General features: G+C 42.8%; 1 protein-coding gene and 1 long non-coding RNA gene across 2 annotated transcripts; one reads left to right on the forward strand and one right to left on the reverse strand.

Annotated features, from left to right (window-relative positions):
- The first annotated feature begins 5,460 nt into the window (after positions 1-5,460).
- On the forward strand, positions 5,461-65,123 carry gan (gigaxonin). Its single transcript, XM_033035763.1, has 11 exons — positions 5,461-5,880; positions 17,300-17,411; positions 18,594-18,944; positions 20,458-20,672; positions 21,431-21,552; positions 23,543-23,655; positions 25,274-25,423; positions 27,962-28,098; positions 32,567-32,701; positions 63,049-63,158; positions 63,700-65,123. The coding sequence occupies exons 1-11, from the start codon at positions 5,699-5,701 to the stop codon at positions 63,894-63,896; spliced, it is 1,824 nt and encodes a 607-aa protein (XP_032891654.1). The 5' UTR covers positions 5,461-5,698; the 3' UTR covers positions 63,897-65,123.
- Positions 65,124-71,652: 6,529 nt separating this feature from the next.
- Positions 71,653-74,513, reverse strand: LOC116982513. Its single transcript, XR_004414480.1, has 2 exons — positions 74,393-74,513; positions 71,653-71,799 (listed from the first exon to the last, which is right to left on the reverse strand). It is a non-coding gene; the product is annotated as an uncharacterized LOC116982513 (long non-coding RNA).
- Between the last annotated feature and the right edge of the window lie 33,612 nt (positions 74,514-108,125).

Raw genomic sequence — 108,125 nt, forward strand, 5'->3', positions numbered from 1 at the left:
TACTGCATTTCTGTGTAATATCATGTCAAAGCAAAATTACTTGAATGTTTCTTTGCAAGGTAAAAATAAGTCTATATGTATGTGGCAAAAAATTCTAGCATTTCGAAAAAAGCTATCTTCTTTCAAAACTCTTCTTCAAAATGAAATTTCGGATGAACATTTTCCCCAGTTAGCGAAGGTCATTGATGAGCAGGAGGATTCATGCGAATCATGTGAAGAATACGCAGCTGTTATAGACTTATTAATTAAAGAATACAATGAAAGGTTCACTGACTTTGAGAATCATGACATCACACTCAAATTAGCATTTCAACCTCACCTAGTTGATGTCCCCAAGGCTCCTAAAGAGCTACAGATGGAATTGATTGAGCTCTCAGATGATGACATTTTAAAGTCCTTATTTGACGCTAAGAAAGATCTGATTGAAATATGGAAAAATGCAATAGAATACCCACGTCTTCGGCAACATGCACGAAAAATGCTTTCTTGCTTTTCAACCACTTATTGCTGCGAATCTACATTCTCCTACCTAACCCAAATCAAGACGCCCTTAAGGTCACAAATGACGGATACCCATCTAGAAGATCAGCTGAAATTGTGTATCTCCATGTTGCAACCAAATATTCAAATGCTTTCCCACAAAATGCAGTCACAACAAAGTTATTAAAAGGTTAGTTAACTTTAGAATTAACAAAAAAAAATAATTTTCTTGAAGTTAGTACATAGTAGTTAGATTTTTACAAAATAATGTACATATTGAAGTATATCTAATTGAAGTTTCTTGGATGCGGCCTTATTAGATTACAACTAACTTAATGCGGCATTCCAACATGAAAAGGTTCCCCACCCCTGGTACAGATTATTCAATTTCACTTGAGAAACTAAATAAATCCCAATCCAGTTGTTGTTTTACTGTACGTACTGTCAAGGGTCCTCAGTGCTGGAGAGACCCAGCAGCTCAGGCAGTATCTAGAGGGAATGGATGGACGATGTTTCAAGTCGTGACCCTTCTTCAGTCCAATTCAAGGAAAGATGTGGTTGTAGCAGTGAGTCTGGATCAGAACATGGTTGACCAGCAGGCATCAGAGGCATGCAGTAAAATAAGGTCCTGTTGGAGAGAGGTGGAGAACTTCTTCAAAATAGGCATACATCAAGAACATTGCGTAGTGGAGAAATAAAATGAAGACACAAGAAACGGCAGATGCTGGAATGTTGAACAAAATACGAAGTGCCGGAAGAACTCAACTAATTGAAGATCAAGTATAAAACAAAGTGCTGGAGTACCTCAGCAGGTCAGGCAGTTTCTCGGGAGAACATCAATAGAGGAGAAGGTACACAAAATTGCTGGGGAAACTCAGCGGGTGCAGCAGCATCTATGGAGCGAAGGAAATAGGTGACGTTTCGGGCCGAAACCCTTCAGACTCTTTTGTGACTGTCTCAGTGACTTTTGTGACTGACACACTCAGTCTGAAGAAGGGTTTCGGCCCGAAACGTCGCCTATTTCCTTCGCTCCATAGATGCTGCTGCACCCGCTGAGTTTCCCCAGAAATTTTGTGTACCTTCGATATTCCAGCATCTGCAGTTCCCTTTTGAACATCAATAGAGGAGATTTTGGTTCTGGACCCTTGTTCAGACTGATATGGATAGGCAACTTTTCAGGTCGGGACCCTTCAGGACTGATTCATTGTGAAGAAGGTTTCCGATCCAAAATGTCGTCTGTCCATTTCCCTCCACAGATGCTGCCTGACCTGGTGAGGTCCTCCAGTAATTTGTGTTTTACTCGAGAGATTAGCACCTGCATTTTCTCGTGTCTCCATTGTCAGGGAACCCGTGTTAGGTGGAAGTGTGCTGCAACTGCATATCCAGCAGATGGCTCCACCCTAAAGCATAAGTGTAGAGAAATGCTTCAAAAAAAGATCCACAGGTCTACGCATTTATTTTCTCAAAAAAACTTCCAAATCTAAAACAAAATGTGGAAACCTGAACATGACAAAACTGATCTATGTACATCTATCAAGAAAATAATAGGTTATGTGTTCAAACCATGTTAGTTTCAAATGAGATTGTGAAAAGCAAAATTCAAATGAATAATGAATGAATAAGTTTATTGGCCAAGGATTCACATACAAGGAATTTGCCTTGGTGCTCCACCCACAAGTGACAACATGACATACAGTGACAGTTACGAATGATACATTAAACATTAAACATTAATAATAAAACATTATTGACTAAACATGTGAATTAATTAAAATACCAGAGCAAAAGGAGGCTACAGATTTTTGGTTATTGAGCAGAGCTACTACTCGTGTAAAAAAAGCTGTTTTTATGTCTGGCTGTTGCAGCTTTGACAGTCCGGAGTCGCCTTCCAGAGGGAAGTGATTCAAAGAGTTTGTGGCCAGGGTGAGAAGGGTCAGAGATTATCTTACCCGCTCGCTTCCTGACCCTTGCAATGTACAGTTTGTGTAATGTTTTCTGTTTGGTGTTGAGATTGTTGTGATGTCCATCCCTTTCGTGTGTCAGCCAAACGTTTTTTTTTTTTACTGCTTTAGAATCATAGAGCACAGAGAAAGATTATTCAGCTACTTATAGGACACAAAGTGCTGGAGTAACTCAGGCCAGGCAGCTTCTCTGGAGAACATTTTAGAAAACATTGAAGGTGACGTTTTAGGTCGAGACCCTCCTGAACACTGTCTTTTTTTTGTTAACCAGCATATACATTTCCTTGTTTCTACAGTATATTCAGCTCAGACGTAGCTTGGGCGATCGTTTCACTGAAAACCTTTGCTCGGTCTGCCTGGACCTACTGTACCTGATCGCTTGGTTGCTAAACACTTTAATTCTTCACATTCCCACACTGACCTTCCTGTCCTATGCCTCCTCCATTGTCAGAATGAGGCTAAACGCAAATTGGAGGAACAGCATGTCATATTTCGCTTGGGCAGCTTACAACCCTGTGGATAGACACTAAAAGCTGGAGTAACTCAGCGGGACAGGCTGCATCTCTGGAGAGAAGGAATGGGTGATGTTTTGGGTCTAGACCCTTCTTCAGATCCTTGCAACCCAGTGGTATGAATATTGATTTTTCTAACTTCAAGTAATCCCTGCATTCCCTCTCTCTCCATCCCTCCTCCACCCAAGTTGCATCAGCTTCTCGTTCTTGCCCAACAAACAGCTAACAATGGACTTTCCTTTATCATAGTTTTTTTTTGCACATCTTTCATTCAATGTTCGATATCTCTCTACATCATCGTCTATTTCTCTTGTTTCCTATTCCTGTGACTTTCAGCCTGAAGAAGGGTCTCTACCCAAAACGTCACCCATTTCTTCTCTCCAGAGATGCTGATGCTGCCTGTCCCGCTGAGTTACTCCAGCTTTTTGTGGCAACAGGGCAACATCTACAGGGGCAACATGTTCCCGTTAGAGTGAAGAGCAAGGCAAGTTTAGGGAACCCTGGTTGACGAGAGATGTTGATGCTCTGGTCAGGAAAAAGAAAGCATGGCAGTCGTAGGCAGTCGGGATCAAGCAAATCTCTCCACAGGAGTAGGGTTTAGGAGTACACGTAGAAGACAATCAAGAGGACCAAGAGCAGATATGAGTAGCAGGCAAGGTAAAGGAAAATTCTTTTAGATTGTATAGGTATACTAGACCAAGTGCAGACCCGTTGGGTCTGTTCCCCCAACGTGCGGTTGTGGGGGGGGAAGCGACACTAACTATCCCCCCCCCCCGCCCGCACTCATGCTAATTACCCCCCTTGATATTATGTTAATATTATTAATTTGAGGGGGGGGGAGGGGAGAGAGGGTGTGCGGAGAGGGGGGTGAGGTGAGGGGGAGAGGTGGGGAGCAGGGAGGGGGAGTGAAGTGGGTAGGGGTGTGTGGAGGGGAGGGGGATTTTGGGGAGGGCTGGTGTGGAGGGATGGTGGTTATAAACCGCGGGGAGACGGATGGGGGGGGGGCGGGGTGAGGACTATTTTGTCCGGCGCGCGAGGGGTGGGTCTCGCGCAGAGCTAGGGGAGTGTGGGTCAAGAACAGAGATTTAGTAATATAGAAGATTATAAGTAAAAGGGTGGCTCAGGAAATAATAGATCTCCTTAAATAGTCAGCATATCCATCTCAGTGTAGAGCCATGATGGATGAGGGAGATATCAGGCTGATTACATGGTTTTGTGTATGAGAAATTGTGAATCATGAACCTCAGATTTTTGAAGAGATCACCAAGGGGACTGATGAGGGCAGGGCAGTGGAAGTTGTCTATATGGGCTTTCGCAAGGCCTCTGACTAGTTCCTGTACAGTGGTCTGGTCTGCAAGGTTAAATCACATGAAATCCAAGGTGAGCTAGCCAACTCGATTTAAAATGAGCTTGGTGTCAATAGATACTCGTGGAGGGTTGTTTTTCTGATTGGAGGTCTAACCAGTGAAGTGCTGCAGTGGTTAGTGCTTATCCACTGCTACTTGTTATTGATGTTAGCGATTTAGATTACAATGCAGCCAACATTGTTGGTAAATTTGCAGATGCCAGAACTGAAAGTGGACCAAGGAATGACAAATAGAAGCGCTACATCTGTTATGCCATTCCAGGATTTTACATTATTTAATTGACAAATTAAAAACATTGTACATGGCAGCATTATATTTTTAAACAGTAGATGTATGTGGAAAGCCCAGAGAGAGAGAATGAGAGTGAGCATGGCAGAGGTGGGGAAAGGCAAGGGGTAGGGAAAGGTGAGAGGCAGAGGGAGGTGGGGAAAGGTGAGAGAATGAGAGGGGGAAATGCTAGGGGAAAGCTGAGAGGCAGGTGGAGATGGAGAAATGAGTGACACAGGGAGGTAGGGGTGGTGAGGGGCAGGGAAGAGTGGAAAAGATGAGAGGGGGGGATGTAAGGATGGGGAAAAGCAGGCGAAGGAGACAGGCAGGTGGAGTTGGGGAAAGACGAGATTCAGGTGGAGGTGGAAATAGGCGAGGGCGAGGAGGTGGGGATGGGGAGAGGGAAGGTGGAGGTGGGGAGAGGGAAGGTGGAGGTGGGGAGAGGGAGATGAAGGTGGAGGTGGGAAAAGGTGAGAGGGGGGTGTGGGCTGTGAGAGTGGTGTGGTGAGAGGGGTGTGGGTGGGGATGGTGAGGAGGTGGTGGTTGGGTGGTGGGAGGGGGTGGGGTTTGTGAGGAGGGTGTGGGTGAGGGGTGGGGATTGGTGAGGAGGTGGTTGGTGAGGGGTTGGGGAGGAGGTAGGGGGTGTGTGAGGGAGGAGTGGTTGCTGGTGAGGAGGTGGGGGTTGGTGAGGAGTAGGGTGTGTGTGAAGGGTGAGGGTTGGTTAGGAGGGTTGGGGGCTGGTGAGGAGGGGTGGGGTTGGTGAGAGGGTGGGGATTGTGAGGGAGGGTTGTGGGGTTTGTGAGGGGGGGGGGGGTTTGTGAGGGAGGGGGAGGAGGGGGGGTTTGTGAGGGGGGGGGGGGTTTGGTGAGGGAGGGCTGTGGGGTTTGTGAGGGGGGGGGGGGGGGGGTTGGTGAGTAGGGTGGGGTTGCTGGGCCGCGGGGGTTGTGGAGAGAGCCAGGTGGAGGTGGGGTTTGTGAGGGTCAGGTGGAGCTAGGCCGCTCCTCCCCCCCCCGGGCTGGAGGTGGAGCCGGGCCTAGTTCTGGGCCGGGTTGATCGGCTCCTCGCTGGGTAGCGGGGCTGATGCAGGGCGGGGCGGGCCGGCGGTGCGAGGATGACGGCGGAGCCGGGCGGCTCGGTGTCGGTGGTGGGGGACCCGCAACACGCGAACAAGCTGCTCAAGAGCCTCAGCTCCTTCCGTGAGGATCCGCTCTTCTGCGACGCCGTGCTGGTGGTGGAGGGCGAGCGCATCCCGGTGCAGAAGAACCTGCTGGCGGCCGCCAGCCCGTACGTCAGGTCGGTGTCTGGGTTGGGGGTGTGGATGGCGGTGAGGGTGAAGCCCTGGGCAGTGTTTAGTCTCAGCAATTCCCCCATCCTACCCCCTTTGCCCACCTACACCATGCTAACCCCCTGTCCCACTCCCTCATCCCCCTGTCCCACTCCCTACCTCCTGTTCCATTCCCTACTCCCTGTCCCACCCCCTCACCCCCTGGCCCACTCCCTACTCCCTGTCCCACTCCTTACTCCCCCTGTCCCACTCCCTCAACCCCCCGTCCCACTCCCTCACCTCCTTACCCACTCCCTCACCCCTCCGTCCCACTCCCTCACCCCCTGTCCCACTCCCTACTCCCCCGTCCCACTTCCTCACCCCTCCGTCCCACTCCCTCACCCCCTGTCCCACTCCCTACTCCCCCGTCCCACTTCCTCACCCCCCCGTCCCACTCCCTCACCCCCTGTCCCACTCCCTCACACCCCTGTCCCACTCCCTCACCCCCCTGTCCCACTCCCTACTCCCTGTCCCACTCCCTACTCCCTGTCCCACTCCCTCACCCCCTATCCCACTCTCTCACCCCCTGTCCCACTCCCTCACCCCCTGTCCCACTCCCTACTTCCTGTCCCACTCCCTACCTCCTGACCCACTCTCTCACCCCCTCATCCCACTCCCTCACCCCCCGTCCCACTCCCTCACCCCCCGTCCCACTCCCTCACCCCCCCGTCCCACTCCCTCATCCCTCCGTCCCACTCCCTCACCCCCTGTCCCACTCCCTCACACCCCTGTCCCACTCCCTCACCCCCTGTCCCACTCCCTCACCCCCTGTCCCACTCCCTCACCCCCTGTCCCACTCCCTCACCCCCTGTCCCACTCCCTCACCCCCTGTCCCACTCCCTCACCCCCTGTCCCACTCCCTCACCCCCTGTCCCACTCCCTACCTCCTGACCCACTCTCTCACCCCCTCGTCCCACTCCCTCACCCACCGTCCCACTCCCTCACCCACCGTCCCACTCCCTCACCCCCTGTCCCACTCCCTCACCCCCGTCCACTCCTCACCCCCGTCCCAACTCCCTCACCCCCGTCCCACTCCTCACCCCCCCGTCCCACTCCCTCACCCCCCCGTCCCACTCCCTCACGCCCCCCGTCCCACTCCATCACCCCCCGTCCCACTCCTCACCCCCGTCCCACTCCCTCACCCCACCGTCCCCTCCCTCACCCCCGTCACGCCCTCACCCCCCCGTCCCACTCCCATCACCCCCCGTCCCACTCCCTCACCCCCCGTCCCACTCCCATCACCCCCGTCCCACTCCCTCACCCCCGTCCCACTCCCTCACCCCCCGTCCCACTCCCTCACCCCCCGTCCCACTCCCTCACCCCCCGTCCCACTCCCTCACCCCCCCGTCCCACTCCCTCACCCCCCGTCCCACTCCCTCCCCCCCCCGTCCCACTCCCTCAGCCCCCCGTCCCACTCCCTCACCCCGTCCCACTCCCTCACCCCCCGTCCCACTCCCTCCCCCCCCGTCCCACTCCCTCACCCCCCGTCCCACTCCCTCACCCCCCGTCCCACTCCCTCGCCCCCCTGTCCCACTCCTTACCCCCCGTCCCACTCCGTACCCCGTGTCCCACTCCCTAGCCCCCTGTCCCACTCCCTTGCCCGCTTACTAACCCCCTTGCCCGCTTGTTCCACTAAGCTCGCTCCCTTGCCCTGCTCCCCCCACACTGCTTCCTCACTTACCTCTGCATTCTGCTCACTTCCTCCCACCGCTATGCCCCCCTCACCCACTCCCTGCCCCCATGTCAACTCAGCCCCCACACTCTTTGCCAGCCCCCATTCCACCCTCGCATCCATTGCCGCTCCCCTCGCTGACCCCACCGCCCTCGCCTTGCTCCCCTCGCCGACCCACCTGCGACCTCCTACCGCCCTCGGTCACCCACAGCTTCCTCCTCCAAAGCCCCAACTGTCAGGTGTCCCACATTCCCCTCGCCCATTGTAGTTGGGAGTCAGAGAGTAGGGTGGAAGCAGAACAAGTTACAGCTGGAGCTTTTATGTGGATGAGATGATGACAAATATTTTAGAGTTCCCAACCCAAGGGCGAAGTCACAGTGCATTTATATTTGTCTGACTTAAACATACATAACCTGCTTCATATCAGAGGTGCCTGCATGCAACCAACATACTTTTTTTTAAAGAGTAGAATACACCTGCAAATCATTTTAACCCATTGAGTTACTCCAGCATTTTGTGCCAATGTTTGGCGTAAACCAGCATCTGCAGTTCCTTCCTACACTTAAAATAATTATTGTTGGCAAGTTCAAGCTAGTGCTTGTATCTGTACATTGTTAACACCTTTTACATTCTTCTTTTCACTTCAGTTGTTTTAAAAAATGTTGTGCTTTCACTTTCAAATTTCCATGAAATACCTGAATTGTGAGAGATTCCATTTTTAAATTTTTTTTTGTGCCAGTCCTTATTGTTGTGGCTAAATAATTCATTAATACTCTGGACGACAATCTTGTACAGAGTTGCAGTACCTTTCTTCTAAGAGATTAAATATTTCAACATGGATAAATTCAAATGAAAGGGGTTATGGTGGGGTATTATGCAACCTTGATTTCCCGATTGGTATAATTGAAATTACCGATCAACTTTTAGTTTTTTTTTATAAACGTCAATTTATTACCCAAGGGAGGAAAAAAAATAGTTCCATTGTTCGGAGAGAAGGAATGGGTGATGTTTCGGGTCGAGAAGGAATAGGTGATGTTTTGGGTCGAGACCCTTCTTCAGTCTGAAGAAGGGCCTCGCCCGGAAACGTCACCCATTCCTTCTCTCCAGAGATGCTGCCTGTCCCGCTGAGTTACTCGAGCATTTTGTATCTATCTTCGGTTTAAACCTGCTTCTGCAGTTCCTTCCGACACTTAGTTCCATTGTTCCTTTTCTGAATCTCCAAGGTTGGTTGATATATCGACCCATAAAGCACCTGATTAATAAGTTAGCAGTCGTCTAAGTGCAATTGGCTTGTATAAAGAGGGCAGCAATTTCTAATTTGCAATGCATGTCAATGGAGAAGATGAGGACAATATTTCAAATTGTTGGCATTGTTGTGGGCAGTGGTGGAGCATTACAACCGTGCCACACAATTTGTGGTGGATGGGAAGTCGTGTTGTTGTCATCTTTACAAATTGCTGTATATAATTCGGCTGCAGACCATTATTACCTTGTAGAAAAAACTAATAGCAAATCAGATCGTTCCTGCTGAACAATAGAGTAGGACAAACATGTGATAACTCTGCTTTACAACTTATAACAGTGTATGATCCTACCATGATTCTTCTGACAATTTTGGCAAAATAACTATTCTTGATTTGTCTTGCATGATATGCTGGTCCTAGAAATTCAAAGGCGTCATTTTGGAGTATTTGTCTAAATTTTGTATGAAATTTGCAAAATTTCGTAAAGTAATTGATGTGGACAATTTGAAGTTAGTAAAGATGAATAAGGAATTTGATCAAAGTTGTTAGCTACTCTGTTCTAATGGATAATTTAATAATGTTTGCTGCTTGAAGGTTTTATTTCAAGACATTTCCTGCATTCCCTCAAGCAATTACAAAATATACTTCATTTTGTCTCAGTGCAGCTGAATAAAGTAAGTTTTATCTCATTTAATTGGCATCAAAAACAATATAAAGGTTCCTAGAAGATGGAAAATGATATGCAAACCAAGATCAAACCATTGTGTTCAAGAAGGAACTGCAGATGCTGGAAGATCGACGGTACACAAAAATGCTGGAGAAACTCAGCGGGTGCAGCAGCATCTATGGAGCGAAGGAAATAGGCGAGGGTTTCGGCCCGAAACGTCGCCTATTTCCTTCGCTCCATAGATGCTGCTGCACCCGCTGAGTTTCTCTAGCATTTTTGTGTACCTTCAAACCATTGTGTGTTGGCAGCAAGCGAGCAAACATGCTTATGTAAAAATAAATAAGCTTATATTTAATTGCTTAAATAAAGAGTTATCAAATGTTCTTTCTACTCTCTTGTTTAGCAGGAAAGAACTGATTTGGTATTAATGTTATTTTACCAAGCTATAATGACCTGCAGTTAAATTATAAATCAAATAATATTAATCTATAAGGGGGACATATGACAAAGTTAAGTAACGAGTATAGTCATGAGGATTGTCAAAATATAAAGAATGAAAAGAATTAGAAAGGCAACAAAGGGGGATAATGGAAAGGGCGAGAGGAATTAGACAAACATTTTAAAAGATCAAAAATTGTTTCAGAGATCAGTTTCACTGCAGGTGAAGGATGATGACTAACCGTGAAGGTTGAAGCCATGATACCCATATTATTTAAAAAAACATCACTTATCAAGAATAATGATGGTAATGTTAGAGAAATACATGGAACAACCTAATCACAAAGATGCAATTTATTCTGGAGGAAAAAAGAATTGCAGAAGGTTGATGCAATGCTGGGTATGCATCCTAGGTGGTTGAAAGCAATTGGGAGGAGACAGCAGAGCTCATCACTTAGCATTTCAATTTGTTAGATATATTTTCTTTCATATACTTTAGGAATGATCTTATAGTTTAGAGATACAATGTTGTAAACAGGCCCTTCGGCCATCGAATCCGCACTGACCAGCGATCCCCACACATTAACACTACCCTACACACCAGCAACAGTTTTACATTTACACCAAGCCAATTAACCTGCAAACCTGTATGTTTTTGGAGTGTGGGAGAAAAGCGAACATCTCAGAGAAAACCCAGGCAGATCACGGGGAGAACGTACAAACACCATACAGACAAGCACCCGTAGTCAGGATCGAACCCGGGTCTCTGGCGTTGTAAGGCAGCAGTTCTACCGCAACGCCACTGTGCCACCCTTACATTTTGCTCAGATTCATTCTAAACCTGAATTATAGTTGGCTTCCCTCATTGTGTACTGTTTGGCAAAGGAATTGCTTGATAAGACAGCAAGAAAATTTGGCTGAGCTTTTATTCACTTTGAAGCATGGGTGACGATCTGAAGAAGGGTCTCGACCCGAAACGTCACCCATTCCTTCTCTCCAGAGTTGCTACCTGTCCCGCTGAGTTGCTCCAGCATTTTGTGTCTATCTTCATTACTTCCGTTGGTTTGCCCAACAAAAAATTGGATCTTGACTCTTAATAGTTAATATATGCACATGAATGTCCAGTCAGGAAAGGCCACTCTTGGCACCTGTATCTGTGAACGGTAGGAAGTTATTGTGTAGGAAGGTTTGCCTGGTGAGCAAGTTCTAACCTGTGGGCTGACCACGTATGAAACCACTTTAGTCACTTGAGCGTGGGACGATTCGTTTTGTGAGCAAGTTTTGGCTTGTGGGATGAACACATGAAATCGCTTCAGTCACTGAGTGGAGTTGTGGAACTGGAAAAGATAGGGAAAACACGAAGTACTGTATAGTGAGAACAAAATATCAAACATGTGAAAGAGGGAATGAGGAGGCTGAAAGCATCTTTATACCAACTCTGGATAGTGAATAGGGAGAGATTTTGATGTGCTGAAGATGCATTACTAGCTAATATAAATGTACATGAAAACTGTAAACTTAGATAAGTTAGCCTGCTGTCATCAATGAAGGTTGTGGTATAAATCTAGATATTGGTCATTTTTTGTTTAATATATGTAATCACTATATCTGTTTAATAATACCTCATTACTGCAAATTAATTCACCCTATTAAATTTTAACAGTGCAAATAAAAGCCTGCCAGCTCAACATGATGGTGGTGGCCACCTTTTTAAGAACTACTCAACTCTTTCCTGTAGCATGCAAATATCTCCCAATTCCCTTTAGAAAGTGTTCAAAAGGGAACTGCGTTCAAAGAGAAGGGTTTATGGAGAAGGTTTTCGGCCCGAAACGTCGCCTATTTCCTTCGCTCCATAGATGCTGCTGCACCCGCTGCGTTTCCCCAGCAATTTTGTGTCCCTTTAGAAAGTTACTGTTACATCTGCTGCCACCATCCTTCCAGTAACTGCATTGCAGATTGTAATAGCTAGTGCTGCTTCACAAATTGAATGTTTTCCTATCCCCTCTGGTTGTCTTGTCAATTATCTTTCGTTGTTCGGGAAATCCAAAAAAGGAATTGTTTGGGATCATTGGGGAAAAAAGTACCATTTTTATTTGGAGAATCGGAGCAGTTTTCCGGGACAGTTGTGCGAGAGAATAACAGTGTGATTTGAAAAAATATATAGGATTCCAGTACTTGAATCTTTTTCACCTCCTCTCAAGAAAAATCTCCAAAGCATTTAAGAATATTTTGAAACAATGAACAATGTGTATCAGCAGGCATTTGATGCTATTTATTTGTGCACCATCTTTTTTGCTGCATTCCATAAATTCGTACAAATATTTATTTTGCAATTGAGGTAATTTAATTTTAGCTAAGTATTATGTGTCTCGAGCTTTTTCTAATCTTAAATTCCAGCAGATGATTATTAAAAATAAATGTTGACACAGAATAAAGTGTTCCTGGACATTAACATCTGGGATGACATGTCATAAGTGATAGGAGCAGAATTAGACCATTCGGCCCATCGTCTACGGCTGATCTATCTTTCCCTCTTAACCCCATTCTCCTACCTTCTCTCCATAAGCCCTGACACCCGTACTAATCACTAACCCCGCCTCGGCAATGGAGCACTTAAGGGCTATAACTAGAATGGACTTGTTTTCTAACTGTGTTTTGCACATATGTCTTGTTTTTTTTGCGCAGTCTTTCTGTTCATTGTCTTTCATAGAACTTATGCACAATTTGCGGAAAAGAAAATTTTGGACACAAGATGCTCGAGTGACTCAGCGGGACAGGCAGCATCTCTGGAGAGAAGGAATGGGTGATGTTTCGGGTCTCGACCCGAAACATCACCCATTCTTTCTCTCAAGAGATGCTGCCTGTCCCGCTGAAGTTACTCCAGCATTTTGTGTCTATCTTTGATTTAAACCGGCATCTGCAGTTCTTTCCTACACATTATAATTTGTTATTGTTCTGAGTCTATGTGCCTGTGATGCTGTTGCAAGCAATATTTACATTGTACATTGTACCTGCCTTATTCGTGCATCTGACAAAAAACACAACTTGAATGCCCATTTGCTAGTTTTTGAATAAAGTATGTAATTGAATAAGGAGTGGGGTTTTGTTTTTGGAAAACTTTACTGCAGTTAAGCAAGGAATTATTAATGCTGGATCTATTTTTGGTATGGAATTCCGATTTAACATTCCTTACTGCTTATTTCACTATTACGATGTATAGACTTATTTTGAATCCTGGTACATAGCAGGGGTAAAAATCAATATATTCAGTTATTTATATCTAGAGAATAAGATGCTTTAAACTAAAATGCTAAATATTTGGTCTTTGAACCATTATAAGATTCACTGGTAATGTCAACAAATCATAATTTTACCGACTGCTGCCATTTCACCCAGAATGAGTAAACTACTTAAAATGCAAGTTCTGTCTGCTAATCAATCCACTCCTGACTGGCTGTCGTCCCAGACCATGAATATTGAGTTTCCATTTTGACTGATTTAAGAGTAGTATTAATAGTAACTAGACTAAGTGGGACACATTGGGTCCCTGTCACACAGGAGGCTTGGTCCCCTATATTCCACCACTCACTCATAGCCCCCAACTGCACAGACGCAACTCATTTCCCCTCATCCCTAGCACTCTCTCCCCCTTCTCTTCACCCTCCCTCTTCTTTCCCCTCTCCTCCACGCCTCCTCCAATCCCTCCCTAACCTCTCCCTTCCTCTCCTTTCCCCTACCCTCAGTCACTTCCTCCCTCCGTAACTCCTCTCCCCTCCCTACCCTCTCCTATCCCTCTATCCCCCCCCTTCTCCCCTCCCCTTTCCCCCCCCACTATCCCTCCTCACCTCCCCCACTGCCCTCCTCTCCCTTTATTTCCCACTCCCTACCTCCCCCACTCCTATCCCTCCATTCCCCCTCCCCACTCTCCCTCCTCACCTCTTCCGTCTTCTTTCCCCTCTCCTCCTGCCCTCCCCCAATCCCCCACTCACCTCTCCTTTCCCCTACCCTCAGTCAGTCACGCCCTCCATAACTCTACTCCCCTCCTCTCCCTCTATCCCCTCTCCTCTCCCTCTATCCCCTCTCCTCTCCCTCACCTTCCCAGGATCTCAAGGTTGCTGCTCCTCTCCCTTCTTGCGTGCCCCGGAGGAGCATCAACCGTCGGCGCGGATCCCCGGAAGCACCAGCATGTGGGCGGGGGAGCTCAGAGAAAACACGGGGGAAGAGCCATAGGGGAGAGGGGGTATCACGGGGAGGGGGGCAGGAGCCAGCAAGGGGGAGCCGAGGGGGAGGGGCTGGAGCTGTGGGGCGTTGCGATGGTGCTGTACTGGAGACTCACAGCGGGCGCTGGTGGCTCCTCTCCACCGGGATCAGATTCTCCATTTTCCGTTTGGCGACTTCTCCATCCCTGGCGCCGCACCGCTTCCGGTCCCTCCGAAAATTGTGTCCGGTTGGAGACCTCCGTCGGCCACCCCCAGCGTCCCGCAGCTCCAGTAAAGACGCGATGGCGCAGGAAGGGCGGACCGTCCCGGGAAGTGACAGGAGAGGAGACCAATTGACACTGCTAATCAACCCACTCCTGACTGGCTGTCGTCCCAGACCATGAATATTGAGTTTCCATTTTGACTGATTTAAGATAAGTATTAATAGTAACTAGACTAAGTGGGACCCGTTGGGTCCCTGTCACACAGGAGGCTTGGTTCCCTATATTCCACCACACCCATAGGAATGTTAAATCGAAATTCCATACCAAAAATAGATCCGGCGCTGACTTGGCAGGAGAGGAGATCGATCTGCGGATGCGCGGTTTTTAAGATTTTTAAACAGCGCTAACTTTTCAAAAATACCACCGATCACAACAAAACGTGTTGCACCCGCAGCACGGGAGAGCGGTGAGTGAGCTGGCAAAAAATTGTGTGGCTATCGCGTACTGTTTTTGCGCAAATAGAAAAACCGCACAAACCGGAAGAGCACATGATCAGAGCTTTAGTTATGTATAGATGTCATGAAATTACGGAATCATCTGGGAAATGACTTAGATTCATGTTAGTCTTAATTAGTACGGAAGATGGGGGGAAAGGCGATGGATGAAAAGGTGGGCAGAAAAAGGAATTTATTACTGCATCTTAATTTCATTATGCCACATTATTTCACCCTATCAGTGAAATTCCCTTTGTCCTATCCAATATCCACCCCGCAGTTGGTAGAGGTGCTGCTTCACAGTGCCAGAGACCCGAGGTCAATCCTGACCTCAGATGTTGTCTGTGTGGAGTTTGCCTGTTCCTGCATTGTTATTCTGTCGGTTTCCTCCAGGCACTCTCGTAGCCTTCCACATCCCAAACACATTGGTTTGTAGGTTAAATGGCTGCCTTGTGTGCAGGGAGTTTATGCAAAAGTGGGATGACATGCAACTGGTGAGACTGTATGCTCGATGACAGGGGTGAGCTGAAGGGCTTGTTTCCATGCTGCATCTTTCAGTCAATCAACCTAATCATGCAGGACTTGGAATCAGCTGACAAGAGCGGTTGTCGAAGCAGAATTGAAAAGATCAAATGCAGAGGAGAATTTGTGACTGCCATACTGTCAATGTTCGAACCCGGCATATTGTCTCTCAACCAATACTTGTTTGGGAATCCAATTGCATGCTTCAATTAATTAATTGTACAATAATCCTTCTGTTTGACTTTTCAACTTTCTTTGCTTCTTGGTCTCAAAGGGTATTCTGATCAGGAGATTAATCGAGTAATTTATTCTGAAGTGCTTTGCCAGTTTTTCTCTGAAAATAGCACAAGATCTAATCAGCCTTTCATATTATGATTCTTGCAGAGATTTGCTTCAAAAGCATAAATCTATCATCAATATGCCAATTGCCACCCAGAGCTTCACTTTCCAAATTTAATTAGGAACTTAAAGATGAACATACAGTACAAAAGTGTAAAATGCTTTTGAGAAGAAATCTAGATTGAGTCACAAGATGTTCTCGTATATGGCATAATGGGGCACAATCCAATAAGTATCATTGTATACACATAAATTATATTTCACATATATCCGCAATTATATATTTTAAATCATTTTTCATGAATGCCATTAATAATTTAGAACTGAATCAGATAAAAGACCCATTAGATGAGCAATTTTTGATCCCAAATTTGGTTTTTGGTCTTTTATGTGTCATTGTTTATCTGGCGTGAGAAATTATTTTGTGGTTTTAAATAGTACGTTAATTTATTACTATTTATACACGGCTCTGGAAGTCAGCTTTACACATTGTATATTTCACCAATTGTTTATGATTACTTTGAAAACATGGTTAATACAGAAATAAGTTAAAAATTGTGTATTTAATGTTTTGATTGCCTTTGTCTTGATTTCTGCGTTTCATTGACAATGCATTTTGTTTATTAGAAAATATGTTTTCCATTATCATTAAACAATATTTCTCTTTTAATGTTCATGTTTCAAAACAAATTCCTGCACCATTATGAACCAAAAACGCAAGCCAAGTTTATTGTCATGTGCAAAAATATGGTGAGGTACAGCTCTAATGAAAATCCTGCCTGCAACAGTATCGTAGGAAGATAGACTCGGACAACCACACCAAAAGTTTAAATTATACATAAATTACACAAAACTCCACAAGGCAGTAAAAAGAGAAAAAAGGAATTAGTGTCAAATGCAATTTTTTTTTTAAACGAGTGGTCCATGGTGTTTTGTTATTGAGGTAGGATTAGGGTTGTGTGATTTGGCTCCTGAACCTGATGTGGAAATTGAGTCTTCTGTGCCTCTTGGCAACAAGAAGATGACATGGTTCAGATGGTGGGGTCCTTGACGATAGATGTCACCTTTTAAAGGCAGAACCTCATGTGGATGCTTTCAATGGTGGTGATGGCCGTGCTCATGATGGACTGGGGTGAGTCCACCACTCTTGTATTCCTGGGCATTGGAAATGCAGTACCAGGCCAAGATGTGACCAGTCACAATATTTTCAACAGTACACTTGTAGAAGTCAGTTAGAGTATTCTGTAACATGCCTAAATCTCTTTAAACTTCTAAGAATGTAGAGGCGTAGGCATGCCGCCTTCATGATTGCATCCACGTGGTAGTCCCAGGATAGGTCACCAAGATGTTAATACCCAGGAGTGTGAAGCTGCCAACTCTCCATTTCCAAGCCACCAATGAAATCTGGAGCATGGTCTACCGACTTCTCTTCTCCGAAATCAGCGACTAGTTCTTTGGTCATAACAAAGCAGAGTATTCTTGTTTACTGCATTTGAATTTTTAATTTGATCATTGATAGCCAATGCATATTTACTCTTCTGCAATGAGCCAGTGCTTTAAGTTTTTATTGCATTCTGTGTATATTTCAGGGCAAAGTTGAATTATACATCTCCATCTGATGGCTCAGAGTACAAAATTGTCCTGGATGGGATTTCCGTTGCTGTTATGCGGGAATTGCTGGATTATATGTTCAGTGGGCAGGTACAGTATCTTTCCTTGTTTTTATACTGACCATGTTTATTTTGTGTGTATTCATTTTGTTTGTCTTTATTGTCAATTGTTTGATTTAGCAAAGTAAGATGCTACTAATGCAGAATAATTTGATTTTTAAAGATCCTTGAATGTACTGGATTTTTTTCTCTTTTTTTGTTATTGGGTGGTAATCTCATCACATTGTTCCTTCACACTTTTAATGAATGCCTTGTTTGATTTCAGTGCAGTTTAGTTTACTGTCACGTGTAGCGAGGTACAGTGCAAAGCTTTTGTTCCGTGCTATCCAGTGAGATATCAAAGAAGTTTTGAACAGTGCATAATTATTATTCCAATGTATTATTGGAGTTAATAAAATTATAAAGTTGCGTTGTATTTTGCTGTTATTGCAAATTAAAGTTTTATTCAGCTGGACTAAAAGAACTCAGTGGGTCAAGGAACATCTGTGGAGGCAGCCCTGATGCAAGATGTCGACCATCCCTCTACCTCCACAGATGACTAGACTAAGTGGGACCTGTTGGGTCCCAGTCACACGGGAGGCCTGGTCGGCCCCAACGCAACCCATTCCCCAATGCAATATTCCACCACTCGCCTATTCCCGCAACGCAACCCATTCCCCCAAAGCTATGTTCCACCACTCTGGGGAGGGGGGGGTTGTGGGGGGAGGGGGGGTGTGTGGTTGAGGGAGGGGGGTGCGGTGGGGGGGTGGGGGATGGGGTATGTGGGAGAGAGGAGGTGGGGAAGGGGGTTTTGTGGGGGAGGGGGGGGGTTGTGGAGGAGGGGGAACCTTCAAAACCTCATAACATTTGTACTATTTCACCGATCGAAACAAAACTTATTTGACTTGCAGCAAAGGTGAAGGTGAGTAAGGTGGCAAAAAATCGTAGGGCTATGGGAGATCGTTTTTGCGCAAATTGAATTACAACGCAGACAGGAAGTGATCGAGATGAGAGTTTTAGTAATATATAGACAGATAGGTAGATAGATAGATGTTGTTTCCTTCCATTGTTGAATTGTTCACTGGTTAGTTGAGAGTGGAATTGTAGAGCAAAATATCTGGTAAAAACAGTGTTACTATTGTAATCAGCAATTTTTTATGCCCAGTACTAGGGGTAAATTTTCAACATTTTTTCATCTATTGGTCCTCTGAAACCGAGTCACTTTATCTTTCAGATTAAGCTAAGTGAAGACACAATTCAGGATATTGTGCAGGCTGCTGACCTCCTTCTCCTCACTGATTTAAAAGCACTGTGTTGTGAATTTTTGGAGGGCTGTATTGCTCATGAGAACTGTATTGGCATACGTGACTTTGCCTTACACTATTCTTTACAACATGTATACTACATAGCAACAGAGTATCTGGAAACACATTTCCGTGATGTCTCCCACACTGAGGAGTTCTTGGAACTTGGCCATGAAAAGTTAAAGGAAATAATCTCTTTGGAAAAGTTGAATGTGGGAAATGAAAGATACATCTTTGATGCAGTGGTGAAATGGATTTGCCAAGATCCCGTGGTTCGAAAGGTAAATAAAAACTTATTTTATTACTTCCTACAGTTCTGTAAACTTTGTTTCCACTTATTAGCCCTACTTATTCAATGTAACACTATGTGATGATATACAAGGCCATTGAAATGAATATGGTTGAAGTTGCATTTGCTAGTGGAGTCAAGGGATATGGGGAGAAGGCAGGCACGGGTTATTGATAGGGGACGATCAGCCATGATCACAATGAATGGCGGTGCTGGCTCGAAGGGCCGAATGGCCTCCTCCTGCACCTAGTTTCTATGTTTCTATGATGCCGAGCAAAATATAAAGTGAATGTAGACAAATGTAGAGGTGGGTCTACAGATCTTGAAATGATTCCAGAATAGTAAATTTAATAGGGGATGCAGATGCTCATTTGAGTTCTACAAAATAATGATGCCTTAATTTAAAACCACTCTGGCAAAGCCCATAATCCTATTCTAACTTTTGAAATCTGTTGGTTTGATGGAATTTGTTCCATTTTAATTTTATGCTGAGGACCCCTTATTCTTTGATGCAGTCTGTGATGAAAAACTTTTAATAGACACAAAAGGCTGGAGTAACTCAGTGGGCCAGGCAGCATCTCTGGAGAGAAGGAATGGGTGACGTTTCTGGTCGAGATCCTTCTCCAACGTTTCGGTTCGAGGCCCTTCTCCAGAGATGCTGCCTGTCCCGCTGAGTTATTCCAGCTTTTTGTGTCAATCTTCGGCTTAAACCAGCATCTGCAGTTCCTTCCGACACATGAAAAACATTAGGTTCTACGATCATGAATCAGATCTATTGATAATGTCTTTCAAAAGTCACCAGGAATCTCATTGCCATAATGCAGCGGAGAATGTGGCCGCATCTGAACGATAACCCAATTTGTTCAAAACGGAGGAGGAGCATTGGATATGTTGAGTAACAATAGTCCATGCATTAGGAGCTCACAGAACACTGCAAATGTGGCAGAAAATGCGCATTGCCAAGTAAGCCACTCACCCGCCTGGTTATCCTGCACCTTGCTCCATCTGTGGGAAAGATGGAGTTTCTTGCACTGGCCTCAATACCTCTCTGGCAACCCACAAAACTGAAATGGAAGCAACTCGCCCTTGTGACTGCTCAGTGGTTTTATTTACATTGACAACTAACTATCAAGGAAGTAATTAGTAGTACATTTGTACTGGCAAGTATATAACGACACTCAGTGCAATGACAGTGACCTACTAAGGTTTATAAAGGCTCTAGTTCTGGAGCTATAATTTTGGGTGAATTGCCATGCGCATGAAAGTCATTGCATTTGGTACACTTTGCAACTTTCATTGGAATGGCAGAATGTTTTTGGAACTTTTGGCCAAAAATATTTGATATATTTTCTTCAGATGCTGGTTACAGAGTGTAAGACTAATTGGCGATGGATTTTCATTTTACTGAATTAGCAGTTTTGTAGGAAGGGTTGAGTATCAGAAATTAGAAAACTGTGGATAAATGCTGTTACATATTTGTATCATTAAATATTGAATCACTTTAGGTTCACATGAAAGACGTGATGTCCGTGGTGTGGGTAAATGGCCTGGATCCTGGTTACCTGAGGGAACAAATGCTGAGTGAACCTGTGGTGCGAGAGATTGTGAAAGAGTGCACCAACATTCCACTCAGTCAGAGAGAAGGAGAGGCTCAGCTCGCTACCTTCAAACCCCGAGGGTATTCAGAATGCATAGTTACAGTGGGTGGAGAGGAAAGGAGGTGAGTCCTGCCAGCTGAGCTTAAAAGACAGTAAAGATGATCCTTTTTTTACACTGGTAAAATTCCAAAGCCTATTTATTCCCAATAAAGTCTCACCCTTATCTAGTTTGTCGAACTGGAAAATAATTGTATTTGTTTCATTGTAATTATAAATGTTATATATATTGTGTGTTGGAGTATGAGTGGCGCAAATTATTGAAGTATTGAGTGCACATCGTAGGAAATGTACTTATCTGTAAAATGTCATTTTCCTGGGCATCCTGTACCCAGCACCAAGGGACAAAATGGAGTCAACAAAAACTGATGCAGCCGACAGTAAAGTAGAAGCAGAGGATCAAAATAACCCGTTCACTTTATCAGTATTGGAGTAATGTTGCATAATGCAAAATCAAATGGTGAAATGGGGATGAAAAGGGATTCAAGAACATTTAGAATGAATGATGATTTCTGACAGAAATGTTGCAATGTTTTGTTAAAGGAATGTATTGTATAAGAGAATCAAAAGATCTAAACACACGAGGGAATTTTTTTTGAAAAAGCAACAGCTTCAGTTATTGTAGTATTCTACTCATCTTTACTCCATAGGCTCTAATTTTATTTTCCAGACGTATTCACTTCATCATTAAACATTTTGTGCGTTCTACCCGCCCAATGCTTCTGATATGCATACTATCCTGCTAACATTTTGTTTTAAGAAAAGTAGGATGCCTAATCTCATCGTAAAATTACGCAAATTGATCTATTTTCTGCTCCTTTAGCTCACGAAAGCCTACAGCTGTGATGCGATGCATGTGTCCTTTATATGACCGCAACAGACAACTTTGGATAGAATTGGCACCAATGAGTATTCCGCGCATAAACCATGGAATCATGTCGGCAGGTAAGAAAGAATACATGGTCAGGCTTTACTGTTGGGGAGAGTCCAGTACAGCACCGTGCAATGCTTCTGCATATTATAACATATAACAGTACACAGCACAACAGTCAGCCCTCTGGCTCCCAATGCCCATGCCGAATACGATGCTATTAATTGTGCCTCTCTCTTAACACACAAGTAATTTCTCTTAGTTTCTGTAAAAGTGAAGTAAGCGCGTGAAATCCCTGGAGTTGTTTGACTTTTGTATTAACACCAAAGCGATTTATAAGTAAGCATATAACAAGTCAACAAGAAACCTGTTGCTATTGATGGTCTGACTGTTAGTGAGAGTGTGGGGGCTCTCATCATTTGAATAGTTGAGTAAATAACTCCATGCGTTTGTATGGTCTCGCTGAAAGTTGTCACGTTACTTTACCGCAACCAAAATAAATCATCAATCTCTGAAAATTGAGGTCTAGCACATTACAACGATGTAGCGTTTATTATTGAACACCTTGGAAATTTGCTTTGAAACCACTATTGAATTGTTAATAGCATTAAAACAGTTGTTACACTGGCTGCAAATTGCATGGACCGTTAATTTATATTGTTAAAACTACCATTGCAGTCTTCTCAGCTGTCAAACTACATATGCCCATTGAATCATAATGTGGATATATTTCTGTGACTGTTTTCAATATTTTATTTGAAGAGCTTTATAATTCTTTTAATATGAATCCTGTGGTTAAAATAAATATTTTGAAGAAATCCCTAATAATTCTCTTAACTTTTTTGAATGAGTCTGTTATATCATCCCATGTAAATTTCTTGGCTTTCAAATACATTTTCTAAAATGTTGACTAGTGTGGACTAGAATTTCCTTTGCTGCTCGCACTTGTCATCATGTTCCTGTTTTCCAGACATATGTTTTTTGGAGCCAGAAGATCATACTTAGTGCCCCAAAGTGTCCCAGACCTGAGCTATGGAGAAAGGCCTCAAATGCCTAATTTAATGGATTGACCATAAAAAATCATTAAAATGTTTTTTAAAAAGCACCTGCAATGCTTAAAAACACATACAAGCTAGTTATGAGCTTAAAGGGCCTGTCCCACTTGGGCGACCTAATCCGCGAGTTCTGGCGAGTTTGCCCTCGACTCATACTCGCAGCATTGTCAACACAAGGTCGTAGGAGGTCTTAGTAACTCTCCTTCATGCTCGAGAGTGGTCTCCGCGTACTCGAGGCCTCAGCTAGGTCGCGGCGTTTTTTTCAATATGTTAAAAAATGCCCACGAGTAAAAAAAAGGTCGCCATGGAAAAAATCAATACTTTTTTTACTCGTAGGTTTAATCATAGTAGGTCGGCATGTTAGTCGTAGGTAATCGAGGGTAGTCGAAGGTAGCCGTAAATAGTCTTCATCGAGATTGAAGGAGGTCGTCTTCACTCTCCACTATTCGGTGTCCAATTTTCCCGAAGTTAGTCATCGCTAGTCATAGCTAGTCGAAGCTGGTCTTCCACATAGTCGAAGGAGGCCTTCTACATAGTCGAAAGAGGTCTTCAACATGTCATTTTGTCAAACTCTTCTAAACTCGCCAATTAGGTCACCCAAGTGGGACCGTCCCTTTAAACAAATCACAAATAATTGAAGAAAAGGATGAACTTGTTAAATTTTCCATTGCACAGCCCTTTGTGAACCAGATTTAATCTACGCAGGATCTGCGAGTAAATTCCTCTGTGTGAATACCGAGGTGAATCTGAGAAGGCTGCTGCCCTGCTACTGGAAATTTGCCAGCAGAGCATGGCAATTAGGTTTAGGACTTCTCTGTTCATAAGAGAGTGTTGAAACATTCGAGTGCTTACAGTTCTATGTGAACTGCTGACTAGAACTGCTCACTCCAAATTACAGTCTAATGTTACTGGTAGCATTCTGTGGTCAATCCATCCCCACTCATAGAGCAAGAATTTATATGGTGGTCAGAATTAAGAATAAAATATGTTTTTCTTCCTTTCTCTGTAGAAGGGTACCTTTCGGTCCTGGGTGGTCAGGATTCAGATAAAGTGACTTTAAGTTCAGGAGAGCGATATGATCCTGACACTAACTGCTGGAGTCCCATTCCTTCAATGAATGAGGTATGTGTCTGCATTAAGAACATTATTCAATAATATTCTGATCCATGACCTACTAAAGAAAATTCAATATCTTTTATGCCAATTTTTAAAAGATATTTAAAGATCATCAATTTTGAGTTTCACCAGTTTTCTAAAATGGTTTGTAAGAAGAACATGCAGTAAATTGTATCAAACTTAGTGTTTGGATGTTTTTATTCTGAATGTGCCATTTATTATTTTTGACCAGCAAGTTTCCTTCCTCCATTTATTACCAAAATGATTAGATGCTTTATTTGATTGACTGGGCGTACTGCTCTCGTTTGACCGTTTTAATTTCTCTGCAAGAAATCCGTTTTTGCCAGCCACATTGTATTCCTTCCATAGTTCTCCACTTTATGTAGCTGTGGGAGTATTTTATGTAAGAATAAATGGCATATCTTGTCTATCTCTTGTTCTATCATTCATTTGAAGAATAAAGCCTTGCCCTTCCTGGTGATGTTCCAAAGACAGTCATCTTTGTTATTCATCTTCATTATGTATGCAGACAGTGTTCAGTTCCATGTTCTCACCATGTTCTCATCAGCCTATTTGTCTGATTGCTAAACCGGATACACCAACGTTTGGAAAACATAAGGTCATAAGGGATAGGAGTAGAATTAGGCCATTTGGCCCATCAAGTCTACTCCACCGTTCAATAGACAATAGATGCAGGAGTAGGCCATTCGGCACTTCGAGCAATCACCGCCATTCAATGTGATCATAGCTGATCACCCCCCATCAGTACCCTGTTCCTGCCTTCCCCCATATTCCCTGACTCTGCTATCTTTATAGAGCCCTATCTAGCTCTCTCGAAAGTGTTCAAGAAGGAACTGCAGATGCTGGAACATCGAAGGTAGACAAAAGTGCTGGAGAAACTCAGTGGGTGCGGCAGCATCTATGGAGCGAAGGAAATAGGCAACGTTTCGGCCGGAAATGTTTCCTCCATAGATGCTGCCGCACCCCGCTGAGTTTCTCCAGCACTTTTGTCCATCCTCTCTCTCGAAAGTATCCAGAGAACTGGTCTCCACCGCCCTCTGAGGCAGAGAATTCCACAGACTCACAACGCTCTGTGTGAAAAAGTGTTTCCTCATCTCCGTTCTAAATGGCTTACCCCTTATTCTTAAACAGTGGCCCCTGGTTCTGGACTCTCCCAACATCGGAAACATGTTTCCTGCCTCTAGCATGTCCAAACCCTTAATAATCTTATATGTTTCAATAAGATCACCTCTCATTTTTTCTAAATTCTAGCGAGTTGCCGACAAATGTTCATCATAAGTTAACCTATTCATTCCTGGGATCCTTCTTGTAAACCTCCTCTGGACCATCTCCAGAGCAAGCATCCGTCCTCAGATATGGTGCCCAACATTTCTCACAATATTCCAAATGTGGCCTTACCAGCAACTTATAGAGCCTCTACATCCCTGTTTTTGTATACGAGCCCTCTTGAAATAAATGCTAGCATTGAGTTTGCTTTCTTTACTACCGATTTGACTTGCAGATTAACTTTTTTGGGAATCCTGCACCAGCACACCAGCACACCCAAGGAGATTGCACAAGCAATTGATAATTTGATTTTAAACATAAAAATATTTGATTTCAGGCAAGACACAACTTTGGAGTTGTGGCAATAGATGGAGTACTTTATGTTCTGGGAGGTGAAGATGGTGAAAAGGAGCTGTTATCCATGGAGTCCTATGACATTCACACGAAAACTTGGATGATGCAACCGAATATGACTATGGTTCGAAAGGTGAGAGGCTAATGAATTTTGTTTAAAGAGGGAATTGTTATATTTCATGTTACGACTTGTGCAGTTTCAATCTAACTGGTCTCTTAGATTTGGTATTGACTACAAAATTCCTCAATTCTGTGTAATCCAATGCATCAACTATTAGACAGCACACTGGTAGAGTCACCAATATTTACTCAGTGCAAAATGCTAAGACAGAGCCCCCAAGAGATTTTCCAGAAACAGTATGCGGACAGTCCAATTGGAAGAGCGACCATATCGGACTTTGTTTTGGGAAACTAGCCTGATCAGGTGACTCAGCGGGAAAGACAGCATCTCTGGATAGAAGGAATGGTCGGCATTTCAGGTCGAAACCCTTCTTCAGACCTCTGAAGAAGGGACTCAACCCGAAACGTCACCCATTCCTTCTATCCAGAGATGCTGCCTGTCCCGCTGAGTTACTCCAGCATTTTGTGTCTATCTTCGGTGTAAACCAGCATCTGCAGTTCCTTCCATCAACGGGGGAAGGTACTAAATTGGGGTAAGGCAGCCCACAGCATGGGGGAGAGTATTTTGGGAGCCTTTGTTATTGGGCAAATCCACATCTGACATGTGGGAATTGTTTAAAGGCCTGCTGATCAGAGTTCAGGGCCTGCATGCTCCTGTAAGGACTATAAATAGTGATGGCATAGTTAAGGAACCTTAGATTGTGGTTGTACATTTTATCAAAAAGAAAAAATAAGTTAATGTAAGGTTCAAAAGATTATATAAGACAGTGTCTTTGAGGAATATAAAGCAAGGAGGAGAGAACTCAAGTAGGAATTAGAAGGGCCAAAAGATGTAATGAAATGTATTTGGCGAGTCGGATTAAAGAAAATCCTACGGTGTTTTTATATGTATATTAAAAATAAAAGGATAAGCAGGGAGAAGGTAGGACCGCTCAACGATAAGGGACCTGAGATTAGTGTGGCGAATATTAAAATGCTAGGAATGTTTGAGATCAAGAAGATGGTGGTGTCGGGTCTTGAGGAGCATTATGGAAAATCCCCAGGACATAATGGGACCTATCCCAGGATGTTGAGAGAGGCAGGAGAGGAGACTGCTGGAGCCTCAACGAAGATCTTTGTATCTTCTCCAGCCACAGGAAAATAGCCAATTTTGTTTTTGTGGTAGAGAAGAGAATTAGAGATAATCAAGAAAATTATAGGCCAGAGTGCCTCACTTCAGCAGTAGGGAATCTATTGGAGAATAGGATTTTTTCCGATATAAAAGAGAATGGGTTAAATTAGGGACAAGCAGCATGACTTTCCTGCGGCAGATATGTTTTACGAACTTGATTGTGTTTTTTTGACGAGGTGACAAAAATGATTGATGATGTGGATGTTGTCTACATGGCTGATCCTGAGGATTAAGGTGCATGGGATCCTCGGTGACTGGTCATCTGGAATCAGAATTGGCTTACTCATAGAAAACGAGGGTTGAGGTGGAAGTGTGATCGTGTGGCTGAAGGTCCGACCTTCAGTTAGAACATGGAAAGAGACAGCACAAGAATGGACCCTTCAGCACACAATGTTTCTGTCTATCATTATACCATGATAACCCAATCTTCTCTGCCTGCACATGATCCATATCCTGCATCTCGCATACCCACACACCAAGGCAAAAGCCTCTTGAGCTCCATTATCATATCTGCATCCATCACCACCCCTGGTAGCGTGTTCCAGTCACCCACCACTTTCTATGTTAAAAAAATCTTGCCCTTTGCCCCACACATCTCCTTCAAACTGTGATCTCCTTCAAACCTCATCTTTAATCTCCCCCCCCACCCTAGTCTTTAACATTTCCATCCTGGGATAATGGTTCTGACCATCTATCCGCTCATTAGTTTATATACTATTTATGAGGACTCCCCTCAACTTTCAGAGCATGAGAGAAAACAATCCTAATCTGTCCAACCTCTCCCTGTAGCAAAACTCTCCCAATCCAGGCAGCATTCTGGCAAAGCTCTTCTGCACCTTTTCCAAAGCCCACACATCCCTCCTGTAATAGAGTAACAAGAGCTGCACACAATACTCAGAATGAGGCCAAACCAAAGTCCTATAAAACTGCATCATGACTTCCTGACTTATACTTGAGCCCTGACCGATGAAGGAAAGCATACCATATGCCTCCTTTACCACTCTATCAATTTGCATTGCCACTTCCAGGGAGCAATGGACTTAAATTCAAGTTCCCGCTTAATGCAGTCAAGAGTCATGTGTACCCTCCCTTCACGCATCGGACTCGTGAGCTACACTCGATCCCGCAGCCATGCTATTGTCGTTCACTCAATCCCGCAGCCATGCTATTGTCGTTCACTCGATCCCGCAACCATGCTATTGTCGTTCACGACGGGCCACCACCATACCCTCCTTTCACATTTGACATCCTAAAGTGCAACATCTTACATTTGCTTAGATTAAACTCCCCATCTCCCATTTCTCAGCCCGTACCTGTAACTTTGTTTTTAAACGATGATGGATGTTGGAGGGTTGAATTTTCCACATTTGGTTTCTACAGATTGGCTGCTATGCAGCTATGAAGAAAAAGATCTACGCAATGGGTGGTGGCTCATATGGAAAATTATTTGAGTCTGTTGAGTCTTATGATCCCAAGACCCAACAATGGACGGCCATCTGCCCTTTGAAAGAAAAGAGGTTAGTGTATAGTTAGCTGTTGTGCAAATCAGTTACTCTGTGGGGATTTGTCTTGACATCTGCATGAATTATTTTGATTTATTTGTTTTCACCGAAGAAGCCAAGTTCTTGGCCAAGTTTGAAGGAAATTTAATCCGAATACAATTTTCCCTCTCAATATCAAACAAACAAGCACACATTGGAAAAAAAATGAGGCAAAGTGCTGGAGTTACTCAGCAACATCTCTGGAGAACACAGATGGGTGATGTCTCCGGTCGAGGCCCTCTTAAGAATTATTGTGGTGAAAGATTTTGGGCAGAACAAAACCTGGCATGTGGTAGGTGGATATAGTGAGATGGGGAGGGAGGGGGTTGATAGGTGGATGGTTGGACAAAGGCCAGAGATGCAATGACAGACTAAGATAAGAATAGACCAGGTGTGAAGGCAAATGAAGGAATGTGGTTTGGGGGGGGAGGAGAGGAGCAATGAGTGCAAATTCAGGTGGGTCAATGGGAAGGGAAGGAATGTGGGTGGGTGGGGGGAGTTGTCACTGTAAAACTGACTTTATATTACTAAGTAAAGATAGGGCAATGATATGCTGCGGTTGTGTTTCTCTATTTGCAAATTGCTTTGGGTGGAATTATAAAGTGATAACAATTTTAAAGAAAATAATTATTACCATAGACAACTACAGAGCAGCTATTTCCAACAGCTGTACTGTGTCACGGGTATAGTTTGGCACTGCTTCATGTGCAGATGGTTTATTTGAAGGAGTCTGAACCTGGAACTGCCAGGAACGAAGTCTTGCTGAAAACTTCACGTTGATAAAATAAGCTCTGTTTTTTCAAAGAGAGAATTGCTCCATTATCACCCTTTTTGTAAATATCTGAACTGCTGTATGTTAAGATTAAATATCCTGCTGTTTTCATAGAGCGTTAAAAAAAAAAAAGGTGGAGGACTCACAGGCAGCATCTGGGGAGGGAATGGATAGGCGACGTTTCGGGTCGGGATCCTTCTCCAAGATGGGACCCTCTTGCTGTTTTCATTATGTTTCAAATGATAAATACTTGTATAACCAGCTGGTAAAGCATAATTGGAGGAAACGCTGAAAGGATTAACTAAGTTTAATGTCATATAAAAAAAAGATTTACATGACGAGTGATTATGACTAACATATGGGAATTGTAATTTATTAACATGAATGGCACTCAGTAAATCTTCTTTAAAACAGTTTGCATTTGATGAAATGTGCACCATTTAAATTAGAACATTTAAGGGACCTTTTGATAAAGATAACATTTCATTTCTACTATTGCACAGGTAAGATCATTACTGATGAACACAGTTTTCTTGCCCTATCTCTGTACCTTTTGGTACCTCTACTATCTGGAAGTCTCATCAATATACATTAAATTTGTGATGTCACCTCTTCTCTTCTCAGAGATGCTGCCTGTCCCGCTGAATTACTCCAGCATTTTGTGTTTATCATATATCCGGTTCCCCATATTGAGTATCATCTCAAAAATTAACCAATCATTATTTTTCTGTCATAAATTTATGTTGACTGTTCCATCAGAATATTTCCTGTATTTCACTTAACATTAACTCACTGAACATGTTACAGCAAGTCCTCAGTTTCTGTACTGGCTTATTATTTAGCGCCAATCGTGCAGCCGATGCTTTCTTGGAGTAACACGATTGTGATGTTATGATAAATCACAAAGAGTCATGAAGTCTCACTCACATTGTGGAAACAAGCCCTTGGGCTCAACTTGTCCACGCCGACCATGTTTCCTTCCTGAGCTCGTCCCATGTGCCTGCATTTGTCCCATGTCTTTTAAACCTTTCCTATCCATGTACCTCAAATATCTTTAAAGCACCATAATTCTACTCCCCTTTGCCACTTCCTCTGGCAAATCGTTCCACATACCCGCCAGCTTCTGTATGGCAAAAATCGCCCCTCAAATCCGCTTTTAATCTTTCCCCTCTGATCTTAAATCTATGCCCCTTAGTTACTGATTCTCCTACTCAGGGGAAAAAGACTGTGACCAATTATCTATATTACTAAATGTCTGATCTTGACCGCTTTTGGCTCGCTGTGGCGTGATGTCCGAGAAAATGCCGCCACCTACGGCCGTCATTTTTGGCCACCTCGCTCAGAGCCTCCCTCCACGTTCTGGGACCGGAGGATTTTTCCCATCGATGAAAAATCAGACAGATATTAATTTTTTTTTTTTAAATGCCATTCTCTCTGCTGCCCCTGCTGGTGGGAGGGGGGAGGGACCATAAAACCCGGAAGTGGTGTGCCTCACTCAGTCTCTGCAAGATGGAGGAACCAGGAGGGTCACGTCTCTCTGAGCTCTGAATAACACTGAACACGTGTCTACTCAACTGTGAGTGCCCTTAATGTGGTTTGAAAGTGAAAATATGGTTGGTTTGAAGTAAAAATGCACTGCTAATGAAGTAAAAATTCACTGCTAATGAAGTAAAAATGCACTGCTAATGAAGTAAAAATGCACTGCTAATGAAGTAAAAATGCACTGCTAATGAAGTAAAAATGCACTGCTAATGAAGTACAAATGCACAGCTAATGAAGTAAAAATGCACAGCTAATGAAGTAAAAATGCACTGCTAATGGTTGTTTGGGTTGAAGTAAAAATGCACTGCTAATGGTTGTTTGGGTTGAAGTAAAAATGCACTGCTAATGGTTGTTTGGGTTGAAGTAAAAATGCACTGCTAACGGTTGTTTGGGTTGAAGTAAAAATGCACTGCTAATGGTTGTTAGTGTTTAAAAAACGTTGAGAATCTCTCCTGTCAATCACACCATGAAGGCCACACCTTTTCCGGTGGAAGGGGGAGGGATTATAAAACCCGGAAGTGTGGGTGTAGCACAGTCTCTGTATGATGGGGAGGGAGAGGTCACAGCTCTGAGCTGTGAATCAACTGAAAACACTAAATGTCTACTGAACTGTGTGTGGTGTTTTGTGTGGTTTTATGGTGGTTTCACCTTGCTTGAAATGGTATGAAACTGCATTTGAATATGGTGGCCTTGCACCCTGCATGAAATGGTATGAAACTGCATTTGAATGTGGTGTTGTTGCACCCTCCTTGAATGGTATGAAACTGCACTTGAATTTGGTAGCCTTGCACCCTGCTTGAAGTGGTATGATGCTGCATTTGAATTTGGTAGTCTTGCACCCTGCTTAAAGTGGTTGGAAACTGCACTTGAATTTTGTGGCCTTGCACCCTGCTCGAAGAGGTAAGAAACCGCACTTGAATTTGGTGGCCTTGCACTCTGCTTGAAATGGAATTTCAAGGAATAGCCGTGAGTCAACTGCCAGCCCACCAGCCGTGAGTGAGCTGCCAGCACATCAGGCTTGAGGGACTGAGCTGCCACCCCAAGAATCCATTTGGCCCACAATGTCCTTACTAGCCCTCTGGAGACCAGTAGTCCCTGCAGCCAATAACACCCATACCAGCGCTCCAGAAAGCCCCCCCCCACTGGCCACCAATATTGAAATTGATGGAGAGATGGAATATTGCTTATGGGGACCAGCCCTCCCATGTGAACATGGGACCCAACGGGTCCCACTTAGTCTAGTCTTATCTATACGCCTGTGCTCCAGCTTATTCCGTCTTTCCTTATAACCCAAGCTCTACAGTCCCAGCAACATCCTTACGAATCTTTTTAGCATAATGACGTCCTTCCGATAGCTAGACAACCAGAACTGTACACAGTACTCCCAAGCGTGATCTCACCCACGTCTTGTATAGTTGTAACATGTCATCCCAACTCAGTACACTGACAGATGAGGGCAAGTGAACCAGATGCCGCCCTCACGATCCTGTCTTACCATTTTCACGAAATTATGTACTTGTACCCTCGAGCCTCTCTGCGCAACAATACTCCAGAGTCCAGCCAATCACTATGTGTGTTTAGTTTAACTAATTTAACTTACCAAAATGCAGCACTTCACATTTGCCCCAAGGTATTTTCAGCAATTGTAATTGTTTAAGATGTGGTTTGTTTTTTTCTCTCTCTCTCGGTGTTACGACTAAAACCTTGATTATATAACGTTGGCGAAATAGTAAATTGCATTTTACAAGTTATTCAGCCTATCAGTTTTAAGACAGTATAAAACATTATGATTTTATTTCTAAATTAAATGCTCTAATTTTTCATTTATAATTGTGTTTAAAATTTGTTTTTATGGTAATGTTTTGAATTATTCAGATTGCTGTTCAAGAGATAGCTGACCCCTAAATATATGTTGTTGGAGAATATTTATTTGCATTTAAAAAAAAATGAATAACCAAGTGTAAGAACACGAGGAAATCAATAAAGCAAACGTGAGGTTTCTTGTTTGCTGCTGATATTGCAGTCCGATTTGACGATAAGATTGGATGCTCCAAATTTCATAATGATTTGTATATACAGTTAATTTTTTGGTGCTTGGGTACATTGATATTGTAATTTGTTTCTTTGTAGGTTTGGTGCTGTAGCATGTGGTGTTGGCTTGGAGCTGTACGTCTTTGGTGGAGTTCGTAGTCGTGAAGGTATCAATACAGAGAACAGTGACATGGTGACCTGCAAATCGGAGTTTTATCATGATCATTTCAAAAGGTAACAAAAGTCGAAAGACTAGTCAGGGCTGTACTGACCTCAGCAAACCCAAGATAATGTTAGAAACAGTGTTTTGATCACAGGCTAGGTATTAATCGTTCAAATGAGCAAAGTTTACGTGTGTTTTTTTTGTGGCAAATGCCGTAACCACTTGTTGATGTATTGTTGCCAACAGCGGTGAATTTAAACTATGTCACAGTGACTGGCAACCATATAAAGTTAGAACTTTCTAGTAGTTAATTGTTCAAGTTTTTAGTAGTTAATCTGATGAATACGTTTAGTTTAGAGTTACAGTGTAGAAATGTGCCCTTTGCCCGACTGAGTCTATGCCGACAAGCGATCACCAGTAGACTAGTTTTATCCTACACACTAGGGACAATGTACGGAAGACCATTAACCCACAATCCTGCACGTCTTTGGAATGTGGGAGGACACCAGAGTCCCCAGAGAAATCCCACGCAGTCACAGGGAGAATGTAAAACACCATACAGTACAACACCCGTAGTCAGGGAGATGTTGTAATGGCGGCGGCCCCTGCAGTTCGTCTGTCCTTTTTTAATTTTATCCCGTCCAATGTGTGGTTTGCTGTGGTCTTTATATTGTTTTTAATTGTGTATATGTGGGGGACGGGGGTGGGGTGGGGGAAACTTTTAAATCTCTTCCCTGCACGGGAGACCCTTTTCCCTGTCGTGTCTCCGTTGTCGTTGGGGCCTAGCACCGTAGAGCAGCCACCAGCCGGAACGACCTGGGGGCTCCAGTCGCAGCGCCTACAGAGCCTGCGGACTTACCATCGTGGGGCTGGCCGGCCTCGGAGCATGGCGAGCTGTGGTGGCGCGCGGCTGCGACCAGACTTCGGAGCTTCGGAGGCTCCAGCCGCAGGCCCGGTGGATGGTGACATCAGGAGCTCGCGGGTCCCTGGTGGGAGACCGTTTTTCGGAGCTCCCGCGGCGGCGGCTTCTTACGCCCGAGTGGCGGTGCTGAAAATGACCCGGAGCGGGACCTGACATCGCCCGGCACAGCTTTAACGGCCACGGGAGTTGCCGTCACCACCGGGGGCTCCAACATTAAGACCCGGAGCAGGGCCTTACATCGCCGGCGCGGCCTTAACGGCCGCGGAACTCACCATCGCCCGCCGGGGGCTTTAACATCGGGAGAGGATGGAGAGCAGGGGAGAGACAAGACTTTGCCTTCCATCACAGTGAGGAGGAGATTCACTGTGATGGATGGCTCTGTGAATTGAGTTGGTTGTGTGTCTTGTAAAATTGATTCTTTTTGTTGTGTGGCTGCAGAAACCAAAGTTCCTAACGGAAAAATAAAGTTGAAATTGAATTGAATTGAAATTGAATTGAACCTGGGTCTCTGGCACTGTAAGGCAGCAACTCTGCCGCTGTGTCACTTTGCTGTCCCAACTACAATACTATAACAGATCTCTGTGTTATTGTTATTGCAACTTGAGAAATAAGCTGCTGGTGCTAGGTTACATGTGACGAAGTGAAGGTACATTGAAAAAAGCAGCTCTTTTTTATTTTAAAAAGTAATACCCACCATAGACAAATGCATATTCAAAAAAGTTTAAAAAATAAAAACTTGCATTTATATAACACTCGCGCTGTTGAGGAAGCGTATTTTGACGTAGTTGCTGGTGGACACAGTAGCCAATCACTGTATAGCAATTTCGCAGTGACAGGAAAATGGGATTAACAGGCAATGAAGATAATAGGGTTAACAGTTAAACTAATATTAGTGGTGGCGATTAAAAGACAAATATTTTTCCTGCCACGAGAGGACTTGCTGCTTCCTTTCACACGATGAAGAGTTGCTTTTACATGCCTGAACCACCGAACAGCCAGCCATCTTATCTGAATGAAATACAGCATTCCTTGAGTACGCCTGAAATCTGTTCTGATTATATGATCCAATCATACGATGGAGATTAAAACTCAACCTTTCTTGAATCGGTGACATTTGCTAGTTGAAATAAACTAACATTTACAGGTATTCTTAATTTTTAGTTAAGCTTCAATGAGAAGATTTTTTAATATTTGCAATAATAATCAGATTTGATGGAGGGGCTTCTGCCCACCCTCCCCAGTGCTCCCTGACAGACTCTTCCCCCTGGTCCACTTCCTCTGCCCTTTCTTTGTCGCACCTGACCATCAAGACTGAGCAGGTGAGGAAAGAGCTGAGCAGACTCTGCCCAGATTGTGTCAGCTCTAGGATACTCAAGGCATGTGCCAGCCAGTTGTGCGGAGTGCTACAGCATATCTTCAGCCTGGAGAGATTTCCTGTGACGTGGAAGACATCCATCCTGATTCCTGTACCAAAGAGGACGTGTTCCAGCTCCTCCAATGACTACAGACTGGTGGCGCTGACCACACACATCATGAAGTTCGTGGAGAGGCTGGTGCTCACTGTGACCCCTGATTAAACCACTACCTGGATACCCTGCAGTTCACTTACAAAACAAAGATGGGGGTGAAGGACGACATCATCCACCTGCTTCATCGTTCCAATGCTCACTTGGATAAGAGGGTAGCACTGTGAGAGTCATGTTTTTTATACTTCTCCAGTGCTTTTAACACCATCCGGCCTGCACTGCTAGATAGCAAACTGACGAAGATGCAGGTGGATACTTCATTGGTGTCCTGGATTACCAATTACCTGACTGGACGACCACAGTTGTCAGGCTACAGAACTGTGTCTCGGACATGGTAGTGAGCAACACAGGGGCCCCACAGGGGACGGTCCTCTCTCCCTTCCTGTTCACCATCTACACCTCGGTCTTCAGATACAACTCAGACTCCTGCCACCTGCAGAAGTTTTCGTATGACTGCAATAATGGGCTGCATCAGTGAGGGGAGGGCAGCTGAATACACAGGCGTAGTCAACGACTTTGTTGAGTGATGTTGGCTGAATCACCTGCAGCTCAACACCGATAAGACAAAGGAGTTAGCGGTGGACTTTAGGAGCAGAACACCCTTGTCTCCATCAAGGGTGTGAATGTGCAGTTTATCAAGGAGTACAAGTACCTTGGAGTTTACCTGGACAGTAAACTGAACTGGTCTAGGAATGCTGAGGCACTGTATAAGAAGGGACGGAGCCATCTGTACTTTCTGAGGAGGCACCGCTCTTTCAACATCCGCAATAAGATGCTGCAGATGTTCTACCAATTGGTGGTAGCCAGTGCCATCTTCACTGTCGTGTGCTGGGTAGCAGGACGAAGGCCGTGGATGGGAATAGGATCAACAAACTCATCAGGAATGCTGGCTCCGTCCTGGAGAAGGTTGGATTCACTGAAGATGGTCTTGGAGGGGAGGATGCCCCTCAAACTGCAGACCATCTTGGACAATACAGCTCACCCCCTCCATGACACACTGGTCAACCTGAGGTGCACTTCCAGCAACAGATGAACCAACAGATCTTAGTTCCACCGAGATGCAGCACAGAATGCCGTAGGAGATCCTTTTTCACTGTGGCTATCAAACTGTAGAACTTCTTCCCCTTCTGTCATGAGGTAGACTGACACCCCTTCCTCCCCCCCTCCCCCTCCCCCCCTCCAAATATTTGCGCATCCCAAATCCTGGACTTTCCACTTGTCACTTTAGTTTCATGTTTCATGTATATTGTTGTGTTTTGTGACTGTTGGCAGACCAATTTCCCTCCTGGGAATAAAGGTCTAACATATCGCATCTCATACTTGTTCAGATCTTTGTTTTGGGTGGATTAAATACTAACCCAGGTAACTGTTGCTTCCTTTCATTTTAGGAAGTTGTGTCCATTCTGTAATTATATGTCAGATCTGTAATGAATTAAGTTGAAAATAGACTAAATTACAAAAAGAAAATATTGTTGGAAATCTGAAATAAAATCTTTGCAGCCAGCACCAAGTGTCAGGAAGAAACTCGTATTGTGAGTTGATGGATATTAGAAATAGTTGGGAGTTGTAGAAAAGAGCATCAGAAAAGGTGAACAGAGAGCAAATCACAAAACGGGAGGGATGCAGAGAATGCCAAAAGGGACGACGGTACAAAATGAGTTGGGAGAATAAAGGACCTGTCCCACTTGGGCGTCATTTGCGAGTCACGCGGGTGGCGCGGGAAGATTTTGTGAATCCCAAAATCTTGGGGCGCCGCGCGCGACCACGCGTCACTGCCTACGTCACCATGCACCACGACACGTGCGTCATGGCGCGTAAATTATGCGCAAATTACGCCCAAGTTGGACAGGCCCTTAATGGGACATCAAAAGTAGGCTTTAGACGAGGTGTAGTTGAAGATACCAGTTTGAATGCCATTAGCTGCTGTCTAAAACAAATTGCGGTAGTGGTTCTATATAAAATTATCAAACTCATTATTGAATCTAGACAACTGTAAGGCAACTGCTGTATGAAATATCTCCTTCAGCCCGAGCTCTAGTCGGCTGCCTTGTTAATTTTTTTTCTATTCTCCCCTTCTGTCCTCTGCATTTTACACTGTTCTAAAAATCACATTATAAACTTAAGAAACATCTCATCCATTGATTACATATTTTATAGCCTTCTAAATTCAACAATTTCACAATATAAATACAATTTTGTGTGTATTTATATCACATTACCAAAGACGGAGGTTTTACAAGAGACTTTGCAACTTTTAATACGTTTGTCATGTTATTCAAGTTCTATATAAACTAAAGGGATTAACCAGTTCCCTGGGTAGTTTCTAAGTGTATGTCAGTATATCTTTCAGTGAAATGCCACTGAGTAAGATTGATATCTAGATGTTGCCGACAACTTTTTCATAATTGGTTATGAAATGGTTCCAATTTACATTGTAAAAATTTTCACGTTAATATTTTAATTCAAACCAAATCCTCTTTTTGGTGAAAATCGTACCTTGCGTTCATGTTGTGCTGAACTGAAAGCAAGTAATCAATCGAGAAGTTTGGTATTGCCAGCCTTCCTTGGTTAGAGCCTTAATATTCAATTATGTTTGAGTATATCTTCATGATTTTAAGGTGCGTTTTTTAGAAAAGGTATCAGTGTTTGGCACGGTGGTGTAAGTGGCGGCATGGTGGCGTAGCGGTAGAGCTACTGTCTTACGGTGCCAGACACCTGGGTTCGATCCTGACTATGGGTGCTTATCTGTACAGAGTTTGTACATTCTCCTCGCGACTTGCGTGGGCTTTCTCCGAGATCTTCTGTTTCCTCCCACACTCCAAAGATGTAGAGGTTTGTAGGTTAATTGGCTTGGTTAAATGTAAATTATCCCTAGTGTGTGTAGGACTAGTGTAAGTGTGCAGGGTTTGGTGCGGACTTGGTGATCCAAAGGGCCTGTTTCCGCACGGCACCTCTAAACTAAACTAAACTAAAAGTAGTTTTGTTTAGATACAGCGTGGAAACGGACCTTGGGTCCACAAGTCTGCACTGACCAGCGATTACTCATACACCAGTTTTATCCTACACACTGGGGACAATTTACATAAGCCAATCAACCTACAAATCTGCATGCTTTTGGAATGTGGGAGGAAACCGAAGAACCCGGAAGAAACCCACACGGTCACAGGGAGAACGTGCAAACTCCGTATATATAGCACCTGAGGTCAGGATCGAACCCGAGTCTCTGACGATCTAAGTCAGCAACTCTACTGCCGCGCCACCGTGCTTCTTCTTCTTGCGTATGGCATGCACAGCCTAAAGTTGTAGGTCAACCTATTCTATTTCACCTATTTGTTTGTGCACGTCAGGTTGATTGCATTAGTCGAAACAGGGTGGACCACGTGAGGGTTTGCAATCTCCCACCATGCTGACGTCTACCTTTAAAACTGTTCCTGATTAAGTTGTGTTGCGCATCCCAACTGCCTAAACATTTGTCTAAAAAGTAGCTCTCAATAATTTCTGATGTTCTGAAACTTAGTTATTTATGCTCAAATCCAACCTAACTCTGGTTTTTACTGGTTAAAATTTGTTGGTTTGTTAGGATACGTTGTACCCAGAAACAAGAGCTAATACAGGACCGCTGTTTCCTGTCCAGACCTCACCAAATTTGCTCACAAAACAACCTGTACTGCAAATAAATAAATAAATGTAGATGGAATAATTTCTTCTTGAATACTGGGCCCAGATAACCCTCCTGTCATATTTTACAGGTTGCTGTTCTTGACTGGATCAGAAATCTGTTGGGGATGCATGAAAGGGTGAAAGTTGAGATATGTGCTTTTTGACAAACGTGAAAGAGCAGTTCAGGTACAAAATCATGACCAAAGGTCTTGATATAGAATGTCACGCATCTCAGTGATAGAGGATAGATCGGGTTCACAGTCATAACCAATGTGGAAATGTTCCACACTAGAGGGGATAGTTATAAGGTGAGATGGGGAAAATGTAATGGAGTTGTATGAGGCAAGTTTTATTTTAGATAGGCCTTGATTTGTTGTTGCTTCTGATTGCGGTGCAAACTTCAAAAGAAATGCTTGCTGGCTGGTAAGTATATAATTACTTTGCCAGCTAATGTTGGGAGGATTACAATTCTGGCAGACAACAACATTGGGCTATCCTCCCAGGCATTAACTTGGCCCTGGAGACTTTCATTATGGCTATGTTTACTTAATATATTATTTATTATTCTTAATGTAAATCCATGTGTTGAGCTTGAATGTGTAGTCATATTTATACAGCATTAAAATCGGCCCTTCAGCCAAACCCATTCATGCCAACCAAGGTACCTTTCTGAACCACTTCCATTTGACTATTTGGCCCATATCCTTCTCATTCTTTTCTATCCATGTACCTGGAATTAAAAGTTGTAATTGTATCTGCCTCTACAACTTCTTCTGGTAGTTTGTTTCATCAGTCAGAGCATAGAGTGTAGAAGTTGGGAGGTTATGTTGCAGTTTTACAAGATGTTGGTGAGGCCGCATTTAGAGTATTGTGTTCATTTTTGGGCACCATGTTACCTTATAGAGGTGTACACAATCATGATAGGAATAGATTGGGTAGACGCAAAGAGTCTCTTGCCCAGAGTAGGGGAATCAAGAACCAGAGGACATAGGTTTAAGGTGAAGGAGGAAAGATTTAATAGGAAACTGAGAGGTAACATTTTCACACAAAGGTGGCGGGTGTATGGAACGATCTGCCAGAAGATGTAGTTGAGGCAGGTATTATCGCAACGTTTAAATAACATTTAGATAGCCAGATGGATAGGGTAGATTTGGAGGGATATGAGCCAAACGCAGACAGGTGGGAATAGTGCAGATGGGGGATGTTGGCTGGAGTGGGCAAGTTGGGCTGAAGGGCCTGTTTCCACGCTCTTAAGATTCTATAACTCTATGCCCACACCTGTCCGTTTCATCTCCATTTTAAAATGAATAGAACGATGTTCACTGGTCCTAAAGTCTCCCATAACCACCTCAATGATTTTCCCTGCCTCAACTATCAACCGAATGTCGTGTTGCCCTCTCACTAATGCTTGAGAAAACATGCCTGGACACACTTCAATTCTGCCCCTATGAAATCCCTTAGCATATGACAATCCCAATCAATATTAGGGAAGTTAAAATCATCAACTACTGCAAGCTCATTATTCTCTGCAGCTGTCTTTGATCTCGCTTTGCATTTGCTTCTCAAACTCCCAGTCTATTGGGGGGCCTACAGTGCCGTATCAAAATAATCACTGTTGTACACTTTAAATAACCCAACTGGACAATACGTAGCATCTGTATCTTGGAACACTGAATTGCCAGTCCTACCACCTCTCAGCCATGTTTCTGTAATATCTATAATAGCACAAATTCCATGTGCCTATCCATGCCTGAATTCATCTGCCTCATTTGAGAGGCTTTGTGTATTAGAATAATTCAGTTTAGATATAAGATCTTCCTCTATCATTGTCCTGCCCCTGCCTGTCCTACGTACTGAACCTACTTTCTTTAACTTCGATATTTGCCTCAACTTTCTCGTCTGGCACACAGGTGCTTTGGATCGCACCCCCTGCCAAGCTACCACTACCTGTATTTGTAAAGGGTCTCGACCCAAAACGTCACCCATTCCTTCTCTCCAGAGATGCTCCAGCTTTTTGTGTCTCCCCTGTATTTGTATAGTCCCTTTACCTGCAGTAAGGCATACCAAGGCACATCTCAGTAAGGTTATTAAACAAAATGTGAAGCGCAGCAAACAAAGTCAGGAGCTCTTTGGACAAATTCCAAGTATGTGGTCATGATGATAAAGTTTTTAAGAATCTTCATAAAGGAGGCAAAAGAGCCAGAATGGCAGATATTTGAGGACGTTTAAGGAAATAATTCAAGAACTTGGGTCATAAGATCACAAGTAATAGGAGCAGAATTGGGCCTTTCGGCGCATCAAGTCTACTCCGCCATTCAATCATGGCTGATCTATCTCTCACTCCTACCCCATTCTCCTGCCTTCTCCCCATTCTCCTGCCTTCACTACCAAGAACTTGGGTTCCTGGTAGCGGAATGCCTGGCTGCCCAGATTGGAGGCATTAACATCTTGAATACTGAAAAGCCAAGAATCGGTGGAGTATAATTATATCTGTGGCTTGTTTGGCTGGACATGGCGAGGAGCATGCAAAGATATGAAACAACATAGAGACCAATAAAATCAGCACTTTTTGATGTAAGTAAGTAAGTTTATTGGCCAAGTATTCACATACAAGGAATTTGCTTTGGTGCTCTGCCCACAAGTAACAACATGACATACAGTGACAGTTACGAATGACTCAGAAAACACTACACATTAATAATAATAAAACATTAATGATAAAATACTGGGATATTGAATTTAGATAATTGGTAAAACGGATGATTTGTAAACTGGACCTTAGCATTCGAGTTTATTTATGAATTCAAGTTTACAGAAGCTATCCTTTGAAACATTGAAGCCTAATGGTAACTTGGATTTAGTTAAGAGTAGATATTGGGCAGTAGATTGGGCAGTTGAAATGGGGCTTGAAATTGGTAATGCTGGAAATAAGCATTTTTGGTTATGTCAGAACATGGTTTAAAGCTTATCAAAAGTTCTTTCCGTGGCACCAAATTTGCATTTATGGCCTTGCATGAATGCCACCAAAAGGGGTGGATTTTTGGCTTGTGAATGGTAATTAAAGACTGTCCCGTGATTTATTCTTGCCTTCTGTTGGTGGTTCCTTATGCTATTTTATGGTGTTTTGATAAATTATTTAAATCTAGTTTTAAATGCTTGATTATTCAAGATATTTAAACACTTTTTGTAGGCCTGCCATGAGGGTGGGGCCTCATCTGAGATTGATTCTCTGACTGCAAAATGCACTGTCTTATGATCCAGCCCAAAGGCTTCCATCTTCCTCGTACTTAGTGGCAAGAAATGCCTCTTCATGCATTGCTGGATGGCAAACCAACAGTCTGACAATTGGTGCACAAAGGGGATAATGGCGAAGTAGGCTACTACGCAACTGTGCACACGTTGGACTAAAGCGCCAAGCGGGCGTGTTTAGTTTTGAGATGCAGCGCAAAACAGGCCCTTCGGCCCAGCGAGTCTACACCGACCAGAGATCCCTGAACATTAACGCTATCTACACATTAGGACCAATTTACATTTATACCAAGCCAATTTACCTACACACCTGCACGTCTTTGGAGTGTGGGAGGAAACCGAAGATCTCTGAGAAAACCCATGGGGAGAACGGGTCTCCGGCGCAAATACTCGGGTAAGGCAACGACTCTACTGCTGTGTGACTGTGCCACCCCATCTGGTAAATGGATGAGAAATAGAATTGTGCCAAGGGTAAATCCTGGAGAATCAGCATAAGTATGAAGAGCAATAGGACCAGTTACAATTTATACTGTCTACAACTAGATAGATAAAATATGGAATTGTGTAAGTAGAGTCTCACCATGATGGATTATAATCGAGGTAATGAAGAACAACAATCTTCCTGCAGCCTTTGGGATTTTGAAAAGATTTACAGCAAACATGTTAGAATGAGTAATATTACAAGAATGGCAAACAGTACATTTCCCCTGTACCAAATGTCAATTCTTCCTGGATTCAACATCCTAAAACAATGTTGTCATTGTTGTTTCTGCTTGTAAACATGTCCACATGATAAAAAACATGATGTACTCTGCAGTTAATGCCAGTACAAAAATAAACCCAATGTTCCACATTCTCACAGAAATACAAGTTTTCTTTTTGTAAAATGTGCGCATCATTCTACGTCATTCCATCAATGACGGTTTTGAGATACAACGTGGAAATACGCCCTTCAGCCCACCCTGTCTGCGCCGACCAAAAATCACCCGTAATCTAGTTACATCTTACACACTACGGACAATTTAGACAATAGACAATAGGTGCAGGAGTAGGCCGTTCGGCCCTTTGAGCCAGCACCGCCATTCAATGTGATCATGGCTGATCATCCCCAATCAGTACCCCGTTCCTGCCTTCTCCCCACATCCCCTGACTCCGCTATTTTTAAGAGCGCTATCTAGCTCTCTCTTGAAAGCATCCAGAGAACCTGCCTCCACCGCCCTCTGCAACAGAGAATTCCACAGATTTACAGAAACCAATTGACCTACAAACCTGCACGTCATTGGAACGTGGGAGGAAACCAGAGCACTCAGAGAAAACCTACGCAGCCGCAGGGAGACCGTACAGACAACACACCTAGTCAGGATCAAATCCAGGTCGCTGGCGCTATAAAGCAGCAACTCTACAGCTGCTCCACTGTGCTGCCCTGTTATAAATTCTTGGAGTATGACTGTTGCAGCTAATCTTGTTATCTGAATTTCTGAAATAAAGTAGTGTTGGGATTATTAGCTATCCGTTGTGCCCCAAAATGGAATGTCACTTTGAAGTAATGCAGACTAAACAGTGTATAACTGGATGGAAATTTGGTAAATATAACTGATGTAGGAAAAAACAATCTCGGCCAACAAAACTATACTGTATCTGTTAGAACTTGGCAGCATTTTAGCTTCCAGCATTGAAGGCGATGGGACCAAAATGCAGCATGTCCTTGCTGATAGGATCATATCATTGCAGACTTGCCCAGTTTGGTCTTGAAATAATGGTGGACAATTAATCAGCTAATGGTAGAAATACTACCATAAACATCCCGATTCTTAATGATGGAGCACAGTACATGAGTGCAAAAGGTAAAAGAAAATGTTTTTTCCTCATTCTAATGTTCTCAGTCTCTCAATAGGCAGTAACTAGATACCCGGGTTCGATCTGACTACGGGTGCTTGTCTGTACGGATTTTTTAAGTTCTCCCTGTGACCACCGTGGGTTTTCTCCGAGATCTTCGTTTTCCTCCCACACTCCAAAGATATACAGGTTTGTACGTAAATATAAAATTGTCCCTAGTGTGTGTAGGGTGGTGTTAATGTGCGGGGATCGCTGGTCGGTGCGGACTCGGTGGGCCGTAGGTCCTGTTTCCATGCTGTAAGTCTAAACTAAACTAAATTAAATCCCGGGCATCACTCCAGTGGTTCTGCAGGATCCATTTTAATCTGCCTCGTCAATGACGTTGCCTCTGTCATAAGGTCAGAAGTCAGGATATTCACTGCACGGTTCAATTCCATTCACAATCCCCTAATGAGGCTATCATTACCTTCAAACAGAAAGATCTAAACAATATTATTACAGAAATTGATATATGATGAATAATGTACAATTGATGCCAGGCATTAACCATCTCCAACCTACCTAATCGCTCCCTGTTAATATTCAATAGCTTACCAACACAAAATCTTCTATTGTCATCATCAGGTAATTAAATCTTGAGCTTAAATAAAAGCTAATGGTAACACTATTAAGTGTTGACCAAGAGGCTGCTAGATTTTTGTTTAAAAAAAAAACCCAGCTTGTTTGCTAATGTTCTTCATAGTAGAATATCTGCTGGCAGACACAAAATGCTGCAGTAACTCAGCAGGACAGGCAGCATCTCTGGAGAGAAGGAATGGGCAATGTTTCGGGTCGAGAACCTTCTTCAGATTGATGTCAGGGGAGATGGCTGGACAAAGATAGAATATAGTCGGAGACAGTAAGACTAGTGGGAGAACTGGGAAGGGGATGGAGGGAGAAAGCAAGGCCTATCTGAAGTTAGAGAAGTCAATGTTCATACTGCTGGGGTATAAACTACCCAAGCAAAATATAAGGTGCAGTTCCTCCAATTTGAACTCTGAGAATGGAGGAGGCCGAGAACAGAAAGGTCAATTGGGAGGGGGAGTTGAAGTGCTGAGCCACCAGGAGATCAGCTTGGTTAAGACAGACTGAGCGGAGGTGTTCAGTGAACGATCGCAAGCCTGCGCTTGGTCTCGCCGATGTAGAGAAGTTGACACCTGGAACAGCGGATATAGATGAGGTTGGAGGAGGTGCAACTGAACCTCTGCCTCACCTGGAAAAGCTGTTTGGGTTTGGAAGAGGTGCAATATCTGGTGTCCTTGAGTAGTCTAGCTTATATGGGACTTCATATCCATAGAAGTTAGATTGTGTTTTCACAAAAACACAAGGTCTAAATTTCGAAAGATATTGGAACGAGATGTTTGGGAATCCCACACCATTGACAAGTCCCTCTCCCAGTTGCATATCATGCTGACTTGGGAAAACCTGGCAGATATTTCATCAACACTTTGTCAAAATCCTTTAAATCATTATCCGGCGGTCTTGGACTTTCACCACAAGAATAGCAATGGTCCAAGGCAACAGCTCACCATCTTCAGGGCAGTTTAATTATGGGCCTTGCCAACAGTGTCCACATCCGTAAAGTAGAGACGTAAAGCAAATTAGGGGTGGCGCAGCAGTAGAGTAGCTGCCTTGCAGCGACTGTGACACGGAGTTCAATCCTGACTGCGGGTGCTTGTCTGTGTGGAGTTTGTACGTTCTCCTCGTGACCGCGTGGGTTTTCTTCGAGATCTTAGGTTTCCACCCACACCCCAAAGACGTACAGGTTTGTCGAGCTTAACTTTAATTGGCTTAGGTTTTTTACTTGGTATAAATGTAAATTGTCCCTATTGTGTGTAGGCTTGTGTTAATGTGCGGGGCTGAAGGGCTTGTTTTCGCGCTGTATCTCTAAACTAAACTAGAGCATGAGAGTTATTCCTGGCCAAATCTCTCTCCCTCCATCATTAAAAACAAAAGTCTAATATTTATCACATTGCTGTGTGTGGGAGCTACATAGTGCAAATTGGCTGTCTTACTTCCAACATTCCAATTGTTATTGCACTACAAATGTACTTCATGGGCTGTAACTGCCTTTGGGAGATATGGTGGTTGGTTAAGGTAATTTATAAGTACAAGGCTTTTCTTTCATTGACCAAAAGCTCTTGATTTGGTGAATCATCTTCATGCAAGCAAAATTCTCTCACTGTTCCCCGTGTTCTTTTACCTCTATTCTCAATACATTGGTCTGCATGAAAATTTGTAGGGCTGGTGGTTCGCATCCAAGCTTTGTTTCTATATTTGTGGATAAATAGAGAATTTTGAACATGAACGAAGGAAGTCAACAGTGCTGATCTAAGTTGATAGTTCAGCTTTGAGAATGTGTTGCATAGCCAACGATATTTCGTGTGGGAGAGGGACAGCACCTCATATTTCGCTTGGGTAGTTTACACCCCAGAGGCATGAACATTGACTTCTCTAACCTCAGATAGCCCTCTCTCCATTCCCTTCCCTTTCCCACTTCTCCCACTAGTCTCACTGTTTGTGCCTACATTCTATCTTTGTCCCACCCTCTCCCCTGACATCAGTCTGAAGAAAGGTCTCGACCCGAAACGTCGCCTATTCATTCCCTCCAGAGATCCTGCCTCACCCGCTAAGTTACTCCAGCATTTTGTATCTACCTTCGATTTAAACCAGCAGCTGCAGTTCTTTCTTACACATTATGGCCTGTTTCTAAGATCCATTTGTTTGGCAAAACAACTTAAACTCTTATATCCTCACTGATGTGACTGCTGCAGATATTTCCGTAATTCGAGATGTTCTGTGGTTGGATTTGATTGATTAACAGAAATGTATTGACCTTGTCACACAAGTTTTACAGTAGAATGGACAACTTTCAGAATGAGCACTACTATGTATTCCTTGTATCCTATCCAGCCACCTAAATACATTCAGCTGTAGGTTCGTGAATTGTTCAATTTTCACCTAAATATGTTCATCCATGTCCAGTTTGTACAAACTTTGCTCTTTTTGTCTAATATGTGCTGTAGATATTTCCTGACATTTACATTGATTTCTTCATTATCTCTGACAGTTCAAATGTTTTTACACCCTCAGTTCTTGAAAAAGAAAATGTGGGGTAAATTTGCACATATTTGACAATGAGAATAAATTGATACATTTGTTTAATATTGTCTAATGTTTACAATAACGGATAAATTATGTTCTGAAAGCTCAGTGTGTGTATCAAAATGTGGAAGAACTCTTGCATTTTTGATATAAGAGTTTAAGTTGTTTTGTCAAACAAATGGATCTTGTGTCTCTTTCTACCATCAACCAACTATCTATATTATTCCTATTAATAATAATAATAATAATAATAATAATAATAACTTTATTTATAAAGCACTTTAAACAACTGCAGTTGCCACAAAGTGCTGTACATGAGAACTCATGAACAAAAAGCTATTACAAACAATTAAAAACCATAAAACGAAGGATTATAAAAAACACACTAAAAATTAAAAGACATTAAAAACCCATTACCTATTACCAACACTATTACCCAATATACGGCTACAGGCTTCTAAACCAGGGTGTTTCAGGTTGTTCTTTAAATACATGATTGTTGTGAAATTATCTGTCGCTGGCTATGCAACACTTTCTCAAAAATGCATTATCAATTTAGATTATTCACTGAAGCCTTTATTGGGTTTAACTCTTAAAACGTCTCTTGAGGTAGGAATGCTTCATGAAGCCCAGAGAGACGAGAGAGAGGACTATAGAAAGAGGCTGAAAATAAGTCAAATAGAAATGCAGCAATCATTGAGGAAACCAGGGTCATGCAGAGGGAAAAGGTCAAGACTAACACAAGTTCAAAACCACATGCACAAACTTTGAAGGAAGTGAGGAGAGGTGCAATTACCAAAGGAATTTTTTTTTTCTGCAGGCATTGGACACCATAGATTACAGTGCCCTCCATAATGTTTGGTACAAAGACCCGTCATTTGTTTATTTGCCTCTGTACTCCACAATTTAGGATTTGTAATAGAAAAAAAATCACATGTGGTTAAAGTGCACATTGTCAGATTTTATTAAAGGGTATTTTTATACATTTTGCTTTCACCATGTAGAAATGACGGCAATGTTCATACATAGTCCCCCCCCCATTTCAGGGCACCATAATGTTTGGGACACATGGCTTCATAGGTGTTTGTAATTGCTCAGGTGTGTTTAATTGCCTCCGTAATGCTAAAAAATAAGAGAACTCTCAGCACCTTGTCTTTCCTCCAGTCTTTCCATCATCTTTGGAATCTTTTATTGCTGTTCATGCAAAGATTATGCAACAAAATACTGATCATGGCTACTTTCATTTACAGGACATTGCTGTGTCCAAAAAATTATGGACACATTAACCGCCACTGGACAGTCCCCGATCTCCGCCCCCCCACCCCCCCCCCCCCCCCCCCCTGGCCTGCCCGGTCTCCCACCTGTTCTCCCCCCAACCCCCCCCCCCCCCCCCGCCCGTCTACCGCTGAAAAAAGACAAAATATCGGACCCAAACTATACTCACTGAATCTACAGTTCGATTTAAATTTATAGCTTTCGACCTTTGACAGATCCCATGATTCCTTACGTTTTGCGGAATACCGAACTCGCTTTTTTAGTGGAGCACCTTTGAGTGGGAACAAATGCAAATTCGAGCAAATGTACTACAGAAGTATTTTTGTGGCAGGTAATATGGCAAATCTAAGGGAATTTGTCACTCAAAAAAAAATCTGGAGCTCAGTTCAAACTCCGTGGCCAGTTTGTAAATCATAAAATTGGTAGGTATTTAAGATGATTTTTGCAGCTGTTCAAAATAAAACCTGTTTTAACAGCTGCAAAAAGAAATGTCAGTGCTCAAGTTTTAAAGAAAGATTATGATTCCATGTTTAAAGTACATGACATGCAATGTTTTCAGATAATTTGGCCCTTGATACTTTTGGTGGGTTTCCTTTTGGTGTTTTCCAAGATCACCTCCAAAATAACATTCCTTTTCCTTAATAGCATTCTTACAAGAGCCCAAGCACTTTCTGGCCTGTTTTAGTCCGCTGTCAATCCAGAAAAGAGCATCTAGTTGTTGTAGTTGAGCAGCCAGACATTTTAAGTATTCTCATAAACAGGAAGAACAACATTTTTAAAAAAAATTTAAAAATGTTTCATGGATAATGTTGTCGGGGTGGTAGGGTAACTAATTGTGAGGACTAGAATTAGGGATGTGTTTTGTGCTAATGTGGTGACAGGAAATCACAGACAAAGTCTAACAGGAATGTCATTGATTATGTGTGCACCTTGCATTGTAACAAAAATTCACAAATGTAGTAAAAGCGCCCATAGATCTTATCTAGAAAATATTTTGTTTAGTTTAGTTTGCAGATTCTTCGCCCCACTGAGCTTGCGCTGACCAGCGATCCCCACACATTAACACTACCCTACACGCGTGCACACATACGACAATGTTTTACATTTATACCAATCCAATTAACCTACAAACCTGTACATCTTTGGAGTGTGGAAGGAAACCGAAGATCTCGGGGAAAAGCCACGCAGGTCACGGGGAGAACGAACACACTCCATACAGACAAGCACCTGTAGCCAGGATCTCTGGGGCTGTAAGCAATAACTCTACCACTATGTCACTGTGCCGCCTGTAAAAATGTATTTTTCATCTCTAAACTGCAGTGCCAGAGATCTGGATGTCTAAGACCATGATTTGCAAAAGGTCAGTATGCAGGTATGCAGGCATGCAAGTATGCAGGCATGCAAGTAGAATCCTAACAGAATATTATTGTTTATTGCTGGGGGAATTTAATACCAAAATTGTATGGTTATATTTTAGTGATATAGGGCTTTAATGCATTCCATTTGGTCTGTGTATGTTATTAGTCTCCTTATTTAAGGAAGGATTTTAATGCTTTGGAAACAATAAAGAGGCAGATTGTGTTATGAGAAAGATTTGACTGGTGATGTTTCTGTCCAGTGAAGTCTGGAAGAGTGAGAGGGCACTTGATTAAAATATATAAAATCCAGAGTAGTCTTAAGGTTTAATTTAGATTATCTTTTGAAGGCACATATAGACCTACCTTAAACATAAGGAATCACCCACTGGATGATGTGAATGTTGTTCTTGGAGTCATGAATCTTTGGAACCTTAAAGAGTTGTGGAAGCAGTGTTTTTAATGTTCTTGCAAGGAAGAGCTAGGTGAATCCTTCATGACCAAGAGAGGTCTCTTTGTACAACTAAATCAATGACAATACAAGTAGACCAATGAGTCATCGAGACTGAAGTGTCCTTGTTTGGTTTCAAATCCATTTCCTAGCAGATTACAGTAGAGGCTTTCTTGAACTATCATGCATGTTTGAATAGAGCACCAGCATGAACGATTAAATCCTCTACCTCCTTAACAGGAACAGAATTAAATGCATGCTTTGATACTTTACCTCAAGAGTGGCAGAGGTCATGCTTGTATATTTGTTAAAACTTAAGGCAAGTAGATTTCAAATCACGGAACAACTTCATCTTGCAAGATCTGAGTGGAGGCACAGACCACATCAGCCAAAGACTTGGTTGTTTAGTAACTTAATTTTACCAGTTGAGATCAAAGTTGTGACATCTTATTCATGGACCTTTTGTTTGCAACTTAAATTAAGCAGTTTGCCAAATATTTATAAAAAGTACAGAAATATCCTGAACTAAATCAAAAATGAAAATGAAAAAACTTCAAGCCGTAAATATATACTTTGAAAAAAAAAATCACTTTGCAAAATATTTTAAAGGGGATTAGAAGACACATATATAAACACTTTCTCTTGGGGCCCAAGAGTTTGATAATCAGTAATAATAATTATGTATTGTTCCTCTCAAAAATAATCTTCCACACATTGTGTTACCAACCATAAGAAATTTGGGTTGTTTTGAATTATAATCAAATTCCTAACTGGTGTAAATACATATGAAATCAAGTGATTTCACATGATTCAGTAGGATAATGATAATAATAATAATACATTTTATTTTTGGGCGCCTTTGTGATGGCGGGCTGAATTCATGATAGAAACATTCCCTGACACCCGTACTAATCAAGAATCTTATCTATCTTTGCCTTAAAAATATCCATTGACCCGGCCTCCACAGCCTTCTGTGGCAAAGAATTTCACAGATTCACCACCCTCTGAGTAAAGAAATTCCTCCTCATTTCCTTCCTAACAGAACGCCCTTTAATACTGAGGCTATGACCTCTCGTCCTAAACTCTCCCACTAGTGCACGTAATTTTGGTGTGTCTAAAAGCTAAGTATGCATTGAGAATGTAAACCAGACCCTTATCGATGTTTTAAAAATGTTGAACGCAACAAAAAAATGCCTTGAGAAAAGGTATATCGGAAGCTGCAATGACTTAATAAAGATTCAGCTATCTGAATTAATGCTTTGTGGTTATCCCAGGCCTCATTCATTCTTCAGACAGAACATACAGTTTGCCACAACAGCTTGGTTTCATATCAGGAAACGAACAGGGAAACAAACTTTCCACAAATATCAATTCTTCCCACTGGTGCCATGGCAGAATTTCGGGAAAATTATTTTTCAAAAAAGTTTTACAAGCCCTTCAACGAGTGATGCCCTCTATTATCTCGTTAGACCAAACAGGGTTCATACCAGGCCGACAGTCTTCCCACAATACTAGGCGTCTCCTTAACATCATCCATTCACCGAGTAGTGAGACCCCGGAGATAGTGGTCTCCCTCGACGCCGAAAAAGCTTTCGACAGGGTCGAGTGGAGGTACCTATATGAGGCGATGGACAGGTTTGGCCTCGGTAACAGTTTTATTCTTTGGGTCAGTCTATTATACTCGTCCCTGGTGGCCTCAGTACAAACAAACGGCACACTGTCGCCCCACTTCCCCCTTCAGAGAGGTACCAGACAGGGTTGCCCGTTATCACCACTTCTGTTTGCTGTTGCGATAGAACCCTTGGCGGTCTGGTTACGCTCAGAGAAGGACTTTAAAGGTATTACACGGTTCGACACAACTTATAAAGTCTCATTGTATGCGGATGACCTGCTCCTGTACATCTCGAACCCAGTCAGCTCTCTCCCTGTGATTACGAATATTTTAGAACGGTTTGGTGCGTATTCTGGTTATAAACTTAACTACCAAAAGAGTGAGCTATTACCGATTAACTCATTGGCTAAGCAGCTCCCTCGCTCTTTAACCTCATTCAAATGGGCAGAGGACGGGTTTCGCTACCTCGGCATCTTTATCACAACACCCTTATCTGATATGTTCCGCACAAACTTTCTGCCTGTGGTTGAGAAAGCTGAAAGAGATTTTGACCGCTGGTCAGTTTTACCGCTATCCCTCGTGGGCCGGATAAATCTGATCAAGATGGTCGTCCTACCCAAATTCCTGTATCTTTTCCAGCACGTCCCTATACTTATCACTAAATCTTTTTTTGATAAATTAGAAAGGACAATATCTAATTTTTTATGGGGTAGCAAACCGGCTAGAATCCGAAAGGCGATACTGCAGTCTCCTAAGAGTGACGGCGGTTTGGCACTTCTTGACTTTAGGCAATACTATTGGGCAGCTAACTTGCAAAAACTCCTGTATTGGATGAATGATGATTGCGACCACCTACCGACCTGGGTACACATGGAAAAGGCGAGTTCACATCTCCCGTTGCGGTCTGTCCTTTGCTCCCAACTCCCCCTTCCTATGACATCTGTGGGTGCAGGCCCAATTGCGTCCCTCTCGCTCAAGATATGGAGTCAACTCAGGAAAAATTTCGGTTTACAAGGCCCTTCCATTTTGACCCCACTGCTTAAAAACCACATCTTTAAACCTTCAAGTACAGACCACGCATTCAAAACCTGGCATAGCAACGGTATCAGTAGTATCAAAAACCTATACAAGGATGGCATCTTTTCGTCTTTTGCGGAGCTCTCGTCCAACTATAGCCTCCCAAACTCCCATCTTTTTCGTTTTTTCCAGATTAGGGATTTTGTGAAGAAGACATTCCCCCATTTCCCAAATCGCCCCCCTGAAACCCTGACCGATGCCATCTTAGCTCTAGATCCCAACCGGAAGAAATGCATCTCTGTTTTGTATAACTTGTTAGGGTCGGTTATATTGAAACCTCATACCTCATTAAAAGCTGCGTGGGAGGGTGAGCTGAATACGAAACTAACAGACCAGCAATGGGACTCTGCCTTGGATTTGATCCATTCTTCCTCCATATGTGCCCGTCATGGCCTAATCCAATGCAAAGTCCTTCACAAAGTCCACTACACAAATACAAGATTATCTAGAATTTACCCTGCTGTTAGGGACACCTGCAACAGATGTAATCAATCTCCTGCCAACCATAGCCATATGTTTTGGTCTTGCCCTAAGCTAGCAGCCTTTTGGAGGAGTGCTTTCGACTTGATAAGCAGAGCCTACGGCCAGACTATTCCTCCAAACCCACTGTCAGCCATTTTCGGTACCCCTCCCAACACCAACCCCACTGTTGCGGTGAAACGGGTTCTAGCTTTTACAACCTTGTTAGCCCGGAGACTGATCTTGCTTAACTGGAGGCTCACCTGTCCCCCGACACACAACCACTGGATTAAGGAGGTGCTTTACAATTTATAGCTTGAAAAACTTAGGTTCTCTCTCAAAGGCTCTACCAAGACATTCCTAGATAAATGGAACCCTTTCTTGGAACTTGTTAACTCTCTCAACTTGTCCCCGGACTCGGAAGAGGACTGAGTGCTCTCCACCATTGTTCTGCTCTACTGCAGCTGCTCTCCCCTTAACCCCCCACACTTATTTATTTAATTACTTACTTATTTACTGTTAGTAGTGACCCCCTTTTTTTAATTCTTTTTTTTTTAAAGTACTTTTTGTTTCGTTTATCTTACCACATTTGTGTGGATGTGTATGTATGTGAGTGTTGTTTGTCCCCGTTTGGTTCCGACCTGATTCGGGTGGGTTGAAGGTGGGTAAGGGTAAGGGCTTTGAGGGTCGCTTACATACTGTTGCACAATTATGCCTTGACTGTCACTGTCTGTTATCATTGTATGTATGCAAATTGCTGTGAAATTCAAATAAAAAGATTTAAATCAAAGTTTTACTTCCCCCAGAGCTACAGTTTGAATGCTGAAATATTTTCAAAGGGAACAAAACGGAGAAAGAAACGAGAACTGAGATTAACTGTTTTTAATAGGAGATTCTGATAAAAAAACAGAAATACTGATAGAAATCTAAATCAACTCCAACTTTCTTTGACCTGATTGCACAAACGACACAAGTTTCAAGATTGAGACCGTTTGGATAGAAAATTCTTTCTGCAAGAACTTGTTGACATCGTATAACAAGGTTAAAATATTTTATTTGGTATCCCAGACAGTTTATAACTTATGAACATAGTTCACAAAATAAATCTTTTTTTTCCATTTACAACTAATGTTAGCTTGGAATAACCTATGACAAACTATATTTATGGATTTAATTTAATACTTTATATTAAATGCTTTCAGTTGGATATCTGGTTGACATCCTAAATAGTATCACTTCCAAGATTATACACTTAAAAACTAAGATATCCTTCATGGCTTAACAATGGCAATAAATACCAATGATTAATGATGTGAATATAAATATGTATATAACATGCAAAATTTGAATAGCTTAATTTGTAATTTGAGTGTCTCGCCTAAATGGTGTCCAATTATTCCTCAATGTTTCTCAATTCCATCAAATTAAATTGCATAAGTGAAAATAATAAATTAATAGACAATTCCATCATCATGAAACTGCTTATAAATTGGCTATTTTCATTTATTTGCAGTTTCCTTTCATCGTTTTAGCTGCAATTCCCCACATGATACAATTTAATAGTAGTTGCTACAGCAAAATAAAAGTTCCTTAGCCACACATTTTTAGAAAAATTGAAATTGCATACTCTACAAGTCTTTTTGGTCATATTGCTACCCACTGTATAATGGCATGCAGCAGAGCCTAACCAATCAATTATTTTAGACCCAGGTGCTGAAGTATGAGTTAATTCATTTTAAATTTGTATCTCCATCTTAACTGTATTACTTGATGTACTGTGAAGACATTTTTCGTAATAGAGGAGCAGAGCTGGTAGAGGGGTGGGGATGCGACAAAACCCAGGACAGAAGATCAGTATGAGAATTGAAAGGGATGTTAAAATGGTTTGCACCAGGGAGATCCAGCAGGCCTTGTGGGACCGAGCCTGTGTTTGGCTAAATGATTGCCTAGGCTACGCTTTGTCTCGGTGATGTAAAGAACCGGACATTAGGAGTATCAAATATGGTAGATGAGATGAGTTTAGACCAGGTACATGTGAATCTCCATCTCACCTGGAAGAGCTACTGGGGTCCCTGGATGGAAGAATTTTAGAGAAATGTGTGCCATCTGATATTCTGCTTGGGTAATTTACTACCCTGTGGAATGATCTCCCCCACCCTGGTCGCTTCCATTTTCATCCCTTCCTCTGACTTCACAATTCTCTTCTCTCCATAGCTCATAGGCTTTTGTTTCCTTTCATCTCTGGCCTTTGTCCGGCTACCTGCCAATCCAACCACCGCCGCCCTCACTGGTATCCACCCATCACTTGCCTGGCTTTGTCCTTCCCCCTTCTCTTCCAGCTTTTGCCCAATGAGTCTGCAGGGTCCCAACCCGAAACATCACTCATCCTTGTTCTCCAGAGATGCTGAGTGACTCTGGCATTTTGTATTTTTGCTGTTTATAAATATGTTCCCCAAAAGAATAGAGACATAAGAGATTGCAGATGCTGGAATCTTGAGCAAAAAACAAAGTGCTGGTGGAACTCATCGGGTCAGCCATCATTGTAGAGGAAAATGGTCGGACAACATTTTGGGTCAGGATCCTTCCTCAGATGTTGCTTGTCCTGCTGAGTTTCTCCAGCACTATTTTTTTGCCCAAAAAAATATTGTGCAATGTTTGTAGGTGAAGTTTCTTTATTCAATTATACCTTTTCATAACGGTACTTGGCAAAATACTGGTAATAATTATTTTTCATAATTCTGTCATATAATTAACATGTCAAAAGTAATCTCAAGGTTCAAGGTCAGTTTATTGTCGCATGTACCAATTAAGTTACAGTGAAATTCGAATTGCCATACTAAAATAAGAGCAACAAGATGCATAACTACATAAAAGTCAACATAAACATCCTGTGATGGAAACACAAACTTCCTATGATGGAAAGCAATAAAGTCCAACCTTCTTCCTCTTGTATTCTCCCGCGGTCAAGGCAGTTGAACCATCCGCTGTGGCGGAGAGCGAAGCTCCCGCAGCCAGCGGTCGAAGCCCCCCCGTGTCAGGGCAATCAAAGCTCCCCCATCAGGGCGGGCGAAGCTCCTACGGCTTGCGTTCCCGAATCGGTCTCTAACCAGAGACCGCGAGCTCCGTGATATTAAAGTCTGCAGGCTCCCGCGGTGGAGCTCTCGAAGTTGGTCTGCAGCAAGGGCCGCCAACTCTTCGATGTTAGGTCGCAGTGCGGACAGAGATATGATATGGGGAAAAAATCGCCCCTCCGTCGAGGTAAGAGATTAGAAATTGTTTCCCCAACTCCTCCCCCCCCACCTCCCACATTAAACAAGCGAAAGAAGACTAAAAACATACATTTAACACATACAAACCAACAACAAAGAAGGAATGGACAGACAGACTGTTGGCGAGGCAGCCATTACTGGCGCTACCCGGTGGTTATACTAGAAAAATGATTTCTATGCACTTGAATAAATATAAGAACACCATGATACCTTTCAGTTCATTAATCTGTCATTGGTCATTATTTGAACAAAAATTGGATAATTTAGCTAACATAATTGAATGTTTGGATCGTGACAAAGAAAACAGTTAATATTTGCATGACCTTTCTTCATACGTCATAATATTTTTTAAATTAATTTAACATGCTGCACTTCATTCAATTGCAGATAGTTTATGGGTTTGTTCATCTCAGGTTGGAATCAAAGGTTAACAATTTAACATCTATGAAGCTGCTCTTCCAACCATATGAAAAGCTCTGATGAAGTTTTTAGTATTAGCATTCCTATTAAGATGTTTTACATCTTTTCTCCTTAATCACTGGAGCCACCACAAAGTTCTTATTTAGTAAGAAAGAACTGCAGATGCTCGTTAAAATCGAAGGCAGACACAAAATGCTGGAGTAACAGCGGGATAGGCAGCATCTGTGGAGAGAAGGAATGGGTCACGTTTTGGGTCGAGATCAGCCTGAAGAAGGGTCTTGACCCGAAACGTCACCCATTCCTTCTCTCCAGAGATGCTGCCTGTCCCGCTGAGTTACTCCAGCATTTTGTGTTTATCTTTAAGTTCTTCTATAGTTTCCGTTCAATTTATATTTTCAAAAATTACTACATTCCTTAAGTTTAAATACAGGTACGAGCATGTTTAAGTGAAGGTTATTACAGGCAGATAGCAACAATGGGTCATCTGTTTTACACGAACGAACGCGGGAACGAACCCGGGACAGCGGACGCCCCCGATGACGAGGCTGGGCCATCTGTGCTGGCTCGCTAAGGTCCAAATGGGCCGGCTTCAAACGAGCCACAGACACAGTCTCCCGCCGACCCCCCCCCCATGTCCAAAATAAAAGTAGTAGGCCCATGTTGCAGCTTCCGAAAGGGGGCACTCATATGGGCGCTGCAAAGGACCGGTGGGCGTTGTGGCGAAGAAAGACATACAAACAGTCCATGAGAGCCGGCGGCACATGGGAAGGAGCCACGCCATGGCGAGACGTCAGGACAGGCAACAGGGCGCTGACCCTCTCCCGCAAACAGACCAACACAGACGAGGGTGGCTCCAGGGACACACCAGCAGCCGGGATAAACTCCCCAGGAACGCTAAGCGGGGTGCCAGAGACCAATTTCGCAGAGGACGAAGCCAAATCCACCTTTGGGGCGGTCAGAATGCCTAGCAAGACCCACGGCAACTCATCCATCCACTCGGGACCCGTGAGCGCGCCTACAGAGTCGCCTTGAGATGGCGGTGGAACCGTTCCACCAACTCATAAGACTGGGGATGATAGGCCGTCGTATGGTGAAGGGACACGTGTCAAACAAGTGACATTTATTAGATTAACACAGAACAGCTCTCAAAACCACAACAAGGTGAAAGGGTGTTACCAGCAGTATATATACCCCAGGGGAGACCCGTGATCCATTCTTCCTGCCAAACCAAGTCATATGACCCTACCCCCAGAGCCGAGGGTTCGCACCACGAGTGGCTAACCACCAGGGGCCGCCACACTACGTGTAAAATGAACAGTGAATCTGCTTTTATCCCGCAATACCCACTCAATTATTTTCTAGAAATATGATTGGAGAACCAACGTGTGTCGGAAACTAGCTATGTCTTTTAAATAAAATATTTCACCACTTTACTGAAATCTTTAGTTTACTTTATTAGTTTAAAGATACAGCATGGAAACAGGCCCTTTGGCCCACTGAGTCCACGCCAACCATCGATCACCTGTTCAGACTAGTTCTGTTATCCCACTTTCTCACACACTCCCTACACACGAGGGACAATTTACAGAGGCCAATTAACCAACAAACTTGCACGTCTTTGTAATGTGGGAGGAAACCAGACCACCCAGGGGAAACCCATGTGGTCACAAGGAGAACGGGCAAACTCCACACAGACAGCACCCGGGGTTAGGATCAAACCTGGTTTATCTAGCGCTATGAAGCAGCAGCTCTACCAGCTGCACTACTGTGCTGCTTGTTAGGACTTTTAGATTTTCTGTTTATTAAAGCATTTATTTGCCATGCTTTAGTCCTGAGTCTTCAAATAAGCATCTGATTTCTTGTACCACACAGATATAGAATGCGATGGAGATAGTTACACAACGCTTAATTGTCACATGTACCAAAACGGAACAATGTAACAATTCTTGCTTGAGGCAGTATAACAGGTCTGTAAGCATAGTAACATAATGAAACAAACAAAACAATGGCCTTTCAGTAAGTTCATTCATGGCTGATCTGATATTTGCCTCGGCTCCACTTTTCTTCCCATCTCCGTTATGATAATCCATAAATGTGTCTATCTTCGTTATGAATATAATCAGCGTCAGTGTCCACAACTCCCTGAGGTAGAGTGTTCACAAGCTTTGCAACCATCACCAAGATGAAAAAATTCCTCATCTATCTTAAAGGGACACTTCATTATTCTGAAACTGTATTCCCACAAGGGGAATATTTCTTCGCATTCATCCTTCAAGCAACAGACTTTGTGCTTTTTATTGCTTCATTCTTCTAAGCTCAACCTTCCCTCATAAGACAAACTCCTTCATCCAAGGAATCTACCGAGTGAACCCTCCCTGAACCGCATTTGATGTTCAGAACGAGAACAAATTAGAGAGGCTTTCCCGTCAATGTACTCTAATTTATGACTTTTATGTTCTTTGTCGTAACCTTGTGGATAGTAGCAAAATTGTATTTTGTTATAGACCTGAAGCACAAGAAATTGCAGAAATGAAAAGGGCTATTATTTTGTCTTCAAATTACCAAAAATATGTGTGATTTTATTAACGGACGTATTTCAGTTCCACATTAAGAATCTAGATAGAAAACAATGTATTTGTTTAAACTGCATTGTCATTTAATTTTTTATTATTTAGTAAGAGTCATACAAATTATTCCATGAACACGTTATCTTTTTTGAAAGACTTTGCACTTAATATAAATCAGCTGAAAATAATTATTTTTCCAAGTGAGGGGACTACTTGAAGTTGATGCATTATATCTTCTGTTGCCAGTATGTGTCAAAGTGATTGTCAAGGTCTTACCAGAATAAAGATTAATACAATGTGGGAAAATCATATAATTAAAACTGAACTGCTTTGGCTTGCTTCCCATATTTCTGTATATATTTCAGAAGGATCAGGCCAGCGATAATTTTGTCTCAAAGTTGGATACCATTTGCTGTTTTTTCATAATGGACATCTGCACGTGTTTACTGAGTTCTTGCTTGATTTTTTCTGACCCTTGGAAAAAGTTGTTGCCAGATCCAGTTAAACAACATAAGGTTCATATCTAAATGTTCACATTTGTGCCTTTATGCTTTCATTTGAATGTTTTTTTTCTATCCATGATGGCTTCCTTCTGTGTCCCGCGAGCCACATCATAGTAGATTTACGCAGCGTAAAAACAGGCACATCGGCCCACAGTAACCACACCACCAACAAGTTTCTATTGATACTAATCAAACATGCATATGAATTAAATTATGATGGATCAAATGAGATTTTGTTATTTTTAAGTTTGAATTGAAATGGAATGGAATACTTTATTGTCACACGTGACTAGGCACAGTGAGATTCTTTGCTTGCGTACCCAAGGTAAACAAATAGCGGCCACTTACGGCGCTGACAAAGTTACAAAGCACGCCGGCTCCTCCTTTGTTCTTCCCCCCCACCCACAGCCATTCCCCCACGCCATTGTCCATTGTTTCCCCCCCCCCCCCTCCCTCACGGCGGTCCCCTCACGCCGGGTTGTCCATTATTCTCCCCCCCCCCCCCCCCCCCCCCCCCCCTCACGACGGTCCCTGGAATATTGAGGCTGTGTAGAAATTGACCCAATGTTTAAACCCTAAAATCTTTTTAGGCCATATTTTCTGCATTCATTGCATAGTGAATAAAGCCATTTATTTTTGTTGATAATTTTCTCTGTTTCTCACAGCTTGTATAATAGTAATTAAACTAAAAGATATTATGAATAAGTGGTTTTACCTCTGAACTGAAGCACTGCTGGAATATAACGTGATATTTGTTTGCTATAGGGTAAACAGATGACATGGGTTTATTTGGAGTTTATCATTAAATAGCTGGGCTTTGTGACCTTTTGGGGGTAAATACACAAATGTTGCTAAATGTATTAATATTTTTCAACTTTTTCTTGCCGGTTTTACAATGGATATTTGCTTTTTACAATTGTCAGCGGCACTGTCGTGCCAACAATGTTCTATTATAATGCAGAACAGTAGTATCACATTTGGTTAATGGGATTTTGTTAGATATTTTCAATAGGTTCAAAATCCCTGTGAATCAGTGGGAATTTAAGTGTTTAGATAATGAGGTAAGTCTGTTAAGACTTGAACAGAAAAGCATATCCCATTCAGAATCCAACCTTTCTGTCCTGGGCCTCCTCCATTGCCAGAGTGAGGCCCAGCGCTAATTGGAGGAACAGCCCCTCATATTTCGCTTGGGTAGTTTGCACCCCAGCGGTATGAACATTGACTTCTCCGATTTCAGGTAGTCCTTGCTTTCTCCCTCCTTCCCCTCTCCTTCCCAGCTCTCCCCCCCCCCCTACATTAGCCTGAAGAAGGGTCTCGACCTGAAACGTCACCTATTCCTCTCCATAGATGCTGCCGCACCCGCTGAGTTTCTCCAGCATTTTTGTCTACTTTCCCTTTACTTGTGCTTAATAGAATGCATCACATGCCAGCATGTTTAAGGTCACACACTCTTAACAGGCCACAATGCATGTCCAATATTGACCAATATTAAATTAGTAAAACTACAAACATGTACTTTTTGAAATGTCAAAAACTATGCTTTCATCTGTAGTCAATATTAAACCATTTCTTGAAATGCACTCAGTTATTTTGTATGTGTACTGGCCCTGCATTTATCCACTATTGGACTATTTTCAAATGAATCAATTGAAAAATGTTAAGGACTGGAATTTGCTGCATTGGTGGTTAACAATGAACAGCGAAGATATCAAATTTTAAACCGCAGATATGCTAAGAAAATACATACAGTATGTCCTGGTGATGGATAGGAAGTGGCTCAACCATAGATCCAATATGAACCTGTTTCAATGAGATATAACTCTGAAGTACATTTATCTTTGATTTTAATGGAAATGGAACTGGTTTCTGGAGAAATGTGGATATCCCTGTGTATACTTGAATGGCCTGTGACCTACACTGGAAACACAAACAAGAGTAGGCCAACAAGCCTCTCAAACCTGTGCATCCATTCAGCATAATCATGGCAGACCTATGCTGGCCTTGTCTCCTCTTCTGTGCCAGTTACACATAGCCATCAATTCTTTAAGAAAGAACTGCAGGTGCTGGTTTAAATCGAAGGTAGACACAAAATGCTGGAGTAAAACAGCGGGACATTCCTTCTCTCCAGAGATGCTGCCAATCCTGCTGAGTTACTCCAGCATTTTGTGTCTGCCATCAATGGGACGACAGATGGCACAATGGGCTAAGTGTTCGACCGGAAGGTGGCCGGTTCGAATCCCGCTTGGAGTGCATACTGTCGTTGTGTCCTTGGGCAAGACATTTCACCCACCTTTGCCTGTGTGTGAATGTGTGTGAGTGATTGGTGGTGGTCGGAGGGGCCGTAGGCACAGAATGGCAGCCACGCTTCCGTCAGTCTGCCCCAGGGCAGCTGTGGCTACAGAAGTAGCTTACCACCACCGAGTGTGACTGAGGAGTGAATGAATAATGCGATGTAAAACGCCTTGAGTATTAGAAAGGCGCTATATAAATCCCATCCATTATTATTATTATTATCAATTATTTGATCCTTTCAAATATTTATCAATTTTCACCTTAAGTGTTTCTAATCGCCCGACTTGCCACACCCTCTGTGACAGAGATTCACTGTCAGCCAGAGAAGAATGTACACATCCTGGACAGACTTTCTGGAATTCCGGTACCATTGTGAAGTTGACTGTGTGTGCTCTACTGCTGTGGCATAAGTGTTAACAGTTTTAGCTTGTACTGTGAACTGCTCTCAAAATAAAGGAGTGTCCCAACCTGAAACATCACCGATTGATATTCTCCAGAGATGCTGTCTGACCCACTGAGTTGTTCCAGCACTTTGTGCCCTCTCATAGAATGTCAATTGAATGGTGCTACGAACAAACCACGCAGTCCAAATCCTTTGGTGCTCCAGATTTATATTGCTTATAATTCATATAAATATCTGTAACAACCAAATCTTCTGTGACAACAGTACTGCGACTACTGTGAAATATTGCTTTGTGTTCATTATGTGATTTGGAATCAATACATAATTGGTACATAGATTATCAGCTTGGAAACCTGATTGTGTCTTTAGTGTGATTCATTTATAATATTGTTTTGCAGATGGATATATTTGAATGACCAGACGCTCTGCATCCCAACAAGCTCTTCTTTCGTATATGGTGCTGTGCCCATTGGTGCCAGCATTTATGTTATTGGAGATCTGGACACAGGTGAGTGAGTGTCTGGATGTGAGTGTTTGGATTGAGCCACTTTTTGAAAAAGCATAAATTATATTTATGCAACAATGTACTACTATGTTTTGGAGGCTGCATTGATCGGTCGGTACAGGTTTCACCATCCTGAGTTGGAAATATACTGCTATCCGTTCTCATAACAAGGTCTAAATCGTGGAACTTCCCCCCCCCCCCCCCCCACCACAGGTTGGAGTCCCTTCAGGAGAAAACCTACAGCGGTTCAAGTAGCTCACCCCCCCATCTTCTCTCAGACAATTGAGAGGTAGACAATAAATGTGACTTTGCAACTAATTGACAGATCCTGAAATTTAATTGACTAAAAAAGGTTTCTGAGAAATGTGACTTTTGCATTATTACCATAAAAGGAGTCTCCCATAATGTTCTATATGGCAAAACCTTCTGTTTTTGATGGCTTTCAACTGGATATGTTATATTTTGGAAAACTTTCACTTCAACATCTTCTCTCCAATTGTAGCTGGAAAAGCAACATTTGACATATTTTCTCCATTACTTCTAGGCACACAGTATGACTTTGTCAGAGAATTTCGCAGAAGTACAGGAACCTGGCATCACACCAAGCCATTACTCCCTTCCGATCTCCGTCGAACAGGTTGCGCAGCACTACGTATTGCAAATTGCAAGCTCTTCAAACTACAGTTACAGCAAGGTCTTTTCCGCATACGCATTCCCTCTGTAGGACCAAATGGAACATAATACAAATAGCCAGAGGGTACTCTATTTAAGAACCAAACATATATCACATAATAGAGGATAAAGTTGCTAACTCCTTGTTACAACTGGGTAACGATTAATACTATATCCTGCAAGGGTAAAGCATTGGTACACATTTTTGTGTGATCCAGGGTAGTTATGCTTGTTTTTCTTTATTCTTTGAAGCCTCTGTCATAGTATTCCTAACTCAGTAGAAATAAAACTACAAGACATTAATGAATGGTAAAACCAAAACTTTAGCTTTCTGAAGTAAAACTTAATCATCAGCATTATAATATAATCCTGAATGGATTTATACTAGGTACAATATTAAAAGGAGATGACAGCTTGAAAAATGTAAAAATGATGTAGAATTCTGGAGAGACACTTTCTCAGAAGGATGAGTTCTGTTCTCATGTTAATGTGGTAATTTCTACACACATTTTTACCATGTAAAGAATAATTTTAAAAGCTATATTGATTATTAACTTATCTTAAAACCAGCATCCACCTTGTGTTGGACCATAGGACCCGAACATCCATGATAAGGTGAAGAAACTAATGGGTGATCGAAATGGCTACAGAGATTTTATTTCTGAGAAGAATTGAAATTAAATTGGTGCACTTTAGACTAGCTCTATCATGGAGTAGGATAAAGTTGTTAGCATCACACCAATGACTTACACTTGCAACTTATTTCCACAGATGATATTAAAATGAATAATGAGTCAATAGGAGATGGTTACAACAGTCTTGTAAAGTTTCTGACTGCATCCTGAACTTGAAATAGTTTACAATTGTTATATGAACAAGACTTTCTTCTTTCAACTTCCTGTTAAACAAGTTGTGTTGAATACTCTGTGGTTATTCTTTATATTTCTATATATATATTACTTGAGATTAAATTAAGGTGTGAAAGGTGGTGCTAAAGGGTTGAAGTGCAAAGTACTATCACAGAGCCCCTTCTGTGTCATTATTATTGTACTCTGTCTAATTTTTATCATTTTAATTATCTGTTTTAAGTCATGATTTTATATAATGTATGCAATGAACCATGAAATACTTTTGTTCACTGGAAATATGGGTGAGTTCATGTTAACCCATCTGGATATCAAAAAGCGGCAAATGCTGGAAATATGAAATAAAAAACATCAAATGTTGGAAACTTTCAACCGGTCAGGTAGCATCTGTGGAAACATAAAGAGAGTTGATGTTTCATGTCTGAGATTTTTTTAAAAAACTGGGAGTCAAAACAAGTTAGTTTCAGATGGAGGAGGAATGGGTAGAACAAATGGAATATCTGATAAAGTGAAGGCAGACAAAAATGCTGGAGAAACCCAGCGGGTGAGGCAGCACCTATTGGCCCGAAACGTCACCTACAATACAATACAATACAATACAATTCAATTTATTGTCATTTGGACCCCTTGAGGTCCAAACGAAATGTCGTTTCTGCAGCCATACATTACAAAACAAAAAGACCCGAGACACAACACAGTTTACACAAACATCCATCACATCGTTGTGATGGAAAGCAAAAAAAAACTTATCTCTCCACTGCACTCTCCCCCCCGATGTCAGAGTCAGAGTCAAAGTCAAAGCCCCCGGCTGGCGATGGCGATTGTCCCGCGGCCATTAAAGCCACGCCGGGTGATGCAAGATCGCGCACCGGGTCTTGGTGTTAGAGCCCCCGGCGTGCGCTCGCAAAGTCCCGCGGCCATTCCAAGCCGCGCGGGGCGATGGTGTAAGGCCCCGCTCCAGGTGCTCTTCAACCCCGCAACTCGGGCGGGAGAAGTCGCCGTTGCAGAAGCCCCGAAAAGCGGTCACCCAGCAGGGACCCGCGGGCTCCCGGTGCCGCCGTCCGCCAGACCCGCAGTTGCAGCCTCCGAAGCTCCGGAGGTCGGGTGGCAGCAGCGCTCCACCACAGCTCCACCCGCTCCGGACTCGGCCAGCCCCGTGACGGTGAGTAGTCGGCAGCTCCGCAGCTGGAACCCCAGGTCGTTCCTGTTGGAGGCCGCTCCACGTTGCAGCCCCAACGACAACGGAGACCCGACAAAGAAAAGGTCGGGTCTCCCGTGCAGGGGAAAGATTTTAAAGTTACCCCCTCCCCCCCAACACACATACCCCAACAAAAAAATAACAAAAACTACATAAAAACTAGACAAAAAATAATAAAACACAGACGGACTGCAGAGGCCGCTGCTGACGAGAGTCGCGCCGCCCACCTATTCCTTCGCTCCATAGATGCTGCCTCACCCGCTGAGTTTCTCCAGCATTTTTGTCTGCATTCGATTTTTCCTGCATCTGCAGTTATTTTTTAAACATCTGATAAAGTGAAATCAAGTAAGTAAATGTGCCAATCAGAAGCAGATTATGGTTCTTTGTATATCTATCTTTGGCCTTCTCCACTGTAATGAAGCTTAATTCAAGCTTGAAAAATAGCAGCTCATCTTGCATCCAAAAACCATTATCAAATTCTCTAACTTTAAATAAATCACTTTTTTCTGTTTGTATCAAAACCAGCCATTTCTATTCAGATTTTCTCCTTATGCAAGTGCAGCCTGGCCGACCTACAATCCTGCACCCCTGCTATTAACTACACTTAAGGCAGACAAAGAGGCATAATCTGGCAGGGATTTATATGGTGAACAAAATGAGTGACAGAGATGTTACCTTTGTTCTACCCATCCCTTCCTTACTTTTCCATGCAACTGAAACTTAACCTTCCATATACAGAGCTGCCCTGGCAGACCCATTGTTTCTGCTTGCTCTTGTCCCACTGAATTAATTTTCGCATACCTCGACTCCATCCTATCCTCCCCTGGTCTAATCCTTCCCTACCTATATCCAAAACGCTTCATACACCCTTCATCTCTTCAATCACTTCTGTTTTCCAGCACCCACTCCCTCATCTTTATGTCACCTCTAGATGTCAGCTGATCTACATCGATGAGACCAAGCGTAGGCTTGGCAATCGTTTCGCCAAACACCTTCGCTCGGTCCGCATTAACCAACCTGATCTCCCGGTGGCTCAGCACTTCAGCTCCCCCTCCCATTCCGAATCCGACCTCTCTGTCTTGGGCCTCCTCCATGGCCAGAGTGAGCACCATCGGAAATTGGAGGAACAGCACCTCATATTCCGCATGGGCAGTCTGCACCCTAGTGGCATAAACATTTACCAATTTCCGGTATCCGTTGCTGTCTCCTCCCCTGCTCAGTTCTCCCTCAGCCCTCGGGCTCCTCCTCTTCCTTTTTCCTTTCTTCCCCCCTCTCCCCCCCCCCCCCCCCACATCAGTCTGAAGAAGGGTTTCGGCCTGAAACGTTGCCTATTTCTTTCGCTCCTTAGATGCTGCTGCACCCGCTGAGTTTCTCCAGCACCTTTGTCTACCCTCATCTTTACTATTCCTTCCTCCAGATTGTTTTCTTTCCTCCTCTGATGCAGAATCTCGGACCAGAAATGTTGATTCTTTTTTTTTCTTTTACAGATTCTGCCTGAATCGTTGTGTATTTTCAGCATTTTATGTTATTATACCATTTGTAATTGTCTGTCCAGTTCTCTTTTCCATCTCACATCCTCTTCTACTTTCAAGAATCCAATCAACTTTATTCCCTTATCCTGCTCTTTGCCTTTCTCTTTTTTTTAATTGTAAACAGAGACATCGTTCTGAATGTGAGAATCAGTGAATGAAAGTCACGGCGATGACTAGTAATTTATTTGCAAGTAAGCTGGCGATACCACGTGGTGAAGTTGGAAGGAAATAATAGTTGCTGTAAATGCTCAGCATGCGAGAAACATTTGAGGCTGATGATCAAACATTTGAGGCTAATGAAAGTTATAAATTAAATATTTCCAGCATTTTCTGTTTTCACTTCAGATTTCCAACACCAACAGTACTTTGCTTTTAGAATAATGAAATTATGTTGTCCAACATGTATACCCTTGCATTATCTGTGTAAAGGACCTGTCCCACTAACGCGACTTTTCAGCGACTGTCTTCGACCTTCAAGCTCGAGAGCATTTGCCTGAAAAACTTCGAGCTGGATCGACCGTCATCGATGAAACCGCGACACACACACACACGCGCACACACACACACACACACACACACACACACACACACACAGTCCTTTAGAGAGTGCTGGGGGGAGGGGGGGGGGGGGAGAAGGAGTGGAGACACTTTTAAGAAGCCAGACAACTTTTAATAAAGTTTAGCGGGCATTTAACATTACCGGTCGGTTTTCCTTGGTTCTGAAAACCCCAGTGAGCCAATTAAAATGCCAGGTCAGCAAAGGAGATTGCCTACGGCTACCTCGACTGCCTAGCGACCCCACTCCACTGCACTACGAGTTCAAAAGAACCATGCTGACCAATTTTTACTCGCGGAAAATTTTTCAACATGCTGAAAATTTTCCTCGGCCAAACTGAGGCCGCGAGTACGCGGGAACTTCCCTCGAGCATGAAGGAGAGCTACAGTGACCTCCTAGGACCACGTGTCGACCATGCTGCAAGTTTGAGTCGAGCGCAAACTCTTCTAAACTCGCAAATTAGGTCGCCGCAGTGGGACAGGCCCTTAAGAAGTCACAAATTACTGGTGCCTTACCAACTATTAGGTCAGTCAAATTTCACATAATAGTGCTTTTGGTGATGATGCAGGGGGACTAATATTGAGTTATGCAGCAGTGGAACAGGCCATTTGAATCATGATGTCTGTGTTGAACATTTTGCCAAATTAAACTAATCCTAATTATAAATGACATGATGGTGACTTCACATACAGGGACCACTGGCCTTGTGTATTAAATGTTTTGTTTTGTCACTTGAGTTCACTTCGGGTCGGGTCCAATTACACAAAATTGCATTGGATGGTAGGAAGAGAATGTCATTTTGGTTTTGGGCCATGCTATCAAGATATTCGTTCATATCTTCTAAATTAAACGCAAGACATTTGATAGTTCTATGTGTAAACTGCTTGTGCTTACTGTTCATGTTAACCCACAAGGTTTTGAAGTAAATCATGTTATTTTTAGCTATTGTTTCTCTTCTAAATTGAACTTGTGTTTCTGGAACTTTTTAGCACTTTGGCTGAAATGTATGCCAAGACCTGATCCGTGCAAGTTCAGCCAATAAGTTGCAAGGTCTATTAATAATAGAAAACATTTCTAATCACACAGCCTTTCCATATCCAGTGCCACCAATGAGAATTTTGGGGTGTTCATTAAAGTGGAAAAATCCCTGATGAATTTAACTTCCCTTGCAATTGTGATTGGAGTAGAGAATCCCTGGAATGGTTGCATTATCTTTTTAGATGGCCAAATGAGATTGGGTAACTCCGCACAAATCAGGGATCGAATTTGGCAACTTAATTTCCTACAGTAAAGCTCCACGTTGCATTATGTTAGTGAGAATTGCTGTGTACACAGTCTTGGAAAATTAATAATGTGTAGGAAAGAACTGCAGATGCTGGTTTAATTCGAAGGTAGACACAAAATGCTGGAGTAACTCAGCGGGCCAGGCAGCATCTCTGAAGAGAAGGAATGGGTGACGTTTCGGGTCTAGACCCTTCTTCAGACATGCTGCCTGTCCTGAGTTACTCCAGCATTTTGTGTCTACCTTGGAAAATTAATACTTTTGCTTCCATGGCTTATACATCAGTGATATTGAGCTTGTTCCTCATGGGAATGTTGTACCCCACAGAATGCCAGGCAACGATTCAGCTGTTGATTCAAATGATCTTATCAAATCAAAAGGCCAATTTATAATAATTTTTTTGTTTGGAACTTTTGTTGAAGTACTGTTTCAAATTTAATATGTAATGGTCTGCCACAGTATGGTTTTGAGACATGTAAACATCATTGCAGTAATACTCAAAGCCCCAGGCCCAAGGAGGAGATTTAAAAAAAAGGCTTTTTGTTTCTGCTGCCTTGTCTAAATTACATATTTGTTGGAAATAACAAACTTGAATGATTCAGGCATAACTTTGTACTTTTGCTTTTGCTGTCCATAATCTATTAGTCTGCTGAATAAACCAATGGTCAAAAAACAAAAGTTTGACATTGGAGACATATCGACCGCTAATTTCAAAGCTGTTCTAGGATGATTAAAGAGTCCGATATGTTCATAAATAATTAAATGGAGGCTATGTACGATATAAATGCAAATATGCAGCATTGGTTGAGTAATTTCACTATTATAGTGTATAATGTCCTCCAGTCTTGAACATATTTAAGTCTGTTACTCAATCCACCCCAAGGTTTTGAATATTTATTTATTATAAGTATACTTTATACGTTACGGAATTCAGATCTTTCATTAAGAAGTCCCCTTTCAATTAGTTGATCCTTCAGCACCAGGTTTGTTTATAAATTCTTAGCCTGTAAAAAGCTAAATAGCTAAAATGTACAATGCTGGGGCCTTGCTAAAGGTAGGATCAGTTTTGGAATTTTCTTCCTGTTTGTAACCATTTAACAGATGGAACAAAGCACTGAATCCTGCTGTCAGATCCTCGCCTTGATCCAAATATAATAAACACACTTCAAGGACACTGAAGACAGCACGTTTTATTTTTATTCCGCCATTCCTTTTCTACGAGGGCGTCCAACGTCAAAGTTGTTAATGCACCGCTTTTTAACCAACGGCTGCTGAGTTTCAGATGCTGTTGCAACTTTCTGAATTCCAGATGCTGTTTCCAGTGCTTCCAGCATGCTTCTCACTGTCAAAAAAAACTTCGGACTACCCACCCGGATCGGAGTTGGTGTCTTCGTGAGGCCGAGGTGCTGAGGGTCCTAATTCTTCTTGCCGGTTATTCCGTTACGAAGCGCCGGGCTCTGGGTCACCACGCTCCGCTCCGAGGCTCCGTGCATCACTCCAGGTCTCCGCGCTCCACTCCGGGTCTCTGCTGGCACAAGTACCAATCCATTGTGCTTTGCACGCCTGGGTACGAATATCATCTTCGTCGCCAATGTCAGATCCTCGCCTTGATCTGAATATAATAAACACACTTCAAGGTCACTGAACACAGAACTTTTAATCTTTATTCCACCATTCCTTTTCTACGAGAGCATCCAACGACAAAGTTGTTAATGCACCACTTTTTAACCAACGGCTGCGGAGTTTCATGTGCTGTTGCCACTTTCTGAATTCCAGGTCTGGATGCTGATTCCTGTGCTTCCGACACCTACCAGGATGGCTAACTGTTCAAATAAAATTTTAGAATGCTACTTTTCACTGAATAATTTTAGTCAATGGAACAAGTGTCAAGGGAAATGGGCAATACCCTGAATTATCCAACAAAATTCTTGCGAAGCTCTCAAAATATATGATCCTTTCCTGAAATCTGCTTGCATTCTTGATAAGTTTAGCCAAAATGTTATATTTAGTGCCAATGAAGAGGAAATGAATAATGGATGAAAAATTGCTTGTTTGGAAAGACTTCCTGACTAAGTTGAAGATATTGTGTTACTGATGTTTTGGCATTATGCATAACCAGATTTGATGACCACCATGCTATTTCATTCTGATACAGGATTGTTATCTATTTTGATAGCATGAAGAACTGAGATATTGGTGGATCAGTGTAACCAAAATGATCTACAGAAAAATTGTGCTGAGGAAATGTGGAAAAAATAGTTCTTGGTTAACAAAAGATAAACACTCTCAAAGCCTTAATCCTCCAATTTAAACATAAACCTTCTTAAGATGAATTTAAATTAGAATTTCAACAGAAATGTTATCAAGGGCAAGGTAATGTAAAAAAAAAAACATTGGTATTACTGTGGTTTGACAGAGGCCATTTTATAGTAAATACATTCTTTGAACTTTGATAATGAACAGGATTTTCATTTTCTTTTGCAAATGGATTTCAAGTAGCTGCATCATGTTGAAATTAAATTTCATAAAAATGCCTATCTTAATTGTAAAGAAGTCAAGTCTGACACACTTGTAACTTTACTGAGTATTCAATAAAGGCACATGTAAGGCACGTCCCAGTACTGACTGCATCTAGTCTTCAGGCGTACTGGAACCAGGGGAGGAGCAAGGGGAAGATATCACAATTATACTGAGATAACTAAGGCGTGGTTAGTGGTATTGAGGTAGCTACATTATAGGTTGCATGCATAAACCATCTACATCCTTTCCCTTAGAAATCTAAAAATGAAATTAGAACAGTGGCAGTGTGATTATACAACACATGCAAATTTAGGTGAATTCACCGTAGCGGACAGGAGGCTTGACAACCCGACCCGAGCGTGTGCGTATAGCACCATCACCCTCTCCACCAGATAGAAGAGGAGGCGGAGCGGTAGCAGCCGGGAAGGAGAAAGCAGGCGGAGACCCAACCGGGAATGCGGGAGGAGACCCAACCGGCACGGGGATCCAGGAGGAGGAGAAAGAGAACGAGCAGGGGAGGAAATCATCTGCCCGAAACCAGGAGGCACAGAAGGAGGAGAACGCGGCAAGCGAATGGACCGGGGCATGCAGGGAGCAGCAGGGTAAATAGTAACAGCAGGCTGGAAGCACAACGGAGGGGCGTAAGGAGCCGCGGGAGGAGGCTGCGGCTCGTTCACGGCCAACAGGTGCTGGCGGCTCCGACGGTAGACAGCTCCATCAAAGTCCACCAGGTAAGATTTCGGGGAGTCGTCCACACCAACAACGGTCGCGAGTCGAGAGTATCCGGTGGCTGTCTGCATGCGGACCACCTGGCCAGGCAGTAGTGGTGAGAGCGGGCGGCAGGACTTGTCGTGAGAGCGGCGCTGTACCTCGTGTTTGTGATCGATCCGTTGCTGGACGGCGGCAGGCTCAAGGACCTTGGGTATCAGGGATTGTTGTGCGATCGGCATCGGTGGGCGAAGCACGCGGGACATCAGGCGCTGGGCAGAGGATCGCATGGTAGAGTCTCGAGAGATGTTGCGGAGGTTGAGCAGACCCAGGTAAAAATCACAATTGGACAGGCGAGACTGCTCGAGTAAATTCTTGGCACTGCGGACAGCTCGCTCGGCCAGTCCGTTGCTCTGCGGGTACTCAGGGCTGCTGGTGTGATGGAAGTTCCACTTGACAGCGAAAGCCTTGAATTCTGCGCTGGTGAACTGCCGGCCGTTGTCAGTCTGTAAGCGGACCGGGGACCGGAAGGTAGCAAAGTGTCTGCGCAGCTTGCTGATAACCATCTCAGAAGTGATAGCAGGGAGAAGGTCCACCTCGAACCAGTTGGAGTATGAATCAACCAAAACCAGGTAGTGCTTGCCTCGCCATTCGAATATGTCAGCAGCCAGCGAGGTCCAGGGCATAGCAGGCGCTGGCTGCTGTAGAAGGGGCTGGCGCTGCTGATGTGGGGCCAGGGTGTTGCAGTCAAGACAGGAGGCTACTCGGGCTTTAATGTATTTGGCCATGCCGGGCCAATGGTACTGTTCTTGGGACGGGAGCCGAGAAATGGTTCATCTTGCAGAAATTACAAGCTTTACCAAATGCTGGACACTGCGACTGCATAGAGTGGATGTAATTACAGTTGGGGCACTTCTTAGCAATCGGGACCCGAGCGGCATATGTCAGCGCCGGTGCAGGTTGAACGTTGTCCTGCTTGGGACGGGGCATGGTAACACTAGTCAGATTGATAGACCGACTGTCAGACCCCCTCTGCTCGTGTAGCGGGGCAACAACCTCAGCCAGTCTGCATGCGTGCATAGCTTCAGTCAGGGTGAGATCTGGTCTTCGCAGCAGCTCGGATCGTAACTTCTGATCCAGCATACCTGTGACTAAAATGTCTCTAGTGAGCTGGTCACACATGTTCTCGAAAAACGGCACCGCTGAGCAAGGTAGCGCAGGTCAGCAATAAAACATTCAACAGGCTCGTCAGGCCGCTGTTTTCTTGTAAAGAATCTGGCCCGCTCCAATATACGGTTGGAGGGCAAGTCACAAATTTCCGCAAACTTTCGTAAGAGACATACCGGGTCGTTGGCAGACTCCGCCGGCTCGATGACCTGGTCGTTGTCATCCAGGACCGCTGGATTGTAAGTGAAAGTCTGAGCTCGCTTCATAACATCAGGACCGGCAAGGTTCAGCAGAAGTGAGGCTTTGATCGCATCAGGGTAGTTTCGGTGCACGATGTTGATGAAGTGGTTGTAGTCCAGCGCAAAAGTAGCCCATCGCTCCGCAATGTCAGCATCAAAGACAAGGGGCGAGGGCTTGCGGCACGAGAATGCCATAGCGTGGAGGAGATTTAAACACTAGTAAAACTAGGAGCAAATAAAACCCGATAAACAGGAGGCGCGCGTTTAACTTGCCGACACCATGTAAAGAAGTCAAGTCTGACACACTTGTAACTTTACTGAGTATTTAATAAAGGCACATGTAAGGCACGTCCCAGTACTGACTGCATCTAGTCTTCAGGCATACTGGAACCAGGGGAGGAGCAAGGGGAAGATATCACAATTATACTGAGATAACTAAGGCGTGGTTAGTGGTATTGAGGTAGCTACATTATAGGTTGCATGCATAAACCATCTACATTAATGTTGATAACAATCATTTGACCACGTCTACTTTCAGTTTGATTGCTTAAACAAAATCTCTAGCAAACCGATGTTCCTCTGCCATAACTTCCTCCTTTTAAAAATAATAACAGACAAAAATAAAACAAGAAATCATCAGTCCAAGTGCACAGTTTTGCCTCCATTTCTTATAGAACTAGGATTTGGTAACCTTAAGTTGGATAGCTATTACAATTGCAGTGTAATATAAAGCAAATGGTCTTGTAGCACATTTCTGATTTGAACCATTAAATGCCGATAACATAAGGTTATGAGAATAAATTTGGAAATAATATTTTACTTTAAGAAAGTATTTTTATATGGAACTTAGTACTTTGCAGTTATAAAGAAAGAAATCATTTTGCTGTGGTGGACATTCCAAAGATATTACCTGTCTAATATAATAGTGTCTAAGCGTCACGACCCACGTGTGTTATTCAAAACCATTGATTCTGTTTTAAATGCCCCACAGCCTGTCTACCTGGAAGCATCGTCCAAATTGTGCAATGACTTCCTGCACTTCTTTATCAATAAGGTTGTTTCTATAAGGGCTCTCATCTCAGCTCCTGCCTCTGACCCCTCTGTCCGGCCCCATGCCTGGTGGCATTCGATAAGTTTGTGCCTCTGACATTGTCGGGTCTAGAGGATGTGGTTAGGCATATTAAGCCGTCGGGTTCCCCTTGTGATGCTGTCCCTCTTCTTTTTAAAGAGGTTTTCCCGAGTATAGGGCAGTCGGTTCTCGCCATCATAAACAGTAGCTTGTGTTCTGGGGTTGTCCCCGTAAATTTTAAACATGCAGTAGTGCAACCACTACTTAAGAAGCCTGGCCTGGATCAAACTGTTCTGGCCAATTTTAGGCCGATCTCCAAGTTGCCATTTATCTCTAAAATCATGGACAAAGTAGTTTATGCTCAGCTGAAACTCTTCCTGGATGAGCACAATATTCGGGAGGTTTTCCAGTCTGGATTCAAAGCTATGCATAGCACAGAGTCGGCTCTGCTTAGGGTTTTTAACGACATCCTCCTGGCAAACGACTCCGGTAATTATGTGGTTCTTGTCTTGCTGGACCTATCTGCCGCCTTCGATACAGTGGACCATGGAATTTTAATTTCCCGATTACAGCACCAAGTGGGCATTTGTGGCAGTGCCCTGGGATGGTTCAGGTCCTATCTGTCAGACAGATCCATGCGTGTAAGCCTTGCTGGCTTTGAATCCTCTACTCCCTTGGCATATGGGGTTCCACAGGGCTCACTTTTACGCAGATGATAGCCAGTTATATATGCCACTCAGGAAAGAAGACGACTATTCTCTAAAATCACTTCTGTCTTGTCTTGAGGACATTAAGTCCTGGATGGCCTTAAACTTTCTGGGACTTAATGAAAGAAAGACAGAGGTGATTTTGTTTGGCCCCAATGGCTGCCGTGAACCTCCCTTTGTTGACTTGGGTCCACTGGCATTGTCCGCAAAGCCAACAGTTTTAAACCTGGGTTTTAGGATGGATGGTGATTTTAAACTAGATAAACAAATAGGCACGGTGGTTAAGTCCAGCTTCTTTCACCTAAGGAAGCTGGCAAAGGTGAAGCCCATCCTCGAGCGGCAGCATTTTGAAACAGTAACCCATGCCTTTATTACATCTAGGCTGGATTACTGTAACGCACTCTACTCTGGAGTCGCACGAGCTTCATTGGCTCGTCTCCAGCTGGTTCAAAATGCTGCCGCTCGCCTTTTGACCGGAACTCGAAAGAGGGAGCACATTACGCCAATTTTGGCCTCCCTTCACTGGCTCCCAGTGCACTTTCGAGTTCATTTTAAAATTCTTTTATTTGTTTTCAAATCGTTGAATGGGCTCGCCCCGCCTTACCACTCTGAGCTGCTCCACCTATATGCTCCTGCCTGGTGCCTCAGGTCAGCTGATCAGCTGCTCCTTGAGGTACCGAGGTCTAAGCGGAAGCTCAGAGGGGATAGATCCTTTTCTGTAGCTGCTCCGGCACTCTGGAACACCTTGCCGTTGCACATCAGACAGGCCCCCTCACTGTCCATCTTCAAATCCTCCCTAAAAACTCATTTTTATTCTCTGGCTTTTGACACTGGCTGAGACATTGCTCCTGTTCTTAGTGCTTTTAATGTCTTTTAATTTTTACTGTTTTTAGTCCTTCGTTTTACGGTTTTTAATGGTTTGTAATAACCTTTTGTCCATGAGTTCTCATGTACAGCACTTTGTGGCAACTGCGGTTGTTTAAAGCGCTTTATAAATAAAGTTTATTATTATAAATAAAGTTTATTATTATTGAGAGTTGTTAAAATTCATTGAAGACCATAGATATTTTGGTAAAGAATTATCTGCAAAGGCTAAAAAAAATGTAAATGAGTTTTCCTATGGCTTATGAAAATTGCTGTTTTTATTTTAATGTAGTTTGGTATTAATCTCAATGAACTTTCCTTTTAAAGGAAATGAATCGCGTCCCAAAAATATTGAGAACCAGGGCAGTGGTAGAGTTGCTGACTACGGGTGCTGTCAGTATGGGGTTTGTACGTTCTCCCTGTGACCAGCGTAGGTTTTCTCCGTGATCTCCAGTTTCCTCCCACACTCCAAAGGCGTACAGGTTTGTAGGTTAATTGGCTTCGGTAAATTTGTAAATTGTCGCTTGTGTGTGTAGGATAGTGTAAGTGTACAGGGTGATTGCTGGTCGGCGTGGACTCTGTGGGCCGAAGGGCCTGTTTCCATGCTGTATCTCTAAACTAAACTAAAGACAAAACTGCTGATGGTGCTGGAGGAACTCAGCGGGTTAAGGGCCTGTCCCACTATACGAGTTTACCCAAGAGCTCTCCCGAGTTTAAAAAAAAAATCAAACTCGTAAGTACGTAGAATGTACGTCGGAGCTCGGGACGTCTCTTAGCGGCTCGTAACACTAAAGGCAGGTACTCGGGGAATGCGGTAAGCTCGTGAAGTTTTTTCAACATGTTGAAAAATGTCCACGAGAGCCCCGAGTACCTACGAGCGGCTATTACCGTAATTCTCCGAGTTCGAATCAGGGGAAACTTGGGAGAACTCGTACAGTGGGACAGGCTCTTTATGCAGCATCTCTGGAGAACATGAATAGGTGGCGCTTCGCCCTTGTTCAAAGGCAGCTCAAAACATCATCTTCTCAAGTCCTGCAGTGATGATGCTTGACCCGCTTGTCAGACCATCGCCCTGATCCGAATATAATAAACACACTTCAAGGACACTGAACATAAATGCTTTGTACGATACGATGCAGGGAAATTGGTCTTTATTCTGCCATTCCTTTACATCCTGGCAACCTGTGTCCTCTGACCATACTGACATGGCACATTTAAATACAACGTCAGTTACCATGACATCCCTCCCTTATCAAACAAAAAAGGATTTCCGCATCATATTGTAAACTTATCATTCCAACACCATTTAGGATATGGCATTCATTACATTGATAACGCATCTTTTTCACGTGTCAACACTTCTCATTGTCCTCATGGATGGTCTTCTCTGATGCTTTGGTCTGACCACTGCCTTTGTCTGCGCTGGTACTGGATTCTGATCTGTCATTTCCTGTTCCACCAGTTCATCTTGATTCTGGCTTTGTATAGTCTCCTCAGACTCGTGCATTCTTGGCTCACCAATTTGTTCCGTCTTGGGTCTGATCCCCCACCTTCTCAACTTCAGTCTGCAGCGTTCCTGGACTATCATAACTATGACACTTTTCCACATACGATGTGTTTCTATCGTATTTGACTCCCTCCGGCAACTGGACTGTCACCTTACTTCCTTGTCTGGACACCACTATGTATGGTTGTGGAAAGAAGGGTGTGTCCATGTTGCTTGGACTTTCTCTCCTCACTTGCACCTCATCTCCCGGCATCACAACTGATGGTCTGGCACAGAGCTTTGATTCCCCTTTTTTTCCTGTGTCATGGTCTCTCACTTCTTGGTCCTTTACCATGTCACTAACCCATGGTATCTTGGTCCGGATTTTCCTTCCAAACAACAATTCTGCCAGACTCTTCCCTGTTGTGTTGTGTGGTGCAGCTCTCTATGCTGCTACATATGATAAGAGGATCTCCTTCCAATCTTTGCCTTCTGCTTGGGGCCTAACTTTCCCATGCCGACCAACATTCCCCATCTACACTTATCCCACTCTCCTGCGTTTGGTCCTCTAAACCTATCTATGCATCAGTCTAAGAAAGACACAAAAAGCTGGAGTAACTCAGGGTGACAATATGTGCAGATGCTAATTTAAACTAAAGTTTCTTAAACATTGTGGTAGTACCTGTCCCAACTACCTCCTCCATACACCTGCCATCCATTGTGTAAAAAAGTTGCCCTTCAGTTTCCCATTAACCCCCCCCCCCCCCTTAAACCTATGTCCTCTGGTTCTCGATTACTGACACTGGGTCAAAGATTATACCTTTACCCTATCCCTGTCATGATCTTGTAATTTACTATGCAACAAAAATATCTTCATCGACTGCAATGCAATTATTTGTATAAGTTTTAATGATATAGGTGTCCTTGAATGATTTGTACAACATTACCTCAAATAGTTTGTTTGTTTCTTCACATCACCACCCCATATCTACCTGCCAGTCTTTACCACTTCGAATGAAGCTGCCCTTCGCAAGTCTTTGCGAGTGTGTTCTTGAGCCACTTGTCACTGCATAATAGAACATAGAACATTGAACAGTCCAGCACAAGAACGGTCCCTTCGGACCACAACGTCTGTGTTGAATTTGATGCTAAGACCATCACTTATCTGTCTGCAATAGATTTGCAATCTTTCAACATCATCTGCCCCATCTGAGATTAGGACTTCATGTCAGGAGAAAGCCCTGCACTACATAGATTCGCAATCTTTTTCAATGGTATCTTTAGCAATCGTTTTTACTTTTTGATTATTTTATTTAGAAAATTTGTGAGCTTAACCTGCAATTTTATATGAGGCTCTTTGTGTATGAACGCCATGGGAGATTCATTTTGAGTTATATTCCACGAGGTCTGTGTGTATATCTGTGGTACACAACCAGCATTTGGCATGATTTGGTGCTGTAAATGGCCTGTCCCACTGTACGAGGTAATTCAAGAGTTCTCCCGAGTTTCCCCCTGATTCGAACTCGGAGAATGTCCGTAGCGGGTCCGTAGGAGTTCGTGGATGTCCTGTAGCGGCTCGTACGAGTAACGGTAGGTACTCGGGAAATCCGGTAAACTCGTAACATTTATTCAACACTGTGAAAAATGTCCACAAGTAAAAAAATACTCGTGATAAAAAATATTGATGCTTTTTACTTGTACGAGCCGCTTCAAGACATCCACGAACTCCTACGGACCCGCTATGGACATTCTCCGAGTTCGAATCGGGAAAACTCGGGAGAACTCTTGAATTACCTCGTACAGTGGGACAGGCCCTTAAGGCAGCAACTCTACTGATGCGCCACCCTGCCGCCCTTTTGAATATAGCCAGTGGTGCGGCAGGCAAGAGGTGGGTATAAAGGCAGCTTCCCCTATGCATTTTCTGAGGTGCACCTCCAGCAACCGGCACAATTAACAGTTTGATACACACACAAAAAAGGAGGGTGGCTCCTGTTTTCCCAAGTAATTTTCTCTTTTTTGACATGCTAGTAAATATTTTTATTTAAAATTTAGGATGAGGGTTATCTTACTGCATTATTTAAAGTAGTCTGCACTAATTATACATATTTTTAGCTAAACATGTATAACGGGAGTGCATATTTAAAATTCACACTGTAAATCATAGTTTTGAGTGCCAATGTTTTGGTCAAGCTGTAAGTATAGAAGATTACAAAAAAAATTTAAATGTTGATAGCATTTGACAGTGAATTTGTAAAAGCAGCAGATTGTGATCCCCATTTTAAATGTGTGTGATATAAATTAACAGTTAACAATCTGATTATCATAAATTTTAGTACCTCATTCAAAAACAAGCAGAGGTGGTTGAAATTTTAAAATGAGCATCACAGTACATGTCTCTTCATGGTCACTTTAAAGAAATAAATCTATGAGCACATCATATTACAAATGTCATTCTATTTATTTTTTTGGTACGCTCATTAAGAGTTCTGTTCTGCTGTTGTGTGTATTGTAATTCCAGCATGGTATTACACGTGTTACCCATGTTAAATAAGCAGTCAGTGGTAATAAGTTTCAGGAATAAGCGAACGTACAGAAGCTCAGTAAAGTTCAAAATACTTAGGATATTGGGAATTAAGGCTGGAGCATTGGGCAAATAAATTCTCATCTGCTTAAGTAGGTGCATCTGTTGTGTTTGCATCTCTGTAGCAGCTATCAACCAAGTGAGCTTGACATTTTGGTGATAAAGTGGAAAATACAGAATTAAAATATATAAAGTATAATAGAGGGGAGCAAATCCAGACTTGTATGTTGGAATGTGAAAATTTTGGTTTAATCACTGGGTAGTTGTACTTCAAAAGAAGGCCTGTTCAAGCGCTAGATTCTAGGTAAATGAATTGAATTACTTGACTACAATTTAAATGTTTGATTCTTCTGGACAACTAAAGTGACCACTACTGTTCTTTCTCCTTGAACGTGAATCCAAGATTAGTTTATTATAGTTTAGCTGCCTGCAGATGATTTGATTTCACATCAGATGTCAGGAATAATTCTACCGACTTTGCAAATACATACTCTGCAAATACTGTGCAGCCAGAATTGTTAGTGATATTTTTTGGAACACTACAATACAGTCAGGGTTAGCACAGTTGTTTACTTCCACACTCACGCTATTAAAAACTTTACTTTCCCGCTGCTTTTCAATATTATTGTCGGAGAGATTAGGTTCAGTATTACTAGTTTTGTAGTATTGCAGAGTTCAGGCAAATGAGACGATGTTGAAGCAGATGCATCTTCATTCTTGTTTGCTTTGCTAGACTTGCTCTCTATATGAATATTGGCTGGCATTTTTTGCAAAAAAACTAAATTCAGCCTATTTTTGTGCACAACTATTAATGCTAACTATAATATTATTTTGAAACTGAATATCCAAAACACCCATGTCATTATTTTTGTGGGAACAAGTAAAAATATGAGGGATCAAATTTTAAAACTTTTTTCTACTAATCTGATCAAGAAATATGTTTGGGATGTTTTCCATGATTTATTTTCAAGAGGGGCTTATAATTTATGTGTGCGTGTGTTGTGTGTGTATTTCTGGCAGAAAGTATTCAAATATTTAGTCCTGTATTCATAAAACCTCCCAGCTTCAAATGTTGATGCAAATTCCAATGCCGTACCTTGTTCAAATATATCAACATTTAAACATCCCCAATAAGCTCCCCGTAATGGTTTCCTGAATGATATTATTCATTTCCATATTTTCAGTGAAGATTGCAAGCAAAAATCAGTTCCCTTGCAAGTATTTTCATATTTTTTCACAGCCTTTCAATCTTATAACAAACTCAGCCCCATGTCCTTCAAATCGCAAACTTTGAAGTCATGGGTATTCTTTTCTCTTCTACTTTATTATACAATGTCGATTCTCTGAACCTTACTCTACCAAGTTCATTGCTTCCTGCTGTCACAACCTAAGTTCCTCAATCAAGTTTTCTGTTAGTTTCCTTCGCTCTACTACAATTCCTTTGGTTCTTTGTTTTCTTAAAAGTTACCACATAGATGTAAATTGTAGTACACAGAATAATGTTCGTAGTTCTGTCCACTGCTAATATTAATTTTGCTGCTGTGCCAACCATGAACAGAAGCCAATTTTGCCCAGAGAGAGAGGGAGAGAGAATGAATATAAGGGGAAATTGCATTTCTGAGCATGCACTTTTTATCAAATGATCCCTGTGTGACCCAGGGAGGAGGTCAATTCTCACTCAGGAACCGTATGTTAACACAGAAATAAAGAAAGTGAAATGAAGCGTCATCGCTATTCACTTTTACATCCCATCCTAAAAAGAAGGGGAAAGATATTGGTGATGGTCTCCTTTTAAACAAAAGGTTTACATTTTCATGTGAATTGTTGAATTTGGGACAAGAATAAAACTATTACATTTTGGAAAGGATTTAAAGTAATAGTATTGCCATGTTGCCTTACTTAAATGTACATTTCTTTCTTGTTTTCTTTGCTGCTAACAAATACTTTATATAATAAATTACAGCATGTCCAATTTCCAACAATTTGACCATTGTGACTGAGGTAAATTTGGCAGTTTTTGTTATACATTAAAACTAACGTATAACTACACCAATGCTAATTAACAATCACAAATTGTGTACATTATGCATGTGATTGATATGTTGTCGATTGCAACTTGAGAATTTGCCGAGTGAACATTAAGTTGTGCGTTACTATCAGTGGTTTCAGTAGTAAATGTCCAGAGGTATGTGGAAGGGAAATACAAAGATAAGTTTGTTGGTTATTCTGTTCTAATCCTTTTCTGGCAGAAGCACAGCTTACAGTATTTCTAAATTATACTGAATGCATATTTGAGTCTGCATTGCATTAACAGGAGCTAATTGTGTTTGTTATTTCTCTGGCTTTTAATGGGTCACATTCAGCTTTTCTTTGTAAAACATATTCAACTCACTCATTATAAATATGACAGAGTGGATTGTTTTAATGCAGTAAAGTTTGCAAATGGAAAAGCCCTAAGTGTGTTTCTGTAACATATTTGTCAAAGTGTATCAAGAGAAGCATTTCCAAAATCACACATTTCTTTAGGTGACTGAAAGTTAATTCTTGTTACTTGGGTAATTATAAATGTAAAACTGTTCAGCATTGAGGGGAAAACCTGATTAAACTACTGTAACTGGGATTTAGTTTGTACCAACTGAATTGTATTCACTTGAATAAATTAAATGTAATCTGTTTCATGTTAATGATGGTTGTTGGATTTGCTTGCCTTTATGTACTCGGGTGCACTGGAACTTGAAATAAAGCTATTTTATCAGAAATAGGGGCTTATGATCAATTGAACCACATTATGTAACTTTGACAAACTCAGCACTAATAAAACTAATGGAAGTAAACTGGTGTACAAAGAATATCAATCTATTGGAAATAATATTTTCGCCCAAAATTATTTAGCTTACAGTTAGAATTAGACATTTGTTTTTTTTCTCAAGAGCCCATTGTCAACCACAACCAAATGCAGAATCCTTACAACAGGTTTCCAACATGCAAAATGTATTGGAGGCATTTCACTGCGTCTATTCTATAGTTCTCTTCTATCAGGAAATGTAACCGGTACAATTGAGCTTATAGGACTTGATATTACAATCCCTACTATAATTGGCACCTTCTACTCTACATGGACTAAGAAGCCGATTACTGCTGATGACCCATTTAGACTCGTCCTATGGGATATATTCTGTTTGTTATGCTCATGCCTCTCCCAACATCTCTCCTACTGAAGACCAACTTGGTTTTATCTCTTTCCCAGTTCTGACAAAACCATTAGCTGTTTCTGTATCCACAGATTCTGCCTGATCTGCTGACTGTTTTCAGCAGTTTATGTTTCAGATTACCTGGGTTAAACACTCATTTCAATAAAAATATATTGATATGGATTGATACAAAATATTATCACCACTGTAAAACTAAAACAATTGATTTATAAAACTATTCAAAGCGCATTCTATATAAATTACTATAATCACTTGTCAAGCGTATATTTAAAATTGCAAGTTTTGCCATTTGATAAAAATACAATAATTGATGCTCCTGAACACATCATCAGTGATGTAACCTGGGGTCATTGGGCGTTTCGGGTCTTTCAACATCAGACACCCTCTCCCAGGCGACCCAGCCGTGGTTGATCAGACCACAACTTGTGTTCAGGTGGAATTCGCTCCTCCCCATGGACCTCCTCTCCTGATCCAGAGCCATCTCGAGGCCTTCTCTGTTGCCACCGTGGTGTTCTTGATGGCTCTTCTCCTCGCCACTCCCTCCAGATCCATTCAGAACAAAATAAGCAGGAGGCTTCCCAGCAATATCAAGTGGATTAGCCCTAGAAATGATTCTATGGGCATCACTGCCTCTCCATCATTAATTCAAAAATATCCAGGTTAACTAAGTTAACCTGGATATTTTTGAATTAATGATAGAAATGTTGAACATAATTTGTGGATTTATGATTGCTTTATTTTGTAACAAATTGATCATCACCTTGCTGTGTTGTTGGTAAACCACTACATTAAAACCAAATGCCGCGCACACAATCATTGTGCAGACCTTAATTTACCTTGGCATTATTGTAGTGCTTCAATTGTCATCAGAACTCTTGGCTGAAGGGGTGAAAATCAGTCGAGCTCAGTTGGCCACAATAAAACTCTTGCCTTTCATTGTCAGGCAATATCCTGATGGTTGGAGACTCGAGGGGCACAGCTTCTTAGATGTTGCATTTCAATACTCCAGCAAGACTTAACCCCTTTGCAAAATGTGAGTTAAAAATTACCAAACAGAGGCAGACTCGGATTACTTTACCGAGTTTTCTGAACTCAGTGGAATAAATTATTTCCCTGATAAAGCATCGTCTGATAATTTAATTATTTTTTTTCTTTAATGTTCTCAATAATGGGAAATGGTGGCCTGAGGGACAGTCGAAGAGATGGTGGGAAATATTTCACGGTGCCCAAGTAAGACCTCAAACTTAACATTAAGCTCTAAGGCAGTAGTGACTGCTGCCTTCCTGTACACTACTGGGACTTGGGCTATGTAGAACAGCTCACTACCTGAGGGTAATTGCATCTATGCCACCCCTGCTAATTCCTCCATGTTGTGAATTTCCTCACTACCAACCTTTACAAGACAGCAGGAATACAAATTCTTCCTGTGGCCTTGTTGTTTCTTCATTGGCACGTGGAATTTTCAACTCGCTATTGGTCAAGTGTGATGGCAAGACTGGAGTGGATAGTTTGAACAAAGAACATTGTACAAAATAGGAACAGGCTCTTTGTTCCACAATGTTCACGCTGAACCTTGTTGTCAAGTTAAACGTGATCCATATCCCTCCATTCCCTGGAAATCCATGTGCCTATCCAGAAGCTTTTTAAATGCCACTATCATGTCTGCCTCTACCATCAAACCTGGCAGTTTATTCCAGTCATTCACCACTCTGTGTGCAAAAAACATTGCCCCACACACCTCCTTTAAAGTTTGCCCCTCTCACCTTAAATCTACATCCTCTACTCATTTCCACTCTAGGGAAAAATGTTTGATTGTCTCTTCTGTCTATGATTTTCAAAATGTTATATACTTCTATCAGGCTTTCCCCTCAGATTCTGACGCTTCAGAGAAAGTAATTCAAGTTTGACCAATTTCTCATAGCTAATAGATTCATATCCAGGCAACATTCTGGTAAACCACCTCTGCACTATTTCCAAAGCCTCCACACATCCATCTTATCATGAGATGACCAGAACTGCACACAATACTCTAAATGCAGCCAAACCAAAGTCCTATTAAGTTGCAACTTGGCTGTGACATTTGCTTTCACTCCAGAATCAAGGTCACATCAGTGACTGGTTCCGCTGCAAACTCAAGGCATGATGGAGCTTCCAATTCTGAGATACTTTGTGTTGGTAATTAATTAGCTCCTGGGTTGCCTGGTCATTCTCAAATCAAGCCTAGGTTTTTTCAAGGTCAGTTTATTGTCACATGTACCGATTAAGGTACAGTGAAATTCGAATTACCATACAGCCATACAAAAAAAAAGCAACAAGACACAACATAAAAATCAACATAAACATCCACCACAGTGGATTCCACACGTTCCTCACTGACGAAAGGCAATAAAGTCTAATCTTCTTCCTCTTTATTCTCCCGCGGTCGGAGCAATCGAACCATCCACAGTCGACGCGATCAAAGCACCCGCAGCCGGCGATTGAAGCCTCTGTTTCGGGACGATCGAAGCTCCTACGGCTTGGAGTTCCCGAAGTCTGTCTCTGACCAGAGACAGCGAGCTCCATGATGTTAAAGTCCGCAGGCTCCCGGGGTTAGAGTTCCCAAAGTCGGTCTCCACCAAAGGCCGCCAACTCCTCGATATTAGGCCGCAATGCGAACGGAGATACGATACGGAAAAAAATCGCATCTCCGTCGAGGTAAGAGATTAGAAAAAGTTTCCCCCCACCCCCCACATAAAACAAGCTAAAGAACACTACACTTAACACATACATACAAACAAACAACAAAAGAATAAAGGGCCCGACAGACTGTTGGCGAGGCAGTTATTGCTGGCGCCACCCAGTGGTGGAAAAATAAATAAGTAAATATATTGATAATAATAATAAAATGTTGAAGTCTTCCTAGAAGATCAGTTGATCATCTTTGATCTGGACCAGATATTTTCCCAAGGTTACAAATTCTGCTCATCTGTTGCTTCCAGGATGAGGAATATGTGTTGATGATTGAGCCAGTGTTTATAAGACATTAACCAATTCCCTCTGTGATATGCCAGAGTAGCTCATGGTTGATGTTGAATCCCACCCATTGAAGATGGTATTCCTCTTCAGGTTTGATCGTCCAGGAGTACATTGCCCCATTGCCCTGTTTTTTGACTGGCCAATTCCTGCCCATTGTGTCATTATGAACAGTGAAACTACCAAGCTGTCGTTGATGTTACTGAGTCTGAAGAAGGGACTCGACCCAAAAGGTCACCCATTCCTTCTCTCCAGAGATGCTGCCTGTCCCGCTGAGTTACTCCAGCTTTTTGTGTCTCTCTTTGATGTTACTATACCCGGCTGATTCTGGAAATGTAGGTGAGACAATTTGGATGAGAATGTACAAGGCATGATTAGTAAGTTTGCAGATGACACTAAAGTGGGTGGTATCAGAGTAGTGAAGATGTTTATTAAAAATTACAGCAGGCACTTGATCAGCTGGGCAAGTGGGCTAAGGAATAGCTAATGGAGTTCAATGCCGATAAGTGTGAGGTGTTGCATTTGGGGAAGATTAAGCAGAGAGGACATTCACAGTGAATGGTAAGGGCCTGGGGAATATTGCATAAGCGAAGGAATTTGGGAGAGTAGGTGCAGGTCATAGTTCCTTGAAACTGGTGTCATGGTCAAGAAGATAGATGGTCAAGAAGATTTTTGGTACATTGGCTTTCATCATTCAATGTACTGAGTATAGAGTTTAGTTCATTGGTGAGGCCATATTTGAAGTACTGTGTTCTGTATTTGTCACCCTGCTATAGGAAGGATGCCATTAATTTGTAAAGAGTGCAGAGAAGATTCAGAAGGCTGTTGCCAGGGCTTGAGGGTCTGAGCTATAGGTAGAGGTTGGGTACGCTAGTTTATTCCTTGGAGCTCATGAGGCTGAGGGGTAATCCTTTTTGTTTAGTTGAGTTTAGTTTCGAGACACAGCACGGGAAACAGGCCCTTCGACCCACCGAGTCTGTGCCGACCAGTGATCTCTCCGAACACTAGCACTATCCTACACACCAGGGACAACTTACAGAATTGTACAAGCCTACAAGCCTGTACGTCTTTGGAATGTGGCAGGAAACTGCAGTACCGTAGAAAACCCACGTGGTCACGGGGAGAATGTACAAACACCGTGCAGACAGCACCCGTAGTCAGGATCGAACCCCAGTCTCTGGTGCTGCAAGGCAGCATCTCTACCACTGCGCCAACGTGTCGCCCCACCATTGACAGAAATTAAACAGTGCCTCAATTTTAAAATGCTCATCCTTGCTTTCAAATTATTCCACAGCCTTCATCCCACCAGCTCATTAATTGGCTCCAGTCCTGCTGAGGATTGCAGAGAGCATTGCTCCTGCATATCTACTCGCTGGACCATCCCGACTTTAATCACGGCACAATAGAATGCAGTCGCTTCAGTTTTCTCCCTTTTCACCTGACTGTGCCTCCTTTATGACACATCTAAAAATCTGCTGCCTTGAGGTAATCTTTCAAACTTCTGTCTTCAGTGTTTGGTGTTAAAAAAAAAATTTGCATTGAGGAATCAACTATGAATGTTTAACTATGCTAAAGCTGCTTTTCAATTACAATTCTATGTTGCTCATCTTTGCTTTTCTCTATGCAACAGAGAAAGAGACCAGTCTGCTCATTGCTTGTGCTCGTTCTTTCAAGGCATCACGGTGGCACAGCGGTACAGTTGCTGCCTTACAGCGCCAGGGACCTGAGGTCGATCCTGACTATGGGTGCTGTCTGTACGAAATTTGTAGGTTCTCCCCATGACCTGCGTGGGTTTTCTCCAGGAGCACCGGGTTCCTCCTACACTCCAAAGACATGCAGGTTTGTAGGCTAATTGGCTTGGTATTTGTAAATTGTCCCCAGTGTGTGTAGGCTATTGTTAGTGTGTGGGGTTTGCTTGTTGGCACAGACTCGTTGGGCCAAAGGACCTGTTTCCATGCTATATCTCTAAACTAAACTGAAATCTATTTAGTTCCTTTCCTCTAGTCTTACCCATATATACCTGCATATTCTTTACCATATCACACTCATTTTAGAAAGCTGTTTTAAACACTTATGGTTCACAAAGCCTTAATTCTAATTCTAACAGCAATGAACTCCGATACAGTTCTTCATTAGAGCTAGATAGGGCTCTTAAAGATGGCGGAGTCAGGGGATATGGGGAGAAGGCAGGAACGGGGTACTGATTGGGGATGATCAGCCATGATCACATTGAATGGTGGTGCTGGCTCGAAGGGCCGAATGGCCTACTCCTGCACCAATTGTCTATTGTCTACATGTGATATGAAGTCTTCTAACCACATGCCCTATTTGTATAGCTAGATATAAAAACACCATACTGTTTCCCCTCTTTCAATAAATTATATGTGAATACTTTTCACAGTTATATACAGTTGCTGCAGGTTCACTCTGCAAGCTGGATTCTTCCGAGACAAGTACACAGTTGAGATCAATCTGGAAACCCAGTTGTTCCTGGAGCTGAAAGCCTTCCAACCGCTTCCCTTCATTCATTTTTATTCTGCACCTTTGAGCAGAAGTGATTGGATTAACCAAAGATAGACACAAATACTGGAGTAACTCAACGGGTCAGGCAGCATCTCTGGAGGTTCTGTATTGTTTTCAAACCTCTAGCTTCCCTCTCCCTTGGGTCTCAGTCTGAGGAAGGGTCTTGACCCGAAACATCACCCATCTTTTTTTTCTCCAGAGATGCTGCCTGACCGCTGAGTTACTCCAGCACATTGTGTCTATTTTTGGTATAAAGCAGCATCTGCAGTTCCTTTCTACTCATAGAGAAAAGGCAATTGTGTGGAATAAAGTCTCTGGAGAGAAGGAATAGGTGACGTTTCGGATCAAGACCCTTCTTCCGACTTCTGCAGACGTCTCGACCTGAAAGGTTGCCTATTCCTCTTCTCCAGAGATGCTGCCTGACCCGCTAAGGTACAATAGACAATAGGTGCAGGACTAGGCCATTTGGCCCTTTGAGCCAGCATTCAATGTGATCTTGGCTGATCATCTGCAATCAGTAACCTGTTCATGCCTTCTCCCCCTAACCCCTGACTCCGCTAACTTTAAGAGCTCTATCTAACTCTCTCTTGAAAGTATCTAGAGAACCGGCCTCCACCGCCTTCTGAGGCAGAGAATTCCACAGACTCACAACTCTCTGTGTGAGAAAGTTTTTCCTCATCTCCGTTCAAAATGGCTTACCCCTTATTCTTAAACTGTGGCCCCTGGTTCTGGATTCCCCCAACATCGGGAACATGTTTCTTGCCTGTAGCGTGTCCAAACCCTTAACAATCTTATATGTTTCAATAAGATTGCCTCTCATCCTTCTAAATTATAGAGTATACAAGCCCAGCCGCTCCATTCTATCAACATATGACAGTCCCGCCATCCCGGGAAATAACCTGGTCTTTATGGTTCACTGTTAACCATTGTCTTTATGTTTCACAAAGTCTCAATTCTAATTCTAACAGCAATGAACTCCCGTGCTGTTCTTCATAAGTACATGTGATATGAAGTTCTCCAACCACATGAGTTATTTGTATAGCTAGATATAAATACGCCACACTGTTTTCCCTCTTTCACGAAAATATATGCAAATACTTTTCACAGTTATATACAGTAATACTCCAGCATTTTGTGTTCATCTTTGGTATAAACCAGTATCTGCAGTTCCTTCATACACACATACTTAGGTTAACGTCAGGAATATATTCATCATGGATCAAAACATGGGGGAAAGATGCTGTACTATAATATCTGTGTCACTTTGAGCAGTTTTTAATATTATGCAGATCCTCTATATAAATTCATTTGAGAAATTAGTTCTCTTTATATGCAATTGTTGAGACAACAAACTGGTCTGTTGTCTTACTCTTTGTTTTTGCAAGCCACAACTCTGTATGCCTGACACAGATCGACCTTACGCCCTTAAAAAAACATATTAAGACTGAATACTGCTGGTAACATCTTACAACATTGACTTGCATCGGTTGCAGTCTCATGATGATGACCCCATTTCTGGTCCTTAGACCGCAGGCTAGCATTACATTGTGCTAGCACAAGGCAGAATTCTTTCGCATTCTTGGTTTGTCAACATAATCCCACACAAGATCTTTTGTGTTCAACAGTTTCAAGTATCTCTTTTTATCTCTTAGCTCACACTCGAGGCCTTGATCCAGAAACTCGACAACTGTACAGGAGTGTGATGATGTCATCACTTGTGGTTTCCCTCACCTTTTGAATGCATGTGATGAATAAGTGGCTATTTCCAACATAGTTTGGGTTAGTGCATTCTCCTAACCTCTTAAAAAAATAACACTATAAACCACATATTTGTAGCTTTCTGCAGAGCTACGAAGTGACTGTAAATATAGTTTCAAGGAAATTTCCATCATTAATTTTTTTTTCTGGTCTTCTCTCACTGCAGCGTTAAACGTCTGAAATCTTCTGCACTGTTTTACTGTTCAAGAATATTATTGATCTTGAAACACGTCCCAATTCTCTCTGAGCTGTATATGAATGATTGTCACCCATTCAGCTATCAGGCTTCAGAACGGTACTTCCATAAGCTAAGGTACTGTCCGATTTGCCTCTCCCCCAGAGCGGACATTGAACTTTGACTCTGGAACTGGTGCCCTTCAATGTTGAGAACTGTAATGTGCAAACTCTACAAGAGCCTGCGTCTCTACATCTTGATATGTATCTTGATTTGCAGGAAACATGTTCTAAGACATATGAGAACTGTTCCAAAATCCTTTAACATTGGTGACTCGTGGAAAGCTGTCTGGACCTCAGGATCTGAGCCCTTGAGGACTGTTTGATGTGCTGAACTTTTTCAAACTCACAGGGTGCCTCTAAGGAAAAGAGGGTCAGCTCCTTCACTGCTCCACATCTGGAACACGTGACTGCTGACACCACTGGGCGGTAGGTTGTGGCAGTGAGTCACTTCTAGGCTAACAAAAAACAAACCCGAGCTGAACCCAAAATAAATGCAGCTGCCTGACCCGCTGAGTTACTCCAGCTTTTTGTGTCTATCTTGTATCACTCTACATAGATTGAGCAGTACAGCATGGGAACGGGGGCCCTTCAGCCCACAATGTCTGTGCCGAACATGATGACAAGATAAACTAATCTCATCTGCCTGCGCATGATCCCCTCCGGGGATAAAAAAATCGTATCATTGTATCGTATCCACATCCCTCCATTCCCTGCATATCCATCTGCCTATCTAAAAGCCTCTTAAACATCACTATGTTTACGTTTAAGAAGGAACTGCAAATGCTGGAAAATGAAAGATAGACAAAAAAGCTGGAGTAATTCAGCGGGTGAGGCAGCATCTATGGAGCGAAGGAAATAGGCAAAGTTTCAGGTCGAGACTGAAGTCTCGTGAACCAGTCTGAAGAAGGGTCTCGACCCGAAACGTTGCCTATTTCCTTCGCTCCATAGATGCTGCCTCACCCGCTGATTACTCCAGCTTTTCTGTCTACCTTAAACATCACTATCATATCTGCCTCCACCACTACCCCTGGCAGCACGTTACAGGTACTTACCACCCTCTGTGTAAAGACACTTGGTATATTTTTTCATTTCATTGAACAATCACTCTAATGCTGTCCATAATTAAACTAATGGAATATATGTTGTATCCAAAGATAGACACAAAATGCTGGAGTAATTCAGCGTTTTGGGTCAAGACCCTCCCAGTCTGAAGAAGGGTCTCAACATGAAACGTCACCCATTCCTTCTCCCCAGAGGTGCTGCCTGTCCTGCTGAGTTACTCTAGCATTTTGTGCCTATCTCCAGTGCAAACCAGCATCTGCAGTTCCTTCCTACACATATGTTGTATCCGGGTATTAATGAAAACCATGAAACGTTTATTCAAGAGTCAACAGTGTTTTACTGTCATGTGCTCTGAAACAGAACAATGAATTAGCAGCACAACAGATATGTAAACATTGCATTCAGCACTTATTATTGCTACCAGGTTGGAAAATCCTTTAAACAGGTATGGGTGAATTTGAATAAAGTCAGGTTTCCTAAATTAGATGATAAGTAATCCAGGAAAATTCAAGTCATTATAAAAATCAATAGGCCCTTCAAGCTGCACATAGACCCTCCCACCAGAGGTGGTGCTAAAGCACCATCTTAGCTCCCTCAGGCTGGATGGACGAAAAACCAACGTGGGCCAAAACACCTCTACTTCTCCAACCATTGGTAATGTTTTTATTAAACCATAGCCCCAGTTTTGTATAAACGAGATGCAGAATATATCACTTTAAAGCAGGGACTGTCTGCATTTTCTGGCCTATTTATTTCCTGTCGGCTAACCTGCCCTATTTGAAAGAACTGAAGAAGGGTCCCAACCCGAAACATCTCCTGCCCATTCCCTCCACGGATGCTGCCTGACCCGCTAAGTTCCTTCAGCACTTTGTGGTTTGCGCAAGGTTCCTTGTGTCATTGTCCGAAGTAGTTTGCAGTAATATAAGGCCCATGGACGGGTCATCTGGCCTCTCGGGACCGCCCCATTGTTAAATGACAGGCTTTCCCCAGGCTCATTTCCCTATAACCTTCAAGTCAAGAATCAATTGTGTTTTACTGTCATGTGTCCCAAAACAGAACAATGAATTTCTTACCTGCAGCAGCACAACAGATATGTAAACATAGTTCTCAACACTTATTATCACTACGAGCATGGAAAATGTTTTAAAAAGGTATGGGTATGCTGTCAGTATACAAGAGTTGCCATGTTTTAGAGTCATTCGTCATGATTCAAGTCCCATGTTGTTATAAATATAGAGTTCTTAACTTGGCCATAAAGGCCCGTTATACTGGCAGCGGCACAGGGTCAGGTTGGCCAAACAAAGCTGTTGGTGTCCTCCACCACTGCTCCGCTACTCTGTGCCACTGCAGGCTGCACTTGGGCTCTTGGAGTGGTTCCTGATCCAGTCGAGCCCCCAGGCTGCTGCAGGGTCTTTAGCCGCCCACTCCATCAACACCACGATCCGGCACATCGACCCACGAACCGTTGTCCCTCGCCTAACCCGGCCACCGTTCAGTTTTGAAGCCCCGGGCTGCCTCCCACAGCCAACCTCGTAGAACCCAGGGCATTTTTGAGTGCGTGGGAGGTTAAACACTAATCTGCTTACTGGCACCATTGTATTCCTGTGTCCATCAGAGTCTCCATCTTGAATTTCTTCATCCTAACCAGCTCCACACAAGGAGCCATTTAGAGCAGGGAAAGACACAAAATGCTGGAGTTATTCAGCAGGTCTCACTACATCACTGGAGAACATAAATAGGTGATGTTTCTTGTCAGAACTCTTCTTCAGATTTTGATACCTCTAGAATCTCTACATATTCTTAGTGTAGAAAATTTTTCAAAGTTAAGAATTATAAGGAAAGCAGAGAGTGTTGAACTCCAGGTAAGTAACTCTAGTTACTCTACTCCACAATTTGGTCCATGAAGCTTCCAAAGGCATCTGCAGAAATAACTGCCTCTCCTTGGAGATAATGGGACTTACAGCCAAATTACAGAGGATAGTAAATATTCTGGAAGGGACAAATAAATTGTGAATCATAGATCTCCAAGCTTTCCTTTGGGTATGAGCTATTCAATCTAGATGGGTATGAGCTATTCAGAGATATACAACACAGTTTAATGAATGAGAAATTATATTGTATTTAGCTATTGATATCTTTGAAGTGATGATGAATCAAATGGATGCGGAGCTGGGGGAAGGAAAAGGGAGGAGTTGATGAGTGCCTGGGTTTCAGGTTGACATTTGACACTGGGATCCAACCCATGGGATACAATGTTGTGAAATCGGTATGAAAACTGATTAATGATGATGATAATTGATAATGATTTTTGTTTTTTGTTTTTTGTTTTTTTTTTGTTTTTTGTTTTTTTTTTTTTTTTTTTTTTTTTTTTTTTTGTGGACGCTGGCACGATTTGGTTGCCGCTGCTCTCTCTTCACACTGTGTTTTTGATTTTCTGTTTTTGGATTGAATTCTGTTTTTAATTTGTGTCATTGTGATGTCTTTAATTACTTGTTTTACTCCGATTATATGTTTTTATTCCGATCACTATGTAAGGTGTCCTTGAGATGTATGAAAGGCGCCCATTAAATAAAATTTATTATTATTATTATTATTATTAATGCAAAGAATTTCAGATGGTGGAATGTTGAGTAAAACACAAAGTGCCTGGGTAGCTCAGTGAGTCACACAGCATCTCTAGGGGACATGAATAGGTGAAGTTTCAAGTTGGGTCTGAAGAAGGGTCCCGATCCAAAATGGCACCTATTCACTAGGAGTAGAATTAGGCCATTCGGCCCATTATGTCTATGCCATTCAATCATGGCTGATCTATCTCTCGCTCCTAACCCCATCCTCCTGCCCATAACCTCTGACACCTATTCATGTCCTCCAGAGATGCTGCCTGACCCGTTGAGTTATAAATGATGGTTGGTAGACATCAAAGAATAATTCAATGAGATATATTTCTAGTTGGCATTTAGTTGCCATGGGAATGCAACACTTCGAGCCTCAACACTGAGGCTGGCGGTGTTGATAAATGCTGAAAGTTCTACCCACATTTTGCAGGCAATGTCAAACCGTTAGCCATACCGAGGAATGAATATCAATGTACAGTATTTAAAATGCTCTTACAAGCTCGACCAGAGGGCAGAGAAATGGCACACGCAATTTAACATTGGAAAATGAAAGACTAAAAGTTTCGGCAGAAGGGCGATTGGTGTAAATGTTGTGCTAAATACTTGATTGAGTGCGAGAAAGATTGTTATCAGGCAGGTTACTGAAACCATTCGCACAATATTTGTAAACCATTAAAAAAGAAATTGGACTGTTGGTATGCATATGTAAGGGATTTAACATTAATGTGCAGAGGTCATTTTAAAACCTATTGTCTCTGGTTATTTCATTACCGGGATAGTTATGGAAAAGTCATGTTAGTAATTGAAGGAAGTGCATTGAAGAATTGCTTTATAATTAAGGGAAATATGAAAGAGGAATATTGTTCATCTTGAATCTTTCCCCTCTTTAAAAGAAAAACAAAACCAAGAGGACTTCTGATAGATGTGCCTGAGATAATGAAAGATTCAGACAAATTACATGTTTCCATTATGCAGATATATTAACTACTTGGAGTCATATTTAGTATGGAAAAGAAAAGGCATTTTTGAAGATGATAACACAGCAGCCACATAATTGGCAGTAAATAACAAATGTCCTTTTTGGAAATGACAGGTATAATGCTAAGTTTTAGATCACTGAGATTTTTAATTAAGTTGATGACAATGGATGAGTGTGGAATCGATTATCATAAAGGGGCAAGAGTCATTCAAAGCGTAGTTACAGTTTTTATCTAGAACCAACTGGCCTTGTCAACAAATGGAACACAGTCAGTGCCCAGTTCAAGCCTGAAAGGCCTGGCAGGATGGACCAATTTGGATATGGGTTGAGTATCAAAATAACCGTGAGTTTTGGGCTCAGATACAGCAAGGCAAGTACGTTGTACATGCAACAAGTCTCGGCCCTCGGGGCAGGTTGAGGCTCACTGTCTGAACACGCTAGAGGCAGGAAACATGTTCCCGATATTGGGGGAGTCCAGAACCAGGAATAAGCCATTTAGAACGGAGGAAACACTTTTTCTCACAGAGAGTGGTGAGTCTGTGCAATTCTCTGCCTCAGAGGGCAGTGGAGATAAGTTCTCTGAATGCTTTCAAGAGAGAGCTAGACAGGGCTCTTAAAAATAGCAGTCAGGGGATATGGGGAGAAAGCAGGAACGGGGTACTGATTGGGGATGATCAGCCATGATCACATTGAATGGTGGTGTTGGCTCGAAGGGCCGAATGGCCTACTCCTGCATCTATTGTCTATTGTCTAATGAATATTGTCTGTAAGAGAGATGAGAAAGCACAGGAATTCCTATCTCATGAAAGCTTGAGGCCTATGATGAGCTGGCCTGCAGACCCTTGAGTTGGCTCCATCATTCAATATCATGGTAAATCCTATACTACGTCCACTATTCTGCCTTATTCTCCTATCACTTGGTTCCCATTTTAATAAGCATGCATTTCATTTTAGAGGTCTATATGAGTGTAAAATTTAGTTGGACCCAGATCCAGCATTTTGTGTATTTTTTTAATAAACTAGCACTGCAGTTCCTAGTGTCTAAGCAATTATCATTCCTCGGTGGAAAAGGAGGGAAAGCAATTTAAGATGTTTAAAACCGTGTCACGCAGCATCTGTGGAGAGTGAAACATATTTAATGGTTCAGACTAGGATCTTTCAGCAGAACAGCTATTTTATTTTTCAAGGTACAGCTGAACTATAGAACCTAGCTACCCAACCCAAGCGTGACAGGTGACGAAATGTGTAGGACCGACATACCTGTACAAACTGAAACGTTACCCATTCCTTCTCTCCAGACATGCTGCCTGTCCTGCTGAGTTACTCCGGCATTGTGTGTCTATCTTTGGACAGGAAGCACAAGGAACTGCAGATGAAGGAGGGTCCCTGACCCAAAAGGTCACCTATCCATTCCCACGACAGATGCTACATGACTCGCTGAGTTACTCCAACCCTTTGTGTTTTCCCAAGCCTGACAGAACCCAACCATATGTGTTGGGGTCAGATTTGCCTGCACTCGGCCCATAGCACTCTAAACCTTTCTTGTGCCTGTCCAAATGTTGTCATTGAACCCGCCTCAGCTACTTCTCGTGGCAGCTTGTTCTATATATCTCTCTACGGGAAAATCTTGCCCCTCTCACTCTAAACCAACACCCTCTCTAGTTCACGATTCCTCTACCCCGGTGAAATGCACACTGTACATTTACTATCTATTCCCCACATGATTTTACACACCTCCATATGATCAACCCTCAGCCTCCTGCGTTCCCAGGAATAAAGTCTGAAACTGTTCCAACCTCTCCCTATAGTTTAGGACCTTGAAACCTGGCAACAACCTCGTAAGTGTTTAAGAAGGAACTGCAGATGCTGGAAAATCGAAGGTACACAAAAAAGCTGGAGAAACTCAGTGGGTGCAGCAACATCTATGGAGCGAAGGAAATAGGCTACGTTTCAGGCCAAAACCATTCTTCAGACTTTCCTCAGAACATCCTCATAAGTATTCTCTGTACTCTTTTCAACTTTATTGTCTTGGTGTTTGTAGTGTTTGAACAGATTAGCACAATACATGTAAAATATTCACATTGCTTGGACAGTCCAATTGACCGGTGAATTACCATCAAATGAATAATCAATGGAGGTCTGCAAACATCCAAAATTCCACTGGGACCTGTCAAGGAGTTTGCAAGGATTATGTTTACCCTGACTGAGCTCCGGCGTGAATCTCAAAATAAGGGTTTGGCCATTTGGGACGGAGATGAGAAAAAAATGATTTCACCCAAAATTGTCAATCTTTTGAATTCTCTAAATGGGCCATGGATGCTCTCTTGCTGAATGTACTTAAAATAACAACTGATTGACTTTTGGATATGAAGAGTATCAAGCAATATTGTGCTGGTGCACGGAAATGACACTGAGGTAAACAAACCAGCTGTGTAGGAAGGAACTGCAGATGCTGGTTTACACCGAAGATATACCTTTCCATCCCCCCCCCCCCCCCCCCCCCCCCCCATCCCGCCCTCCAGAATAAATTTTACTGATGCCTCGTTGTCACCTTCCCCTCAGCTAACAATAATCCATTCTACATTTTCCTTGAGCGTCATCCCCTCTGATCTCTCGTTTTCACACCTTATCCTTCCATGTCTCCCTCTCCGTTGACTCTCAGTCTGAAGAAGGGTCTCGACCTGAAACGTCACCCATTCCTTCTATTCAGAGATTCTGCCTGTCCCGCTGAGTTACTCCAACATTTTGTGTCTATCTTAAACAAATCGGCTTGAAAGGTATAGCTGGTGTAAAAGGAGGAGTGGCCTGCTTTGATATCTTGTGTTCATGCCCTTCAAATATCCCAGATGCATTTGCAGGGTAAATTCAGAATATTAAGGTATACAGGAATACCCTAACCCGAACCCTTGTGAATCTGATACATTCCATTCTGATGGGAGCTTTCCCCTTAAGTAAAGGCAGGATCTAGTCACCCTACCCAAGAGAGGCGATGAACTAAACCCTGATCTGTTTCTTGGTTGGGATCCAGGAGGCTTGGGAATTTCACTAATAATTGGGGTGGCAGAGTGACACAGCTGGTAGATCCTGACCTCGGCTGCTGTCTGTGAGGAGTTTGCATATTCTCCCTGTGACCATGTGGGTTTTCTCTGGGTGTCCTGGTTTCATCCCACATTCCAAAGGTGTGCAAGTTTGTGGGTTAATTGGCTTCTGTAAATTGCCCCTAGTGTGTAGGATGTGAAAGTGGGATAGTATAGAACTAGTGTATGGGTGGACGAAGGTCGACATGGACTCGGTGGGCCAAAGGGCCTGTTTCACCGCTGTACCACCAAGCTAAACTCGAACTAAATTACGTGCAGAGAAAACTTGCAGTTATTATTATGTACTTGTCCATATCCCTAGAAGCCATCTGACATGATCTTTGCACTCTAAACCCCATTTAGTTTAGTATCATCAACTGACTTGGAAATATGATCCCTTAGCCACATTATTGATATAGATTGTGAAAATCTGCTGCCAAGCACCCATCACTGTTGTATCCCACTGGGTCACAGCCTGACATTGATTCATTTATTCCCACTCTTTGCTTTCTGTCTAATGACCAATTTTCAATTCATGTTAGTATATTACCCCTGACTATGTATCCTTGTCGACAATCTTTGACTATGTATCTTTGTTGACAAACCACACTGAATACCTTCTAAAGATCCAAATACATCCATTAGTCTCGACCCGAAATGTTACCCATTCCTTCTCTCCAGAGATGCTGCCTGTCCTGCTGAGTTACTCCAGGTTTTTGTGTCTATATTCGGTTTAAACAAGTAACTGCAGTTCCTTCTTACAAATTAGGTCTTCATTATCTTTTCCACTGGTGGCTTCCTCAAAGGACTCCTGCATATTTGTAAAAAAATATTTTCCCTTCATAAATCCAAAGTAGCTAAGGATGAATTACAAGAAATTGCAGAGATTTGTGGATGTAATTCAGTTCATCACACAGACCAGACTCCCCACCAGTGACTCCATCCATACCTCACGCTGCCTTGGAAAAGCAGTCAACATCACCAAAGACTTATCCTACTCGGTCATTCAATGTTCTTCCCTCTCCTGGTGGCCAGAAGTTACAGAAGCTTGAAAGCGCACTCCATCAAACTCAGGAACGGTTTCCCCCCCTCTGTTATCGGACGTGAATAGTCTTTCCATTAGATAGGGTGCCGTTCAATTCACCTCTACCCCATTGTGGACATTGGCCTTTGTTTCTGGAGGTGGTGCGCTAATTTCTGCTTCTTGTGTTGAAAAGCCAACATCAGATGAAAGGCACACCATTTCTTTTTGTTGATAGAACTTAGATAGAGCAACTAACAGGAAATTACTGCGGGATTATAGATGTCCCTGTGGCACTATTTGTGCAAATTGATCACAAGGCTGTTTAAATGATGACAGACCTGTTTTATTGTGGGAAGATTAGTCAGGAGTATTTTTTCTAGCTTACATAGTTAACGAATAGGCATATCGTTTTCAAACAAAACACAAAACGCTGGAGGAACTCAGCAGGACAGAAAGCACAGCGGCACCTTAAGGCTGTGTGCTCAGTCCCCGGCTCTCCTCTCTCTATATCCATGATTGTGTAGCTGGACACAGTTCCAACTCCATCATTAAATTCTCTGACGACACCACAGCTGTTGGATGAATGACCGGTAATGATGAGCCAGAGTATAGTAGGGAGATCGATCGGCTGATTGAATGGTGCCAGAACAACAACCTGCCTCTCAACCAGAAAGAACAGGGAGCTGAGTATTGACTATAGAAGAGGAAGGCCAAGGATCCACAACATGTTTTCATCGTCAAGTTGGTGGTGGAGAGAGTCAACAGCTTCAAGTTACTGGGAAAGACACAAAAAGCTGGAGTAACTCAACGGGAGAAGCAGCATCTCTGGAGAGAAGGAATGGGTGACGTTTTGGGTCGAGACCCTTCTTCAGACTGAAGTCCACTGGCAATGCAAAAGCAACAAATTATCTCCAAATTAAGATGCTACGAGACTTGGGGACCTGCCAGATACTGGTGTGTACATGAATTCACTGCATTTGTTAAGGCTTTAGCGGTCATAAATTTGGAAGATACTGCTGAAGAAGCCTTGGTGCATTGCTGCATTGTGTTCTGCAGATATGTACACACTGGCCAGTGAAGGTGAGCGTAGAAATCTGTTGTAGAAATGATGCCAATCAAGTGCAATGCTCTGTCTTGGTGGTTCTGGAGTTGTGGTTATCCAGAGAGTGTTCCATTACTGCCAACCTAGTCTGAAGAAGGGTCGCAACCCAAAGCGTCACCCATTCCTTCCCTCCAGAGATGCTGCCTGTCCTGCTGAGTTACTCCAGCATTTTGTGTCTATATACTTGTCTCTGGTGGAAAGGCTTTCGGAAGTCCCATGCTGCAGGGCACCCCGCCTCTGATCATCAATTCTGAAGCAGTGTCCCATCTCAAAACACCATCTGACCGTTCCCTCCACGGATGCTACCTGAGTTCTTCCTGCCTTTTGTTTTTTTACTCAGGATTCTAGCATCTGCATTTTCTTGTGCCTCCGACCATCAATTGTAGCCATAGTATTTGCACCGCTAGTCCACTTACGTTTTACTGTTAATGACTCCAGCATGTTTTTGGCCGGGGATTTGGCCATGATGATTTTAGGTGAGATGCATGAGATAATTATGGAGATAATTGCCGGACATTTGTGTGGCTCCACTATTGATTGTCAATCACTGGTCTATACCTATGTGTAGAAATAAGGAACTACAAATGCTGGTTGACCAAAGAAAGACACAAGCAGTAACTCAGCGGGTCAGGCAGCATCTATGGAGAACATCGATAGGTGATGTTTCAGGTAGGGACCCTAATGTGGGCTATGTTGTGCAGCATCCACGAATTGCTGTCTCGTTATCTGTAGAAACGTGAATGCAAATGGCCATCGGTGACCATCCCAACTCCTTAACTCTGTGATGAAAGGAAAGGTTGTGATGAACGAACTGTTTGGAAGTGAGGCATTGTCCTGAGGAACTCCTGCAGTGATGTCCTTCAACAGGGAATGATTGTCCTTCCATCAACCACCATCACTTTCCTTTGAGCAAATCGAATGTTTTCTAAATCTCAATCGATTTTAACTTTGCAAAGGCTCCTCGAAGCTACACTTGGGTAAAAAGCTGCACTCTAGCAATTCAAGTTTGGAGGACTCTTCTTTACATTTGTTTTGCAGCTTAATCATCCTGCTGGAACATAAACTAAACATTATTAAGCAGCCTATTGATGGGCGTTACTTCAGAGCACTGTCATTAATACGTTCCAGTGTGGTATTTATGATTGTGGGCGGACCACCAGGTACTGATTGAATGCTCCTTGACATACTTTCACATTGTCACATTGATGCCTGTGTCCTCGTTACAATGAAAGTGGACAATTCTGAACTGCAATAAGAAAGTCATTAGGTCCCATAGGATTGAAATATTCAACAGTTTATTGATGTCACCTCAGATGTATATGTTTATATATAAACATATATATTGTAGACGTTTATGTATAAACAACTTTGATGTAAATGCAGATGGGTTGATCAGTACGTTTGCAGATGACACCAAGACTGCTGCAGCTCATAGTGCAGTGGAGTGGGGTCGCTATGTAGTTACGGGCAGTCGAGGGCAGTCGAGGGCAGCCGTAGGCAATCTCCTTTGCTGACCGGGCATTTTAATTGGCTCATTGGGGTTTTCAGGACCAAGGAAAACCGACCGGTAATGTAAAATGCCCACTAAACTATATTATGTTATCTGGCTTCTTAAAAGTGTCTCCACTCCATCTCCCACCCCTTCTCTCCCCTCTCTCCTTCTCTTCCCCACTCTCCCCTTCTACCCCCCCCCCCCACCCCGCGCTCTCTAAAGGACTTACCATTACTGTGCAGCCGTTTTACATTCCTCTTCATAGCGGGTGTGAATTTCAGACAGCACTCCCCCGCTTATTTTTGTGTGAGTGTGTGTGTGTGTGTGTGTGTGTGCGTGCGTGTGGTTTCAACGCGGACGGTCGATCCAGCTCGAGGCATTCCAGGCGAGTGCCTCGAGCTTGAAGGTCGAAGACACTCTTCTTAACTCGCCGATTAGGTCACTCAAGTGGGACAGCCCCTTAAAGGGGTCCAAGTCTATAGCTCCCTGAAAATGGCAACACAAATAGATGCAGGAAAGAAGCTGTATGGTATGCTTGTCTTCATTGGTCAAGCCATTGAGTATAAGAACCAGGATGTTTTGTTGCAGTTTCATTAAACTTTGGTTAGGCCCTGTTTACAATATTGTGTGCAGTTTTGATCACCCCTTCACAGGAAGGATGTGGACGCTTTAGAGAAGGTGCAGAAAAGGTTTATCATAATGCTTCGTGGATAAGAAGACATTAGCTATATGGAAAAGTTGAACAAACTTGGATTGTTTATTCTGGATTGTCCAAGATTAAGGCAGTTTATAGAATTATGTTCTTATTAAATCTTTCCCCACGCACCTTAAAATGGCCTGGTCCTTAAAAGGCTAAGGTATGGAATGAGTTTACCAACTTAATCCTCTACAGTTCAGATTAGCTCATAGACGGTCCATACAAAGCCAAAAGGTTTAGAAATTAAACGGCATAGTGTGTTTTTTAAAGGGCAAAGGGAGTGAGCTGTGATATCTACTTGATCGGTGAATATGTTTGTCACATTTCTGTTTGTGTGGCACATGCGGCTATTGTCACACTGGTTCACACATATGCAGCAAGTAGACAGTGGGATACGCACAGAAAAGCAGGTGTTAAAAGAAGTATCAGTCATGTGTGTTCAATAGTTTAGTTTAGTTTAGAGTTACAACGCGGAAACCGGCATGCCACCCACCAAGTCCGCGCTGGTCAGCGATCCCCCACACCAACACTATCCTATACAACTTAGGGACAATTTACTTTCATACCAAAGCCAATTATCCTACAAACCTGCACGTCTTTGGAGTGTGGGAGGAAACCGGAGCTCCCGGGGGAAATCCAAGTAGTCACCGGGAGAACGTACAAACTCAGTACAGACAGTACCTGTAGTCAGGATCGAACACGGGTCTCTGGCACTTTCAGGCAGCATTTCTACTATAGCACCAATGTGCTAAAAATATTTGGAAAATGCTATTTAAGATATTGCAGCATTTCCTGTATCCTTGTTGAGAATGTCTTTAGTGCAGACATTGAAGGGTCCAGCTGGGCTGCAACAAGGGCATGGAATTGTTTTCATTTGTTGGATGAAATGTTGTAGATATTTTGTGGAGACTGACACCAGTTGTTGACTTCGGCCACCATCGTATAATCAATGCCTGAGAAATGTGTCACATCCTTCTTGTCATTCTTCAAAACAACTTTCCTCAGGCAGTCCACAACTTAATCAATGACCCCATTCCAACATGGCCTCTTTAAAGATCAAGTATGTCATATGCACAGTGCAGTGAGATACAGCAACAATGAGGAGCTAACATACAACAGGAGCACAGGCACATTGACTCAGACACAAAAAATACACACAAAAACAAATTGTATCTCAATTACCCATAAAATCTACAGTGAAAAGAAAAAGACTGTGCAAACGCAAGAGATCAGTGCCAGACATAACTAGAAAACAAATAAATTACAGCGCAATAGATGGTTCATGGTGTTCCTTTGCCAAGGTAGGAAGGATTAGGATTGTGCAGATTAGTGTGGTGGAGGGGATTCTTGATGATCGGTGCCACCTTCTTGAGGCTGTGCCTCGCTTAACTGCTTTCGATAGTGGGGAGGTCTGTGCCCACACTGAGTCTCCCACTGTCTGCACCTTCCCTTGTTCCTGTGTATTGGAATTGCCGTACCAGGCCATGATGGAAGCAGTCAGCACACTTTCTATAATGCATCTGTGGAAGTTTGTTAAAGTATTCAGTGACATGTCAAATCTCTTTAAACTTCCAAGAAAGTATATACACTGGTAGGCCTACTTCATGGTCATATCTATGTCCGAGGTCTAAGATAGGTTATCCAATATGTTAATGCCCAGCAATTTGCATTATGTCCAAAAGCATAGGTTTTGTTCTTTGGGAGTCCTTTGGGATGTAAGTCCCAAGGTCACACACAACTAGTGTGTTCAGCTACAAAACATAGTGCAAATTGTGCCGTCGACTAATGCACAGAACAAGTCCAGAACCAGTGGTCACAGTTTAAGAAAAAGGGGTAGGCCATTTAGGACTGAGATGAGGAAATTTTTCATCCAGAGAGTTGTGAAACTGGAATTCTCTGCCAGAGAAGGCAGTGGAAGCCAATTCACTGGATGTTTTCAAGAGAGAGTTAGATTTAGCTCTTAGGGCAAAAGGAATCAAGGGATATGGGGAAAAAGCAGGAACAGGGTACTGATTTTGGATGATCAGCCATGATCATATTGAATGGCGGTACTGGCTCGAAGGGCCGAATGGCCTACTCCTGCACCTATTTTTCTACGTTTCTATGTTATAGGAGCAGAATTAGGCTGCTCGGCCCATCTACTATGCTATCTCACCTTCACAACCCCATTCTCCTGCCTTCTCCCCATAACCCCTGACACCCGTACTAATCAAGAAATGTAACATAACAGAGGTCTTACTGGGAAATCACTGGAGCAAGTTGTCACGAGTCCCCCACACAGTGCTATCTATGTTTAAATGAATTTCAAAACCATACTGTTTCCTTTGAATTTCTTATAACCTCAGCACAAAATTCAAGTGACCTCCAATGTTAGTTTTACAAATCTCTCTTGCAGTTGGCCTCAGTGAGTGCTGAGGGTGTAGGGAAATTGTGGGTTGGGAGTTGGAGGCGTGCAGGAGGGAGTCCAAATTGTCGGATGTAATATTGAGCATTCACATAAAAATCGGAAAACTTCAATCTCCACCACATCACTCTTGCGTGTGGAAGTGCAGATTGATACAGGGCTACCGAGTCATGCAAAATATTATGTGTAAGAAGGAATTACAAAAGCAGGTTTAAACCGAATATAGACACAAAAAGCTGGAGTAACTCAGCAGGACAGGCAGCGTCTCTGGAGAGAAGGAATGGGTGACATTTCGGGTCAACACCCTTTTGCTATGCAAAACATTATTATCAGTTTCTTCTGAATAATAACAAAATAAAAAGTCTGTTAATGGAACGATGTTAGGGTCCGGCATAGTGCCACAGTGGTAGAGTTTCTGCCTGACAGTGCTAGAGACCCGGGTTCGATTCCGACTATGGATGCTGAAGGTATGTTTGCACATTCTCCCTGTGACCGCGTGCGTTTTCTCTGGGTGCTCCAGTTTCCTCCCACATTCCCAAGACGTTTGTAAATTTGCCTCTGTAACATTGTAAATTGTCCCTAGTATGTAGGATAGTGTACGTGGATCGTTGGTTGACGTTGACTTGGTTGGTTGACGTGGACTTGGTAAGCTGATGGGCCTGTTTCCATGCTATATCTCCAAACCAAACAAAACTATAGATCAGTTGTATTCACCATTTGAAATCTACTAGCTTTTTAACAGGTTAAAATCATTTTACAATTCATAAGTTAAAAAATATAACATTGACTGGCTGACAATTTATGCAAAATGTGATAGAAGTTGACAGACGAAGATTACTGTTGTGTTGTGTCTTTTTAAAATTGTTTTTTTTCTCTAAAATGTAAATACTGATTCTGTTCTATAGTTTTTGCACAATCCGCAGGCATTGCCACTTTCATTTCACTGCACATCTTGTATGTGTATGTGACAAATAAAGTTGACTTGACTTGACGTTCTTCATACAACACAAATATTACAGTTTTTTATTTAACCTTTTTCTTCACATCCAGCCCTCTTGAGTTCCGTCTGAGTGGAATGTAACGCATCTTTCTCCAGCAAAAGCGAAACAAAATGAAAATATGACTTATGCATTTTGAAAGAGGAGAACGCATCTGAATCATTTTACCTGAGGTTAGTGGCTGTCTCAGCTTCTTACTTGGAACTATGCAGTGAAACCACAGCATATCATTGTTGCATTTTTCACCATCACTGGCTCAGCTGTAGCTGGCAAATTAAAATTATGATTCTAAAATTTAATTCCAGTGTATCCTTCCAATTGTGTGTTTTTGTAATGATGGTGAGATAAAGCATGATTCTCACTAATTCTTGGTCCACCCAGGCAAAACAATTCCCGTGGTCCTCATCTTTCACCCTACAAATCTTGGCATCTAGCACACAATGATTCATCATTACCACCAGCTACAATGGGATTCTACCCACTGCCATATCTTCCCCTCCCCACACCTTTCTGCTTTCTGCAGGCACCACTCTTTCTGTGACTCCCTGCTTCACTCATCCGCACCCACCCACCCACCCCTCGCTATTTCCCTTGCAATTGTAGGAGATGCAACACTTATCCCTATGTCTCCTCTCTCAAGACCATCCAGGGACCCAAATGGACCTTCCTGGTCAGGCAAAGATTCACGTGCACCTCCTCCAACCTCACCCACTGCACCTGGTGCTCTTGATATGACCTCCTCTACAGGACAGAGTGCAGACTAGGTGAGCGTTTTGCAGAACAATTGTGCTTTGTACACAATGGCCTCTTCAGCTCCCAGTTGCAAGCCATTTCAACTCCTATTCCCATTCCACACCGCCCTGTTTGTCCTCGACCTACCCTACGACCAGGTGGAGGCCAAATGTAAACTAGAGAACTAACACCTCATATTGCACCAGCATCGTCTACAACCCAAATTTATGAACATTGCATTTTCCTATTTCAGGTAACCAGCAACCCTGTGTTTCTACTTCTCTCCATGTGGCCATTCTCTCTCCTTTAGAAACCTTCTCTCTTCCTCTCCTTCAGGTTCGCTCACCCTAACCCTTTTAGCAAACCTACCCCCAAGACCTCCTTCACCCAGTTTTGTTGCCCTCCCCCACCCAGTTCAAACATCTGCACATCATCCACAAACTACACCTTCATCTTCTCAAATCCCCTCCCAAAAATGGTACCATCAGCCCATCATCTCTGCCCTTGGGTGTTCCACGTATAACCTTATAATAATCCAGCATCTGTAACCTCTTATGGACACAAAATACTGGAGTAACTCAGCGGGACAGGTCGTTTCA

Source organism: Amblyraja radiata, chromosome 17 (genome assembly GCF_010909765.2).
Source record: "Amblyraja radiata isolate CabotCenter1 chromosome 17, sAmbRad1.1.pri, whole genome shotgun sequence".
In the NCBI taxonomy this organism is placed as follows: domain Eukaryota; kingdom Metazoa; phylum Chordata; class Chondrichthyes; order Rajiformes; family Rajidae; genus Amblyraja; species Amblyraja radiata.

Coding starts and splice junctions, on each gene's coding strand:
- gan (XM_033035763.1), top strand. CDS start 5,699: ATGACGGCGGAGCCGGGCGGCTCGGTGTCGGTGGTGGGGGACCCGCAA. Junction 17,412..18,593: donor ATTATATGTTCAGTGGGCAG/GTACAGTATCTT, acceptor TTTATCTTTCAG/ATTAAGCTAAGTGAAGACAC. Junction 21,553..23,542: donor CCATGGAATCATGTCGGCAG/GTAAGAAAGAAT, acceptor CTTTCTCTGTAG/AAGGGTACCTTTCGGTCCTG.